This window comes from Malus domestica, chromosome 04, assembly GCF_042453785.1.
Source record: "Malus domestica chromosome 04, GDT2T_hap1".
Lineage (NCBI taxonomy): Eukaryota > Viridiplantae > Streptophyta > Magnoliopsida > Rosales > Rosaceae > Malus > Malus domestica.
Genome location: NC_091664.1, coordinates 5,284,124 through 5,402,459, shown reverse-complemented (window position 1 = coordinate 5,402,459; position 118,336 = coordinate 5,284,124). Strand labels below are relative to the sequence as shown.

Here is a 118,336-nt window from a genome sequence, read left to right as displayed (position 1 = left end):
GAGGTGTTGGGGTTGGATGAAGCAATTCGATGGTCGTGCTTCTGCATTTTCATCCAAGACGGCCATTTTTGCTTCTTCCTTACGTTTGCAGGATTATTCCCTCGGTTTTTATTCTTTTCTTAGTTTTAACTTTTATTAATTTCTTAATTATAAATTTATACCTCATTTAATGTTTAAAATCCTCTACATAACTCTTAATCAAGACCGTTGAATGTTACAAGATCTAAAGGTTGTAAAGGAGTGTAAAAATGTTTGTCAAAATCTTTGTCCCTTGAGCCTATCCCATAAATAAATCTTCATATTTAAAAACATATTTATTGTTTGTTTTGGGGAACAACATATTTATTGTTTGGACAATATATTTATACAAAACTCAACAATTAATATTCGAACTTAAATATAATCAGTATCTCACTTTTACGAATTGAATATTGTCAATTTGTCATGAATCATGATTTAGGGTTCATCCATGAAAAGATAGATACGAAAATATGCTTGTATTTGTGAAATAAAGTAATACACAAGTTAATTTTTTATTACTAAAATAGAGTGAAGAAAGTCTAGAATGTTATCAGTATACTAAAGTCTCTATGAAGTCCTAAGGCGGATGTGGAAGTTGTGACGATAAGTGGAGAGACAAATACACGCTTGGCTTTCTTGTTGTTGTCAAAATGTACGCGTGACTTTATGGCAAGTAATACACAAGTTTTTTATATTGCTATATAAAAGTGGAAAGTTAATATATTAAGTAGACCTGTAAACGGGTCAGGTTTATTGGGTTTGGATCGGGTTCAACTTGACCCGTTAAGCTAACGGGTCATCCGAACCCAACCCGTTAAGCCTAATAAATCACACATTTCACCTATTAACAATTTTTTTTGTTTTTTTATTTACATTTTGCATTCCAATACAAATTACACATCTTTTACCCAAAATTACAAACATTAACAGTCTACATATATATATATATAACTACAATCTTCCAAATCACCATCGAACCCATGGTAGAACTAGAAACGGATAAATAGAAGAATAACGTATGTATGTGTGTGTGTATGAATTGAGTGTGTGCGGGATAGAGAAGTGGGAAGATCTCTCTCTATCTAACTTGCGAAGGAAGAGAACAAAAACACAATCACACACATAAAGCACCATTTGCACAACAAAAGCACAATTGCAATTGAAATCATCAAACACAATCAACTAATTCCAAATTAATTCGAAGCTCAAGCAAAAACTGAGAAAAATAGATGAAAAATATAATCTGCAGAAACAAAAAGTAATCACCATTGAAGAAGAGCCGAAGAGGTGAAAGGGAATCGGAACTTACCAGAGAGAGGGTGGCAGAACTCAGTGAAACCTTGATTTTTTAGGAAGAAGATAAGGGAGAGAGCGGCAACCCGGGAGAGGAACGTGCAGTCCGAGTTCGAATGTGAGAGAACATTCAGAGAGCTAGGTTTTCTATTCCAACTATGAAATTACACAAAAGTCCTCTATAATGAGTGCTAACGGGTTTTGCGGGTTGACCCAAAATGACCTGTTATTTAACGGGTGACTAACGGGTTGATCCGTTAACAACCCAACCCGTTAAGCACCCACCTAAATACTAGTTTTAACGGGTCAGGTTCAAAATGCCAACCCTAATATTAAGTATAAGCTCCACTAGATCAATTGTGATAAGATTTTTTTATCATAAATGGTCCTTAAATTTGACCATCACCATCAAGATGGTACCTAAAATTAAAAATCAATCAATATAGTTGGTGAAAATAGGTGTTACAAATCAATGTGGTCATTTCGTCACAATTCTGTTTTAGTGCTGATGTGGCACATAAATGTGTCTCATAATATTTATGAGTTTTTATCACAAATGGTCCCTGAAATTAACTAACACCATCAAAATGATCCCTGAAATTGACCCATATCATCAACATGGTCCTTGAAATTGAAAATTAATCAATGTAGTACTTGAAAATATGTGTCACAAATCAATATAATCATTCCGCCACAATTCTGTAAAAAAATTTGTTATATGCTGATGTGGGTTTAATAATTTTAAAAGTTGTCTAAATACATTTTTGCACAATGGAAATTTTTTTTCTTATAGTAGGACCTACTCCAAAGAAAGATCTCTTCCATAAATTCTCAAAGGCATAAGGCTTAACCAAGACCTAAGAGGGGGTGTGGAAATAGTTTTCAACCAACAATAGACTCACCTCAGTCTCGTCGTTTATTGCATCACCAGACCACCAGGGAAGCGTCGAACAAGCTATCCAAGATTAAGGTTGTGCGGATGTTGATTGCCCAAATATTAACGGTTATACCCTAGAAGTTGTTGTCAATGAGCCAAGTCGTCATCAAAGGTGATCTCGATCCAGGTTCAATTTGGTGAGGGATGTCGAAGTGTGTAAAGATTGGTGTATTGAGATTTTTTTTAGAGAATAGAGAGCGAATGAGGTAGATAAATGTGGTTGCGATCGGAGGTGATTGCAGGACTGGATTGTTGGGTTGACAACTTTTTTATTAACTATTAAATTATTAAGCCTATTTGTAATTTTTTATAATTTAATTAGACTTTTGTGACTCATTAATGTGTCACATCAGCACATAACAAAATTTTTAACAGAATTGTAAAGAAATGACTACATTGATTTGAGACACTTACTTGCAGGATTACATTGATCAATTTTCAACTGTATGGACCATTTTGATATAGCGGGTCAATTTAAAAGACCATCTTGATGTCTCGGGTCAGTCTCAATGACCATTTTGATGTCGTTGGTCAATTTCAATGACCATTTGTGAGAAAAAAATGACTTATGAGTAAACCAAAAAGAATCTAGAATATTTTGTTTAAAAAAAATATCAATAATCTGATGTGGTAGGGAATACAAATGATACACCACGTGTTTTAATAGGAGTGGTGACAAATTTTATTTTTTAAGTTATTAACTTTTTAGCACACATATCTCACCATTTCTATAGTGACACGTGGTGTACTATCCTCTGTACCGGTCACACTGAAAAATCTCTTCGCAAAAAAATGAGTCGTTGAGAGTTCAGATCTGGTGTCGCAATATATCCTCTGCCTACATTTTGACATTGACAACTGTCCCTTCATTTAACACAAAGTTAACAGGGTTAACTTATTCAACTAAATTTTTCGAAAACAAATTAAGGTTTGGGTTCCTCAAAATGATGAGATCTAGGGTTTGGGTTGCAACAAACATCGGTGACCAAGGTTTTTGATGATTTTGAGTGTGATCTCAATGATTTGTCAAGTATTTTGTAGCGCTGCTGTGATCTAACATAGGCTTCAGCTTAGTTGTGCGAGTGAGTGTTTGTTACGCAGTGTTAAGGAGTTGTGTTTGTACTAGGGGAAGATTAAGGTTTTGGTGGAGTGTGGTTAGCTTAGGAAGGGTAAGACTTTGAGAAGGGCGCATCATGAAGGAGTGTTCAGAGGGGGAAGATTTCGCTGACTTGGGAATGAGGTTTGGTGCTAAATTCTCCCTGTCAGAGAATGAGAGGGAAAGGGTTACTGTTGGCCGAAGGGAAGTCGATGAGGCTTTGTTGGGGTTCCACCACTGCTTGTTGGTGGAAGTCTTAACAGACAAGGAGGTGAATAGAGATGCTTTCATTGATTGTTTTACTTTGTTATAGAGAGGAATGAAGGGTGTCTCTATTAGAGAACTTAGTGATCAAAGGTTTTTGGCGAGATTTGTGGGGAAGCAGGATTTGCATCTAGTGTTAGAGATTGATATTCCATGGACGTTTAAGGGTGATCTGGTCATGATTGTGGACTTCACGGCAAAGGGAAATCATCGTTGGGATTCCATATCGTTAGGGATGTTTTGGGTGCAATTCCACAACGTTCCCCCGTTGTGCATGACGGAAGGGGTGACGTTAGTGATTGGTAGATGTATGGGAACTGTAATGAGAGTGGATAAATCTTCTAGTAGGGACTTGGGAGGTTCCTGATAGTTAAGATGCATTTCAATGTGAGGGAGCCATTGATGTGTGGGACGTTCGTGAATTTCTCGAATGATGGGAGAGTATGGGTGGAGTTTAAGTATGAACGTCTTCCGAGGTATTGCCTAATATGTGGATTATTAGGCCATGCAATGTGGGTGTGTGGAGACAAACATATAGGTGTGAATGAAGGAGGGAACCATGGTCGTAGGGACGAGTTTTATGCTTTTAAAAATTTGGATGCTGTAATTGATCTTAAAGGCAAGCCTCGTAGATACGGTTCATCAGGATCTAATGGGGTGCGTGGAAATACAGAAAGAGGCATATTTGGCGGAGAGATGGAAAAGAGTGTTATGGAGGGAAGGATGAGATGGACTCTAGAAATGCACGAGAATTTACTGATACTCGGGAAGAATGGCAATGTAAGGATATGGATGGGCAAGTTTTAGTGGGGGTATGAGAGCTCGAGGATATGGTGGTTTCACCGAGCAAACCATGAGGCAAGTGGGTGAGGGAGCTGATTGTTGTGGTTCTCTCATTGAGAGACTCCGACTGTAGAAGGAGAAGGAAGAGAATGAACGTCGAGCTCGAGATGTGGCTTTTGATGCGGGTTTGATCGGCCCAGGGGGTGTAGTTGCAAAAGGTGGGGAAAATAGAGTCTTAAAGGTGCATGTTGATGATGAAGATGAAGGTAAACAGTCTGTGTATCACAGGAAAGTGGTGAGGCAATTGACTTAAACATTGCAGTGCCAGGAATGGATGAGACAATGTTACGGAATTGGGGGTTTGGGCAAGATAATGAACAAGATTCAGATCCATTTGATTTGGCTCCGATTATTAAAGCCATTTTGAAGGAAATGAAAAGGAAAAAACAGATGAACACGGAGATAGAATGCGAGATAGGGGTGGTGGGAATAGCAGAAGTGGAGGAAAGACAAGTGCGCTCACGAAATCTGACTTTGCCTAATGAGGCAGAGGAGACCAGCCTAGAGGGGTCTCCCAGAGCATCATGAGAATTATATGCTGGAACTGTTAGGGGATTGGGGGTGACCTAACAGTTGACAATCTTCTGGAGCAAAATAGGATTCATACCCCTGACATAGTGGTACTCTTGGAGACGAAAAATAGGAGTCATCGCTATGCCTACTTGAAACAGAGGATTTGTATGGATTATATGCATGCGGTAGAGCCAAAGGGTATTGGAGGAGGATTGTACATATTTTGGAAACACTATAATCAGGTGTTATTAGTGAAATATTCAGATTTCTTTATTGAGGTGGGCATCCATGATGATAATTGAAGAAAAATTGGAGATTCTTTGCTATTTATGCTAGTACAGACGATAAAAAACGAAAGGACCAGTGGCGTATATTACATCAACGTATTGAGGCGGCGGGGGATGATTGCTTGGTGATGGGGGCTTTCAACAATATTTTGGATGACTCAGAGAAAAGTGGAGGGAACTATAGATCAGTTAATAATATGCAGGATTTTCAAGAGTTTGTGGCGATAAGTGGATTAATGGATTTGGGTTTTATGGGATACCCATTTACTTGGAGGAATAAACATGACGAATGACCTATCCAACAATAGTTACATAAAGGCTTGGCTTTCAATGGGTGGCTTGGGGTGTACCCTGAAGCTAAAATTCAACATGAGATTTTGGAAGGATTGGACCATGCGATGCTTGTTTTGTACACCGAAGACCGGATGCCATTTCAGAGAAATAGATTTATGTATGATCTTCAGTGGAGTAAGCAGGTGGTAAGCAAGTGGGCTGTAGGGATATTATTAAAAAATCATGGGAAAGAAATTTCATTGGGTCCCGAGCGTTCCAAGTTGTGGAGAAACTGAAGCAAGTGAGACATGGCCTTCGCAAGTGGTACAGACAGTGTGGAAGGAATTCAAAGGGAAGGATTGAAACTTTGAAAAAGGAACTCCGCGGTGCGTATAAGTCCGAGTGTTTTGCCTGTGCTGAGGTTACAGAAAAAAAAACGGAGTTGAAAAAATTAGTTAGAAGGAGGAACTCTATTGGAAGGCGAAATCACGAGTTCAATGGTTGAAGGAAGGGGATAAAAATACCAAATTCTTTCATGCTCAAATGGTAAAGCAAATAAGAAGTAATCGTATTAGAGGTTTGGAGGATGATAATGAGGTATGGTGGGATGACTTGGCTTAAGGTTGAGGATATGACAAGGGAATGTTTTGTTAACTTATTCACTACAAGTAACCCGCGACGGGTTCAGGAGGTGATGGAGTGGGTTGATCCAAGAGTTAGTGATGCGTAAAATAACTAAGCACACAAATTAAACCCTCTTTTTGACAATTGTAGTATAGATGTAAGTAGGGTATCGTTCTAGGCCGGGGATTAGGAGGGATTGCTAATCTATTCTAAATTAATTTAAAAATATTAAATAAGACTCAAGGACACAAAATTAGGCTAAAAACTCTAATAACTCGAAACACACTTAAAATGACTCAAAATAATGAAAACAATTAAATTAAACACTAGGAACTGAAATGGACGGAAATTAAATTAAAAGACTAACAATAAAGAAAACTAACTAAATAAAATAATTTAATAATGGATGGGTGTTTGGTTTTGATGAAAATTAAATTAAACTTAATTAAATTACAGAATTGATAAAAACGTAAAATTAAGGTAAAATGATAAATGACGGACTAGCTAGAGGGTTCTTCTCCACACATGTTATACTTGCATACAAAATGATTTCCAGTTGTTCTTTTAATAAATTGTAAATTTCAATACTCCAGATTAACCGTGAACAGCACTTTTTTAATCTTCAAGTTTTCCTTAAGTTATTGAATTGGACGGGAAAACGCATACAACAATTCAAAACATTCTTCAAAAGTCCCCTACGTGAAAAGCACAATAGAGATACAATCAAAGATCATTAAACTTTGTGAAAACTATAAGCATTGACGAGGCATTCGTAACTATGAAAAGCATGATACTCTTGCCAAGAATTTACTTAACGTGATTGTGACTAGCAACCTTTACTACTTGTGAAAATAAGTTCATAACGATTAGGTGAAATTCACTTATATTCTAGCATCAAATTCATGCATGTAAATTAAGCGTGCACTCTCAACCAACATACACAAATCAGTTTTTATACGAACGGATAAGTAAATTGAATTCACAACTTATAAATCACAACTGAAGGTAATCAATTCATATTACAAATATATCCATGACTTTGAATTAACCTCTAGCCAAAATAAATTTAATTACACATTATTAAAACCGAAATAAAATAGAAGTTTGGAAAGATTAAACCGAAAGAAGGTGATCAGCTGCGTCTGCCTGTCTTCCTCTTGCTGACAATTCCCTGGACTCCTCCCCGCGTCACTTCTCTCCTGGCATGCGTCGTCTCTCTCTCTCCTCGCCACTGACTTCCCTTCCTCAAGCTGCCCAATGGCAGCACTCTCGGTCCTCTCCCTGCGTCCCCTTTTTATCTCTGACCTCTGCTGCACGCTGCCAAGCAGCTTTCACTTGCCCTCCAGCTCCAGCTGCCAAATGGCAACTCTTCTTTCACATCTCCCCCGTATCCAACAGCCTCTCCCTATTGCCCACGCTGCCCAAGGGCAGCCCTCCTGCTTTCCCACGCTGGTTCTAACTTCTTTTAATTTTTTTATTCTTTTTCTTTCTGGCAGCCTTGCTGCCTTCTAGTTTTCTGTTTTTCTCACTGCCTAAGGCAGCTTTCTCCGCCCAGTTATTTTTCTGTTCCGCTGCGTCTGTCTGCGAGCTGCCCAAAGGCAGCTCCCCCCCCTCTCCTCACGGATTTCCACTCTTCTCTGTCTCCTTTCCCAGCTGCCAAGGGCAGCTGTTTTTATTCTTCTTCTTTCCAGCTGCCAAGGCAACCTTTTTCTTTCTTCTTTCTAAAATTATTCCCCCAGCTGCAAAGCAGCTCTCTTTCCTTCGCTGGCCCTTTGCTGCACGTCCTCACTCCTTATTTTATGCGCCCCCGCTGCTGCCAAAGCAGCATCTGCCTTTTTGTTTTCTGTTTTTCTATTCCATCTTTTCCCGCATACTCCTGCCTTCCACTCCTCACGTTTCCACCTTGGATTCCTTTCTTTCCAGCTGCAAAGCAACTTCCTGTTGTTTTCAGAAGTGAAGAATATGGGAGTCAACGAGGTAAAAAAAAAATATAAATCATGATGCTCTCTTGCTCCCTCTTTGACCGACTCTCCCCATTTCTTTTGTTTATGCCGTGACATAATTCTACCAATAATCCATGACAGAATGAGAACGACTAAAGCAATTTTTGACGAATTTATTATTTAAAACTCATTTGTGCTATTTTTATTTTCTTTGCATAACAAATCCTATAAACACAAAAATAACGTAAATAGCTCAAAAATGTAAGGAACTAACTAAGAAAAGACGAGTGAATTTAAAGTAAAAATATATATAAATATGATCCGATCAAATACCCCCACACTTAACTTTTGCTAGTCCTCGAGCAAAACAAAGAAAACAAGAACAAGAAGTAACAAGAAAAACATTAGCTTCCCCCTATGTGACCCTCATGAATTTCATTTAAGAAAACAAATCATCAAGAACCATAGCTAGCACCAAACACGTTAATCCAAGTTCATCTTCCTAATTCAAATATTAGCAGTAATCTTTGAATCATCCTTGAAGTATAGTGTGTGAGATAGCCATGCTAATGCAATTTCAAGTTTTTATTTTTAAAATCATCATATGCAAACTAGCGACCTTCTCACTGAATATTCACTCAATCACACATGTGTTTAGTTTTAATGTGTTTCGCTCAAAGAATCAAATGTGAAATTTCTACCATAAGCTTGCATAAAGATCTCATCTCCACAATCATAATTGCAAAACTTAAATCAAGAGGACTTTTATTGGACGTAATGAGGTTTAGGGAGAGGGTTATTGAAATGAAAGAATAGGTAAACACAAGTTCCAAGCTACAAGCAGTTCTTTTGTTTAGATTTATAAGAACTCAATATTTCCAGCGATTCTTCTAGCACCTCCAACCACACTCTTAAACTGAAACTTTAAAAACTTTTTATTTTCTTTGTTTTTTTTCTTCTTTTTTTTTTCTTCGTATACAATCTTTCTTTTTCTTTTTCTTTTCTCTCTTTTTTTTTTTTTTTTTTTTTTAATACAAACATGAAATACCCCCACACTTAATCTTTTGCTAAACATCTTCACAGTACTTCACAAATGTTTCTCATAAAACAATCTCACATTGCTCACTAGCTTGCTTGGAAAGGGTAAGGAAAAATGTTTCAGGTATAAGGGTAGACATATCTGGTGATAAGAAATAAAAGGCTCAACATACATGGCTCAAATTGGCAATCTAATGATATCATTTTTCTTTGGGAAACATGGTTATTTGGGCCATAGTGGTAAACCTAATGCCTCTATCATTTCCAAGTTCATGCAATCAATGACAAACATTTCGAAAGATCGTTACGCAAGTTCTAGAGATGTATCTCACATAAGTTCATCACACATGAAAGAATATGAGTGTATGAAAAATGCACACACTTTCAATCGGCTCAAAAACTCACATAGGATGTATATGGTCACTAAATTCACATATGAAGCTTTAAGTCATACTTTAGTTTCACATTAACAAGGCTATGTGCATTTGGTTTTTCAAAGATGATCAAACATGTACAAAACTAACAAGAGAATTAGGAATTTCACAAAACACATGTTAACTAAGTTCTTGATGATCATGGTTCAAATTTGATCCAATTATATCATTGGGTCGGGAAACTAACAAAAATCTAATTCAAAACAATAAGGGAAACAAGACAATTTTTTATTTTTTAAAATTTTCCGAAATTTTTTTTTTTTTTAATTTAAATTTTTTTTTAAAAGAAAACAAAACTAATTAAGAACACAAAAAACAGCAACACAGAAACAAATGAAATTCTGGAGATTTCTACCCCCACACTTAAACTGGACATTGTCCCCAATGTCAGAAAACACTATAATGCAAATAAAAATAAAATAAATAAATAATAAGAAACAAAATAAAACAATTGGACTGAAAACTTCCCTAATTTGCAGTAAAATCAAGCGATGACCCCCAAGCTAAAATTCTGCAATCAGCTTCAAGGGTGGAAAGAACCAAAAGTTCCTGCAAAGAAAAGAAATAATTCAGTTAAGTAACGCAAGAAAATTAATTAAAAAAAAAAATTGCAAACGAAAAATTGAAAATTACGATAAAAGATAATGAATAAAACTAATAAGTAATCATTGGTCGTGCTTGTTGACTTTCCACAGCGTTCCTCTTGAACAGGGTGACACTTAGCTTTTTACTTGCAAGTGATGATTTGATGATATTGTACGGCGAAGCTTTGCTCTTTGGTTATGTTGCAGTTCCTTATTTGTTCTCCAAGCAGATGTGGCAGCTTCTCTAGTTCCTCAGTTCGGACTCCTTCCGCTGGGATGATTGTGCAAGCTGCATTCTTCTCTGCTTGTTTCTTCTGCACAACGGGCAGGCACGAGGGAAAGGTGTTGATCCTTATTTCTTTCTTCAATCTTTCCAAGTGCCCACCTCTTGCTTTCTTTCTCCTTGTCCCTAGCTGAATTGTCTCCACATGCTTCGAGGTATCATTTTCACTTCCCTTACTGTCCCCCAGGCAGATGTGGTAGACGAAGAGAAAGCATAAAATGATGAAGATGAGTACTCGAGAGCAAGGCTAGGTAAGCAATCAGGAAAGGGTTCCAGGCAGTTGGCTCCAGATTGGAAGATTGATACCAAATGCTGGCCGATTACTCTCTTTCTCCTTGTCGGAAAACAAAGACAAGGAGAAGGACATGGAGAAAGCATGATATGAGATACTCTTGCTTTCAACCTTTATGATATGAAATACTTTTGCTTTGAATGGGTTGTTCGCAGGAGTATCCCAAGGAATGAGGAACACAGAGTGACTCGAGAGGATTCTTTGGGAATGCATTTTCGGAGATGAAGAGGTGTTGAGAGGGTGTGCTGAGAGAGTGTGCTTTTGCTGTGGAAGGCGAAGGTAGAAACTTATAGGACTTGTCTTCACAACCGGAACTGTTCTCTCACTTAGTGTCGGCAGCCGGTGGATGGGTGAAGAATACAAATTACGCGCTTTCTGACAAAGCTGCCCGTAATTTCCGCAAAGCTGCCAGTTGCATGTGACAAGTGCTGACTAGGCTGAGAGAGACAGATGGTTGGAATCGGCACTTCGACAGACTGCCCGTGATTTTCGCAGAGCTGAGTTTGCGTGTGACGGGTGACAACACGTCTGGACGAATTGATCTTGCGAAATCCGGGGTTCGGCTCGTGGTTTCTGAGCAAGCCCAACTTTTAAGAAATGAACGCCTCTTTTGAGAAAAGAATCCGGCTTTTGAGAACGGAAACTCCTCTTTTGAGAAAAGAATCCGGCTTTTGAGAAAGAAGCCCCGACTCTTCGATTTGCGAGAGGACGCTTCTCTGAGGAGCGCCTCTTTGATTTCTTCTTTTTATAGAGGCGTTAATTTTGTTCCACAACACACTTGAGTACCCTCCTGTAAACACTCCCATCTTGCACTTGTTTAATCTTGATCAGTCCAACTCTCTTCTTTCTTTACCACCTCTGAAAAATGTCTGGCCCTTCTGATCGTCGTTTTGACTTGAACATTGGTGAAGAGGCAGCTCCGCCTTCACCAGACAACATATGGCGGCCATCCTTCATATCCCCTACCGGTCCCCTTACCGTGGGGGATTCGATGATGAAAAATGACATGACCGCTGCGGTGGTGGCCCGAAACCTTGTCACTCCCAGAGATAACAGACTGCTCGCAAGGCGGTCTGATGAATTGGCGGTCAAGGAGTCTCTGGCTCTCAGTGTGCAGTGTGCGGGTTCCGTATCCAACATGGCCCAACGCCTATATGCCCGAACCCGTCACGTTGAATCCTTGGTGGCTGAAATACAGAGTCTCAAGCAAGAGATTAAAGGGCTCAAGCATGAGAATAAGGAATTGCACAAGCTCGCACACAGCTATGCCACCAGCATGAAGAGGAAGATTGACCAGATGCAGGACACCGATGGTCAAATTTTACTTGATCATCGGAGGTTTGTGGGTTTGTTCCAACCGCATCTGCCTTCGTCTTCTGGGGCGGCACCGCGTAGTGAAGCTCCAACTGATCAACCTCTGCTGCCTCTTCCTTCTGTGGCCCCGCCGACTGCTGAAGCCCCGCCTACTACTGAAGCACCACCCGACCAATGAATACTATTAGTTTACATCATTGTAAAATTTTAATTTTAATTTTTTTTTTTTTTTTTTATGTATTTTTTTTTTTTTGATTTTTTAATTGTTTTTTTTTTTTTTTTTTTATCATTAATTTTAAATTTTATCTTTTTTTTTTTTTAATTTAATTTTTTTTTATGTAAATTAATGTAAAGAGACTTTGGTTAACCTTCCCCCACACTTAAACTAAGTAATACAAACTCACAGAAATCAACCAAATAACACAACTAACTAAACAAAACAAAATGAAAGCAGTAAAGATAAGGGTGTAAAAATGCAAATCTGATTGGGTTAGCGATTCCAAAGTCTCCCTTCGTTGAATGCTTGGGTTGCCTCCCAAGAAGCGCTTGATTTAACGTCTTTAGCCGGACGCATCTTTCCTTTAAATTTCCCTCAGCTCCATTTGTGCCTAAAATCAAAGAAAGAAAAATAAATCAAATATCAAAAGTAAAATACACAAACACCAATATAAACATAAACAAAAATAAAAGGATTAGCAAAGTTACTAATCCCCGGCAACGGCGCCAAAATTTGATGCGTAAAATAACTAAGCACACAAATTAAACCCTCTTTTTGACAATTGTAGTATAGATGTAAGTAGGGTATCGTTCTAGGCCGGGGATTAGGAGGGATTGCTAATCTATTCTAAATTAATTTAAAAATATTAAATAAGACTCAAGGACACAAAATTAGGCTAAAAACTCTAATAACTCGAAACACACTTAAAATGACTCAAAATAATGAAAACAATTAAATTAAACACTAGGAACTGAAATGGACGGAAATTAAATTAAAAGACTAACAATAAAGAAAACTAACTAAATAAAATAATTTAATAATGGATGGGTGTTTGGTTTTGATGAAAATTAAATTAAACTTAATTAAATTACAGAATTGATAAAAACGTAAAATTAAGGTAAAATGATAAATGACGGACTAGCTAGAGGGTTCTTCTCCACACATGTTATACTTGCATACAAAATGATTTCCAGTTGTTCTTTTAATAAATTGTAAATTTCAATACTCCAGATTAACCGTGAACAGCACTTTTTTAATCTTCAAGTTTTCCTTAAGTTATTGAATTGGACGGGAAAACGCATACAACAATTCAAAACATTCTTCAAAAGTCCCCTACGTGAAAAGCACAATAGAGATACAATCAAAGATCATTAAACTTTGTGAAAACTATAAGCATTGACGAGGCATTCGTAACTATGAAAAGCATGATACTCTTACCAAGAATTTACTTAACGTGATTGTGACTAGCAACCTTTACTACTTGTGAAAATAAGTTCATAACGATTAGGTGAAATTCACTTATATTCTAGCATCAAATTCATGCATGTAAATTAAGCGTGCACTCTCAACCAACATACACAAATCAGTTTTTATACGAACGGATAAGTAAATTGAATTCACAACTTATAAATCACAACTGAAGGTAATCAATTCATATTACAAATATATCCATGACTTTGAATTAACCTCTAGCCAAAATAAATTTAATTACACATTATTAAAACCGAAATAAAATAGAAGTTTGGAAAGATTAAACCGAAAGAAGGTGATCAGCTGCGTCTGCCTGTCTTCCTCTTGCTGACAATTCCCTGGACTCCTCCCCGCGTCACTTCTCTCCTGGCATGCGTCGTCTCTCTCTCTCCTCGCCACTGATTTCCCTTCCTCAAGCTGCCCAATGGCAGCACTCTCGGTCCTCTCCCTGCGTCCCCTTTTTATCTCTGACCTCTGCTGCACGCTGCCAAGCAGCTTTCACTTGCCCTCCAGCTCCAGCTGCCAAATGGCAACTCTTCTTTCACATCTCCCCCGTATCCAACAGCCTCTCCCTATTGCCCACGCTGCCCAAGGGCAGCCCTCCTGCTTTCCCACGCTGGTTCTAACTTCTTTTAATTTTTTTATTCTTTTTCTTTCTGGCAGCCTTGCTGCCTTCTAATTTTCTGTTTTTCTCACTGCCTAAGGCAGCTTTCTCCGCCCAGTTATTTTTCTGTTCCGCTGCGTCTGTCTGCGAGCTGCCCAAAGGCAGCTCCCCCCCCTCTCCTCACGGATTTCCACTCTTCTCTGTCTCCTTTCCCAGCTGCCAAGGGCAGCTGTTTTTATTCTTCTTCTTTCCAGCTGCCAAGGCAACCTTTTTCTTTCTTCTTTCTAAAATTATTCCCCCAGCTGCAAAGCAGCTCTCTTTCCTTCGCTGGCCCTTTGCTGCACGTCCTCACTCCTTATTTTATGCGCCCCCGCTGCTGCCAAAGCAGCATCTGCCTTTTTGTTTTCTGTTTTTCTATTCCATCTTTTCCCGCATACTCCTGCCTTCCACTCCTCACGTTTCCACCTTGGATTCCTTTCTTTCCAGCTGCAAAGCAACTTCCTGTTGTTTTCAGAAGTGAAGAATATGGGAGTCAACGAGGTAAAAAAAAAATATAAATCATGATGCTCTCTTGCTCCCTCTTTGACCGACTCTCCCCATTTCTTTTGTTTATGCCGTGACATAATTCTACCAATAATCCATGACAGAATGAGAACGACTAAAGCAATTTTTGACGAATTTATTATTTAAAACTCATTTGTGCTATTTTTATTTTCTTTGCATAACAAATCCTATAAACACAAAAATAACGTAAATAGCTCAAAAATGTAAGGAACTAACTAAGAAAAGACGAGTGAATTTAAAGTAAAAATATATATAAATATGATCCGATCAGTTAGTATGGGGGATAATGAGGAGCTGATAATGCCTATATCAGATGAAGAGTGCAGCTTTTCAAATTCCGGCTTTTAAGTCGCCAGGTTCGGATAAGTTCTCGAGTGGTTTTTTTCAGGATCATTGGGAGGTGGTGGGGGTGAGATTATTTTGATGGTGCAGGCTTTCTGGCATTCAGGTATATTGTTGGAAAAAATCAATCATACGCATATAGTGCTAATCCCAAAGGTTGCGTGCCCAAGGAAGATGACACAATTACGACCGATCTCTTTATGTAATGTGTTATATAAAATCATTGCGAAGATTATCATGAACCGAATGAAGGTGGTTTTGCCAAGAATTATTAGTATGAATTAATCCGCATTTGTGGCGGGGAGGCAAATCCAAGACAATATCCTGGTTGTTCATGAGATTTTGCATTCTTTAAAGATGCAGCCAGCTGGTGAAGATTAACATTTGGTTATGAAATTAGACATGGTGAAGGCGTATGATAAGGTGGAGTGGAATTTTTTGTTGGCAATGATGCGTAAACTGGGTTTCTGTGAAGAATTTTCCAAGAGAATTGAGGCATGCATTTCCACTGTTACTTATAGCATTTTGATTAATGGTTCGCCAAGCGGATACATTCAACCACAGAGGGGTCTTAGGCAATGAGTTCCAATGTCTCCGTTATTGTTTTTTATTTGTGCAGAAGGTTTATAGGCACTTTTACGTCGAAATGAAGAAATTGGGGTGCTTCACGGTATGCAGGTTGCCCCGGGGGTTGTGTCTATCTCACATCTATTTTTTGCGAATGATTCGGTGATTTTTTATCAAGCTTCGGTACAAGAGGTCCAGGGAGTAATAGAGGTGCTTGATTGTTATGCGGACAGTTCCAGGCAATTTATTAATCGGGAGAAAAGCTCCTTATTTTTTGGAGCTAATTTTTCTAAACGGCAAAGGAAGACAATTGGGCAATGGACTAATATTCAAGATAGAGATTGTTTTGGGAAGTACTTGGGTTTGCTAGTAGATTTTGGGCATTCCAAGCGTGTGGTGTTCGAAGAAGTCCGAAAGGGTATGGATGCACGATTTAATGGATAGGCGGAGCAATATTTGTCTCAAGCAGTAAAGAGGTGTTAATTAAGGCGGTTGCAATGGCTATGCCAAACTACGTGATGTCTTGTTTTAAGCTTCCGGTGAGTACGTGCAAAGAGATGGAGCGGGAAATAGCGAGATTCTAGTGGATGGGAAACAAAAAAAATTCTGGAATGCCTTGGATTGCATGGGAAAAATTGAAAAAGAGAAAGGCAGGGGGCGGATTGGGGTTTAAGGACTTACAATGCTTCAACCTTGTGTTCTTGGCTGGCGTTTAATGATGGCTCCGGACTCGCTATTGGCTCAGGTACTTAAAGATAAATACTTTCCGAACACAACTTTTTTGGATGCAAAGTTGAGGTATAAATCATCATGGGGTTAGAAAGGTATTTTTCAGGGAAAAAAATTTCTTGAAAGGAGGTTGCGCTAGAGGGTGGGGGATGGAACGAATATCAAAGTCACTGGAGATCCTTGAATTCCTATACCTAACACTTTCAAACTTCAAACTCGAAATGCCTTAAGGCCGGAATGGGTGAGCGATTTGATTGATTTTGAGTTGGGTGGGTGGAATATGGAGATGGTACATGAGTTTTTTGATGAGGAAGAGTCAAAGTTAATTTTAGGAATACCATTGAGTTTGTTGGGCTGTAAGGACAGGTTTATTTGGCATCATACGAAACATGAAAGGTATACGATTCGAACGGGGTATAAGGTGGCGATGGAGTTGCAAGCGAATGGGGAGTTTGGGAGAAGAGATACGAGCATGGCAAGTGGGAAAGATGAATGGGACTGGTTGTGGAAAGGAATTTGGGGGCTTCATGTTCCTAATAAACTTTATGTGGAGATGCTGCAACGGTTCGCTGGCGATAAGAAAGAACTTGCTTCAGAGACGTATGAATGTGGATGGTAGGTGTGCGATGTGTGGCGCTGTGGAGGAAACGGAGGAACATCTTTTTTTTTTTTGTGTATTTAGTAAACTGTTCTGGTTTTGCTGCCCATTACAATTGATTCGTTGTCTCTGGTGGGAAAAGACTTTAAGGAATGTTGAGAGGCTTTGCTGTCACGTATTAAAGGAATGGTAAGGCAGGAAGATGTGGTGTTTCAAGGGAAAACATGGAATCCAATGGAGGCAATTGAGGTATGGAGGAGACATGTGGGTGAGCATTGGGTATTTGAGAAGGAGGTGAGGGATTCTTTGGTTAACTAAAAGGAAAGTGGGGCACGAGAGAACGGTGGAGCAACTGAAGGGTGGAGGAAACCAAAGTTTGGTACTTTGAAAGTAAATTGTGATGGATCATGGAATTCGAAGATGCAGCTGGGGAGTTATGGGTGGGTGATTCAAGATTTTGCAGGGTGTTTGCGGAGAGCAGAAGGGGGGAAATAGGCCTTTTAATTCGGCAATCTTGGCGGAAGCGGATGCCATTCGTGCAACACTTGTGTTTTGTAAAAACGAAGGATTTACGAAGGTGGAGATTGAATCGGATGCCCAGGTGCTATTGCGAATGATTAATAAGGAGATTGAAGTGGATGCTGATTTGGAATATCTTCTGTTTGATATTGATTCTTTTTGGTGAATCATATTGGAGATGTCAAAATAAGGTTTGTGCTGCGGGGAAGCAACCTGGCTGCTCACACGGCTGCCTCGTTTATTGCCAAACATGGTGGTCCATTTGTTTGGGACGAGATAGGCCCTAAAATTTTATTTAATATTCTTACTATGGATGTAAACATTTCAATTAGATTAAAATTAAAGTCCCATGTTTTGACAAAAAAAAAAAAAAAACTAAATTTTTCTTTTTTAAAAGCAAAAAATTAGAAGAAAATGAAAAGCCCAAAACAGAGAACGGGCCTCCCATTTTTCGATCAAGTTCCCTGAAGATTCTGAAAGAGGGAGAGAGTGCACAAGATGAGGTTTAACTGGCGGCATAGATGAGCGGTTGTCGGCGGCGGAGGTAGGCTGGGGGGGCTTTGGTGTTGTCCGGTTGTAGTGTCTTTTTCTAAGTTTTTTATTTTTTTATAGAGTTAACGGAGTTAAGTTGGTGTGAAATGCAGGCAGAGGGTGGGCAGAGGAAACCTTGGCACACCAGATCTGCGCCCAGGCTGGACCGACCATATTTATACAAACAACAAGATTTCGTTATCCGTTTGTGGACGTTACAAACTCCTCACTTCCAGCATGGCTTCGTCTTCCTCCACTCTGCTCTTTCCATTTGGTAATCACTTTTGTTCTTCATTTTTCTTATTAATTTATTTATTTACAATCCATGCATTACTTTACCATCTTCGTAGTTCTTATCAATCTCAGTGTGATTCATTACAAACCCTAAATTCGTAACTGTAACATTTTCCCCTCTGTTTGGAGGGAGAGACGAAAATGTTGAGACCAATCGAGAATGTAGTGAATTATCCATTCCAATTCAATCCTCGAGAGCAAACGAGGCCTAAAAATTGATACATCAAAAGGTGTTTAAACGGCTTGTGATCCAATCCAAGAAGCTTTGTGCTTGCTCGTGTGTATGTATGCCGCGGCTTTAGATATGCTGTTTCTCTTTTTAAGTTCTACCGAAATGCAATATCACAGTTTTAGTTCTGTTGCTTTTCCTACAAGTTAGGTTCATCTTCTGGAAAAAGGATGTCCGCAGATTACCAAGGCGTTTCCTGCGACAGGGTTCAAGGGATGCTTATCCGATGTTCTAATTCACAAGTTACTGTAAATGCTACAAGGTCAAGAGTATGTAAGGATGCGTTTAATGTGATCAAAAGAAGAGATATGATAGGGTTGCTTTTCGGAGTTTCAAGCGCTGTGACAGGCGCATTTGAAGCTGAGGGAGCTGGTCTGCCCCCAGAAGAGAAGCCTCGACTGTGTGATAATTCTTGCGAGAAGGAGCTTGAAAATGTATGGTGAGGTTGAATTGATCCCTTGGCTGCATTCTATATGTTATGGGAGTTCAGCTGTTAATTATTCACCTCAAAACTCTAGCAGGCTGTAAAACTTGGATTTTACTGATGTCTCGATTTATTCTCTTAAGTCCTTGAAATTAATATAAAGTTTAGGAAATAATATCTTGATTAAACTCTTAAGTCTTTAAAAATTAGCTCAAACTGGAATGAACGAAGTTACGTTTTAGGGGAAAGTTTTTTTCTGTAGCTCGCCCAAAGAAAAAGTTCTACTTAGGTCTTTTAGAATCAGCTATAAATGATATTTTCCAGGCATTAACGTTTAGGTTCAAAATAGATAGGGATTATCTCAAAGTTATTAACCAATCCAAGGTTATAAATCTAAGTTCTAAATTATGATTCTGCACCCTAAAACAATCAACCATGTCAATAAAATAGATACCAAGTTAAAGAAAATTGAGTAGAAGTGAGGTCTTCACAACGCTTCCCGCAGGAGCCATCTTAAGCTTGAGAAATACTTGCACAACTTTATAACAGCTCATATGAATGCACACTGTGGCCTTCATTTGGTAAGGACTGGATTGTTTTTTATTAAAGTGGTCATACCGATTCTTTTCTTTTGCGAGTTCAGTGGGTGTCTGTCAGTGGCAAATGCCTTTTGTTGATATGATCTATCAATTGTACTGGTAAATGATGTTTGAAATTGTCACTTTGTTGAAGGTGCCTATGGTAACTACAGAGTCTGGTTTGCAGTACAAGGATATTAAAGTTGGTCAAGGCCCCAGTCCACCAGTCGGTTTTCAGGTGAGTAAGATTTAAATCATCCTGGCTTGTGAGAACTAGATTTCACTAAAAAAAAAGGTCGTACCCAGTGCACAAGGCTCCCGCTTTACGCAGGGTCTGGGAGAGGTGAATGTCGGCTAGCCTTACCCTACAATCTAGAAAAAAAATGGGATTTTCTGAAAGCGTTTGATGTTTGTGGGTTTCTTGATTATGTTGATTGATTGATTGATTGATTCTCATACTTGGTTTGTGTTATGAGCATGCGCTTGATTATTAAAAAAATTGAATGAAATTTTCTTATCTGATATTGTCTCTGGCCCCCTCATCTCGGCTCTTTTGTGATTCCCTCTTTCTTACCAATAGACTTCTTACAGTCCTTTATAGAGTCACTGGTGGTTATTTCTTCTGAAGCCATAGCAGAGAGGATTGTGCATACTTAAATCTACCCTGTCGATTTATGGACATTTGTTTTTTGTGTTTCTGACTCTTATTACATTGGCGCTGTTTGCATAATTTCTGTATTAACAGGTAGCAGCGAATTATGTAGCCATGGTTCCATCTGGACAAATATTTGACAGGTAAGCATATTGTTATATCTTGATAGAAGTGGAAAATAGAAATGAAATGGCTTAATGTAGATCAGATGATCTTTTGGTAAGAAACATAAGTTTATGAAAAATAAAATATAGCTGCGGACAAGTTGTCCCTCTAAAGATCTGAAATTCTGAATCAACAAAGAGAACGTTGGAACCCTCGTTTCTATTTGTCATTATTGTCCTCTCTTTCAGGTTTGAGAGTGGCAGTTTGTGCCTTTGACCGGTAATGAGGAGCTACTCTCACCTAATCCTCTATTTATTTTTTTGTTTGAAAATTTTGGACACCAAATTCTGAGTTTGTCCCATGAAACCTCCAGCCCATTTCCCCCACATCCGAGTTTATACAGACTACTACTCCATAATACCTTTTGCCTTCTTACCATCACTAAACTTATTGTGCTTCTCACGAAAAAGGGTTATGCATGTAGTTGGGTTTACCCAACTCAATCAACTTCCCTGAACAGACTCAACCACCAGTATAATGCTATTGGACAGTGAAGAAACAAATGATCCGCATTTTCAATCTCTACATATGCACCATTGGGGAGAAAGACAAAACTGTGGGTCTTCTCCTTCTGATCAAATCACAGAGGACTTACGGTTCAGGGTTTCAGGGTGCTGATTACTGGTTGTATCGTGCGTAGACTAACTAGTGTAAAACCACAGTGCATAACTTTTGCTTGCTGCTTAATGATATTTATAAAAGGCTACTATTATCCAACAATAAGGTATCTGAGAGAGATAAAATTCATATTGGTAATGTATAACTGTATAGTCTTGTTATTTCCTAAAGGTTTGCTGTGCCGGGCTTAATTTGTGGAGCCGTCCTACATTTTTATCTTTTTTTCTGTGTAACGTGTCTTGTACTTGACAAGTTTTGATGGTGGGTAGGACTAGACTCAGTTTCTTACTCTTTTACTCTTTCTTCATTTGTACAGTTCATTGGAGAAGGGTCAAGTTTATATATTTCGTGTTGGCTCTGGTCAGGTAAGCTCTACAAATGTCTTCAAGCATTTATTTTTTATTCATTCTATTTTGTTTCCATCACCCCACCTCGTCACTTGAGAAGAGTAATTCGGGTTATGATATTGTGGTCTGTTTGTAGGTAGATTTCAAATTCAGTCTACTTAACATTGAGTCTTCTTGAAACAATTAACACACCCCCAAACACGACACATTTGGTTTCCCAGTAATCAATGGAATAAGGGGTATTGATGTTGTTCTGGGATAGCATGTTATCATACAATAACGCAAGCAAAAAAATTAATAAAAAGAAGAAACCCTAAAGAATCAAATCATAGATGACTAAAGTGATGTCTCAAGGGTTCTTACTGCATCATTTGAAGTGCTTTATCACATTTTCAGTTTGTTATAGGAAATTCCAAAGCGGAACAACTTTCGTAGGGGAAATGAATGTTTGCTAATATTTGTAATTCAAATGAGTGGAACAGGTGATCAAGGGACTTGATGAAGGGATCTTGTCCATGAAAGTAGGTGGGAAGCGACGACTCTACATCCCAGGATCGGTAAGGCTTTTACTTGGCTTTCTTTGAAAACTAAAAAGGAAAAAGAAAGGTCTCGAAAAAAACCTAGGACCTTATTCCAAGCATTGTGCATTTGGAGTGCTTTACAGTTGAACTGTTGAAGTGCTTATTCTAAGAAATCACAGCAGGAGGGTTCTAACCTTTGTGCCTTTTTCCTCTGTTTTTTATTAGCTGGCGTTTCCCAAGGGTCTCAATTCAGCTCCAGGGAGACCAAGGGTGGCTCCAAGCAGTCCGGTTGTTTTCGACGTGAGCTTGGAATACGTACCAGGCCTTGACATTGAGGAAGAGTAAGAGAACAGATGCCTCTCTTCTTTTATATATTTTTTTCTTTGTAGTTTTTTATCTTTTCTGAACACAGGAGCAACAAAAAAGATCCATTAATTCAATTTTTTCTTCATATTTTTTTGCAAAAAAATATTAAATTGTCTTTCCTTAGATTGTTTCGTGAGATTTTAGAACATTATGCTGATCAAATCCATGTGAATTTGATTGTTTAAGATGAGGTAAGTCCAAATTCTCCACACTTTGGTGTTGCTGGTTTTCTTTTCAACCCTTAATAGAAGGACAAATCCGCACATGGATGTCTCATTACACAAACTAACAGAAATCAAAGAAGCACCATTAGACTAAGCGATAGTTGGTACTCAGAAGCCACTGAAAGAGAAAGATTCGTATCGCTCTCAAGCAACTAGCTGTGGTTGCTGGTGGGAAGAGGGTTCATTGTTGAGGCACAAACTGTTTGATTTTCCTAAATTAAGAGTTGAGTTTGCTGAATGATATATAGGAGGTTGCAGGAGCAGCATCTCTGTTGGGAGTAACATTTTAAGTACAAGCCCTTGTGTTTTGGAGATATGTAAATGTGGTTTGACCCACCTCTTCCATTTTATTGCTTTCCTTTTCTCTTCTGAGATGAAAAAGAAGATGCAAATTCATATAAATATTTACATTTTTCACCCAAAATTATTATTTTACATCATTTTACCCGACTTGAGATGGATTTAAATCATAAATAGCCTTATTTTTTTAGCAAGGCGAATCAAACCTAAGATGTAAATTCACAAAAAAAAAAAAAAAACCATTTGCATTAAGACACTTAGTACCATATACAGCGAGTTCGAACCAAATAGTTATGGTTGACCCATTTTAGATTAGGAGTGGGCTTTCGGGTGGATTGGTCGAGTTAGGCTTCAAGTCGTTGGCTAACCCAATAGCTTTGGGTTGGCAATGTTAGAACCCATTGCCATCCCAAGAAAATGGGCAAACCAAACCATTCTTACGCAAGTTTGGGTGGGTGGGTGGGTTCTACGAGTTGGGATTAATTATTTTACTTTTTATTCCTAATGTGAGTATGGACATCACTACATGTTAGTTAATATTTAAACTTTATTATTAAAATAAAGTATAAATAGAAAAGTGCGTTTATTAACAATTGAATTTTATGTATTTGTCCATTTGATATGTATATACAAACCCTTTAAGGAAAGAGATTCCTATTTATTTATTTTTAAAATGGGGATTTCCACATCAAAATTTAACGATCTGAACCGTCTACTTTGTAAGTCTCGATTCATAGATCATTCTTGCAAAAATTAAATTCAATCCAAAATCGTTTGCCTACTTAATTATCACGATGAAATTTTAATGTTTTTTAAATAACAAAGTGTTCTTCAATTTGTTTAAACTCAATTAGATTTACTATGCCACATAGAAACAATGCAACTCAAACGAAAGTAGCAACCCAATTAGCAAATTGATCACGGACATAGCCACCCACAAGGCTAAGGTGGGCTGTAGCCCAGGAAGGTTTATTGTAAGTGCAGTCCTCTCTACTCACCCATTTCTATTTCTCACACATCCCTCTCTAGTTTTCGACCTTCACATGGAATGAATTGATGAAGATCAATGACAAAAAATTAATAAGGATATGTGAATAGCACTACCCTTTCTTTTCAACTCATGCTTTAATGATTTATGTTAAGGATGTAGCCTATATAGCTCACTCCATTCCAATACATATTATTATTTTATGTATATTTAGTAGAGGAGGTAATAAATAATATTTTTTATGCTAAAAATAATAAATTAGTTCTATCGCCCCTCCCCCTTCTATCCTATTCATTGAAGAAAAATACCATTTACTCTATGCGATTTAGCCTCTGTACTTCTTACTCAAGAATTTAGTTTACAATTAAATCCCTATCTCCGCAATTCCTTACGTTTCGTTACGATTTTCCAATGAATGTAACCTTCGGTACATTCTTTTGTTAGTACATCAATATTTTTACATTAAGTGGAGGGGAAGTTTGGCAAAGCCACACAATGGGCCTAATTTGATATCGAATTCACAATCCACGAGATTCGAACATAAGACGTCTCACTTCCAAATAAAGAGGAATACTACAAGATCGTAGTACTAAGTGGCCATTCGGTACATTCTTAATTGCTTTATTTACTTATTCTTGATTTATTTAGTAGGTTAATTCTTTATAGAGAGTTTTAACGTAAAGCTTGCGATACTGTTCACTTAAACGAAAAACCACATTTTTACATTAAAAAGTCAATCATGGTACTATTCACTTTACCCTTTATTTTGTCCTTATCGTTAAAACTCAAAGTTTTCATGCCATTTTCATTAGTTTTCCTTTCTTTATATGGTCCTTGAAGTTGGATTTGGATCCCATTCAGATCTAAATTGTGAGGATCATAGGGATCCTCACATTATAATCATTTATCGTGCATCGTGCGGTCATAAATCATTTGACTTTTTTTATTTAAAATTAAACACAAATAGTACCTGATGAAAACTAGTCGCACAATGTACGATGAACGGCTAGGATGTGAGGATTCCTAGGATTCCCACAAAGTGGATCCGGAAAGGATCCTCTTCCCTTGAGTTATTGGTTAGGATTATGATTTCAAGAATTGTTTATGTTGTATTGTTATTCTTTTATATTGATTACAAGTACATGCACGCATAAAATGGTTATGAGTGAGAGAGAGAGAGAGAGAGAGAGAGAGTATTTTTAATCAGAAATATGTTAAAACTATATGTAGGTGAGGCTTTCAAACAAACAACAAAATTTCAGTTGTATGCAATCACATTACTGCCCATATTTCTTATTTATGTTTAGTTTTAATTAGAACGATAATTTAATAGAATTTTGGTTGACAATGAAAGTTCTATTAATATTTAGTTTAGATTATATAATTTTATATAAGAAAAAAAAACATATGATTTTAGGACACTAATTTCAACTAGCCCGCTCAAGAAAAAAATATTGGCTCCGCCCTTGAAATTGAAAAGTAGTTGTATACAAGATTAATTGCTACTTCAAGTTAGTAAATTAGGTCTTGCAATATTTTAAAAAAAAAATTATTTAGTAAAGAGTTTAAAAATAAAATTTAGGCTTCACAAGCTAAGATAAACTTATAATATTAATATTTTAAGGTGAAGAGTGAAACTTGAAGAGTTGGTCGAATAGTGAGTTGGAATAACAAATTTTAAAGTTGCATAAAAATGCTAAATGAGTTAGCAAATGACATTATTAATGAAAATTTTTGCAATCGAGATGCTCTAAAACAAATGAGGATCCTATTTGGATCCTCAAATCGTGTTCGTTCATCGTATATTGTGCGGTCAGTTTTTGTTAGGTACTATTCATATTTAATTTTAAATAAAAATATTTAAAATGATTCATGGGCGCACAATGTACAATGAACATACACGATTTGAGGATACTAGAGATAGTCACAAAGAGGATCTGGAGAGGATTCTCATTCCTCTAAAACCTTTAGCTGAGTTTGATATGACTAAGTTTTATAATATATATATATATATATATATATATATATATATATAGATTTAGAAAACGATAGGTTAAGTCTCACAATAGGCTAGCAATAATATGGTTCAAATTTACTTTTTACGAGAATTAAACCTAAGACCTCTCACTTCAGGCCCGAAATGGTGGATAGTCGTAACTTGCCACTAATTGTCCTTTTTATAAAGAAAAAAAAATATCACTAAATTATAATACTAAGTGACGATTAAGTTTTATATTAAATACAAGACTTATCTACTTTTTTTTTTCTTTCTGTTTTATGAATTTCAGTGGTGATCTCTTTTATCTCTCCTTATTATTTACTGAACTCAAAAATAAAAAGCTAAAGTCAGATTTTCCGGCCGATTGACTCAGATTTTCAACCGTTACCATTCCCGTCATTTTATTTACAAAATTTAGTTAACCTTCGACGCCAAACGTTACTAACAATATTTGATGAAGAAGCCCCACAATTTTCCCACTTCCCATCCGCCTCTAATTTTTTTTTTTCCCCCAAAAATCCAGATTTTTTTTATGTGTAATTGCATTCGCTCCCTATCACGGCGCCGGCAGTGCTCTCTTCCTTCCCTTTCTCAGTCTTTCATACCATCCCTTTTCACCCATTAAACACATGTTTTGAGGCTCAATCATCCTTTCCCAGGTTCACCCGCTTCCCTCTCTCGTCCGACAGATCGGTCTTTCACTTTTCAATCGCCGTTGGATTCCTTCCTTGCCGGTTTGCAGGTAAGCCTCGGATTTCTTGAAAATTTAATGATTGCTGAAACTTTTGGGATCGATCAAGCTCGGAATTATTGAATCACGCATCTAAATCTCCTAAAATTGGTGCAATGCAATGCTTAATTTCAATTTGTAATGGGATTTGTTTAGATCTGATGATCATTGGTATGAATTGTGGTGGCACTCATACCGTTAACATAGCAATGCGCCACATTGGATTCATACCCATGAGATCGAGTGATTTCATATGAAATATAAGTGTAATTATACAAATAGTTACATCAACTTGAATTTGGATTTCTGTTGGGAATTAGGGTTGGAACTAATAACCATTTTGAAGTGACGCGTCTGCTAGTTTTGAGTTCATGGTTTTCATTGAAAAGTAAATTTGAATAGGCAAGGTTGGATTATTGTTTTTGTTATAATCTTATTAGTTAGAAATTACAATGGGTTTGGATATGGTTGCATTTTCTATTCTTATGCGTGTTGGGGGTAGGCAATGTCTGATTACGGTTTAAATGATCAATGACACCGGTATAAAAACACGCCTCGGAAAAATTACACTAGAATAAGTCACAAGGTGTTAGATTCGAGGGTTGAAGATGCTTACTCGTCATTTGTTTAGATTGCCTCAATATACGGTGTGCTCATGGATTGAATTGAGGAAGATGCAGCAAGTTCGGCAATTGTCATGCTTGGATGAGTGGACTCAGAATAAAAGAGATGATGCCTAGAAGATCATAAGTATGTTTCGGTTATAGCCTTATAGGACTATGTGTGCTATCAGGAGTTTGCTTCTCCAGGCCAAGTATTTTAGATCAAAGACAGGCCCAGATTGTTACTTGGTCAGGTCGTGTTTGGCACATGCCTGAGCTACAACCTAAGCATGCAATTCTCGTCACACATCTAAATGTCCCATGCATGCTGATATAGGCACAAGCTAAAAAGCTGCTACATTGGAGTGCTGTGCATTGAGCGTTCTGCACACAAGCCTACTTCATAGCCCAAGCTCCTATTCAAGTGCATATTCTAGTTTCACATGACCGAGCTATAATTGGGAATACCATGCATGGGCTACATGTAGAAGATACATGTAGGACATGTTTAAGAACAAGGCCATTGTAAAATGGATGATGTATTAGCAAACTTTTTGGCATATAGTCCAACACTTGTCATGGTGACAACCATCCATAGACAATACGTATTCAATTTCTTTACTTTTAGGTTTTTCAAAGAACTATATGCGGTCATCTTGTCTAGTTTTGATAAAAGATTGGAGGCATCTGGTCAATGTCACGTTGGCATGCAGTCGTCATTTTCTTTTGATTCAGGTCATGTGAGTTTCAAAAGATGGTTGATCAAAAGTCTGGCATAATACCGTATTGTTTTCCAGATACAATCAGCTGAAATGAGAAGAGGATTGTTCTGGGTTGGGCCCTTGAACTTGATCAATTTTAGGAGCTAATTCAGTTATCCAATAAAAACATTGTAACTTGGAAAAATAGGGCATTATTGATATGACATCAATTCGCTATATTATGTTGTAATTCTCTTTATTTGCTTTCGTTTCATAACATCTCGGAAATTTTAACCAAACCGAGGAAGTCTAATGCCCTTTTCTTTCAGACCTTGTCTAAGACAAAGCCAATGGCTTTTCTTCACAGCAGCATTTCCCTTAGCCGTCTATTAACAACATTCGTGCTCCTGACAATTCTTACGGCCGAGAGACGCGTGTCCATCAGGATCCCAGATCGGATCACCGAACCCACAAGAGACCTACCTGACAACCAGTCCCTGAAAACAGCAGTTTTCGCTCTGGGAAGCTTTTGGAGATCTGAAGCTGTCTTTGGGTGCTTGAATGGAGTTGTACAGACGACTGTTGGTTATGCTGGCGGATCCAAAACCAACCCTGAGTACAGAAGCTTGGGTGATCATGCCGAGTCTATCCAGGTCGGTCTTCCATTTGTCTATTGGTTTTAGATTTACATGAATGATTTTTTTTTTCCTTTTTTTTTTTTTTGCTCGATTCAAAGGTGGGTTTAATTAAGCTCAAATTGGAAAAAATTATCTATATGTGGTGTCTTGTTTCTTGTCAAGATTTGGACCAAATAGGATAATTATCGTTATTTGGCTTACTGGCGAAAAATTAGAGAAGGTGAATCCCTACAATTTGCTTTTCTTTTTTAGTATAGGAGTAGGCGAAAGTTTAGTTTGATTACAAATATGCAATTTTTACTAAGTCGGTTTCATATACTTCGTCATCTTTAACTCAAGCTGATTTGTTCTGTTTGAATGATTGTGACTTGTGTAATCCTTTAAATGCTATGTAGGTTGTATATGATCACAGGCGGATTAGCTTCAAGCAACTTTTGGAGGTTTTCTGGTCCAGTCATGATTATAGGCAAGTATTTGGGCAAGGTCCTGATGTGGGTAACCAATACAGGTAAAACTTGGGACAGCAAACAACTCTTTCTTGCATAACATCTACTCATCACTTGCAGTCACTACTCATAGTGAGATTTCATCATATATAAACAGATCTATCATTTTTACGAATGGAACTGAAGAGTCCAGATTGGCCGCTACGAGCAAAGAGAGAGAGCAAACTAAGTCAAAAAGTAGCAGTGTAACTACTCAAATCCTACCTCTGGGATCGTTTTATCCTGCCGAGCCTGAACATCAGGTACAACTCAATATCCTTTTCTTCTTCTCCTCAATCTTTAACAGGACATTTTGGGGTTAGATCTTTGTATTGTAAAACTTTCTTGGTCCTCACTCCCATATTTCTGGAGTTTTAGAGCGTCTTTTGAACTGGAGCTCTTTCGAGCTGTGAAAAAAGAGATAATAGCATAGTAAGCCATAAATTAGAATTTGATATGGTATAAATGAACTCTGTGCTTGACTTGGATAAAACAGGGGTTGCTTAATCGCTTTTATACAAACAACTCAGATTCACCGTGGCTGACTTGATTTTAAAATGCAGAAGTTTGAGCTGAAACGTAGGCCATTTCTTCTCCAGTTAATTGGAAACTTGCGGGAAGAGGAACTCGAGAGGTCAAATTTGGCTGCAAAACTGAATGGATATGCTGCAGAGCTTTGCCCTCCGAAAATCCAGAGACAGATTGATGCAAAAATCAATGAAATTATTAAAAAGGGATGGCCCATTTTGAGAGACCTGTAGCTGGCCGTTGGATTAGAACTTTAGACAAACATGCCCTCCATCGATCTCTGCCCGTTCATGTTCAACCTTAGTTGCTGAGAATCCCAAGCTTTAGAATAGACAATCCAATTGAGTTCATTGATGTAATATGCTTCTGTCAATGTCATTATGTTAGGGTTGGTTATATCTAGTTTTTCAGGCTTGTTGGTCGCCAAGGGCAATGCATTTGAATTTTGAAGGGTAATATGCCAATATTCTTTGATGGCCTTGGGTTGTGAGACAACCAAATAAAAAAGACTTGTGAGATACATACTTATGTTATTCATTGTTCTAAAAATTCCCGCCTAGCACCGCCTAGGCCCCGCCTAGGCGCTAGGCCCCAACCCACCGCCCCGATTAATGCCTAAGCCCTAGCCCACAGCCTAGCCCGCCTAGGCACCCACCTAGCCTGCCTAGGCACCCGCCTAGACCTGCCTAGGTCGCAACTCACTTGGACAGAAAATACGTAACTTTCATTTTGCATTTCGTTTTTTTTCCAATAAATTGTAAGAGATTTGTTGCATACTTGAATGAACAAACATTATATCCTTATTTCATATGTTTTCATTATGTTCCAATACTTCATGATATATATGCATTATATTTTGTAGTTTATGATAAAATTATATATATTTCAAGTAGAAGCAGACACTTATTTACCTGAAATATGATAGATTTACTTAAATCCGCCTAGTCCGCCTAGGCGCCTGCCTAGGCCCCACCTAGCCGCCTAGTCCGCCTAGGCGCTCGCCTAGGCCCCAGGCCCCAGCCCGCCGCCTGACTAGCACCTAGCGACTTTTAAAACCTTGATGTTATTAGGTTTTTCACATTGTCCACACATTTTGGCAGAATTAAGAGCATCTCCAATGCAAATATTCAAATCCCAGACCTTTATATTTGGGTCCAAAAAATAATGGTGGGAGAATTTGGAGTTTTAAATTTCGAGTCTTTGCGTGAGAGACCACCTCTTTGAGTGAGGAGCTTTCTCATTGGTGTGTGAGTGCTCCCAATTTCGTCAACTCCTTCAGTTCCCGGCCCTAGTAGTTGGCCAGGGTTGGTGGCATCCATTTTTCTTCTCTTTTGCCTTTTTTCTCTCCTCTGTACACTTGGTTTTCTCCATGTTTTCCGACCCCGTAAGCCTTTCATCGGCCTCAATTGGAAAGCCTCAATGCCAACTTCATTTTTCTTCTCCTCCCTCCACTTTTTCCACCTCCATGACTCTAATCCATCCATTTTCCAACTATTCCGTTCACTTCCGTCCTCCATCGTTCTCACAAATCTTTGGATTTGCAACCATGTCTTCCACCCGCGTTTCACTGCTTTCTAGGAAGGTGTGTAGAGCTACGGTTTGGGTGTACACACCACCACCTTCCAAATGTACCGTTTTCGGCTTTGTTGCTAGGGGAAAGTATTTTCCCACTGGCTTCTTTTCTTTGGTGGTTATTCAATTTTTATGGTGTTTGGAGGAAGATGGAGTCTTCTTCTTTTTTGATTATGGGCCTGTGTTTGGTGAGATCTCCAGCGTGGGGTGCTGGTTTGTGGGCGGCATTAGGTGCTTCGGCAGCGGCAGAGGAAGCTAGTTTTTAAGGTGGTTTAATTTTTTTTTTTTGGGCTCTTTGCTTGGGTTGGACTCTCGTGTTGTGCTGCCTTGAGGGTTTATTTTTTGTTTTGTGCTTTGAAATGTATTTGGGCCTCCATTTATGTACTTTTACTAATGAAATTTACCTTCCAACAAAAAAAAAACCCAAATTTAAGTTTTGAGAATTTAGGTAAGTGTGTATAGGTGTTAGTTGGACTCAAAGCTCTAATCTTATTTCTTTGGTTGAATAACATTTTTCCTTGTTGGCATAGGCTTCACCTTGAACTAAATCTCATATTGAAACTTAAACTTAGTCTCACTTCGGCTCAAAACCTAAATACGAGTCTCATATGCTTAATGATGTTGTGTATTATATTTAAACTTAAATATAAGATCCGAGTATTTGCATTGAAGATGCTCTCTAACTTGATGATTGTTTATACTGATCTGAGTCTTTCCAAAATGTGCCACTTTTATTTTTAAATTATGTATACTACTCCCACGGGAACAAATTTATGAATTTGCCAAAACCTAAAACAAAAGTAATAGAGCGGGGTCGGATTTGGATCTTATTCAATCATCACTTCCTATCTGTTCATCGTATATCATACTTTCATAAATTATTTTAAATTTTTTATTTAAAATTCAATACAAATAATACTTAAAAAAAATTAACAACGTACAATGAACACATAAAATATGAGGATCGAAGAAAAAATCCGAAGAGAATCCGGAAAAAAATCTAATCCGAGCGGAGTCGGCTAAAAAGTCTCCACGAGCCCCGTAGATGGAGAAGTAAAAGAATTATACATACATACATACATACATACATATATATTATATTATATTTATTTATTTATATATTGAGTTGCCCTCGCGCAGTTGCTCTCCCACACACCCACCCACCGATTCCATCTCTCCTTCTTCCGTCGCCGCCCTCTCTGTCTCTCAGTTTCTCACCTCGCATCTTTATCTCTTCTTCATCTGCCATCCCCTTCCCCACAGCCCGATCCCCCGCTCTCAGGCTTTTCACTACATCCGCCGTTGGATTGCTTCGTTGCAGGTCTGTCGGTAAGCTTTGGATTTCATGATGATTTTTTTCTTCTACTTTCTGTGACTGCTGAAATCTTTTAACAACTATGAACGTTTCCGGTGTTTCTGGGTTTATAGATTAATAGCTTTAATTTTTGCGGATAATTGTTGTTACTTTTGTGATTGTTTATTGTTAACTTTGGATTATGCATGTAAATATCGAAAATTTACTGAATTTCTTGTTTCAACATGTATTTTTTTTATTGCTAGTATGATAGCAAGCAACAATGAAACTCGTATTTGAATTTTGAATGGTGGGCAAGGACTGATTGCAACAATGTTTTTTGTTCTGTGTATCCTTTAATTTTAGGGTTCATGTCCATGAGGTAATGTAGGTTTAAAGGGGAAGGATAGGGATGAATTCAAACATTGGTTTTTCGGTTTGCTGATATCTTTCGATTTAGAATTTTATGGGTGAAGTGCCTTTGCGCACTAGAAAGAATCAAAACTTTATTTGAGCTCTGGTATCGATAACTATTAACAACTGATTTGAATAGCTGCGGGGAAAATTGACATTGTTAAACGCGGGACCTGTCAAACCCGTCAAACGTTGTTCGAGCTCTGCTTTCAATGTTGTTTCATACCAGTGAGAAAATATAATTTTACTTGAAATGGAAGAAGCTAATAATTCTCGGTGAAATGTCCTTGTGCAGACTACAGGCAAGCAAACATTATCAAAACTCTGTGTTTGAGCTGCAAAGATAGATTCGTCCGGGCATAAGCGTAAGAAAGCAGCTCCTTTGATCTGTGCATCAGATCACACGGACAAGGACAAAGAAAAAAGGCAGGCTGCTCGAAAGACCAAAAGGACAAAAATGTCCTCGTCAGTGGGGAATCAGGTGAGGGCGTCCCATATACTCATCAAGCATCAGGGGTCGAGAAGAAAGGCATCGTGGAAGGATCCTGAAGGGCAGATCATCAGGAACACCACCCGAGACTCTGCCGTCTCTCAACTCAAGGCTCTCCGCGATGACATCCTTTCTGGAAAGGCCAAGTTTGATGATCTTGCCGCTCGCTACTCTGATTGCAGCTCTGCCAAACGTGGTGGCGATCTCGGTTAGCACTTAACTTCACAAAGTTCATATTTAGGGTTTTATGTCCGCATTTGTGTTTTGACCTTAGAAACTACCCCAGATAAGGGAATCAACATATGGAAATTCCAAAACAGAAAAATTGTAGCGTTTGGTATCTGAAATATGAGCTGCTTTTGTTTATTCGATTTTCTTATTTGGAAAGAAGCGTAATTTGATTTGCCAAAGTAGTTACAATTGTTATTTAACAAGCATAATTTGATTGGCCACAAATAATTGCAATAAAAAGCTTTAGCTATCCAACAACTTATCTAGGTCCGAACAGCTTTCTAGCTTAAAATTGATCCGATACCCCGAAGAAACAAAGCCCTAAGTAACCGTCCAAAAACTTGTGTTACCCCATGAAACTTCCATGTCTCCACTTTAAAGTCATCACAAGTCCAAGTACTCTTTCCAACTGGAACACCCAAAAAAATTCCCATCCCTCCGTGTTCCATTGAATTTTTTCCTCCCCCAAAAGCCTTCTGCCTTCGCACCGATTTGTGCAAGCTTGTTAGAATTACCCAACATTTTAGTATATGTTTTTGTTAAATTATTTATTGTTTTAACTTCAACTTCAGCAAATAAATGTCATTCACTTAATTAGAAATCGATTAAAAGTGAAATATTTTTTTTCAAGTAACATATAAATGTGGGTTTGTACTAGTGATATTTCCTCTCTCTCCTAGGTGACTTGCTTAGAATGGAAGGAGATTAATTTCCAAAAATGTCTATATTTGCATGAGAAGTTTGACTTTGATTCCTCAAATAAGCCTTGTTTTGATGAGTTTTTGTTAGTGAATATAACTTGACAATAACGCCTCATCATGAATAAGATTCCGTTAATAATTACATGGTACGGGCATTGTTGAAATGTATGTCAAATTGTGGTTGCAGGGCCCTTTGGTCGGAACCAGATGCAGAAGCCTTTTGAAGAAGCAACATTTGCTCTCAAGGTTGGTGAGATGAGTGACATTGTGGATACGGATAGTGGTGTCCATATCATCAAGAGAACTGGATGAGCACCGAAAGTGAAACTTGTTGATCTTTGGGTGAATCCAAGTATCTTTTGAAACACAATTTGTTCCTTGATATTATTAATGCCTATGGCTGGCACTCTTATTGTATGAAGTGATGTTGTCTCGTTGGCGTGTGAGTACCTAAAGACGGATTTAAGCACCGTTTCTGATACGGTTTATTCTGAGAATGTTATGGTTGTGCTTTGGATTTTCTGTTTAAGGTTTTATTTGCCTCTTCCTCTCACTTTCTGTGTTTTCGGAATTTCGATGTTATGCTTATGGACGAGTTGATAAGTTTGCCGTGATGTTATTGTTAGGTGTTATATGCACTCCTGAGTCCTGTCCTGCACCTGCACATGAATGCGGAAGTGCAAGATAGGAAAACAAATGATGCCCCTTTTATTAATACAAGTACTTCAACCTTTAGGTGGCTAAGGGAAGTGATTAGCAAGTTGGATTGTTTTGGTGATTAGGGTCAATCTGCTCAACCCAATGCGTTTTGGGTTAAAACCCTCCCCTTTCCATAAGTTTAAAATAGAAATATCGCTTGTATTGAAATAAAAAATTAAGGCTTATTATATTAGCACCCCACAAATTGTTGAATAAACCCCACATACTTAATATACCCCACATTTACTTTTTCAATTAAAAATTATCTTAATACACCTCACTTCCTTCCCCATAACACCCTCACACCCCACATTCTTAATATACACCTTATATTTTCTACACACCCCCACATTTCTCAAATCGTATAACACTCATTTTTTATTTTGCCGAATGATTTCAAACTATCTGAACGTTAGTTTGCCGAATGATTTCAAATTGAATGATTTCAAAAAATGTTTAGGTTCATTTGAACATTTTTCAATAACAATAATAATGATTTCAAAGCTTTCGAAACACCGATTTCGTGTTCCATTCGTCAAAAATTATTTTTCTCAATCAACATGTTTGTAGTTTCATTGCTTAGGGTTTTATTCAACAATGGAGAATGGGAGGGGTTTTGATAGTTGAAATAGATAAATAATATGTTAAAAGTGATTTGGGATGTATTTATAAATTTTTTATTATTTTTTAAACCTAATAAGGTCAAAATTGTCATTACATAGTAGAGTAAATTAGTCATTAATATTAAATTTTAATGTGGGGTACATTCAACATTTTATGGGGTGCTAATATAAAAAACCAAAATTAATCGAATAATTTCGTAAGTGAATAATGCTCTTTTTAATTTTTAAGCTTAAAAACGTCTAGGTTGGACTAAATGCTAGTTTGTGTGAGGTTTGGTGGTTAGGGCAGAGTGATTGTCACTTTACACTTATAACACGTTTCCTAATTCGTAACTGAGAGGAATTGAATTGAGGAAGAGTTGGATTGATAAGGAATTAGAATCGAATTTTTATGGAGGTTGTTTACTAAACTATTTAGAATCGGAGTAGGAATGATGATGATTCCATTAAAGTTGTTTACCAAATATGTCTGAATTGGAATTAAAACTAGTATAATTACTAAACTGTCTATGCTCTAAATAAAGGAAAAACTAAAATTGTTCAGATGAGACAACTCGGGATGCATATTATGACACGTGATATACGATGCATTCGGGATGCACATAAAAATTTCTCTATTGGAATTTGGGGGCAAATGGAAACCAAGGTAGATATAGTATATGGAATATGGATGATGCATAAATAAGAAGGGTGCAAAGCGATAAAGTCTCCCTCCCTCCCCCTAAATTGGATATTTTTCATGGAATGATCTTTTATAACTTCAACTGGGAATGGGAAATCCAAGAGCTCAAACTAATTACAAATTTGCATAAAGTGGTAGCTAGACAGGAGTACTGCATCTGCAAACACACAAGTAATCACTGCCAGTGCGCGAAACAAGAATATATACCGGAAGAACTCTTAAGTGCGTAGTTAATGGATCGTGAGGAGGAGGCTAATGTGAAGAAGGAAGGAGTTACCGGTACAAGCTTCATCGGTTTGGTCTTCTCTTGGTCTCTTCGGGATGTTCTCAACAGTGAAGGGTTACATGAAATCGTTCATTCCTGCACTTATCGAAGAAACACATGCTGATTTACTTTCAATCATGTCTCTGTCCCGGGCGCCTGCTTGTGAGATTTCGACTGTTGAAACGACTTAGGACCACAAGCCACCCAAAGACTTTTTTTATGAAATTACATTTAGGAAAATGAGAGAAGCTGAAACTAGTTACGTAGGATAATATGAGCCGGAGGCAGGAGATATCATTGCCTTGACCGATGCTAGACCAAATTGCGTTGATGATTTGAACAGGCCTAGAAATTTTTATCTGATTGCTTATGTTGTCGGGTCAAAAGATGACATTCGAAGGGGAGCCTTATCCTGTCATCAAAACCAATCGGCGGAGAAGGATACAAGCAAATGAAGGGCAAGACGGAAACAATGTTTGCTGTCTATTTGATGAACATGGCAACAGATGTTCGTGTATGGAAAGCCCTTGAATTCAGATGACGCAAACAGAAATCTAATTAAGAATGTGTTGCAACTGCAACCCAATCTTCTATCATTCCTTCGACACACGTGCATTAAACCTTCTTATGCATCTTACAGGGTGGGGAGTTCTTGTACAATTTGCTTCTCTAAAGGAAAATGCTTCCATTCCCTTTCGACTAAATGGCCAGAAATGTGCTCTGATCTAAATGATTCCCAAAAAGCTGCGGTTCTAAACTCCATCAGTTTGTAGCCGTATTAATATTCTGACCAAGTGTTTTCCTCCTTGAGTGGATGGACACATTGGTTCGATCAGTCTATACGTAACGTAATGGATCGTCAGGAGGAGACTAGCAAGTTGAACAATTATGAAGTTACAGCAGGTCGAGGATTAATGAATGTCGTCTTCTCTTGGTCACTTGAGGATGTTCTCAATCCACATCTTCACCAAAATCAGGTTAATTTGTACTGTGTGTCCACCTGTTGAGGAACTCGGATGCTCTTTCAACTGTGACGAGTTACAAGTCTTTCATTCCTCCACCCGTTGAGGAACTCGGATGCACTTTCACCTTATCCGGAAACTATGGTAGGAACATATGTGCCACAGGTCGGAGATCGCATTGCCTTGACTGATACTAAACCAAAATGCGTTGATCGTTTCAACAGCCCCAGAAATTCGTATCTTGTTGCTAATGTTCATCGGAGTAGAGGCAATAATCTCTCAATACTCTCGTCAAAGCTTATCGATAGAGTTGGATACATGCAAATTACGGTCTATCTTGTGAACATGACAGCAACTGTTCGCGTGTGGAAGTCGTCTTCATGCTATAACTTACTAATCCAGTTTGTCTTTGTTTCTTACAGGGTAGGAATTCTTGTTCCATTTACTTTGACAACGAAAAATGCTACCTGTCTGGTACATTTCCGGCCGAGTGTTTTGCGCTTTGTGTGGGTGAAATCATCGGTTAGAATAACGATACATGAGCACTTTCGAGCTACACAGAAGGAACGAAACCGCTCGAGATATTGATGGTTGAAGAAGGTGCTCGGATTATACACAAATCATGCTAATAATTGCTCAAGAAACGAGAATTAGAAAGAATAATACTCATCATCGACAATTCCATTGCATTCCATTATTTCAGTTTTACAAAGTACCCTATCCAGACAAACTCAGGAAGATCGAAGTCGCAACCCCGAGTGAGTAGACGCCAATCACGGCCCCAACTAAGTCTTTACCGGACCGAGTCGCAGCCCCGATCCCAGCAATCCCGGCGACGCCGATCGGAACTCGAAACATCACGGCCTTCCCAGCATTCTCGACGACAGCGCCGGCGAAGAGCTCCACTGCCCACTGCTTGAACTGGGCCGGCCCAAGAGTTTGGGCGTGGGCGGGACGAGTGACGGCCTTGAGGGCGGAGTCGACAAGGGAGCGAGTCGGGGGAGATGGGACCCAGTTGAGGATGAGAGGGTGCGGGTGGAGGGTGTGGAGGGTTTTGTGGAGGTGATCGGAGGCTGTGGGGAGCTGGTAGGGGAAGACGCCGTCGAAAGCGTGCTCGGTTAGGGAGAGGCAGTGAGTGAAGGCCGAGTCGCAGGCCGAGTCGAAGGCGGGCGAGTTGGATAGCGAGGATTTGACTCGCTTTGAGGCCGAGATTCCCATCCTCTTTCACTCTCTTGTGTTTTGCGCGACTGTCTGTGCCTTTGAGTTTCACACCTTTGATCCAACAAAACTTTGGATCGAATTTTTCGGAAAAGAAAGAGTTTTTTTTTTTCAAGTATATGATAAAAATTATTCTTTAACTTTAACCCAATCAAAATAATGCTTTTTAATGTTAACCTAATTGAAGTAATGATTTATCATTGAAAATATGTGATCATTGATTCATCAAAACGTGTTCTTTTCATCAACTCTATTAAAATTTCTGTCTAAATAGAAAAATTGTAGCAATGATCCTAAACTTTAAACTAATTGAAGAAATGATCCCTTAACTCGCTTAATTTTAAACTAATTAGTGTAATAGTCCCTCAACTTTAACTTAATTAGAACAATAGTCTCTCAAATTTAATCTAATTAAAGTAATGACCTCTCAACTTTAATTTAATTGTGGTAATAATTCTTCCAACATGACCATTTTTTTTTTTACGAAATTCTGATAGAATTGACAAAAAATATCGTAGTTATACGTTTTGATTAGTTAAACACCAATAATCATGAAATCTCAGTTGAAGTAACATTGTTCTAATTAGCTTAAAATTGATAAATCATTTCTACATTTTTTTCTCTTTTATTTAATCTTCCAAAACCTGGGTGGCAAAAGAAAAACAAAGCTTCCAAAACCCTCACTCCACAATCCACATCCAACAGCATTCATGAAATCTGCTGTGATGGGTTCATTGGGTTGTTTGAAATTCCACGTTCCTCAACTGGGTTTGAAACAAGATACTTCTTCTTCCCGAAAATTCACCACCGTCTGTGGCGGCCTGAGAGGGGGACCGAGAAAGCCTCTATGGAAGTCAAGGGTGCTCTCCACCGAGGCCATTCAGGCAGTTCAGTCTCTGAAGCTTGCCAAATCAACCCCATCGAAACTCGAGGAGGTTTTTGATGCAAGACTCTCCAGGCTCTTGAAAGCTGACTTATTGGACGCCTTGGCCGAGTTGCACAGACAAAATGAAGTCCAATTGGCACTCAAGGTTTCTCATCTCTCTCTCTCTCTCTCTCTCTCTCTCTCTCTCTCTCTCTCTCTTCTTTTCTTTTCTTCTCTTGCATTACATTTACAAAATTTCGAGATGAACATGGTAGGCCTAATTTTTCTTCAATATGGGGTTCGTAATAGTGGTGGACGTGAACAAATTTAGACTCTTTTGGGACTGTTTATTTAGAAAGCACTTATGCTCATAAGCACTTACTCTGGAAGTTATACAATTTGAAACACCTTGATCATTTTATTAAGAATCCAAAGTGTTTATTGAAGAAGCATCTAAAGCATCTGGCAGGTGTTTCTTCAGAAGCTGCGTTTATCCAGTAGCACTTTCAGCTTTTTCTTCCATAAGCTCTTTTTGGTTGTTGGAACACTTCCAGAAGCAATTCCAAACTGCCCCTGTATATAATAGCGTGATGCGTGAGAGTAGGTTCGATATTCTTTCTGCATTTGGATCTGGGAACTAAGTAATAAAGTTCTCTCTGCGGAAATGAAATGAAATTTGAGGAAATTAGGACCACAAATGGATTTGTTCACACTGATAAGTGTATTTTCAGTCTATGATTTCAATGAATTTTGTTCTTCTAATCAGATAGTAAGTAATGAAACACTTATTTTTGTGAGTATATTTTGTTAATACAAGTCTAATTATAAGGATATGAATTATGTATAGTTTTGTTATCTAAGGATGCATCTTTACAAGGAATTATGTCTACGATATTCTAAATGTAAGAGAGCTTCTCAATTGAGAAATACTTCACAAGTCCTTATTCGACAAATTTATTTGGGGTGAAATAAAGGAGAAAATTGGTAGACCTCAAGTGTTTCCGAGAGACAGTTTCCGATTTTCTTAGAAATAGCAGCCAAGTAGTCTTTTTCAAATATGAAATAGAAACAAGTCCTTAGCTGTCAACTCTACCTTCTCATTCAACCAAGTAGGGAACTTTATTTATTTTGAAAGGGCATGTTGTTATCGGTTCATAGTTTGTACCTTTGCAATTAACCATCTGAATTTCTGGTGGTTCCTTGTTCTTTTGGTAATGGCTAGTTTGTCAGTTTCTGAACTTCGGACTCCAATTTGGAAGCTGTTTAACTAAGTTGTGACCTAGTTTGTTCATAATGTTCTTGTTCATAATGTTTAACTAAGTTGATAATATTTGAGCATTTTGTATTTTTCAATTATCTATGTTATCTCAACTGGATTCAGGTTTTAGGTCTTCAAATTTGTGCGGGAGGAAGTATGGTATAAGCCAGATCTTTCCTTATACTGTAGCATGATCCTACTGCTGGGGAAGAACAAACTGATTGAAATGGCGGAAGAGCTTTTTTCTGGATTGAAGGAAGAAGGCTTAGAACCTGACACAAGGGCATTCACTGAGATGATTGGAGCTTATATACAAGTGGGCATGACGGAAAAGGCAATGAAGACCTATGAATTGATGAAGGCATCAGGCTGTGCCCCAGATAAATTAACGTTTACAATATTGATTAGAAACCTTGAGAAGGCTGGAGAGGAAGATTGGGCGGCTTCTGTCAAGCAAGATTGTGCTGAATATGTAGACTCTCCTGAGAAATTTTTTGAAGAAGTTGAACGGAAACATGTAAGTGTTCAAACTTTAGGTTCTCACCTTCACTATCATTTCATCAGCACCTTATTGAGTAATCTCTTAGGGTATCGCCTAAGGTCTGCATGCCTTGTTGAACATAAAATGGCAAATAAGGATTTATACAGTATTATATGCGATGATATCTTTGCTTTCCTCCTCTTTCATGGAATGCTCATCAACCCTCTCTATCGAGTAAACCTAGGCTCTCCGTGTAATATTCAATGCATGAATACCCTGGATCTGTATGAATTCCTAGAAATTCATTTCTGTTCTTAGGATCATGAGAGACTAACTCTGCAGTCTTCCCTCCATGGTCATACAGCCCTGCACCCAATAACCTGTACAACTCGGAAATTCGGGATGACATTTGTATCAATGGAGAATTTCTTTGTACATGATCCACCACCCCATACTCTCTCATAATCCAAATACTACGTCTGTTTTGATCATAGCGTTTCACAGCAATAGACTTTCCAGCAGCTGGAATGGCCATGTACTTGGTCGGCAACTCACAAGCTAAATCTTCGGGCAGCTCATTCTCCTTAATTTTCTCACCACTCACATCAAATGACAAAATCACATCAATTTGGATCATAATTTTATCGGGAAGGTATTTTTAGTTTTGACCTATTAAGAATCTGACTGCTCCTTTGATCATGGCAGGGGAGGAGATCACTCAATCTTGTTTAACAATTTTCACTCAGGGGACTGCAAATGTAGGGTTGGTTAACAGCGGTATAACCAGTTACCGAAAGCTGCCGGATACATCTGAGGAACAAAAGCAAATGGCTCAACATCGCTGTTTCTGTCTCTGTTCTACATGCGGGTGTTCGGTAATCCTTCTCTGGATTTGGGGCACTGTCCATACTTCTGATTAGGGATCTTGTTTAAAGAAAAGTGGAACTAGTACGGCTTGTGGCACATATCCTAGTAGTAAAGTTTGTGTTTACATATCTTGTTCACCATATATGGTTGTACAGCAATGTCAGATTTCCAATCTTTCCCTTCTCCCTCTCTGTTCGGTCTCCTTTGTATCGAGAAGAAAAATTACACCAAAACTTTGAAGCCATTTACGCTGGCTGGTTGGTTGAGAATTGGTCAGTTTTCGGATACAAGTTAGTCGAATTCCAGTTCATAACCTGGAGTTTCGGAGCCTGGATTCAGTTATTTCTACCCAAACTCTTTGAAGCCTGAGTTTTTAACAATTGTAGTTGAATTAGGCCACGAATTTCCTCACCTTCGTCTAAGAAATAAATAAGAAGTAAATAGAAATACATCAATTTTCTTTTTCCTCAATTGATCAAAAGGTGTATCGACAAAGATATGCTTGAAAATACAAATATTACAGACACCGGATACGTATACGAGCATGGTCCTCCACCATAAGAGAACAATTGTACAAAACGAACTAAAGCAGAAAAGGAATTTAGAAAGAAAAGGAGACAAAACTCGAAAGCTGCCGATACAAAGTGAATATTACAAGTTGGTTTTAGCTGGCTAAATGGCTAGGGGAGCTGTTGAACATACTATGCCACACGAACGCTCTTGAAAGCACGATCTCTAGGTCTTGATGAGTCCAGTTATCTGTCGGAAGGTGTTGAAGAAACATAACCAACTCTTGGAACTCCAGCTTCACAAGCTTATCTGACCACTGCATATCAAACAACAGTGGTCTGTAACTCATTGACCTCTACTTCATTTATGATATAATAAAAACTGAAAGCAATTTCGGTTGACATGCAATAAACGAAAGGCATTAAGTTTTCATATGGAATCTACATAGCCAAAGAATACAGATATGGCCCTTTGGATTCTCTGCAGTCAAATTGACTCGACCACATGGTGTGTGCAGAAACACCCTCGAGAAATGGCAAATATGGACAAGGAAAAATTTAGCAGAAACGCCAATACTACCTTCGCCTCCGCCTTCCAGTCATGACCAAAAAGATCATGCATGGCCTTACGCTTCTGCCCCATATGCAACCATTCCCAAATTCTAAACTACGACAGAAACTAAAAAGGAAAAAAAGAGCACAAAATGGCACTTAAATGAATAGAAAGAATGAAACCATTACTTCTGTCAATGGGAAGCGGTAGACGGTATAATTTTTCAGTTTTGAACATGTTGTATATCTCATAAATGCTAATCAGATCAGAATTTTCTTTAAAACCTCATTAAAGGAATAAAAAGTATCATAAGCAACGGGATTTCTTCCATAACCAAAGCTGGTAATATACTAGCCTCCCTTACCACGCTAGCACTTAGCCAAAAGGCCGAAAATCAAAATGCTAGCCTTAGACCTCTCCATTATTAACCTAATGCAAAGAAACCACACTGCTAATTGACAACAAATCGATAGATGCATTTCTTTTTCACAGTGAATACATCCGGACAAGTAACCAAGGAAACTATCCTTGCAAAGGCAAGAAGTCTTACCGTTAAAAGAAAACTGGCAAATATATACACAAGAAAATCTGGCAATGAATCTCCTTCAGCAAGATAGGTATCCCACAGGCGGGTGACGAGATCAAAAGGAATCTAAGCAAAAAAAAAAATAATAATAATAATTAAATCACCATTAGCTTTGCAATAAATGATAAAAGCACGAAATTTCTGTTACTCTCGTAACCTCAAGATTAGTTAGAGTGACTTTGCCCGTCATATGTGAATATCTTTAAAATAGGGAAAACTACAGAAAGGCATGGAGAAGAGATCTTTAGAATCATACCTCCCGTATTAAAAGACAGTTGAACCAGCGGAAAGCAAATTGAAGAAATTCTAGCCCTTGCTCCTCCATGTGTGTAGATACCGGTTCTAGCACAATAGAATGAATACTTAGTCTAGTAGTATACACATGAAAGATGATAGCAGAACTTTTATATGTTTGTTGCATCACACAGCATGAGGTACTATTTTTGGAATGCATTATACTAAAGCCCGTCATACAAGCAAAAGTTGTTCTTGCCTTCAAGAAAACAAACCCTAGAAATACACTATCAAGAATTCACATTCACCAATAAAAGAATTTTCCTTGGTACAATACAATATAAAGTCGTGCACCATCATTTTATTGCATCACATGAAAAATTGGACAAACAGAAAGTGCAAAGAAAATCACCTCCATAGCTCTATAGCATATATTAAGTTATTAACACACCCCAACTTTAGCCTAATGTTTGCCTAAACTCTCAATGGTGCATAATGTGTAAGAAGGATTTGAAAGTGTGCCCTGTGACTTCACATCTTTGGTTAAAACTGTCTAGAGAAATGAAAGTAAGCTGGGTTATTCCAAGGGACTTTTTTCCCTTCTTTTTGAGAAGGATAAGTAGCAGGTAGGGGAAAGAAGCCCAGAGTTATATGGGGTTCCATGCTCTTGACTGTGTTTTGGGTTGTTTGGAGGAGAGGAACAGAAAGAGTTTGAAGCGTATGGTGGCATTTGGGCTCTGAGACGTTATGGGACCAATTCAGTTTAAGTCCTTTCTTTGGGCAACTGTTTCTATTAAATTAAGGGATTATCTTCAAGATAATTGCTCATATTGGCAAGCAGCAGTGTATAATATGTTTGTGTTTTGGTAGGGTCTATTTTAGAAATAAATTGTTCTATTTCTTTTTGTTGGTTCCTGTCCTGTATTGTTTAATGGGCAATAAAATATAAGCTTATATTTTAGTATAATTTGGGTAAGTTTTAAACAAGTACTAAATGTCCCTTCATTAATTCCTGCATGATTAGAACGCCCCATCTTCAGGCAGCCAAAGTCTCCATAAGTGAAGCAACGCCTGTCATACTAATCTCAGATCATTCTGCCTTCCACACACATCCTATTTATTCTCTTTGACAACATACGCAACATACACCCCAGAAACACCCAAAAACCTCTTATAAAGTACCCTACAGGAAATGGAGCATGTTGCTTTGGCTCCCTCATTCACCGCTTGTAGTTACCCATAAGTCCTAATATGCATAACAAAAAGAAAAGAAAATTTCATTTTGAAAACCATGATAGAGGAAATGTTTCAATTCTTCAAAAAATTGACAGAAATAATAAAACTAACCAAATGTAGCTTGTAAATTCATTATAAAAAAAAGTATTGGGTCATGCAGGAAAAGAGGTGCAAGAAGGAGAAACTAGATACTGAAAGATGGGAGTTACCATCAATCCGCCTGACCAATTCCTTTAGCTTAAACACGAGCCTCTGGATTCCCGGCTGAGCAAATGTGTAATGATCTTGCATACCATCGAGTAACTTTGATAGGCACCAATAGCAATCAGCCTCAACGTAAGATATTTTATCGGGAGATAGATCGGAGATTGACCAATTATCCACACTCCCTTCTAAGTATTCTGACAAGAAAACCACTAGAAAGGGAGTAGCCAGATCATTTATTCCCTGTACATATCCACTTGCAGGATGTCTAATGGCCCTGAAAGAAATTAGGAAAAGTAAGTTGAAAACATGTCACTAGTAGTGATCATAATAGCAAAAAAAATTCAAGAAACAAATAACTCAAAATGATCATAATAACCATGCTCCATACCCGACTTAATTTTTAAAATCTAAATTACAGAAACCCAAAAACTGCTCACCCAATTCGTAATGCTAGCAGAATAAGTAAACACATAATCTTTTTCACTTCGATAAGTAAACGTTGTATCACATACTATCTGCGCACGCTCCACATTTACAAAAAGATGCTCCATGGAAAGCCAATGGAATAGACCTAGACCTTAAAACATCCTGATTATAAGACTCACTAATAGTTGAGTGACAGTTTGGATATGAGAATTAGCCCCTGTATTCCCATCCCTCTAAATAGACAGTCAATCCTACCCAAAAATATAGCGCAGTTGAACAAGAACATAAGAACCTAAACAAGTAGCTATCAAACTTGAAAGCACCATCCGCGAACCACACAATTTGAAACTAATACTTTAGGAAATCCTTTAAGGCAAGTCAGAAATATCCAACTACGTCTCTTTATTAATAAGAAACCTCTAAAGTATAGACATGGACATGGGCTGGTTTTTAAACCCTACTCAAGATGGAAGACAACAATGCAGAGCCAAAATGATAAATGTTTCATACTGTAACTGCAGCGTAATTATCCGCATGTTTAATGAACCAAAGTCCTTTGCATGAACCCTAAACTAAGACAATTGGTCTGAACTTTCTAGATAAACCATATATCTGGGATCAGTATTTTACGCTTGTTGTTAGGCATAAGCGGTCCAATAGATACAAGTTATTGCAAAGGTTGAAGATAAAAATATAAAAAAGAAAGGTCAAACATATTTGGGTTCATGAGCTGCTGAACGTAGGTTGAAGAAGATATTCCATAAGCCATCATTTCTCCTTTTCTCACATGAACACATAAGATGTTAATAAAACCCAAAAAGGATTAGGAATAGTATTTAACCATGTGTAAAGGATCCGCTCCAAGGATTTCTGGACTTGTTCTTGCTGAAAAAAGGATACATCTGGCACTGTTCTTGGGCAATCAACAGCAATCTAAGATAACAATAAGTTATTGTTAAATTCACCAAAAAATGTATTAGAAATTTAGAACTAAGCAGATGGGCATTTTGGTATATATCAAAGCACCTGGCGAAGCATGTTTATCTCATCATCTGAGCGCTCAGAATCCGGAATGTCATAGTACTGGGAGACACAATCAAGATACTCGAGGCGCTTCCTTTTCAGAACTCCCCCCCTTCTATCTGAATTAGGTGGTGCATATCCCTGTTGTCAGTTCATGTTTAATTTCATTCAAGTAACAACATAAAGGTATCCCTGGTTATTACAAGGGGATATAAAAAATGAACTCCCTTTCTAAGACATAATGTTATCTTAAACAAATTCTTTAAAACTTCCATTCCAATTATAAAAAACAAAGCAACAAAAAATTCACAAACAAGAAAAAGTCGATGATATGAAGTGAAAAATAACCACAAAAGGATCAAAAATGCATAAAACATCAATTTCAAAGCATGGGTAGAACAATGGCCACCCACAGGGTGCAATTGACAACCATGACCCAGCTGCAGATATGGTTGTAATGAAAAAAACTGTACAATTACAAAAGCCAATACAGTGGACCTTAAGGAGAACCTTGCATCCTCAATGTCCATAATGCTTCCTATCACAATGTTAGCACAGAGTATACTATATGCAAGCCACACAAAGTATCCGGTCGTGACATTTACACATTACATGCTACTACCAAGAGGATTGCTGCCAAAAGGAATCTATCCAGCAGTAGATCCTTTAAATTCAACATCAACTATGCCCGCACAAAGTGAATACTTTTCATGCATAATGCTCTATGGGCAATATTTCAATATTTTCAGCATCCGTACAAGCTAATGCCCAATCAACGAATTATTAGCATCCAAAAAATTTCAAATTCTTAAAAGGATCCAAACCTCGAGCTTACCAAAAGAAGCCTCCATATGTCTGGTCGCATATATGGTGGTATGCCACTCCAAGACAACTCACGCAACTTCTCTACACAAACAATTAAAAACTAATTTTTAAAAGAAAAAGGAAAGAGGAATTAAAATAATACAGAGCTCAGTCAGCTCAGCACGAACCAAAATTTGTGGAGTGATAGATATATCATAGAGAAAATAATGGAAAATTCAGATTTCAAGTGATAAGGTTGTCCTTTAATCATGATGATACGCTTATACAAAAAACGTAAAGAACCAGAATCGAGAGCATATTCTAACAGGTCCAAGGGCCACCCTGCTGCTATAATATTAATATTATCACCATATATGCAGGAGAAAATAACAGGGGAAAGAGTGATGAGAAAGTCATTATACCTAGTATGACTGTTGTCCCTGAGAGAACCTTTGTGAACTTTGCAACTCTAGCAGAATCAGTACATCTAGCACCCGTGGTGGATTTCTGAGCTTCTTTGGAAGTATTCTCAGTATCGGAAGTGGATGAATTTAGGCTATTTGAATTTTCATTATTGTTTGGCTTGATCGATCTCTGCACTTCTTCCTATTTTAGAAGTAAAATCCTAGCTTTTACCTTCTGAGTTAATCATTTAGTGCAAACACTATGATATCGAAATTTATTACACAAAAGATATATCAAAATATACCTCCAGTTCGTTGGCCATACGATCGCTTGTTTCAGATTCATTGTATGAGAAGCTCCCTTCATAATTTGGAGAGGGGTCTTGGATGTTTGACTGATCTAGCGGGTCTGATCTCCGACTCAGTAACACTTTACCAGGAATGCTACGCCCTTTGAGCAACCTAGATATCGAAAATAGAATCAGAACATAAATAAAATAAGATATTTAGGTAACTTTAAGACAAAACACAATCGGACATTTACCAAATGTAACTAATATCTAACTATGATGCTGATGGAAAGTAAAAGTCAGTACTAGTGCAGAACTGAATCGTTCTTCCGAACTTCAATATAACAAACCAAATTATCCTACACATGACCATTCTACCATAAATCAGTAAATCTGAGACACAGATGCTTCTTAGTCATTGAAACAAATCCAGCAAAAAACTGAATCTCCTATAACCAATTTTCAGCCACATGACATCAATTTACGGTTTTATCTATACAATAGGCGGACGGAAAACAAAGCACAATAAGCGGGATTAAAACTGCGAATCGCCCATTAACTCTAAATTCGAATAGTCTGATTGCATCTGTTGTCCCCATTTTCTCACCAACCAAACAGAAATGTGCATTAATGGATTCTTCAATCAAAGCACAAAGATCTCACAAATCACTAAACTCTTTCCGCTGATTTACATAACAAAAGGAAACCACCAAAACCCACATTCGTTCCTCGGCCAAATTGTAGAAATTGGGAGAAAAAAATCTATAATTTACGTACTGGACCAATTCCATCATGGGTTTCCCAAATGCAAGGAATCGAAATCATTTGTGGATGTGAAATGGACAGTCGAATTAAGAATTCCCAATGGTTAATTGTAGTAAAAGAACAAGCCTTTTCCAAATGGGTTTTCAAATCTGAGGAAAATCATTACCAAAATTCACAAATAATGAGAAAACAAACTGTAAATTTAAAACGAAAAAAAAGAAGAAGAAAGAGTTATTGTTGGGAAGAGGGAGAGGTACCCTCGAACATTTCGGAGCGTTTGGTTGAATGTTGAATCGAGGGATGAGATAGAACCTTCATCCTTGGAGTGATTTTCTTCTTCTCTGTTGTTGTTTTGGTTGCAGTTGTTCTTCATGGTTGACTAGATCTTCTGTGCTCACTGATCCTTTGCTCTGGACCTTATTTCCAGTTACAACATTAGTTTGTTCGGCTTTATTTCATATTTGCCCCTAAATTTTAGAGTTTTTCTACTTTGGTCTTCCACATTTTTTTTTTCTCCCAGGTTAGTTCTTAAGACCAACTCCAACCTTTGGAGTAAGTTTTAACCCCTTCTATTCCCCCCTTCCATTCCAACCCTTGTGTTAAAATGGGGTTAAGTGTTAGAACCAAAAAAAAAATCTCAAATTCCGGCCAAGATTTAGCCCAAAATTAGTGGTGGAGCCCATTTTTGAGAGTGGAACAAGGGAAGTGAACTAGACTCGCCCAGACCAAACGTGCACACGGCCCGCACGCGCTTGCCCGCCTCAGCTTCCCTGGCCCACCCACGTGGGGCTGTCGCCCTGTGACACGAGCCCTACGACTCTTTTTGCTTATCTAACAGCCAGAATTCAAATGGACCTTGGATATCGAACGGTCCCATTTAATTTATTTAATTTTTAGTTTTATATTTATATATTCATTGAATCCAATGGCTGAGATTGAATATAATCAAATCTAATGGTAAAAAAAAGATCTAATGGTCCAAATTTAAATCTAACGGCTAAAATAAAAAATATATACATATTTAACTCAAAATTCACCCAAAAACTCTATAAATACATGTTCAAATATCCACACAAAAGTCACTTTTCTCCTACAATTCTTCCAATTTTTCTTTCTACCATCTTCCAAAACTATTTCTTCCAATTTCCAAATTTTTCAAGATGGCAAAAGATCATATTAGAGGTTGTAATTGGTCCTTTGAGGAAGATGTTGCTTTATGCTTTACATGAGTTGCTATTATGCCATTGGCACGAATCAAAATAGAAAGGTTTTGTGGGCTAAAATCGTTGAAAAGTTCAATGAAAATTCCAACTCCGGCTGAAGGGAAGTTGGTGGTGTTTACAATCAGTGGAAGGTTATCAACAAAGCGTGCACTGTATGGAAATGAAGCTTGAAGAAAGTCGTGGTTGACATGACTAGTGGAAGGAGCGCCGTATAAGTGGTGAGTTTCTTTGTTGATATTTTATTTGTCATGTACATAATCTTATTTTGCAACTAATTGTATTTGTGTATTTCTTGCATAGGGTGACAAAGCAATGGCAATTTACAAGACAAGAACTACGCAAAAAAATCAAGTTTTTAAGTTGCATCATGCTTGGGACGTCCTCAAGGATTGTCGGAGGTGGGGAACCGATGTGGACCAACAATGGGGAAAATCATTTGCTAGTGAAGCCACAAAGACAAATGATGTCAATGAATGTGTCGATTCGTTGACCCCAACTTCTTCTTTTGTAAGGCTCCTGGGAAGAGATAAGCAAAAGGAAGCAAAGAGAAAGGGGAAGTTCCAAGATCCAGTTAGTGCAACGATTTCTACGGGATTTGCAAAATTGGCCAAAAGCTATAGCTCTCGGGAGAAAAAAGCGGCCCGAATGCACTTGACCTCAACAAATACACTTCATATAGGAAGAAGTTCTTACGTGATAAGTAAAAGGAAATTTTGCGAAAGCATGCCACAAAGAGTATCTTTCAAGATGATGATTCATCTCAAGGCTATATCCCAAGTCCACCACCAAGTCAAGGTGGTGGATATCATTATTAAGTTTATGTAGTTTACTAATTATCGTTTATATTAAGTTTATAAATTGCCGTTTGCATTAAGTTTATGTAGTTTGTTAATTATCATTTGTATTAGGTTTATGTAGTTTACTAATGGTCATTTGTATTAAGTCTATGTTTATTAATTGTCGTCTTATGACTTATTAATTATCGTTTGTATTAAATTTATAGCTTATTAATTATTTAGTCTATGTTTATTAATTGTCGTTTTCCTACAAAATTTCCCTGTCACACACCACTCATGCAACCCACCCCGGTTGCGGTGGGCTTGGGGGATTTTGTCTTAAGGCCCGCAAGGTTACGTGCGATGCGGGACTCAAGACTTTCTCCTCCCGCACCCTTCCCCCCTCAGAACCCCTCGCCTTCTAAAACCCTACAGAGAGTACAGACAGATACATTTTCTCCGTCTCTCAAACAAATATCAAAACGAAATCGCAGCTGATGGAGGAAGACTTTGAGATTTACAACACGGATAACGGTTCTATTTGGTCACAAATTAAACACCAAGAGAAGCAGATTCAACTCAAAAGGAGGTCATTCAAATTTTCTTTTCTTTTCACTTTTCCGATTTACCAATTTCCTTTCTTTCGATTCGGTCCCTGGTTGTGTGCGAATTGATAAATTTAAGCTCTTTCTTCTGTGCCCAGAATTTTTTTTTTCTTAAAAGTTTTTTAATTGACCAATAGTTATGCTTATTGATTGATTGATTTTTTGAATTTTTGAATTTTCTGTGCAGGTGGTTGTTGGGGCTTCCTGCTTCCAATGCTGAGCAGAAGAAGTTTGAGAATCCTGAGCTTTTAGAAAACAAGGCGTTGCCCGAATCGTTTCTTAGGGAAGACGATGTGAGTTTATTTCTCTTGTCGATATATACGTGCTTTTACTGCGTTTGAAAGAAGAGTGCATACAATGTGTGCATTCATAGGCATAGATGTAGTGTCCAGTAGCAAATTATAACTCCGGAATATGAATAGTTTGTGTTTTCACCAATTCGGGAATCTAGAGGTGTGGCCTCGTCACGACATTTTAAGATTAAATGGCAGTGCCATTCTTATTGGTTCTTCTTATTTAATGTTGATTACAACATAGATAATCGGATTGCTGTGTGGGAGTGCATGTTAAGTAGACAAACGCTGGATATCAATGCATTGTAAATGGCAGTGCCATTCTTATAGGTTCTTCTTATGTAATGTAGATTACAACATAGATAATCGTATTGCCATGTGGGAGTGCGTGTTAAGTAGACAAACACTGGATACCAATGCATTGTTTTTCAATTTTATGGAGAGTGGATAAGCAAACTCTAGCAGTCACCTATGACACTATGCATACAGAGGTTTTATGCCTTATCTTCTTTATTTTTAACTGCTCTTATAAAAGCTGGAGCTTCTTATTCAGAAGCAAAAAGATTGACAGTGACTTTTAGATCCTCCTGCTGTAAACATGCACCATCAGCATGATAAAAGTGCTTATTGCTGTTATACAGAATTGAATATGCATCAGTATTAACCTTTTAGTCTTCCAAAATGCATGCTTAATATGATCGTCATTCTTCTTGTACCAGTATCGGTTCTACATAGTCAGCTGATTGCATTAAGGTGCTAGTGAGATTGTTCAAGCACTTCTGCATGAGTCCCTTTCCATTTAGGGATCCCTCAAATGAGCTTATTTGAGTGACCCCTTGTGGGGCACAATCCCCAGCGTATTTGAATAATCCAATAACCTGTTTTGGAGTCTTCAATCATAGATCTTCCTTGGAAAAAAGTTAAGACAAATTGTAAACCATTAAGACATCTAGTTGTGATCAAATGGTTATTTGTCTTCTGATTTGGGTAAATTTTTTGCAGAGTTTGGTCTTTGAGGGAAGACTTTAAAAATTGATGGTCACATCATTAATCTACAATACATAGGGGGCCCTAAAAGATATCCTTCAAATAAACTTATTTGAGGGATCCCTCATCGAAGCTTCATCTCTCTCTCAGTCTCTCTATCAATATATATACAAATGTGTGTATATATTCTAAATTGTGATTCCAACTGAAGATCTGCTGGTTGGAAGTGCTTCATAAAGATGCACTACCAGGCAGAACCTTAGTTTTGTTCTGTGTTTCTTCTACCTGGCTTGTGTTCCTCTAGCATTATTCCAAAGTTGTTTGATAACCTTTTTTCAATTATGCTTACGATCTACTCAATCTGTCTGTCAGATGTTCTATGAAGTTGCAAAGTCTTGTGTTGATGCAGCCTTGGGAGGATGTGAAGTTGGAGGGAATCGAGTATTTCAAGATGATATACAACTGTTTGACACACCAAATATATCCAGGGTCTTGTCATCGTGCCTTGATGACTTGACTAACAAGGGGCTTTACCTTTTTGCTTTGAAACTAACAGGAGGCTCAGCCAAGTTTGAGAAAACTCGTTGGAAGATGAAAAAGGTTATCAGAGAATCTTTGCCAAAAGTTTTCGGAAGCCAAGATAAAGATGATGATAAAGTGGAAATTTCTCAATATCTTTCTCAACTTCTCAATGACCCACAATATTTCCGAGATAATTTTATCACAGTTCTATCCTCCAGATCACAATCTAATCGTGCTGCCGCTAGAAAGCTGTTGGATAGACTCCCGGACATGCCTCTTGAGACCCTAATTGCAATGAACAAAAAGCTTAGAGGGCGACAAAGTCTGCCTCAACTACTGTCTAAAAAAAGTGGATGGAATCGAGATAGACTAATTAATCAAGTGAGGGAAACAAGTGAGGAGATGCTCACAGAACTTGGCATAGGTGATGAACTGCAGCAGCCATTAGCCAGAGCCTTGGCAGTAGTAGGCTTATCATTGAAGTTAATCCCAGGTTTTCATAATTCCACCGCAACAGAGTTTCACCAATTCTCACCAGAAATAAAGATATTGCAGGATGAGATAGCTAGAGCTATTTGGTTAGTGAAGACAAAGATTACAATACCAGAGCTGAAAAACTTGAAGATTCTGCTAGACCCGAATGCTAAAGTATCCAACAGGAGTTTGCGGAGAGCAATTAGGAAAATGCTAACTGAATTTCTTTTCGAGTGTGGTGATATGGATACCATTCCCAAGTCTTTATTAGAAGCACTTGTTTTTATCAATAGGAATTCCCAAAGTAAATCGGATAGACGCATCCTAAAGGATGAAATTGAAGAAGAGGTAGAATGCATATTGAATGTGAGTGCTCAGATAAAGCAGGTTATTTGGGATACGTTTCCTGATCATGACTTGGATGTAGATTTCTCTGATGCGTATATGGAAGAAATGGAAGAAAGTGATGATAATGATGATGATGACGACGGTGACGATAATATCGACAACAAGGGTTGGCTCGAGGAAGATAGAATATCTGGAAGTGAGAGATCTCATTCTAATGATTCGTATGGTGAAGTTGAAAGTACTGGGGAGTCAATGCCATCTTTTTGCAAGCCACCTACTGCTAATACTACCCCTAATTGCAGTTATCCCCTCCTTACATCTCACAACAATGAGCGACTTGAACATATGCTCTCCACTCAAGCTGATTCTGTAGACTGCGGTGGTATCAGAACAGGGTTTGATGGAAATTTCAATGAGAGACATGAACCTGAATTTAATACTGGAATGGATACAGAAAACTCGCTGCATCTTGACCCAGAAGGGGCGCTTAATAAGCAAACTACTTGTAAGAATGAATACCTTGCCGTCCAAGAGGTATGTGACGAGACAAGCATGATTGCATATAATCTCATTGGTCATATGTTGGATGATTTTGCACAGAGAGAAGGATTGGGTTTAGACTGGGATGATTGTTTATATCTCAGAGGTAATTGTGCAGCTCAAGAAGATTATCAAGGTATCCAACTATTATTATTCTTTTTTCCTTCTCTCATGTCATATGGAGAGTGAACTAAAGAAAATTAAATCCTAATGAGAAAAATGAAACCCATCATTAGGATTTAATTTTTTTCATAACTACTTAAGACTTGATTGTATCCAAAAAAAAAAAAAAAGGATTCCTAATAAAATGGTACATGATTTACGTTTTTGTTACCCTTATTCCCCCACTTTGTGGTAGAAAGTGAAAACATAAGGACTTCATTTTTGTGCTCATGACAGAGGTAGAAGAAAAACGGACATTTGCTCAGGAAAACGATGATGGTACAATAATTGTTCGAGTAATTGAGGATCTAATACCCTCTTTTCCAAAAAGGTATCAGTGCTTCGCTTTTCTGGATGATTGTAACTTTGCTTTACATTGAGATTTCTGCTTAGATCCGTGTAGCATTTGAAATTATTTTCTTAAAGAGATCCTGAATCTGTCAGACAGAAGACGATGTGTAGTGCCTTAAACAAAAACTCGTTTAAAACGCTTGATGTCTGTATTGATATTGCACAACTTCTGTATATGCAGTGGAATAGAAGCATTAAAGAAGTTGATGGGCCTACTATAGCATCTTGTGAGGCTTTGGTTGTCCATTTTCAGAGATTCCAGAAGAATATGCTGAATTCTTTCACATTCATCCTCAAGCTTGTACTGCGGCTTTGTTTTTTTCCCGCCAGGAGCCACTGTGCGAGTTGAAGGAGCTTGGTTATACAATGAGGTCAGGAATTTAATATGGACTTGCACATACTTATTCGTCATTGCCGCTTGTTAATCATTGAAGAAGACCAGCCACCAATCAAATCTTGGAAATTTGAGCTTTTAACTAAATGACTGGAGCTACATAGGTGCTTGCATGGCAGAGATCTGCAATTATTTATGAAACGGTTTGTCCCGTGACCCCTGTCCACAATATCATAAGTTCTGTAGCTGCATGAGGAAACCATAGAAATGTATAGCTGTATGTATAGAAATTACACAAGAATTATTGATACCTGAGAACAAGAAATCATGTTAGTTGGAGACAATTTTAATCTGGTTCTAGCCGATTAGTAATCTTACTCGTCGAGTTTAAGTCTTGTACCTCGGAACTCATACAAGGAAGTTTTTTAGTTGGACCTTGCAAGTGCGACTATGTGCTCTGTAGTTGTTTATGCAACTGTTCATGTTTTCCCCTGCAAATAATATGCAATACCAGTTTTAGTACTGCAAACAGTTTACCGTGCTGTAGTTATTTGTTTATGCAAAGATTCACAAACGTAAACGGGAAATTAAGAAATTGGAGAGCTTAGAAATATGGGAAGGAAAGAAAATCGGATCAACTAGCCCTACTAGTTGATTTAATTTCCAATTCCTAGTTATTTGATTATGGATTTCGAGGAAAACTTGGTACTTTTTTTTATGGGAATTTTAACGAAAAGCTCCTGGAACTGTTCACTTTAACGAAAAACCATATTTTTACATTAAAAAATCAATCATGGTACTATTCACTTTACCCTTTATTTTATCTTTATCGTTAAAATTCAAAGTTTTCAAGTCTTTTTCATTAATTTTTTTATTTTTTATTCTATGTGTGAGAATAAAAACACGAGAAAATTAAAAAATAAAATGATTCTCATGCAGGTCCGGTCAAGAATCAAATAATTCTAATTTCTATTCCTTTAAACGACGGAAACTCGAGAATCAAATAATTCTAATTTCTATTCCTTACAAGTAAACATGCCCTTAGTTGAATAATAATTTTCCAGATGAAACTAATGTTAAGAATGTAATCACAACTTATAATTAAACATAAACATTTCAAATTCAAGACGTCCACAATGCTTATATCTTATTTTGTCACACTTTTTTTTCACTGCCTCATCTAATGACCCACAAACAATTTGGTACCAGTAGCAAAGATACAGGACTCCACATCTACTTTCGATTCTATTGGCACTCTTGTTCACTAAAGTGGGGGTTGAAGATATTCCTTTCTTCCTCCTTGTTTTCCTGGTTGCAAGCACGATTCACCGGGCGGGCAAATATCACTTCTCTTCATTTACCAGCATCATTTTCCCAAACATTGTCCCAACCACCACTAGGAGCAGGTCTCGGACCCTCAATGAAGTTCTGGTTTCCTCCGTAGGGTCCATGGGGTCCGTTGGGTCCATGCGGTCCATTAAACCCGTTCGGACCTGGAGGATGAACCTTGGATTTTGTTTTAACTCCCAGTATCCTCAATACAAATCTAGCTAGCTCTCCGTACAATAATCCAGAACGATCAAAAAGCTGCATCAAAGTAATGTCAAACAGTTACATAATGCACAAACAAGCTCTAAGTCTTAAAATGGTCCCAAATCTGTCATTAGTCTGCCATTCAACCCAAACGATATGAGGAATATGGCAACTTATAAACCGGAAATCCTACAGTTGACTTTTAATATCATGTACTAAAGGAATATGGCAAGGTATTGTAAACAACACATTAGAGTTCAGGTCATAAAATATGTGGATGTGCCGTGTGCAATTGAACAAGATGCAATTCTCTAAAATATATGTGTACAACAGTTGATTCCACACTGAGGGCAGATAAAGAGATGTAATGACAGATGAAAAACCTGAAGAAGTGCAGACATGAACAAATGGAATGCCTGGGTGTTCTGGTCTATGAGAATTGCAATTCGACCAAAAAAGTTAACCACACCTTGCGTCTGCAATAATAATAAAATTTTGAATAAGTAATCACGCAGAAGTCATCAGAATTCTGAAATAACTACATCCCCTTCTTGTTCTATCAATTCGCATCCCAAAAGAGAATTGTAGATGACATGTGAGCTGGCTCCACAAAACAAGATAAATGAGAAATACATAGACTTCTCATTTTGCTGCATCTTTAGCCATTTAGAAAGCTTCATAGTTAATTAAGCCTACCTAATTTATAAATGCACTCATGTTTATGCATTTTTCATCTGACCAATAGGAAACTATAAACAAGTAAAAACAGCAAATGCTTACCACCCGAAGTACTGAAATCCAAAACCCAGGATGAGATGGAGGAGGACCATATGGATCATTTGGATCTTGACCTCCATAAGGACCACCCATGCCCATTCCATAACCACCCATTGGGGCTCCTAAACTACTATTGTACATCCCACCTCCATACATTCCAGAAGAACCATAAAGCCCACCACCACCACCATACCCTCCCCTATACATGCTGTTGTTGCCATACATCCCCCCACCGTATAATCCTCCATTTCCACCATATGAACCATACATTCCAGACGTTCCAGATATTCCAGAACCGTAACCTGAGTTATAGTTCATAGTGGAACCATATCCTGGAATGGGTAAAACAGAAATTAATGTTAGAAAGCCAACAGAGTAATTTGGAAAGCCAAAATAAGGGGATGGAGATCATGTTTCACTAACCTCCATAGTTGGTGCTGCTTCCATAGTTCTGCTCCCAAGGCCTTGAGGGAACCGGCCTAGCCAGAGCATTTCTATTAGCAGCGGTATTTCTATCAGAACTTGGAACAATTTCTCCAGGTTTAGCAGTTCCCGACGCCTCAACTACATCACTTGTGCTTCCAGCTGATGGGGGTTTAAAAGGTGCAGGACCAGATGAGGAACCTGCTCTCTCCCACGGTTTTGGGGGAGGACCATTAGCTGCAAAAATGAACACAATGTAACTCAATTTCCAAAGCAAAAAACAATACCATGACCACCACATGAACTTAACCACAATCTGCCAAGTTAGTAAAAGTTGAAGTTACACAAACAAATGTCTGATAAAAGCCAAACAATTTCATAGCAAAAATAAAAGAAATCATCCTAGTTTTCATCAGAATCTTGCTATCCCATAAATTTAAATCACAACTCATTGCCGATGAATATGGTATGAGCCATGAACGAATATATTGAAATTTTAGAACAAAATTGGCACAAAGAAGTGAGCGCCACAACGGAATAAGCGTTACATTTAACTGTGTGGTTATACGCAGCAAGGGGACAATGAGTCAAGGGGTTACCACCTAACATGAAAGACAGTCCACGAGTTTTGGATACTTGGTGAACAGAACTTTTAACGATAGCTTTAGCGAGAAAGATAGTTATGCACAAGCAAAGCTACATAATTTTATGCTTGGATACAATCTAGTACTCTGCTTAACAAATCAACCATGATATCAATCATTTCAATAGCTAAACCATCATTGATAACACCAAAATTCCAGTAATCAATCATCAATTTGTCAATACAATCGCTACGTCGGAAAATTAATTCACTACCACAATTAAAACCCTTAATACTAACCCAACGAGCAAAGCAGGGGAGTAATTTTCAGTCAATTACACAGAGCGATAAAATATGAACAACAGATTATCCCAAACTAGAACCCCTTCCATTTTCCTCACAATTTTTCTCGGGAAACAAACATACCCTAACCTCAAAAACAATTTCCAAACCCAGAAATTACAAATCCCTAATCAACAATCAAAAACCCCAAAACACCAATATTCCAAACAACCAATCAAAACTCCCAAAACCCTCCATACCAAACTATCAATCATACAAAAAAGCAAAAAAAAATCCAATTTTTGCTCAACCCAGAAATTAAACCGTGGAATTCAATAAGAAAAACAAGAAATTAAACCGATTAGCTGCAAAATTCATGAAAAATTAGGGATTGGAACCTGAGGGCTGGGGATTCGAGTCCATCCGGGAATGCAGAAACACGTCAACCGATAGAGGAGGTCGTTCCACTTTTCAAGACACTCTATCCTTCTCTCATGTTTTTATTATTTTTTTCTTTTATTTTGTATATTTATCTTTTTTATATTTATTTATTTATTTTGGCCAGCGCGATTTGTCGGCTTCTGAATTCCGTTGGTTACTGTGAAGAAGGATCATATTGCAGTGTGGACCGTCCATGCTGTTGGGCCCCACGTCTATGGCGGGCTTGACTCGGTCATTGTTATTGTTTGGTGGACTCTCTGATTTTTACTAGGGAATTTCCTAATTTAAGTTACGAATTTAAATTATTTCAAATTAAAATGAATTAAGTCAGTTGATTAAAATTACGTAGTCTTTATATTTCCATCTTACATATGAATTTGATTTTTTTTTAATGATTTTTTTAAAGTTCTTATCTGAATGTGTTGCCATGACTCGAATCTTACTCCGATGCTAAATTGATGCAGGAAACCTCAATTAAGAGAAGATCCTTGTCAAATTTGAGTCTTGTTGAATTTATGAGTTGACGAAAGAAGACAAACCAAAAATTAGATTATTTTAAGAAGTAATTTATAAAGACTTAAACGTAATAAAATAGGCATAGGCTTTTTTTAAGAAGAAGGGAATTAAACCTAATTCTTTTAAAACAAAAAAACTAAAAGACTACTGGGCATGTCACTTAGTAGTATAATATAGTGTTTTTCATCTTCACTTTTAAGTGAGATGTCTTATATTTGATTTTCGCCAAATGCGAATTTGAATCACATTATTATGATTTGTCTATTGTGAGATTTAGCACACTCCCATGTAGATAATATTGTTTGTTCAAAAAACAAAAAAAGACTAACGTGCATATCCTGTTTTAAAAACTAAAAACGCAAGTGAATCCGAAAAAAAAACATTTTAAATTATGGGTGGATTTTTCTGCCAAATTGTCGTGCCAATCGAGTTACCAACCCTGCCATACCGATTTTATGCCAATCGATAATGGTACAGTATTATACCATACCGATAATATAATATAATATATAATTTATAAATTGTATAATATATAATTATGTAACACATATTTATAATATATGTATATATAATATTCCAAAATTTTGAAAATAAAACTACTTATATTAGCATTGTTATTGGTGACTTTGATCTCTTGAGTTGGTGGAAATCAAACACAAAAAGTTCCCAATTCTTTCACAAATAGCCAAGGATATCTTTAGAATTACCACTTCTACCGTTGCTAGTGAAAATGCATTTAGCCTAGGGAGGAGGGTTGTGGACCCTTTTTTTAGAGCATTCTTAACTCCTAAAATGGTAGAGACATTATTGTGTACTAGTGATTGGCTTAGGGCGGATGAAATAAACTTCTACAATAAACCAACAGAATATATGCTTCAATTTTACAAGGAAATGAAAAAAAGTAGAAACAAGTAAGATATGATTTAATTTTTTATAGTAAATTTGTTATTAAATGGTTTTTAACTTTAATTTATCCTACTACTAATATGTTTTCTTTGTTTGTAATATAGGCTTGACAAAAGCTCAATCTTCTATAAGTTCAATGTCTCCTCTAACAACTTCAACATCTCAAGTTCGAAGAATTGATCAATGAATTTTACTTTTTGAAGTTTAGTTCCAATTTTCATTTGGTTTGAAACTTTAACTTCTATTTGGATTGTTAACTTCTATTTGTTTTGGTTCGTAACTTCTATTTGGATTGTAAGCTTAATTTTCATCATGAATCTTGATGTATCATTTAAATTATTGTGTGTGTGAATTGTGAATGATGAATAATAAATGAATTTAAGCTACAATGTATGAGATAAAGGTACCCAAAAAAAAGGGGATAATTTGAAAGAGGTCCAATTTTATAGCTCATCTTTTGAAATAAGTCCAATTTTTAGTGACTTTTGACTTTTGAAATAAGTCTAATTTTTAGTCCAATTGGATCCATATCAAAAGACCCAAAAAAAAAAAAAGTTTCACCCTTGAATTGAATTAAAAAAACAAAAATAGATTTTGTCCTAAAACAAAGTGGCAACTACCATTATCATACTATGCCAACCAAACTTCGGTATACTACGGTAATGGTAATAGATTTTGTTAAACCGAAAGTTTGGTACGGTAACCGTACCGAACCCACCCTACTTTAAATACTTTTAGAACCCAAATTTTTTTTGTTCAAAAAACATTTTTAGTTATTTTAAAAGCTCCTCTAAACAAACCATACATTTCCAATATAAACTACATATTAATGAAACCCTCTTTGTCATCCAAAAGATGGTGAAAATACATTTTTGTCTTCTATCACAACAAAAAAAGTTAGGAATAGTAACATAATTTCACATAACAAAATTTTGCTGTTTTTTTTCAAACCTAACCTACATGTGATTTTATCTCTCTATTAAAAAAAAAAAACACCTTTCTCACTCTCTCCTCACTCCCACATTCTCTCTCTCTCTCTTCCTCTCCTTCAATTTTAAATACAAATAAAAAAAAGTTCACACTTTGTGTGTGAAAATATACTAGTACTCTATTAAAAAACCTTTGTTATTTGTTTTATGGCGTTATTGACTTGGAATTTGAATAAAATAAGCGTGTCCCACGTGGAAAATGTATATCATTCCCTATTAACAAGATATCATTACTTGGAGGAATACTGTTTATCTCAGAGGGAGAGAGAGAGAGAGTGGGTAGCAAATGCACCGGCAAAAAAGCGTGTTGAAATCATCTCCCAACTAAAACATCAACGATCAATAACAATTTGAAGTTACCTCACTTTCAAATTTTCGTTTTCACATATTTCCTTTCTCCCTCCTTCCTCCTACCACCCCACTTCATTCTTCTCCATTCTCCAATTCTCCCATGTACTTTCACTGTATCCCTATCACAAAAGAGGACAAAAACTAAAAACGAAATAGTAATCGAATAAGCCCCATCACAACCGGCATCACACCGTTTCTGTCCAGACATCAACAGAAAAGCTCACAAAGTATGATGTTTTGGTGAGACTCCGAAACCATTTGCCATATCCTATATCGAAATAACAATCACATGCCATATATAGGCTTTAGTGAGAATCTAAAGTCAATACAACGATCCACATACTATCCACCGTGCAAGGTTGAAATGAAGACAACGACATCCTTCTCCTCTAGCGTCGTATCAAGTTGCCCACTCAGCTCCCAGTCACAATCGTTCACAAGGGCTAGAACACCGGGTCTCCTGCAAGACAACCGAAGCTTCATGTAATCACAAGAGTATTATAGCCCTGTGTCAAGTTATTTGTTTTTCCTATCAAAACCACTAACCGCATATTCATTACAAAATTATCAAAGCGACTGAGGAACACGTTCACTTTAAATTCAAGTCTGAAACAGATTTTAGCTTACACAGTATCCCCTTTCATAAACATTTCAGGCCTCTCCTTGATCAAATTAGTACGGATCCAAGAGAGCAAATCCTTCATGGTTAGCTGAGAAAAAAAAAAAAACGAAAATCGTGTTGACTAATAGAAACAAATAAAACCGCCAAAATGACAAATCCGCTTAAGATTTTTACTTGTTCTTCTTAGCCTTAACAAAAGCTGAAGTTCACCTTTTCTGCTCCGTTTTGCAATTCGACATTGACATTATGAATCTTTACAGAGTTGCATAGAAGCTCTAATCCTCCACTGCAGAAAGAAAATACGATTCCACGCCACATAAGGAAAGCAAACATAATTTCAATCAGGTTCAAAAGGCACAAGGTAGAAAAAAGATAAGTGTGCACACAGTTGAAACCGATTGCCATAAAAACACAAAAGACAATGTCCAAAAATCAAACTCTGAAAACCTTATAAAAGCATAAAAGTTAATAAATTTTTTATGTAAAAGTTCTCCCATGATAAGACTTTTCCCACGATAAAAAAGGGAGACTACCAAGCGCAATACAGAAACAAGTCCGGTCAACTTTAAGAATGTTTAATAGATAGCCATAAAACAAGTTCGGTCCTCTTTGTATTTTTGTGATGTGTCATGATATTAGAGTCTTTCATTTATGTAATCACATATTCCAATTCCCACAACAATTAAGGTCTACCAAAACTGGAAAAAGATTTCAAATCCCTTGGAACACAAAAGAGTTGCAAACTTCTACAACATAGTGTAAAAAGACCCAAAATGATATTGTGAATCTTGCTTTGGGTGTCATGTTTTATTAATGGAAGTTTTGAATTCCATCATAGTTATGTTTACTATATGTCCAAATCATCAAAAGTGGTCAATAGCTAACCCTAAAAAGGAAAAGTACAATATAATTTTCATAGAAGATTGATCACCAAAGTGACATGCAAAGGAATCATAGAGAGAAAGTGTTAGAGTTCAAAAACGTACAAATCCATCCTAAGATAAATTCATCCCCAGACAAGATCCAATTCATTAGGAATACCAAATAAATTCTTTTCAGCGTTGTTCTTTAGAGCAGAACAAGAAAAATGGTGGAGCTAGGTTTCCCCATTCAACCGTAAATGCCAAAGCACCATGAGTTTTACAATATCAAAGTAGCCAACCTAGCTATGAATCAAAACCATTGACATCATAAACTCCTGCATATTCTAGTATTCTACACGAAAACTATACAGGAACCACCGCTGAAAATCTGAAGAACAAAACATATATATAACAACGTACAATAAAAATCAAATTTTAATAAATTTTTCAAAGCTAATTAGGATAACACTAGTATTAGCTAAAACAATCTTTGAAGCAAGAACCAAGACCAATCAACAGCTCAAGAACAATAAACCATTAATAAATTTTGGAAAATAGTACATAGGGAAGAGAAATTTATTACCCGAATTCAAGGGTCAGCTGCATATTGTAAAAGATGCAGAGTTTACAAACCTGGAGAACGAGAGAGTGAGAAGGAGGAATGAGAGCTCAATTTAACTGAAATATCATTCCCATGTAGGGTTAGCTTCATAAAAATCTTGTTATTCTCACAAATTTAAATCAAAATCAAGTGTTCATACACAATGTAAAAGTGCAGCTCATGATCAAAATTCCAAAGGAACTGAAGCATGTTCACAATATAACTTTAATACAATTGATTGCCAATGAATAGGGTAAGTTCAATTAAAAAATATACTGAAACCACATTTGGAACATAGGAGTGAGCGCCACAATGGAATAAGCATTACATTTATAACACCCCTCAACTGTGTGGTTATATGCAGCAAGGGGATTGGTTACTACCTAGCATGAAAGACAGTCCATGAGTTCTGAATACTCCTGAACAAAACTTCTAATGATATCAGCGAGAAAGATAGCTATGCGCATACAAAACTAAATAATTTTATGCTGAGATTAAATCTAGTACTCCGTTATTAAAGGCCATCCACGCTGTCAATCATTCCAATAGCTAAATCATCACTTAACGCCAAAATTCCAGTAATCCATCATCATTTTGTTCATACAATAGCTGAGTTGGAAAATGACCTCACTACCGCAATTAAAACCCTTAGCACTAAGTCACTAACCCAACGAGCACAGCAGAAGAGTAATTGTTTCAAAAATTATAGATTTGTAATTTCATTTCTTCAAAAACATAATTCAATTTTCATTCTTTTTTTATAATTTCTAATTTCTATGAACTTTAAAAGGGAAAGAAAAAAAAAAAGAAAAAAGGGCTCAGTGCCGCAGTTTACAGACACCATCCTTCGTGCTTTCTTCTATGTTTATATTACAGCTCGTGCTCCCTCCCAATTTCCAAATTAGTGATCAGTTGTTAACCCACCCAATTTCAAATAAATTAAATAGCCACACCAAACAAACAATTTAACCCTAAACCATAAACCCTAAACCCCAAATTGGGAAAATAGGGATCGTTACATGCAACCAAACATAAAAGTGAGAAAATTGAATTGTTTACCTTTTTCGGAAGGAAGGGCTGAGGCTGAGAGAGAGTTGGCGAGAAGAGAGTCAGAAGAACGAGTTCGCGACGGAATTGAAGAACGCGGGGAGCGAGAGGCGACAGCGTTTTTATTTCATATACAAATCTCCAGAAACAGTAATAGCAGGAAGAGGAAATTGCCAGAAAAGACCGCTTTTGAAATTGCCGAATTTCTACAACGAAATGGTATTTCTCTGGATATTTCAAATAAATAGACTAGGGCTTGATAAACAGATACAGACCTTAATTTGAAACCTGGTCTTCTTCCGAGCGCTCGATTTCTTGAATTCCAGATGCTGCAGTAAGCCCTAAATCCTCCACACTCTTTTCCTCAAAACCGGAGAGCAGCTTCGAAAATTCTCATTTCGGACACCATAAAAAGCAACGGGAGATGGAGTTTGGATGTGGAGGCGGCGAATCAGAAGAACCGGGCAGAGGAAGCCTTTCGAGTTTCGATAGAGGGGACACAATTTTTCCTGTATTTTGCATTGCATTTGTTTTTATAAGAAAAAAGTATTTCAATTGTACAAAACAATACCCCATTAATTAAACTCCACGTCACGTACAAGGCTAATTAAGTCATTCCACCTTTATTAACTCACTCGACGAAAATCATTTTACGTAAACGTGGCATAACCTTGAATCGTAGTTAACTTAGTATATAACTTAGTATATCAGTATCGGTTTCGACTATAGAATATATCGTAGCAGGGTTGTCTATGATATTTTGGGGGTCTTTTGCAAATTTAAAAAAAAAAAAGAAAATTCTTCATATTTTAAAACATATTTATTGTTTGGATAATATATTCATACAAAGCTCAAAGATTTATATTTGAACATAACAAAATTAGTATCTCACTTTTACAAATTGAATAATGTCTAATTGCCATGAATTATGATTTAGGGTTCATTCATAAAAAGATAGAGCACGATATGCATGTATTTGTGAAAAAAAAGTAATACATAAGTTAATTGTTTATTACTAAAAAAAAGTGAAGAAAGTCTAGAATGTTATCAGTCTACTCAAGTCTCTATGGAGTCCTAAAGTGGATGTGGAAGTTGTGGCGATAAGTGGAGAGACAAATACACGCTTGACTTTCTTGTTGTTGCCATAATGTACGCATGACTTTATGGCAAGTAATACACAAGTTTATTCTATTGCTAGATAAAAGTGGAAAGTTAATATGGTAAGTATAAGCTCAACTTAATCAATTGTGATAAGATTTTTTTTTTATCACAAATGGTCATTGAAATTGACCATAATCATCAAGATGGTCCCTGAAATTAAAAATCAATCAGTGTAGCCTCTGAAAATATGTGTCGCAAATCAATGTGGTCCTTTCGTCATAATTTTGTTAAAAATTTCGTTAAGTACTAATGTGGCACATAAATGGGCCCCACAAGATTTACAGGTTTTTATCATAAATGGTTCATGAAATTGACTCAAACCATCAAGATGATCTCCGAAATTAACTCACATCATCAATATGATCCCTAAAATTAAAAATCAATCAATATAGTACTTGAAAATAGGTGTTGCAAATCAATATAATCATTATGTCACAATTATGTAAAAAAAATTATTATGTGTTGATGTGGGTTTAATAATTAAAAAATTTGTCTAAATACCTTTTTGCACAATGGAATTTTTTTTTCTTATAGTAGGGCCTACTTCGAAGAGAGATCCCTTCCATAAATTCTCAAAGGTACGAGGCTTAACCAAGGCCTAAGAGGGGGTGTGGAAATAGTTTTCAACCAACAATAGACGCACATCGGTTATAACCTCATTTTCTCAGGACAAGCCTCGTCATTATTTGCATCACTAGACCACCACGGAAGTGTCGAACAAGCTCTCCAAGATTAAGGTTGTGCAAATGTTGATCGCCCAAATGTTAACTGTTATGTCCCAGAAGTCGTTGCCAATGGGCCAAGCTGTCACCAAAGGTGATATCGATCCAGGTTCAATTCGGTGAAGGATGTCGAAGTGTGTAAAGATGAGTGTATTGAGATTTTTTTTTTGAGAGAATAGAGAACGAAGGAGGTAGAGAAATGTGGTTTGGGATCGGAGGTGATTGCAGGACTGGATTTTTGGGTTGACATTATTAATATTATTGGTAATTTTTTTATTTAATTAGACTTGTGTGGCCCATTTATGTGTCACATCAGCACATAACATAATTTTTGACAGAATTGTGATGGAATGACTACATTCATTTGAGACACTTACTTGCAGGACTACATTTATCAATTTTGAATTTCAAGGACCATTTTGATGTCGTATGTCAATTTCAATGACCATTTGTGAGAAAAAAAAATGACTTATGGGGCCCATTTATGTGTCACATAAGCACTTAACAGAATTTTTAATAGAATTGTGACAGAATGACCACATTGATTTGCGACACCTATTTTCAAGGACTATATTGATTGATTTTCAATTTCAGGAACCATCTTGATGGTAAGGGTCAATTTCAAAAACTATTTGTGATAAAAACCCAAATTAAATTGATGGTGATTTTTTTTTTTCAGTTTTAAATTTTTTATTAGAAAATTTATATGCATATGTAATATATAGAAAGATAAAAGGGCCCCTCAGAAATTTGAGAGTCCTATGCTAGATAGGTAGAAATGTCAATATGAATATTTGTGGAAATATCGATATCAATATCAGTTGCTTTTGATAAAAATTTAAAATAAAATTTTAGGTTGTTTCACTCAGGTTCAAAAGGCACAAGGTGGAAAAAGGATAAGAGTGCACACACACACAGTTGAAACGGATTGACATAAAAACACAAAAGATATTGTCAAAAACTCAAACTCAAACTCTGAATACCTTATAAAAGGCATAAAAGTTAATAAAAAAAATTGTTGTAAAAGTTCTCCCATGATAAGAGTTTGCCCACGATAGAAAAGGGAAACTATCAAGTGCAATACAGAAACAAGTCTGGTCAACTTTAAGAATCTACCAAGCGTAATACTGAAACAAGTCCGGTCAACTTTAAGAATGGCTCGTAGATAGCCATAAAGCTAATGGTGCTATACTATCATGCTATCCTCTTTTTATTTTTGTGATGTGTCATGATATTAGAATATTTCATTTATGTAATGACATATGTCAATTCCCACTACAATTAAGATCTGAGAAAACCGGAAAAAAGAATTCAAATCTCCTGGAACACAAAAGAGTTGCAAACTTCTACAATAGAGTTTAAAGAGACCCAAAATGATATCGTGAATCTTGCTCTGGATGTCATGTTTTATTAATGGAAGTTTTGAATTTCATCATAATCATGTTTACTATATGTCCAAAGCATCAAAAGACAATACCTAACCCTAAAAAGGAAACGCACGAAATAATTTTCAAAGAAGATTGACCACCAAAGTGACATGCAAAGATATTGTTAGAAAGAAAGTGTTAAAAGTAAAAAAAAGTACAATATTCATCATGAGATAAATGCATCACCAGAAAATATCCAATTCAATGGAATTCCAACATAAATCTTTTCACCATTGTTCTTTAGAACAGAAAAAGAAAAATGGTGGAGCTAGGTTTTTATTTTCCCCATTCAAGTGTAAATGCAAAAGCACCTTTACAATATCAAAGTAGCCAACCTAGCTATGAATTCAAAATCATTGACATCATAAGCTCCTGCACATTCTAGTATTCGACATGAAAACAATACAGGAACCATCGCTGAAAATCTGAAGAACACAACATATATATATAACAATGTACAATAAAAATCAAATTTTAATAAATTTTTCAAAGCTAATTAGGATAATGCTCATATTAGGTAAAACAATCTTTGAAGCAAGAACCACGACCGATCAACAGCTCAAAAACAATGAACCATTAATAAATTTTGCAAAATAGTACACAAGGAAAATAAATTTATTACCTGAATTCAAGGGTCATTTGCATATTGTAAAAGCTGCAGAGTTTACAGACCTATAGAACAAGAAAGTGAGAAGAAGGAATGAGAGCTCAATTTAACTGAAATATCATTCCCATGTAGGGTCAGCTTCATAAAAATCTTGTTATTCTCAGAAATTTAAATCAAAATCAATTGTTCATATACAATGTAAGAGTGCAGCTCATGAGCAAAATTCCAAAGGAACTGTAGCATGTTCACGCTATAACTTAATACAATGAAATGCCGATGAATATGACATGCTCAATAAACAAATATAATGAGACCACATTTGGAACAAATGAGTGAGTGCCACAATGGAATAAGCATTACATTTATAACACCCCCTCAATTGTATATGCAATAAGGGGATTGGACCTGAGTCAATGGGTTACTACCTAGCATGAAAGACAGTCCACAAGTTCTGAATACTCGGTGAACAAAACTTTTAATGATATTAGCAAGTAAGATAGTTATGCATTCAAACATAGCTAATAACTTTATGCTTGGATAAAATCTAGTACTCCGTTACTAAAGGTCATTCATGCTGTCAATCATTCAAATAGCTAAATCATCATTCATAACACCAAAATTCCAGTAATTCATCATCATTTTGTTCATACACTAGCTGGGAAAATGACCTCACTATCACAATTAAAACCCACAACACTAACCCAACGAGCAAGGAAGTTGTGCCTCTTTATGTAAGGCCATAAAAAAATAAACAAAAAATTATCCCAAACTAGAACCCCTTCAATTTTCCTCACAATTTTTCTCAGGAAACAAAAAAAATGGGCTTAATGCCGCAGTTTACAGACACCATCCTTTGTGATTTCTTATATGTTTATATAACAGCTTGTGCTCCCTCCCAATTTCCAAATTAATGATTAGTTGTTAACCCACCCTATGTCAAATAAATTAAATAGCCACGCCAAGCAAACAATTTAAACCCAAACTTTAAACCCTAAACTGGGGAAATGGGGATCCTTACACGCAACCAAACATAAAGTGAGAAAATTGAGTTGTTACCTTTTCAAGAAGGACTGAGGCGCAGAGAGTTAGCGAGGTGAGAGTTAGAAGAACGAGTTCGCGACGGAATTGAAGAATGCAGAGAGAGGTGACACCGTTTTCTTTCCTCTTACTTTCTTTGGCGCCTTTCCTTTGCAACATTGGGAAGCAGAAGGCTTAACCTATTTGGGCTAATCAATCAAAACGGCCCAAATAGTTCAGGCTTAGAATATGGAAAGAAAGAACGGAGGCTGAGAAACGGTTCCTTGCTCACCTGTTTTATCTTTTAATTAAGTGATTGTGTTTACACTTTGAATTTGATTTCTAATAAAATGATTAAATGGTCGAGCAAGGAACCTTTTCTCGTCCTAGGTTCTTTTTTCCACCTTGAAGGCAAGGCTTTGAATGAACAATTAAATGGTGAAGGTGAAGGTAAAGATCATGTGAGAAAGTGAAAGGAGTTGAAAATAAACAAAGATTAAAATTAATCTAGTTACAAGAAAATAAATTAAATTAAAGGCGACCATGTAAGAATAAGGTGCTTCATTGTAAAAGAAATTAAAAAGATGATGGCAAGAATGAAGGTGTATCAGAGCTTGAATTCAATCCCCAAAATTTCATTTCTCTCTAACAGCAAATCCCAGCAATCACTATATGTATATCCAGAGTAAAGCTCTGATACCAATTGAAATTGCTACCAGGTGGAATAACTTGTTTATAAAAATTATAATTTGTTGGATTGACTAGTCAAGCCAGCTGGTCAAAAAAGATAGATTTGTTAGTCAATAAATCTTAGATTCAAATACCAATTTCAGTTTCCAAAAACTATCATAGTCCACAAGGCTGCACGTTATCAATGTGTTAAGTGAGCATAACAGTAAACATATACCATTTAGCAAGGCCGGTCCTAAGTTTTTGGGTGCCCAATGCGAAAGCTCAAAATGTGCCTTTTTTTAATACGAAAACATATGTTAAAAAAATATTTAACAAGGGCTGGCTGGAACCCAGTCGAAGTTGGGGGGCTAGACCCTCACGCCAAAATTATATTACTTGAGAAAATATACAACCGTGGGCAGGGGGTCATAGTTCTTAAACCCTGACAATCAAAAGTACAATCATATACAACAATTCCTAACAAATCTCCTTCAAATTTCAACCTTTAAGAAGTTGTCTTCTGGCATTTTTTTAAGCAAAATCATCAATTATATCATCATACTCCAAGTCTTCAATCTCATCATTTTCAATGCATAAGATTGCTAATCCATTTAGCCTATCTTGAGTCATAGTGGTCTACAAGTAAGATTTTAATAATTTCAATTTTGAAAAACTTCTTTCTGCAGATGTCACGGTCACAGGTACAGTCAACAGTATACGATAAGCAATCAAGACAATATGACACATGTCATTTTCTTTTACAAAGTTTGCTATTTCCATGGATGTCCAAGGGTTATTAGAGAGAAATGCTTCTGCAAGTAACATCATTTGCAAAACCTATAATTCGAAACATAAGTTGGCTCCATCTACATCCATGGTATTTCCATGTTCAAATGTGCTTCAAGATTCATACAATTTTCTTTTAGCTCTTGATCATCCAATGAAATTAACTTCGGTGCATCAAACAAGAAGCCAAAGATAGATTCAAAAGCCTTTAACTGTTCAAACATGTGTTTCAGTTGAGAAATAGCAATATCCACTATAACAAGAAAATAATCTGTTCTAAATGATTCTTCAGCAAATTGTTGTTCCCTCTCATTACCATCAACTTCATCATGATGTCTTTTTCTCGGTCTATGACTTTTAGTTTAAAAAACAGGGTCAATTTCCGAATTAAGTGTAATTTCTTTAGCATCACTCATGGCAGAAGCAAAACCAGTTTCTCTGTAGTTTTTGAAAAACGTAACAAGTGTTTCCAATGCCTTTACAGCAACATCAAGACGCATGTCTTCAGATTGTAATTTTGTGCTCACCATGTTAATCTTCAACAAAATATCATACCAAATAACCAAACTTAATACAAAATCAAAACTTGAAAGTTCTCCTGATGCTAAACATCCTTCATCCCTACTCAATTGGGGATTTTCAGTAATTACTACCAACTTTAACAAAACATTTCTAACCTGGGCTACTTGGGACTTAATTGCTTTAACACTTTCAATGTGGCTTTCCCATCGAGTAGTTGACAATGACGTCAAAGTTAAACCATCAATATGTTCAAGCAAAATATTTCAATGCTTTGTAGAGTTGGAAAACACCGTATATATGCATTGACACACTCCAAAAAAAGATTTTTCTTTAAGACATGAACTTGTCATATCACAAACTATTAAATTAAGATAATAAGAACCACATGACATGTAAAAGGCTATGAGATTTATGTCTAACAATCTTTTTTGGACACCTTGGTGTTTCCCTCTCATGTTAGATCCATTATCATAACATTGTCCCCTCACATTATCAATATCAAGATCAAGAGACTTTAGGACATCTTGCAACTCATTAAAAAGTCATTGTCCTGATGTATCTTCCACACTTAAAAACTTCATGAAATACTTCCTTATATTTATTGACCTACTTAACAAGTCAACACATCTCAACATTAAAGTCATATGTTCCACATGACTTGCATCAAGAGTACAATCAAGAATGACAACAACAAAAAAATTGACTTCTTTTACTTTTTTAATGATTGCGGTTTTGACTTTTGAAGCTAAAGTAGCTATCAACTCATTTTAGATTTTAGGCTCAAATAGTGATGATGAATCTCTTTATTCTCAATGAGTTGAAAATGCTCTTGCATTATTGGATCAAACTCCGCAATCATTTCAAGTAAACCTAAGAAGTTGCCATTAGAGTCTTCATAAGGTCTTTCATTTGTTCCACGAAATGCTAAATTATGTATGGCAAGACATTTCACAACAATAATAATTATAAGCATTACTTGTTTCCAATGATTTGTCTCTTTCTTGATTCGCATTTGAAATTCTTTGTCAATTGTCTGATTTTTTGTCAATCTACTTTTCAACTCAACCCAAGTTCTCGAATTAATGAGATGCTCTTTACTATTTTCATGTTGGTCAAGCTTTTCACTAAGATGTCTCTAATCACTAATTTCATCTTTTGCTAACTCATTTTTTGAGGCAATTGTTTTAAACAATTACAACAAAAGCAAAAGACTTTATCTAACTCTTTTGAGTACACGAGTCATTTCCTATCATAAATTTCAACCGTTCATAATTTTCGATCATAGTAAAATTTTCTAGAGAGTTTGTCCTTATAATAAGTGAGATTAGTTTCTTGAATTTGTCCATTTTCTACAAGTGTCTCATTTCTGCATAAAGATCATCCCAAACTCTTGGGTCATAAATGTTTAAATGGAAAATAGGTTCAAGAGATTCAATATTTTCCTCTACACTAATATGATCATCATCAACATTTAAATCCATATCACCACCAATTCATGATCTTGAGACTCATCACCAACATTTTCCTCTAAATCACCACCATTTTCTTGGTCATGAGACTCGTTATTAACATATTTCTCCACATAACCACCAATTTCATGATCACGAGACTCCCCAACAACATTTTGTGACTCTTCACCAACATCATTTTCTCTCAAATTTTCAACCGACTTATTCTTTGTAGAATTTTTTTTTATTAAGAGATCCTCTTAAATTTTCGGCAATTTCATTATCCTTTGCATTTTTTTCTTCATTTTCATATTACCATATAATTGTTTCCTAAAAGATATGGCTTTGATAATTTGTTTGCAAAAATTACCTACACATGATATAACAAAAATTTCCTATTAAAATTATCATTCCAACACATATTATATATTATAAAAACACTAACATTTATTATATATTATAAAAGCACTAACACATATAGTCTAACATATTATAAAAATTGATAAATTGAACCAAAAAATTGGGTTTGCAATGAAATCAAATAATTCAATTCATCAACAACAACAATTCTATACATCAATTATCATATAATTCTATGTCACTTGCAAAATTTATATTAAATTATGAATTAATAATTCAAATTTTAAAAATTAATTTACTTCAAAACTCAAAAGGGTTGGTGAATGCACATAATGAGAAGGACTTGTGGGCTTGTGGCTGTCAGGTTTGGAAGCTACAGCGCAACAAATTATCAGACGGCAAGGGCCAGGGCAGTAGGGAAACAATGGGGTAGGGAAAAAAACAGACGACAGGAAGTGAGGAAACAATAGGATGAGGAATCGGGAAAAAGGAAACTTAGGGTTAATTGTGGGGGGGGGGGGGACGAGTGGTCCCCTTATGTTGTTGTTATTATTTTTTTAATGCCCAAAACCTAGGCCGTTCCTCCATTGTCAAACTTGGGCCTCTTGCCTTTCAGTCCCTATTTTGGGCTCTGAACAATTTTTTTTAAATTTTTTTATACCTAATTATTTAGACTTATTTTTTTGGTGCCCTATTCAATTTTGGGCCCTGGACAATCGCCCTGGTGGCACTAGGCATGGCCAGGGCCTGCCATTTAGATGTTCAACAGATATATGTACCATGTATGTGTGTGTGAGATGTGTGACACAATAAGCATAACTTGAACTCAATAAACGTAACTTGAACACAAGATATTTTTTGTCGGAAAAACCCACCTTTAGATTAAAAAATTGGGAACTCTCCACTGAGTCCAATCCACTAGTGTAAACAAAGGTTCATACAAAGATTACACAAGCTCAATTCCTAGATCTCTATCTATGGAGCGGTTTTACCTTTGTATAACCTTTGCCTTACACAAGATGGATTCCTTCGGTCTTCATGAAGTGGCAGCTCCTTCTGAACTCATCACCTTGTGGCACCGAGATCAACACGATTAATGATGTGATATGATTTTATTATATGCATATGAAATCTAGATTCAAATGACCAGTTAGATTTTCCAGTCAAATTGTTGAAGGAAGAATCTAACTTGAATCCAAAAGCTTGGTCTAAAAACGAATTTAAAGCTTAAAATTAGACCAAGACATAAATGTGAAACCTTAAAACAATGCAACCCTAATAGACAATGATTGAGTATTTAATGCATGATGAAGGTTTGCCAGTTAGGTTCATATATGGAGAAGATGCAAGCTTCAAGCTTTTAAAGCAACTCTCACTCTAAAACTAAGTTCTAAACCCCCAAGAACAAATCTGAAACCCTAGGGAACAAACATATCCTAAGAAATCAGAATTTCCATCAGCCAACTTGTCCCAATGACACAAATAAAGATATGAAATGCACATGCATGAACAAACTTTTGAGTTAAAATGCGCCACTTCTTGAACATTTACTCTAGTAGTAACATCCTATAATCTGAGTATATTTTAAAGCTAGATTGAGCATGTGTGATGGTTTAATTACAATATCTGACAAAGAAAGCCAGACACTTAAAGCTAGACTTTACAGATTCAGTCAGTAAACACATTAGTAATGGAAGGACTATCACGATTTACCTGTTTCTTTATCATACATTGTGAAACTGAAGTGTGACATACCTTAGACCTTAGAGTGTTGCTCAAAGCATGTGAGATGTTTTTTTTTTTTTTGAATGGAAATTGACATAAATGGGCAAATTTCTTAATCTTGGGACCAAAATAGGATTTTAGGATATGCATAGAACATGCACAACAATATGACAGAAATAACATTTTCTTAAAACTTAAAATGACCAAATTGCCCTCCCATATGAATGAGTTTTTTTTTTGTTCAACATGTCTTTTTTTTTCTCTATCTCTCTCTTGTTTCTCTCTTTGAAAAGTAAAAAATATCCCCCCTTTCATCCTTGAGTTTTAGGTCTCCCTCGTTTTGTCTTCCATAGAAATACATCGATTCTGCAACAAACTTCAAGAAATCATACCCATAATCGCCTTTGCAACAAACCTTCCCATTCAGCCTTGAGTTTTAAGTCTATCGTTTCATCCTCTATATAAATCGCCTCGTCTACCCTCTTTGGTAAATTTCTCTTTTCTTAAGCCTAGCGACATGTCATCATCTGGCGGCCACTCTGGCAGTATTGGCACCCTGCAACTTTACTTTTGCCACTAGTGCGATCGTATAGTTTTCCTCACCCCCTCACCTACCTCTGATCTAGTTTTCCCTCTTTGCAGCGGCGACTTCCTCGAAGAGATGGAAATCCCTAACCCTAACCTTTTTCCCCCAATCATTTCTTCTATTTCCCCTTCTCTGACGTTCCTCCCTTCAGCTCTAGCGGTTTTCCCTTCCTCTTCTGTGCCTTTGCCCAAGAATCCCCTAAAAGAATTCACTCTTATTTCATTTGTTTTCTTTCTTTCTTTTTCTACTATTTTTTCTTTGAGTAACCCTTGATTGTAATGGGTAAATTTGAAAGCAGCTGGGAATAAATTAAGTTGATAAAGTGTCATGACTGGTGGATAAGTCTTTGTTCAATTTGTTTATTCTTCAACTTAAGTAGATTAATTAAGCAATAAGTAATTTTCTTTGTTGGATGTACACTACATACACTAGATGTACACTATATATACACGACATGCACATGATATGCTCACAAATTTGAGCTCAACCCAAAAACTCAAAGCTTTTTATTTGAAACCAGAAAAATGATGTAATGAGCTATAAGTTCTTACAATTTATATGTGAGTATTTTCGTCATTTCGCTTTTGTACATGGTGTGCATGGCTAGTTTGTCCTATTTTGGTCCCAAGATTAAGAAAATGGCCCATTTATGTCAATTTCCCTTCTTTGAATTAGGCAAAATGACAAGACACATATACTAGTTGTAAATGTGCATGAAATGATTTACCTAACAGACGTCGAACAACCATCTCCAAAGGGCATCCTTACCTTGAAGGATGGCGTGTTGTACTTAATGAACGACATAATCCGATGGTGACTAGCCAATTATCTATCTCACAGAAGTAAGGCCGACTGGTCAATTCGAAGGATTCACAACCTTCAAAGAAGAGAATTGTGTCACAAATGAATCCATCTTCATGATGTTATTCTAGATTACAGAGGTGTTTCAAACAAACACAATTTTATGAAAAAGACACAATCTTGATCCATTATGCCATTTAAGAATGAAAATGTTATTTAGGTGGATCGTGACTGAGTGTAGACTGTGCAATTCAAACGTGTTTCAATCTTACCAAACAATAGTGAAGAATGGTAAAATATCAAGATAAGTAGAACAAATCACACACAATAATTTTACAAGGTAAACCTTTTAACACACAAAGCAAAAAATGCTTGGGCACACAGCCACATAATAATTAATCCAATAAGGTAAAAGGACTTTTACAAGACTCAATTTGATAGACACTTATTAGACTTGAAGCTTCACTAAATATTTTGTCTTGCAGTACTCCATTTTCCTTTGCTCTTTTTTGGATAATCACGTCACACACATAAAATCTTCCTCATAAGCAAAGATATGAACACAACTTGTTCATGAACAATGATAATGTATGAATGTGAATGCAGGGTATCTAAAGCTTGCACTAAGTTGCTTAAAACCTAGCAAATGCTCTTAGATAAAGTAATAAGTATTATGGTTGTGCAAAATGTCAAGAAGGAACGACGAAGACCTTGGTTTTTGTAGGGAATACGCCTAATTACTAGGCAATAATGTTAACGCTCGAAAGGAGGTCAACAAAGACCAATATGGTCAGCCCTGGATAGGGTTTGGGGGTAAATAGTTAAGTAATGAACAACAATGTTTAAGTGGCCAATCCTAAAAAATAGGATATGTCCACTATAATGATTTGCCTATATTTGATGTGGGTAACAAAGGAGTTATACAACAAACTAATGTTTTTCCTGATTGTGTGGCTGACCCCTTACAAGAGGGATAAAAGATAATCATCCCTCTTATATAGGTTCGTGAGCCCAAAAAGTATTAGGACTCAAGTACTCCACCACCTTGGAATTAAATAAACATAATACGTAGACATGACCTGCTTGCTACTTCTCCAAAATTCAAACAAACGTGGAGATGAAGTGATATTCGCTCATGGTCAATTACAAGGTTTTTTTAGCCAACACGTATCGAGCGCTTTGCTTGGCCTTGAGCGGCCGAGAAAGCACTATCCAGAAGGATAAGTCTGACAACCTTTATGCCCCTTCATAGACGTCTGCTTTTATTAATGGCCAATGCGTGCTTGGAGTTTGATGTCTGGGTAAGCCTATCTTTGATGATTTGTGTCACAATTACCAGTTTTGGCAATTTGCTTGAGTGGTTAGAAAATACTTTCTGATTAAGCGCTCATCTTCTTTGTTGATCGAATAACCAGACCGGTAAGCAATCCTCTGTAGCAGTCGTTGTGTAATCATTGTGATGGTGCTATATCATATGGTTCTATTTGGTTGGCTCATAGCCAAAGGGTTTGATATTCTTCTCCTCTCTTGGGCCCTTTCTAAGCCTACGTTCCTAAGTCTAACTTACAACTATATATTATTTTAAGGTTTGAAATGGCTCTGCTTTAACAAATATCAATCCTGATATTCTTGTATGAACTAAACAATTTGATCTCACAATCCTAAAATAACTCAATCATTCAAGAGTAATTTCCTAAGTGAACGCACATGAACATTACCATATGAAGCCCACAAGATCTTCTCATCAAGTTTTTGTGTTAGCCAAGTAATCAGAGACTAGACTTATAACTAAAGACTAAAAGAAATTTAAGATGAATGATTACAGACACGTACTGAATACAATCTAGGAAATTAGCTAACTAAAAAAGCTTGCGCTTTCAAAGAAATACATTCCTACTTATTTTTAACGTAAAAAATATTGATATTCCAATGACAACCTACAGAATGATCCAATAATACTATTGAAAATATTGTATACCTATATCATATCAGAGTGCTTAATTGCTAACAAGCTAATAAGTTATTGCGACTTTATTTTCTTGTTTGACCCCACTTTCTAATTAATACTATGAACCTGAGTCGATCGTCTAAATTGAAGATTGTTTTAGCGATTTGATTATTGTCGTGAACTGTTTTTATTTTGTTTTTATAAATGATGGAATTTCAATTTGACGAAGTCTAACCTACAAACACGTATTATGTGAATAACTACATTGCATTTGTCCATTTATCTAGATATAATATTTGTCTCACGGCTTATAAATTGATCGGTTCAAATAAAAAAAAAGTTAGTAGAATAAAAAAAAGAAAAAAAAAGAAAAGAAAAGTAAAACACAGGGGAAATCCAACAAAAACGGTTTGTGAGTTAAATGGTGATGGAGGAGCTCCTCCTCAACGCTCTCTCTCTCTCCTCCAAAGATCTCATGCTATTCCGTAGCCTCTCTTCCTTAGGTAAGCTCCTCTCTCTCTCTCTCTCTCTGGATATTTACAGACACAAATTCACACACAAACATTTGTATCAATGATCCGATCGCCGTCTGATCACCAATCAGTTCCTGGATCCAGTTCCAAATTTCAATTTTCATTTCCATTCCTTGCTCCATTTGCACCGTAAATTCTTAATCTTTTTGGTTGTGGATTGTTCTTTGGCAGTTGATTGGATTTCTGGATTGGGTATTTGAGGTTTTTCCTATTTATTTTCCCCCATTGTGTAATGGTAGTTGTGGAGGTTGAGGAGAAGAAGGAAGGAGAAGGAGAAGAAGAGGACGGGTAGTGGTTGTATTGGCGGGTTTCGGTGCCTGTTAACTTTGGTATTGGCATGTCTTGTGGAGGTGAAGAGGACAAGCAATGTGGTTGTGGGAAATCAGGTGCCGCCATTAATTTGCAAAGAGTTGGTTCGATTGTGCGAGAGATTAGCGACCCATGCCTCTCTCAGTCACCTATAAAGGTGGTTATAGCTGTAAGATTCTCACATTACCAATATTTGTCTTTGTGCATTTTACTTACCTCCGTCTATGGCCTGTGAATTGTCAATCCAACTACCTTTCTTGTGCGTATTTGGGTTCATTTTAATGCTTGATTAAGTTTGAGAATATTGAATTTTGCACGCATATATATGTAGACATGTTCCGTTGTCAGATAGTTTGACGTGTTATATTGTTAGACAACCTGTCTGAACTTGATCAGGTGGATTTTTTATCCAGCATATCTGTTATAATTTAGATTCTCGTTAGAGAACATTTTTAGATGTATGTATAATTGTATATACATTGTCTGCGTGTGTGTGTGTGCGCGAATGAGCGTGGATGGGGTATTATTTAATTAGGTAAGGAGTCAAGGAGTTTCCAAAAAAGTTGTCAAATACAACTGTATATTGCCATGCCTTTTTCTGGTGAAATCAAGCTCATATAACATATGTTAGGATTTGGTTTATGACTGATGTGAGATTGTACATTCCACCACATTTTTTTTGGAGCATATCATGCACCCAGTGTCTAAAATATTGGCATCGGTGGAAATATTGATATGCAAATTTGTGCAAATATCGATATCGGTTGCCTTTGACGGAAATGATGGAAATTTGCTCAAAAATACCAAAATTTAAAATGAAACTTGAGAGAATGTCATGTGAAACCACAATATGTATGAATCAAGAATTAATGATTAAATACTTTGTAAAAAAATAAGTATGTGATGTGCGAGAATGAAAACTTCCTTCTAATGACAAGTAATAAAGTAAAGCATCTCACCATAATGGATAAAATTATACATAACTTAATTGAAACTTTCATCGTGAAAGCAGCACAAGTCTTATTAAATTAAACTAATACCATAAAGAAAAAAATTAATCCATAAAGAATGCATAGGCTCATGTAGTTAAAACTGATATCTTAATCTTTCATTTTGACTAGGCCTTCCAGCGTAGTACTTTCCCATTGCACCAATGCCTACACAAACTTTTCAACACCCAATTCTAAATCCTTAATAGCTTTAAGCCTTAACAGATCATTCTCCTCCAATGAGGCTCTCAGCAAACCAAACAATGAATCGAGACATGAACAAACCCAAAACAAGAGAGCAAGCATCATGTTTAAAAGCTCAACATTTGAGAACATTCAATAACATGCTTTGTACCCAAAACCTCAGTTTTAAGTTTTAACAATTGGCTTCGTGCCTTGATATCAAAATTACCAGTTGCAACATACTAGAGTCACAAAGATAGAATCTTGAAATAATACCAAATGTAAAATTGAAGAAAGCAGAACCTCAATTCACTAAGACATTTCATCGAACAGATTACGTGCAAAAGTGCACTAGACAACTGTGTCCAATTCGGAGCTTGATCTTGAAACCCCAGATGGTATAGATGAAAACCCAAAAATAATTCAACTCTATAATCACAGATTACGTGCGCCTAGTGAATGACATCGTGCCTACAACTGCAAACGAATCTCCAAATATATCACCGAGAAGGGCTGAAACCATAACCTTGCTGAAAGCCTGAAACCCATCAAATAGTTGATCTGCCAAACTTTCCCAAACCTCTGCTACACTAGAAATCAGCAAGTTGAATTCACGGAACAGATTGAAAACTCAATCTTCACGTAAGCAAATGATACTGAAAGAAAACGTGAAAAAGAAACAAAAAAGAAAATGAATCGACCACCAATCTGCATATTCTCTGCTGAAATTTCTGCACTGATACAAACAATTTCAAAGAAATTTATTGATTTCCCGAAATCTCTGCCGATATGGGGTGAAGTGTAGATTTCATTCCCAGTTTCCATATCTTTCCCTGATTTTTCGATATTTCCACAAAAGTATCAACCATATCGAAGAAATTTCCAACGCTGCATGCACCAATGTCATTATTAAATCAAGGGAACTCTACTTGTGCCTTGTTGGTAGGTTAATCCTCCAGTAGTCACAGACTACGTCTTAATCTTCTGGTAGTTTGGGTTTTGTTGGACAAGGATGAGGGCCTTAGAAGTGATATTAGAGTCACAAATAAATTACTTCAGATCTTTCTATTAGTTTGGGCCTTTGGAACAAGGGTGAGGGAGTTACGTATGATATAGTAGAGTCATGGCTAGGCTGGAACATTTTGTGACTGACCATTAGTTGACCACCATAACGTAGGGTGGAACAATTTGTGAAGATTGGACCATTAATCGACCTCCATGTAGTTAAATTACCATAATGAGTTTTCTTTTGTTCATTGTTGTAATTGTTATGGAGCATTGATGTTTTATGTCCCAATGATTCAGGTGAACAAAATGCTTAAGCCGGAGAAGTGGCAGGCAACATTTGATAGTGATGGGAAGAATTTTGGTTTTCAGAAGGCACTCAAATTAATAGCATTGGGGGTATGTTGTTTTACCATGGAATATAATATGTGTCTCATAGGTAGCGAGTTTCTTCTAACATTTCAATTGAATTTTCTATAAATTAAAGGTCTGTTTATGTTATATTTTATGACTAATTTGTTTTACAAATAGTAGGATCATGATTGGGGTTATAAATACATCATTATTAGGGTTGCAGATGACCTCTATTTGCAACATCCCTAATCCTTTCACTTGATTTCATCGCCTTTAGAAATGTGGTAAACGTGTTTGAAGAGAAGTTGGACATATTTGTTTATTTGGTACAACTTGTACTATCAACTGTGAATAGGCATGGAATTTCTGGTGTATATTCTCTCATTTAAAACCGAAAAAAAAAACTCACATTTCACTATGGCATAAGCGTTAACTATTCAGGTGGTATTCGGTTGGCATTTTCAGTAATCATTGTCTGGTTTACTGTGTTGATTTGTTTGTGAAAGTGAACTTTGTTTTATACGTGTTGTTTCAAGAATGCTGAGTCATTTTGTGATTTTGAAGTATTGAAATTCCTGTGTTAAAGATGGCTAATGTAACTTTTTAACTTATGATTACAATTTTGTGCTGCATTATAGGGTGTCGATCCATCTATAAGACCAGAAGTCTGGGAATTTTTACTTGGTTGTTATGCTCTGGGTAGCACTGAAGAGTCTCGGCGGCAGTTGCGGACAGCCCGGAGGTCTAGTTCTTTCTTCTCAGTTCTTAGTGTTCTTGTTTTGTTTAATTTTATACTTTTTAAAATCTCTTGTACCACTGGGAAAGTGATCACTTATTCAAGTCCTCATCTTCATTCACTGGCCTTCATGTGGTCAACGATGGGTCAATTTGACGTCACGTATGCAGGGCATGTAGTACCTTTCCATTCACTTTAGTCAAAAGATAAGGCCAATGCAAAATCGTTTTTTCTTTGGTCTGAAGGGAAATGCCCCAACCTTTCTAGACTCATTTTACTCCATAACGTGACTGGTTATATGGCTTGTCATGCATATCACCCGAGCTCGACCTTTGATATGTTGCTTGTGCTATTAAACTAGATGGCAAACCAGGTCTCATCTCATCTAGCCATGGTGTAAGTTAGTCTGTAAAATAAATTCTGGAGTAGATTTATCCTTAGTGTAGACAGGGATTAAGAATGAAAATAAATCAAAAGCTGTAATTCAGCTTTTATTCCCCTTTTACACATTAAAATGCACCATGGACTTTTCTTTTCAGTTAAGAATTTTATTTTATTTATTTATTTTTTGAATTAGTAAGTGCAATTGAAGTACAATCTGTTGGATTTGTTTGTACTCAACATCTTCATTATGCATGCAGGGAACGTTACAGTGACCTGATTAAGCAGTGCCAAATGATCCATTCAAGCATTGGAACTGGTTCACTTGCTTATGTTGTTGGGTCCAAGGTTATGGATGTGAGGGCACCGTCTAAAGAGGAGGATGGGAGGGAAGTTAAAGTTGAACATAGACAAACTTCTTTTGATAATACTAACAAAGTAGAGAATTATTGTGATAGGAATAATAATTGTACAGATACATCATATGCATGCCAACAAGAGAGTTCTAGCGATTCGGTTGACCTTGTCAGTCTGAGGGAGAGCACAGATAGTGTAGCATATGATTCTTCATCTTTCATACGTACTTCAGGGCCACATGACTGCTGCTCCCCAAAGCTAGGCAGCGAAGCAGATGAAACAAAACATGTACCACAAAGTTTTTTTGACTTTCCTCCTTTACCTGTTGCTGATTTGTTTGGAAAGTGTGAAGAAGATAAAAAAGAAGGTGGAGTGCACGATGATAATGTTTCTCTGCAACATAAGTCCAGGTCGAAAAAGGACAGCATGCACAGTTTTCAAGTCAATAACAATGTAGACTTAGTTATTGAATCAAACTGCTCACCATCCAAAAAAGTTTCATGTGCCATTAACTCTGAAATTGAATTGGTTTCTACTGATGCCCATCAATCGGTGATGCAGCCGAATAATATGGGTAACAAGACAGAAATGGTAAACGGGTTGAAAATATCAGATGTACCAGAAACAGAATTTAGAAATACAATCATGTCTCAAGGAGGGGCTGTGAATGAAGACAGGGTATCTGAATGGCTTTGGACTCTCCACCGAATAGGTAAGTTTTCCTTTCTTTCTTATTCTTACTTGTATTTACGTACTTTTATATGGAGGTGGGAAATTTGCTCGTTCTCATCCATGGATATTTTTAAAGAATTATTTTAAATTGACAAAATCTGCCTTTTTTCAGTTGTTGATGTGGTAAGAACAGATAGTCATCTTGAATTCTACGAGGATGCTAAAAATTTAGCTAGGATGTCAGATATTCTTGCTGTTTATGCATGGGTGGATCCAGCTACGGGATATTGTCAAGGTTGTTTTTGTTATTAGTTTTGTTTTCTTAAGGCTCTTTTCTGTCACCACATAATTTCTCTCTAACAGTAAAATCTTAAGCTACCAACTTATCTCAAAAGCTGCAGACGTAAGTTTGACTTGAAAGGAAATTTGTTATTTTAGGTATGAGTGACTTGCTGTCTCCATTTGTGGTTCTCTTTGAGGATGATGCTGATGCATTTTGGTGCTTTGAGATGCTTCTAAGAAGAATGGTATTCCAAACCTTACATATAAATTGAGCTTGATAGTTCTATACTCCATCACTTACATTTTCTTTTCAAACCCTTCTTTCAGCGTGAAAATTTCCAAATGGAAGGACCGACTGGGGTAATGAAGCAGTTGCAAGGATTGTGGAATATCTTGGAACTCACAGACAGGGAAATGTTTTCACACCTGTCACACATAGGTGCTGAAAGCCTGCATTTTGCATTCCGGATGCTGCTCGTTCTCTTTCGTCGGGAGTTGTCTTTTAATGATGCTCTTTGTATGTGGGAGGTTTGTGCTCTTCAGTTGCTCTCTCATGCTTGATATGGTAGACTACCCAAAGAATTTATGAAAATTTGGACCGCATAGCCTGCATTGACAGTTACAAAATGGATGAGCTATGATATTGATTAGATGCAAATATTAATTTGTGTGACCTTGCCATACTTCATAGAGTAAATGATGGCTTGCTGCTTCTTTTTGCTGTGTGACTTTTCCTGAATTATTTGACGTCAAAGGGGCATATTTCATAATATTGGTTTTAGGGTTATAAGCGCATTTCCTTGTATTGTAGTACGTATGATGAGCTTGGCGTTATAAAAATTACAAATGGGAAAGAAACTTAGCCTATGGAGTTAGGAGTTTGGAGAGTAAGCTCTAAGCATGTCTATAATATTGTTTTTATTTTTTATTATCCTTTGTTTCTTTTGGCTGGAATGTATATGATAAGTTAGAATGAGATATTTTCTACTACATATTTACTTCATAAACTGCAGTGTGTATTTGTATATTTAACTTGTCAGTATGTTAAATGCAGATGATGTGGGCCGCTGATTTTCAAGAATCCTTGGCTTACAATTTAGAGGACAACTGTCTGGAAGCCTTGGTAGTACAACTTCCGAGGGATTCTGAAGCAGAGTTGAGGGATGAAACTGCTGAGAGTGGTGGTCATACAAAGAGCGGATCACATTCAAATAGTGGCAATCTAGAATGCTCCGTGTCTGACACTGGAATGAAGTCTGGATCAGCCTATAATTTTTGCGGGTTGACAAGGAATTTTTGGTCAAGGAATGACCGGATGCACATCTGCTCTGTGGTCTCATCAACGAGGAATGGAGATGATGAATTACCGGTCTTCTGTGTTGCAGCAATCCTCATCATGAACCGTCAGAAAATTATTCGTGAGACGCGTTCAATTGATGATATGATAAAGGTAGGTGCTGCTATCCCTTAATTATTCAATTTCTCTGTTTGTTTTCAGCCTGTCAATGGTTACTTTTCTGGTGACCTGGTATATAACATTTTGGGTCAGATTTTCTGCACTTTTGTTTTTCGGATAAAACACTACCTTTTTTTATTTTTTAATATTTTTTATACAACAATATTGGGCGGTGGGGAATTGGCCTAAGCCAATCAATGGGCTGCCATAATTTGGTAAGGAAGTCGCCTTTCATGGGAGTTGAACCATAGACCTCCCACTTAGAGGAATACCACTATACCAAAGTGCTAGTGGCAACCCAACCTTTGTTTAAGACTGGAAAAAAAGTATTAAGTAGAATGGATGAGAAGCTCGTAAAGTCTAAGATGCACCTTCAAACTAAGGACTCAAATCAAATTTAAGTTTAAATTACCCTAATTCAAGATAAATAATATTAAAGGCATATCTTTTTACTTCCTTGGAATGAATGTCTAAAGAAAATTCATTCCCACTTGTCATCACTGAAACCAATTGCTCATTTCAACCGAGCTATCCACATAAGAGCTAATATTGCACAAAAGTGACTGCCTTGTTAGCAGCCGTTAAATGATTTTGGTTGAGGTTATGTTACTTGTAAATAGATCTACTTGAGAGGTCGTAGCTAGTTTTGCTAGATGGTGGATTTCTTATCCACTATTTTGTGATTCATGTTATTTTTTAATAAAGTGTTATCATTCTTCTCAAAAAAAAAAAAGAAGAAAAGAAAGTGACTGCCTTCTTGTCATTCCCAAAAGGAATACCTCTCCACCAACAGGAAATAGAAATGTAAAGGACACCCCTCACCACTCCAAACACATCCAACAGCCGCGACCAAGTTTGCATTGTGAACACGAGTGCAGAATGATACAGATTTAAAAAGTCAAAGTTGTATAAGCGTCAAATGATATGGATTGAAAATGTTAGCACCCGGGGAGTATATGTATTAATTTTTTGGGAGTATGTGTGTTTTCATAGAGGCCTATAATGATATGGGGTGTCCTAAAGTCAAAGCTGCGCAAGTGTTGCTAAGAGATTTTATTATGTCCGATTTATTTTGGTTGGATTTGTACCTGTTAACAGTTTTTTTTTTATTTTTTACAAGAAACTCTTCACAAAATTTTGGATTTAAATTAATTATGTGTGTGTATATATATATGTATGTAGCATCAAGGGACAATTACTGTATATGTGTATATTTTGGGGGTTGGGGGGGGGGGTGGTTGGACCCAGCTAATAGTATTACAATCATTATTTGACACTATTCATTGCTCCGCAGACTTTCAATGATAAGTTGCTGAAAATCAATGTGAAAAGATGCATCCGCTCAGCGGTCAAGCTTCGGAAGAAATATTTCTACAAGGTTAGATCTTTTGATTTACTATTTCTCTCTAACAATTTGAGTGAGTTAGAGGACTGGTAGTTCTCTGTAAATTTTGAAGGGAATTTTCTCACCATTCTCTAAATTAAGAAATAAATCATGGGATAGCACTACACATTGCTAGCATGTCCCCCTTCTGTTATTCGTGAAGTTTCTCTATTTGCAATCTCAAATCCAACGTGTGTGTCTAGATATGTGGGGGGAACTCATAAACAGGGATCTCTTTCGATTAGAAGCAAAAGGGCTTGCATGAGGCGGCCAACCCTCATTGTGCTATTTCTCTATTCACAAATCATTATGAAATAATATCCAAATGGAAAACCATTTAGTTATTTAAATTGTTAAGCGATTTTCGGTTTACCTAATTTTTTGCAGAGAGTTTTCTTAAATTGTGGACATAAAACATAGGCAGTTAGGATCCTTGGACAACATTGTGGGGTGACCCCAACAATCGGATCCCTTTTGCTTTTTAGGAAAAAGGGATTTTTTCGAGGGGACCATATATATACATTTTACATATGTGCATATAGAGGTAGTCTCTTTTGTGGACGTCCGCTTTAGATAATGTCCACAGGTGCAACTTTCAAGCATCCAACAAGGTGTTGTGATTAGGTCATGATTGTATGTGCATAATTATGATGCACTGCAAGTCTGCTCGTATAATTTGGAAAAGTTAGAAAATTAATATAATATAACAGAAGGCATCATTTTTAATGCACTGGACTGATTGTGGATTAAAAAGTAAAGAAAATAAGTAATAAACAAAGAATGAGACAAAAACACAGGTGGCCGATAATAAAAATGTACAGAGACTTTCCATTTCTGCATATGGAACTACCATTTTGTTGCCTGAAACTGTGGATATTGCTTTGTGGATGCTTTTCCTGAAACTTCTGTTTGAACCAGCTTATCAGGAGAAACAGCCCTGCAGCTCGGAATGGTGACTAGGCTTTCTTCATTCCCAGATAGTATCATGCTTGAAGCACAGCGTTGGCACTCTGATCTAATTATAGTCATAAGTTCAAGCTGACGTGCCATTGCGGTTTGCATATCGGTCCAGTTATTTGCACTTATGTTGTCTCCATCACATTTTTTTGCAAGGTAAATATCATGTACTTCTCTTTGCTTTCATTTGTATGGAAACCCCGCAATCGTTTCAGTTTGATCTGATTTGGAAATGTTCCTAGATGAGTGCTTTCTCTTTTCCCGTTCCTAGTTTTGGTACATTACATAACATTCAATCAAATGATAATTATTTTTTGTTTTGTCTGAAAATCATGATGTGTTATTTTATATTATTTGTCGATGGGGTTAATGACAAAGTGAATCCGTATTTATGTTTTAGCAGAGTGGAATCTAGATTTATTTTTAGGACCTTTCAATTTAATAGTAATTATTTGCTTATATACCATAGGAAGGTAATATTGGACTGCCTATTGAAAGGACCTGTTGTAATTGGATTTTTGTTGGGCATCTTGTTTGAGCTTACGTAGTTTGGTCTACGTCCCTTCTCTCCTGCCAATTCTACCACTCTTCTTATTCTTGAACTGGTTGGTCACATTCAGATATAAGTATCTTATCTTTTGATCTTTCTTTCCGATCAGATGGGATCTTCTTGTATGTTTGATGCTTTGCTTTTGCATTGTGGTCATTTTTCTGGCCACATGAGGAAAAAATTTAATTAGGTGAAGATATAATTAGGATAAACCATAAGGGACAGTGAACGGCACAATCATACCAGTTGTGAATTTTTATAAATGGGTTGAAGTTTTAGTTTAGAAATATAGGACAGGTTTGGTGCAATAAAGGACAGGTTTAGTTTAGAAATAAAGGAAACTTAGTTTGAAGTTTTTAGTTTCACAACATACGTTGGAGAACCTGAACATGACACCATGCTATTATAAACGGGTTGATCATATGGGTCTGGTTAAGGTTGACTATTTTTCGAATTGAACTGTAAATTGCACACCACGAAAACAATCTGTTGACACGAATTGTCACCCTTAATTACGCCAGTTTCGTGTCTGAGCATATATTTTGATATCTCTATGGAAAGGCAATGAGAAAAGGGAGATATTTGGTTCCCCAGCAGATATTGTATTCAAAATATTTGCTAGATTTCTAGTAACAAACTTGTTCCTAAAATCTGTCGGCTCTGGACTCCATAACTGTTTCCCTTTCTCCTTAATTGTCTATTTTTTTCTTTTAAACTTTCGAGTGGGTCGATATTAACAAATTTATGGTGTTACTCCTGAAATGATTTTCAGGAGCATATTCCTTAATTTCCTCTCTATGCTTCCAGTTAGTATTTGCCAGAGCTTATATTGTTCTCTTCCTTATCTTGAAGCCAGCAGCGACATTGCAAAGTCGGTAGAAGTTTCTCTGTTTTCGTGCTTGGAGTTCTGATTGCTTAAGCTTAGATGGATAACTGTAACAGGTTTGGAAAACATGATTTTTTTTTTATTATTTATTAATCTTGTAATCTTCGTTACTTCATGACGCTTGCACTTCCAAGAGTCTGTTTAGTTTTCGTTATATGTTGTGGAGTAGAGGATGTGAAAACTTGGAAGGAGAGTTTTATTTGACGGTTATACAAAATATTGTATGCTGAGAGTTTACTTGAGTCTCACAATCTAAGAAACTTTGTTGGATAATTTTATAGGAAAACTAACAAAAAGTCCAAAAAAACTTCTCTTTTAACGAAAAGCTCTTTTTAAAGGTATAGTGAATAGTGTCAATTAAAAGTAAAAATGTGGTTTTTCGTTAAAAGTAAACAGTATCGGGAGTGTTTTATTAAAACTCCCTAATTTTATTTATGAATTGGAAATGTACTTTTTCTTTAGGTCATTACTCAAATTATTCCTCCTTAACCAACACAAAACACCACCACCGAGATGACCGTATTTCCCTTCCTGAATCCCTCAACGGTTCACACAGCTACTCGCCATCTACTTCTTGTTCGGAACTCGGCAATTTTTGCGTATCTCGCCCTGGTTTCCTGTCAAAACCTGGTACTCTCCCATCCGGTACATAGACATAGCGAACGCCTTTCGAAAGTCTTCAAAACCGGCAGCAAACTCTTGAGTGATTTCCTTAGTGTCATTGCTGTACAGTAACTGTTGATCGATTCCAAGCACGGCTTTGTGCGATAGAACTCTGGAGTAGTAGGTTTGTGTGAATCTGTAGTCGGCACCGAATTGCGGGTTTAGGTACACCAGAGGGTCGGTCTGTCCCTTTTTCGTTCTCGGCGGGCAGCTCCTTCTCAGATCGTTTAAGAGTGAAGGGTCCATGCTTGGGTCTGGCCTTTTTGTGCCATTGAAATTGTACAGCCGATCAAGAATGTAGCGACAGTGTGTTCTCCCCATTGAATGTGCACCTGAAACCAATCGAAATGCATTTTAGTTTGAGAAACCAATGATCCCACATCAAAGTTACACTTGCGATGATCTAATTTTCCGTTTTAGGGGCCGTTCGTTTTTTGTTATTAGTGAAATTGAAAACTGAAAACGAAATGGTTTTCGATGAAACGGCGGTTTAATTTCGATTTTGGATGGTGGTGTTACCTAGGAGGGTTGCCATATCCAGTACATTCAAGCCTCTAGAGTCGAAGTATTTAAGGGCATCCTCCCATGTGATGGAGGGTGAGGGAAGATCCACTGATGACCTGGTTGATGTCAGACCGTCTCTTCTTCCTGTCAGAACAGGATAAGATGGTGCGCCATCCTGTTGATATATTTAAATAAATACATGGATAATTAGTACTATTTTTAAATAATAACAATATAAATTTTGGGTGCAAATAGTAGTTTTTCATGAGAATCATCAATTTTTTTTTAATGGTACGTAGCATTAAGGGGTACGAAAAACGATTAACAGTTAAAAATCAAATCTAACGGCTAAAATACTCGTAACATTGAGTACTACATATATTGAAGGCGGACCCAAAGATTATATATAGTGGAATTCAGATCCTCTTCGAATCTTAGTAGTATGGAACTGACATATCGAGAAATCCGAATTGTTCATGAGAGGGAAAGAGAGATATGGACCCTTATCTTGTGTGATGTTAACAAGTTGAATAGGTTAATTGGAGCCATAAGATTAAAATAAGTGACTCGAATTTTGGAATCTATCAGCTCCGGACCTGATATTCTAAGAGGATCTCGATTCATATAGTTTGAGAATATGGTTTCATTTATAGTTTGAGAATATGGTACCAAATGAACGGCATCCCTAGTGGCGAGGTTGAGAATGTCGGCGCAAGAGACGACACCGGGGCACCGCTGCTCGAGGACGGTTTTGATCTTGTCAATGACAACAAAAGCTCCAAGCCCGTAATTTTGTGGTGCAGTTTTTTCTGAGTCTTCACCATCAAGGAGGATTGATGCATCACAACCCTGCATTTCCATATGTATAAAAATATTATAAAAAAAAAATAAACAGAGAAATTTAAATGATTTGTTATTTCATCATATAGCTGAAATAGAAATACTTTTGACTGAAAAAAAAAGTTCTACACCACGTGCTAAAATTTCTTTTTACCGAGCTCTCTTTGGGTCATAAAATGTAGGTTCGCTTAATTTAATGTCCAAAATTTATGTTTTTTTACCTCAATTGAAATTTTCGAAAGAAATATTCATGGTTATATTCACAAAAAAAGGAGGGTAAATTTAATGTTTAATAAAAAAAAAGGAAATGGAGAATTTATCCTTGCTTGTGTGATATATTTTAGGATATGCTAGAGAGATCAAAATTTTAAACTGACAAACTAAATTGTGTGTAACCAATAGAAAATAAATAAGTTAATCAACACTTAAACATCTACGTCATTAAATTTACAAAATATGATTTAAAAATTTGGTTTCGATAGCATTATCCTATGTTTTATTTGCTACCACAATGAGGTGGATATTCTAACAAAAAAAAAGTCAATCAGATACTCAGTAACAAATTCTCTCTTAGTGCATTTCAAGTTTAAACTCTCTTTATTTCTCCTCATTAACTTACATCATAAAAATAAAAGTAAGATATTTACTAGAAAAAAAACACATAATAAAAAAGACCAACACACACTCAAATCACAATTTACGAGTTAAACAAGGGAACTGTTATTAGCACTTCAAAAATCTCATTTCACACTCCAAACTTTCTATAATTAGAAAAAAAATACACTTGTGAGGAATGTACAAATCACAATTTACTAAGGGAGTTAAACAAGGGAACTATTATTAGCACTTCAAAAATCTCATTCTACATTCCTCATAAGTGTATTTTTTTTTCTAATTATAGAAAGTTTGGAGTGTAAAATGAGATTTTTAGAGTGCTAATAACAATACCCTTAAACAATGTTAGAAATTTATCGTGTTATTTTTTAGTAATTACCTTGCCTTCGAGTCAGGAGGACCTAGAATATTTTATATAAGTAGTTCGTGGGAAAGGTGAGTGATTGCTGACTAGGGAATGATATATTAATATTGTATTATTTTCTTTGCTCTACTTCAACGAAAATGCTAGGAAGATCATCTACTTAAATAATATTTTGTAGATGGTATCTCTAGATTACGTCAAACTAAATTGATCCAATCTGTGATAGAACGAATAGGAGGTGGTAGACAGTAGAAACGAAATACGTACCGTTACAAAGCAATCTGAGTAGACCAACCGGAGGAGCTTGGGAGTGATGCTTTTATCCTTTTTCCAAAACAACTCCACTTGGTGCCGGATATAAACCTCTGCATCATCACAAGTATTGTGAATTTTGTAGTAATGCCAAGTCAACTTCGGCCTTGGCACTGTCGAACCATCTGCACTCACAAACCCTAGACAGAAGCTCACTGCAACCACACCCAAAAATGGGAGCACGAGAAGCACAAATCTCATCTGGCTTCTCATCGTCTTTAATCTGCTGTTTCTCTCCCACCAAAAAACCCTCGTTTCAAAAAATAGTTCCGATCGAGTACTAGCTCTTCTGCATGCACTGAGATTTGTACTGTTTCAGAAACCCTAAGGGGGTTTATATACATGAACTTTTCAGGGTTCTGTGGTTTGTACACATGGAGTGACCGACAATGCCAAGTTGGATATGTAATTTTCTGTATATTATTATAATTATTTATTATTTAAGGGCCTTGGGGGTGGTATAGCTATAAAATGCTGGTGACTTAGATCCCACTGTTACGGCACCGTGTGACGGAAGTGCGGGGGAAAATAGGCTGTTCACATGCACCAAGGGCAAGGGCTGGCTTCAATAACCTTCTTACACGCTATCTTGTACGTGATAACCGAGCTAAATAATATCGTAGTTACAAAGGAACATGGACCAATTTAGCGAGAAATTTTTCAGTGTCGGAAAAACGGACCTGTACAATATAAATGTTATAATACAAGTAGTTGTAAGTTTTTTTTTTTTTTTTTTTATAACATTAGGTGTACTAAGTCGTTTTCCCAACACGCTGAAAAATTCCTCCAATTTAGCAATGCATGCGAGCTCAGCCTAGGTTTTAGGGCTTGAAATCTAATCTTATTACCAAGACAAATTCTGTGATCCCATAAATTTCTAGAATCCCAGGTTCATAAATTATACGATTAGATCGATGTCCCTGGTACTCGATGCATATACCAGCTGTTAACATTTGATATGTGCAAGTATTGGTTGATGAAGTTACCAAGTTAGTAGTAATTGACTGATTGAATTTTGAGTCGATCACTAGCTTGTGACAGATTAGTTTAATACCTTCAGATTAGGTTAATAACTTTGTAAACAGAAAAATGTTTCGTGCTACTTTTGCCAAGCACTGTAAAAAAATGAATTTGATTATTGGAAAATGCTTTTAGCCATTTCTGTTTAACGAATGCACTTTTGACTGTATTTAGTAGAAAATATTTAAAAGGTCTTATAATGGCCCATAAAGGTGTTTTTAAGAGAATGTCTTGCTAGATGCTTCTTCAAAAAAAACATTTACAAGTCAATTTTCATGAAGCATGTGAATTTTCAATTAAAATCTTAACGTGTACACTTACAATAAAAGCACATTTAACAGAAACACTTATGAGAATTATAGGTACTTAAGGAGTTTTATGATTTATGTAAAGAAAATAAAGTTCATAAGTGCTATATAGGCTTAGTTATTCGACATGCTGGATATGGCTGAAGGTATGGCAACTCGTTAGCTCATTGCCCATTATTTTTTTAATATTTATTTATTTTTAAATCATGCTTATTTGAAGCATATTGAAGGTTTTTGAAGACATTTTCCTAAGACTTGAAAAAGCTTTGCTAAGACTATATATTCAAGCATCATGATATATAACACTCTCCTTTCGTTAAGCGATCCCTCGATCTACATCGTATTCCAATGACCTAAGCGTCTATCTTTTAGATCTTTATTTAAAAATTACTTCTACCAACAATCACACAAATCCAATATCATTTGAACGTTGAATTAAATGGTAGTCATATTAGTGTTTATTTGAAAGACAATACTAGTTCGTTTTCTTCACTACAATGATAGGTCTTGGTGATTTTGGATGCGGGTAATTTTTTGCAAGGATGATCTTTGATTGACACACTAAAATATAAATGATTTGAATTATTAAAAAAAGTTAAAGAATGAGCATCACAAGATGTCTCTCAACTAAAATTACTTAAAGATGCTTTCATAGAACGAGACGAATATATAAACGTATACTCTCTCTAACATTATTCTATATAATATATAATCAGGCCCTTTATGCAAATCGATTCTTATTTTTTTCAAAAAATGGAGATTAGGTGTGGAGCTCACTCTACATCGAACTTCAACGATCTGAATCGTCTATTTTGTAAGTCTCAATTCATAGATCATTCCTGCAAAAATTCAATTCACTCTGAAACCATTTGCCTATTTAATTATCAAGATAAAATTTTATTGTTTCTTATATAACAAAGTATTCGTTAATTTCTTTGAACTCAATTAGATGTCTTGAATATTTCCGATTTGGCTAATATTTTGTCAGGATGATTTATGAGGTACAACTTAAAAAATAAACGATTTGGATTGTTAAAATTCGATGTAGTATGAACTTCACAGCTAATCCCCATTTTTATTGAATAAAATGAGAATACATGCATGTATGCCAGAGGTCAATGATATAACTTAGCTATGGAATTGTTGACTGGCAAAAAGTGAAGTCTGGTGTGCATATGTATCCGACGACTAATATCTTTTTGTCCTTCTTGGCAATCGCGTGCTAAAAGTAGACCACAGTTTGAGTTCCTCGTGTTAGTACACTGAAACTTGAAGCTAACTTATCGGCATCAAAAGCATATCAACACTTTTGACCGTCCATTTACCATGAGCTAAGCTCCATAGAAACCTTCTAATTTTATTGCTAATTCTGGGGTCGGTCTTGAGATATTTGGGGTCAGGTGCCCTAGCTGTATAGTATGTATGCCTAATTCTATTCGAGTAGAAAAGACTGAGTTCGGTAGGATGACTCAGATCTAGAGGCCTGCAAGGTCGCCAACTTCCTCATCCGGATGAGAGATTTTTTAGTGTAACCGTCACACGAAATGATACACCACATGTTTTTATATAAATTGTGAAATATATGTGTTAAAATGTTAATAACTTAAAAATTAAAAGTTTTCACTACTTACATAGAAACACATGATGTATCATCCATGTTTCCGTCACAACTAAAAATTTCTCCATCTGGAGAGAGACCGATACCTCCCTTATTTGAATCCTAAAACCCTATATGTTAGACGAAAGGCCTGACAGTGTTACCAAAAAGAGGATCAGTGCCCTGCATTGTGACAAATTTTAGGAATTAATATTTACATATGTTTTGTTCAATGACTTGCGTTGATTGTTGTAAACTTCACAATTTTGTTACCGCATTTTTTGTCGACAAAGAAAACAATTCCATTCCTTTTTGCCCAAAAAAAAAAAAACACATTCATAGTAAACTTGAAGTTTAGAAACATAAGTTCTTCACATATAATGATCAAAGTGATTGACGATGGATAATCTCAAGAATCACTTCTATTAATTTTAAATTTCAGAAACTAAAGTAAGAAGTTATGATAATCTGAAGAATCATTTTAACTAAAAAATCATTTTTCCTTACGCTTGTTAACTGCAAATGGATATGGGTTGCATTTCACACGAGCACAGAGATGTCAAACGGGTGGGGGCCATGAGCAGTGACATATTTAAATAAGGTAAAGCACGACAATATTTGTAAAAAATGGCCAGACGAACCTAAAAATAGGTTGGGCTTAATGTTTTATTAAGTGGGTTAGCTCAAACACAGCCAACGTCGCGGGATTTGACACCTCTACACAGGCATAGAAAACTCATATATTAGAATCTATACGTTACATTTATGCATCTGAAATACAAAATTTTCAATTCCCAGCTACACTAAAATGGAAATTGATGAGCCTGTTATATTAGTTTCAGTATTAAAATATTTAAAGAGCCAACTGACCAATAACTGTGATATTAATATGGCGGCGAATGCTGGATTCCACAAAGGCTGTCAACCCCAGCTAGCTCAATTATTAATATTCATGCAAGTTGCCATGCATGCTCCACAGTTCAAATTCTATTGGCTTAATTAGATTTCTATATGGAAAATAGAAGCAACATGCATGTCTTTTCTGGTCAAAGCAATATCTATTAAGTTAAGTTGTTAATTAATGCAGTCTAATCAGGTGTGAAAGCTGATCCATTTGCTTATCTCTAACTGATTACTTGACGGGTAAAGCATAAAGCATTCAACAATATATTACTTACTGAAGCAACAAGTTCGGCTACTGGCCGACTTGCAGCCTTTTCACTCCAACTCAGTTCTGGGTTCTCGCATGCTCATTTATTTGGATCAGGGAAGATGTAACTAGTCCCACCCAAATAAAATAAGAAGAATAAGGGGTTGGCTTTGGTTAAATAAATGGGAGGCAGATTCTCTGCTTCTCATTTTCCATGCTCTCCTGTGTCTTTTTATTTGTATGATTATGGTTAAGCTACGTCAAAATAAATGAGCATGCGAATATGCCTCCCATTTATTTAACCAAAGCCAACCCCTTATTCTTCTTATTTTATTTGGGTGGGACTAGTTACATCTTCCCTTATGATTCAATATTTTCCTTGACATGATGTCCCTTCAATTGTAGCAAAAATTCAGTCAGTTTCTCTAAAGAGAGAAAGAGTTTAAGACTTAACTGCGTAACAAAACCTTATTAAAATTAGTGTAGAATGAAGTATTTATAAGAGTTTGGCTAATGGTTTTCTACATCACGTGTCGTCATTAATTGACCAAGGTGCGACATACGTAGGATGGAGAAAATAATTGTTTCAAATATATTATTAATTAAATAATATCTTGAGATCATCTATCCTTAGTTGTGATTCTTTGTTTGATTTAATTGATCTTTAATAAGAAAAGCTTAAAGATAAGGATTAGTTATTAGTCCTATCTTTATTTCCCTTCTTATTTCCTTGCATTGGGCATCAAGGCTTGGAGAGATTGTAGTCATCAGCTCATGTCTTCATCGTGAAACAAACGTGGGTCTCACCAATTTAATAAGGGCATTCTCGTCAATTGAATATAAAAGTCCACGTCTCAGCTCTAAGATTTTTCAGATTATTTTTTACTCCACAAATACCTCAACACCTACTGTGCTGTGTGTAGAAATGTGCATGAGGGTGTAGAAATTCCAAGTTGAGTAGGCTAGCCCAAAGTAGTTTCTTAATTTGCATTAGATTTTGAGCTTTGATTTGAAACGAAGGTCTTATGGGAAAAGGAATCCAACTTATTTTAGAATTTATATTAACGAAAGGTGTTGAGCTCTTGCATGATGACGTGGGTTCGAACCCCGTCGATGACTAATCTAACATCTAATATAACAAAATATATTGGTTGACAAAAAAAAAGATAATACTAGGGAGATCAAATTATGTGTCACCAATAAGAAACAAACACGTTAACCGATACTTAATTAATAATCCAACCATCTACAATTACATCATTTGGTTTGCAAAATGGGTTTAAAAAATTTAGTTTCCCTAGCATTACCCTTAAATAAACCTAGAGAACAATTTTTTTTCAAACAAAAAAGAAATATAACTAGAGGAAATTGTTCCCCTCCTCCAGTTTTCTTCTTTGTTTGCCCTTTGAAGAGTTGACTGTCATATTTTGTGTCATTGTCGCCGCACCCAAGGTAAGAAAAAGAAAAAGTTTTTTTTTTGTGTGCCACGACACGCCTGGATGCTGTGGGGCTAGGTTGGTGCAGCTCGGTATGGAGTCAAGAAGAAGAATTGTGCGAAAAGGGGCGCGATGCAAAATTGGAGTAGCTCAGCTGTAGACGAGTGGCTGGGAGCTGCGATGCAAATGAACTGGCGCAGGCTGAGTCGTAGGAAGAGAGGCGGGCTTTAGGCCCACCTTGCAGAGTTTGACTAGGCCTGGCGCTGGTCTCGATCTGCTTAGATAAGGATAGAGGAAGGCGGCCCGCTGGCCTTTGATGCTAAGTTGCACAAGGGAGAAGAGAGTGGGTCGTAGAGCTTAAAGATGGGGTGAGGGGCTCATGCGGTTTTAGGCCTAGTGTGCTCGCAAAAAGGGAGAGAAAAAGCACGGTTGAGCCTCATGCCAAGTGCGCTGGTGCGTTAGGCTTAAACATGGTAATTTCTTCCACGACCTGTTTATCGAACACGAAACAATATGAAAACAATGGGTTTCGGATCAACATGTTAACTAATCGAGTCGTTATCAAGCTACCTGTTAAGAACCCATTAATACAGGTCTACCGAGAGTAACCCGTTTCAACCTATTAAGAAAAAGTTAGTCTGATAATTTTTAACTACTAAAAAAAACCTTACTATCCACAAGTAACCCAATACCATCTCTGTTTCTATTCTTTCTGTCTCAACTCTCAATGGTCATTCTCTCTCTACCATCTCTCAGTCTCCATCCAAGCCGCTACCACGACCACAAGCGTATTTAATGTGCTTTGATATGTTAAGAATCCGTTCATTTTTCAATTTGTATTTCCTTGTACATTTAGTATTTTGTAGTAATGTACTAATATTTTTTTATTAGGCTCTTATTTTTGGGCATGTAATACTTTGTGTTTTTATGGTTTGAAGTAATATTTATGTGACAATGTGGTATGTAGATACTAATTGAGTATAATGTTTTTCATTTAATTATTTATCGAAGTAAAATATATTTCTTTTTAACGGGTGACAAATCGGTTCATATTACCTGTTAATTTTAATGGATCAAGTTCGAGTTGAGCCATATTACCCGTCATTTTAATGTATTTAACACAACATGATCCGTTAAGATACGAGTATGTCACAAAAACGATACGAATATGGTAACGCACAACATAATCGCCATGTCTAGTTGGGCTGATGCCTGGTGCGATGCCCTTCTATTATTATTAAATTTTTTTTATTTCTTCAGAAAGTCTTCTGAATATTTTTGGCTATTTTTGTGCATGAAATTTTTAGAATATCTTCCTTTGAATGCAAGAGCGATGAGTATCCTCCCATTAATTGGTCGTTGGTCGAACTTCTTTTCCGTTGTTGAATAAAGAGATTTTTGTCTTCTTCCTATTACTTGATTGCTCAAATATTTTGGAAACTATGTCTTTTATTATGTCGTTTGTCTTCCGCTTAGTATGACTCATTGATTGACTTGTCATCTTGTAATGAGCTCAAAACTGTTGGGAGGGCACAATGTAGGCGAAGGCTATGCGTGACAACGTTGACTCATCTTGGCCTGTCTCGGACTCATCATGCCGATGACCCATGTCGGGGTCTATCTGTGGGACACTTGTCTTGGCATAATTGGTCAACATTTTTTGGCACAACTCATTACGAACATGTCATGCCAATGGATTTTGTCAACGTCTGTTAGCAGTGGGCAGGGTAGGTGTGAAATCATGTTCTTGGATTTCATTATTATAATCTACGTATTGGTATTATAGAGATTTTATATTATTTTTCGGGAAATTAATTATTTAAAATCTGTAGACCATTCGAGGTCACAATTTATATTGTTGAATAGATTTCGAGATCACGAATGCATAAGCGAAAGCCGTTTGTGAGTTCGGGTTTTAACGGTATAGTTATGGATATTTGAAGTTGTGTTGCTAAACAATAGTTTTTAAATTTAATTTAAACTCCCATTTTGTGGGAAAGAGGCCTATCATATTAATATGAGTTAAAGGGAATTGACCAAAGAGGAAGGAGAGAAAAAGAAAAAATTAAATTAAATTAAAAAAAAAATTAAAAAAAAAAGAGGGGAGGAAGGGAGGCTGCCTGAGGGCAACGAGGGAAATGAAGAAAAAGGAAGGCTCGACCAAGGGGAAAAGGAGAGAAGAAGGTGACTGACGAATGGGGGAGGAGAGGAAGGTGACTGGCCAATGGGGAAGGAAAGAAGGGACAACAGGAGGGAAATGAGTGAGGGAGGGGATCCGGACCCCCTCGACCTAAATGGCTCCTTAGACCCGCGCACACAACCCGGTTTTGGGCAGAAAATCAAACGAAATTCAGGCCAAATTCCGACGATTTGAGCCGAGCCACCACCTGGAAACAACTCACCATTGTCCCACCTTCCTTTCTCATCCAAAAACAGAATTGATTGGGCTCGAAATTGGAAGAACCGAAGCCATTAGCTTCGAGGACACCTGGCAACAATTCGTTGTTTTTTACGACCCTTCTCGTCAATCTCTAACATCAAACAACTTCCATTGAGCTTAGGAACAATGCCCAATCATTGGTTGGAGCGTCGGAGTTGATTTGAGGACGAATCAAGGAACACCCAATTCTAGGGTTGTTGCGGATTAAGGCTGATTTCAGGTGGTTCCCGGCCGAATTGGACATCGACCTAGGTATGAAAATTGCTCCCCTTACTGAGATCTACTTGTCTGTAAAATTTGAGAATTTTTAAAAATAGTTGAATTTTCCGGCGAGTTGGGACGGCTGACCGCCACCCGCGGCGACGCGTAGCCTGTGGACCGATGATGTCTTTTTAAGCACTATTAGATGCCTGGGTTCATGTTTGATATCCGTATGACGTAATTTTATTGTTTGGACTTAGTTTCATTTTGATACGTGAATAGGTCAAAATGTAAATCGACGATTCGACCGTTGAATCATCACCAAACTTTAATATGTTATAGTACGTAATATTTGGGGATCATGGGAACTTACAGATCTGGAATCCGATATATGGATCTTCCTGAATTAGATTTATAAGTAAGTAAAATTAATTGTTAACCGCCACCTAATTCTAGTAATGAGCGGTGATCCGATCGTCGGATCGTGATGAGATTTTAGTATATTGTTCTTTGAGAATAATGTGGACCCTAGGAAGTTATGGATCTAGATTATGATGTGCGGATCTTCTGGATCAAATTTTGTAGCGTTGTGGATCCTGATGTCGACCGAGAATTGACTTTTGGTCAACATGTCTCGAAACGTTCTAAATACTAAAATTAGTACTACGGGGAACTAATTGAAGTCTAGTGGGCTTACATTGGTTAGAGAGTGACTTGAGTATATGTGATATGGTTTTTAACTTATTTTCTTTTATTAATCTCGTATGTGTATATGTCTTGGTCTTATAATTGGGATCTGTATTGAAATGTGATTTTATATATTAGCCATAGACTTATGTTATTAAACATGATTTGGTTTGTGTACTGATGACGGTTGGGATATATTTGAGTTTAATTATCTTTTAGTACTGTGAATGATGTGTATGATTATTTATATGATAAGGTTATCCTAGAATCCTATTAGAAGTATGTGGTAGCACTCACATGCTTGTGTGACGTATTAGTGATGGCCTTGAGAAGTTGATGGTATAGATGACTATGTTGAAACTCATAAGTGTTGAGATGTGGATGAGTTGTGTGTTGAAGTTATTGCACCATGTAGCAGAGGTATATGGATGATCCTGCTTGGTATATTCGCGATGGGGGGACCCTACGTATTCAGGGGTGATCATGCCTAGTATATATGCGTTGGGTGATCAACGCCTGCACGATTATGTTGAAACATAATGATGTATTTGATGAATGAAATAAAAACCTTGATTATCATGTGGGTTGTTATGTAGCTTGAATTGAATAATTCATGCTTGTCAAGTCCAAATGTTTGATTGAGGAATGTTATGCCTTTTGGCTTAAGTGAATCGTGTTATATGTCGAGTTATAAAGACGTTGAACTACGAATGGCTTGATCCCTATTGAGGGTACGTAGGCAGTCTAACGAAGAGATTAGATGCAGCCATAAAGTATACGCAAAATTATTATGCATCTAGATCTTGAATTATATTTGGTACATATCCAAAAGGCGGGGTACGTTGAGTTACGGGCATTTAGTGACGTCGCGTGTCGATCTTGGACGTACGTTGGGATCGGGGCGTGACAGTAGGGCACGCTTTTTTGCATTAGTCTGCATTCAGCCTACTATACGTTGGCAATGATGACATGTTGTGTGGGCTATTGTCGGGAATCAGTCTACGCATGTTTTCGCCTTTTTATTAGCTGTTAAAGGTGTAAACTCTTGAGTCCCGTCGAATGAGATGGTTAAGCATACGAGAATCATTTCCTTTTGCCATCGAACTTCCTGAGATTGCTATGGGATGTTATGATCAATGTCGTCATGCAAAGTTAAGTTTAGTTCCAGCACTTCTAGAGATGGTCATTGGAAGTGCAGATTAATTTCGACTTGAGCTCTTAGAGTGGATCATGCCAAGATAAGTCATATCTCGAGCTTCTAGAGCGGGTCATTAGAAGAAAGGTTAAAATTAGCAGAGCACTTTTAGAATGAGTCATTGAAAGAGCAAACCAGTTATAACTTAAACCTTTAAATCAAGTCATGCAAGGCCAAGTCTTAGATAGGGTTTATAGAGCGGATCGTTGGAAGTGAGGGTTTCAATATTAGATTCCTAGAGCATAACATGCAGAGACGAATTTTGAGAGGCCGATTGTTGTTTACTCATGCTCATAGGCCGGACCATACTGAAGGGAGTTTCTACCTGGGTCGAATAACGTCAACTCGTGCTCCTATGACAGACCATGCAAATGGAGTTTTAGCTTATAACTTGCTCTTTAGGCGGTCTGTGCGGAGCCAAGCCAATGTTTAGCACTTCTAAAGCTAATATTTGGAAGTGCATACTAGTTTCGATTTAGGCTCTTAAAGCAGATCATGTAAAACCAAATCATACCTTGAGATTCTAGAGATAATAATTGAAAATGAGGGATTAGATCTTGTATCCTAGGACAAACCATGCGGACTTAAGATGAAGTTGGTTGATCGGCGTTAACTCATACTCATAAGGCAGACCATGAATATAAGAGTAATAGCTTACACTTCTTGAGCACATCATTGGAAGTATTGACCATTGATTTGTGGTGTTCTGCCTCAGTTAGGCATCCCCATAGGGTATCATGCACCAATGACATGTTCTCAAATGTCATCGAGCAGTAGTAAAAATAAGTTGTCATATGTGTAGTCTGGCTTGTTGAGTTTTCTTACCACCTCGAGTGTTATTGTGTGGCTATCGATAGCTTGAAGCAGACTTTACACAAATGTTGGCAGATAATAATATCAAAATAAAGATAGATTTTGCCTTAGTCTTAGGCATGATTGACGACAATAGACTGCCTACGCATATTACTTTCTCAAGTTGGAGGTGTTCCACAGTGTTGGGATGATGCAATTCATGGTAGTTAGGGTGTAATTCTTATTTTCACCGACTCAATCTATGATGTAGTATCCTTCTATGGTGCCTTTAGCTTTCAGGATTCTTCTCCCCTTACGGTTTTGTAAACTTTCCTCAAATTAAGAAATATATAGGTTAAACCTTTTTCTGATAGTAGGATTCGTAAGACAATCTTGTCACAATTTTCTTCTAAGGGATCATTGTTGGTTGCCATTTCTCGCACATTTTGCTCCAAGTTTGATATATCGGTAAACGGGAAAGAGACTAGGATGTGAGAAGGCATGATAGCCACAATTTCGTAAGCAAGGAAGAAACAATGACCCAAGTGGTCTTCCTCTGGTGGTGTGCTATGCCCATAACACTCAGGGAAGTTCTTTGACCCATTTGCCTTTCTCTGTAGCCTCTTCTTTAAGTTATCTAGAATGGTCTTGTTGGAAGATTTGACTTGCCTACTTCCTTGAGGATATTGAGGGGTTGACATTCGCTTTCGTATGCCATATCTTTCGCATAACTCATTAAATTTTGCGCCGAAAAAATGGGGCCTATTACTGCTAATGATAGTATGCTGGATTACAAAACGAAAAATTATGTTTTTCTATAAGAATTTCTTGATAGCCATCTATGTGGTAGAGGCGATTGGCTTAGCCTCTACCCATTTAGTGAAGTAGTATATGGTTACAATAAGCATGGTGGCTTTCCTAATTCCTATCTCTAGTGGCCAACTAGAGCAATGGCTCGTTGTAGAAAAGGCTAAGGGCTGAACTGCAAATGAAGCTTGTTAACTGGTGCGTTTGTGAATGGCTTGAAATGTTGGCACTTGTCACATTGCTTGGCTAAGTCTTCATCATCTTGGCAAGGGGTATGTTAGCAATAGCTTGTGCGTTGGGCCTTGTAGGTAAGTGATATGCCATTAGTGTGGTTTCCACAATTGGCCTCGTGTATGACACTCATGATAGCTAGGATCTCAGGGCAGGGGATGAAATTCAAGTCAAGACCAGTGAATCATTGACGGTGTAGGGCACCGCCATTCATGTAAAAGCAGACTGCTTTGTGTTGTAGTTTGTGAGCTTTCAACTTTTCTTAAGGAAGAGTCTCGTTCACAAGATAGTCGATGATAAGGTCTTAATAGCTACACGAAGTGTCAATCTGCGTTACTTTGGGTTGGACCTCGTCAATGCTAGGTCATTCGAGGTGTTCAACATGGATTGAGTTTCGGAATTGGTGGTTCATGGTATATCTGAGGTTGGCAAGGGCATCAACATGAGATTTTTTTGCTCAGGAAACTTGTGTTATAGTGTAGACTGGAAAGGCTTTGAAGAGCTTTGAACTGTTTTCAAGTATCGGATCACCCTCAAGTGCTTTATCGTGTATTGTCTGGATGCCTAATTGGTGGTCAGCAGAGAATCAAAATGGATGGTCAGCTTTTTGGCTAATAATTCCTTTGCTAGCTGTATGCCAGCAAGTAGTGCTTTTATATTTTGCCTCGTTGTTTGAGGCCTTGAATCCAAACGAGGGTTACTGTTCAAGCATAAATCCATCAGGGGTTACCAGTACAAGTCCTACACTTGTGCCTTTATGGTTAAAAGATCCATATGCATGCAAGCGCCACATGTCGTGCAGACAATCTGCTTGGTTGAGATTGCCAACTTAGGATCCTTGAGTTGCGCGTGCATTGGTCGCAGGTTGACTAACCAGAGTTGGTTGGTCATTTATTCCAGAAAAGGTGAACTCCACTATAAAGTCCACCACGACTCGAGTCTTAATAAGGTTCGGTGCCAGTTGATCATTGCACATTGACTAAGAACAAAATTAAATAAGGTGGTGTAGCACATAAAAAGTGTTTGTAATCATTTCCCTTTCAGATGACAATAGTGAGAGTAATACATGCTCATACGAGCAAACTACATATACTAACCAAGACAAGTTAATCTTTCTTGTAATCGTCTCACTTTGAAATTCCTTAATAGCTTATTCAAACATTACGTAGTTGAAAATTGATAATTTCTATCATGTGAAATGTAAATTCATAAAAACTTGAAAAAAAGAATACAAAGTGGGAAAAAGAACGATGTTGTCAAATCGTTTTCTTTCCCTTCTGTCTGTGCAAAAAGATATTCCTTATTCGGTGTGGGCTACGGCGGCGCAAGTTGCAGGACCAACGAAATAGAAACTTGTCCAAACAAAATATCAACATTAAATACAAATCCACTTTATTAATTTCTAATCATTTTCTTAGATGCTTAATGAATATTTAATCATTAGTAAAACAGTACACCTTCAAACGTCACTGAAAACCCTCCCCCTTTGATTTTCCGTACACCTCTCTCTCCTCTCTCCCCATTTTTTTCAGTACATCACTTTGCCTAGAGCTCCCTTCAGTCTTCAATTCTTGTATATTCACATGTAAAATAATTTGAATTTGTAAATTCTCTCTCTCTCTCTCTCTCTCTCTCTCATTTATCCGTTCTCTGTTTTTCTGGTTTTCAATATACGCATATATTCTATCTGGGTTTTCGATATTTCGTGGAGGGGGACATCGAAATTGGCGGGAACCAACGGCCGAATTACGTGATTCTGAGAACTGGGTTTTGCTCAGATTCGCCATAAAAATTGAAAATTTGTTCACTTTTCCTTGAATTTTGAGGAAAAGTTCAAGAATTATTCATGGCGAACCCATCTGGGAACCACCAAGAACCTAGCCACGCTTCGTCGTCCTTCAACGGCACCAACCCGAGTAACGGAAACTCCGTGCCGGTGTCGGCTCCGGAGAGTTCCGGCGCCGCCATGGCCATGAAACATAACCCGGGTATTTCTATGGATTGGAGCGCAGAGGAGCAGGCAATTCTTGAAGATGGACTCGCCAAGTAAGTTGTAAATTTGGGGATTTTTGTTTTTTTGGACTCTTTGAAGTTCTTGTAGTGTGTACTCAGCTTGGTTTTTAAAGTTTCTTTTGAATTTTAGGTGAATTGTAATCATTTTTTGGGCGCTTGATTGAATTGGGAAATTGCCTGAAGTTTGAGCTTTTCTATTCTTATAAATTAAATTTTCAGTCTTAAGAGTATAATATTTTTCATTTTTTGTGTGCGACTGTTTGCTTGTAGGAGTTTATAAAAAGTTTTATTTATTTACAATTCTTTGATATTTAGATTATAGGAATTACAGGTATTATGGTATTTAATGAAAATTATGGAATGTGAAGCCTTCAAATAGCCTGCAATATATAGTTTGGAGGAAGATTCATGAAATATAATGCATGTATGACTTAAGAATGCTGTAGAGTGCCATAACCAGATTCTAAGTAGCATATAAAGAACTTAACCTGGTCAATAATTATGTGATGCTAAGTGAATTTATGCCAGGATGTGTGGCAGCATACTTGCGAAGCTGTTTGGTAATCTTCAGTTCAAGTACTTGAAAGAAATCAAAACGAAGCTTTTATGCAGAGTCTAGCTATCTAGGGTTTCTTTTATACTTTTCCATTCTGACATACATGTCAAATAAGAAACTTCGCTGGAAAATTTCAGTTAAGTGGCAGAGTAGAAGTTAGGATATCTTATGCACATGCCAGATACATACATACGTTCATCTATCTAACACCTATAGTTGGTCATTTGGTCTCTTTCCTTATTTATTGACGATCATGTAATTTGAGTGCACTATTCTGTTGGAGTTTTATACGTTCAAATTGGTTTTGGATGTGTTGGAATGATGAATATGAAATTGACCAATTGCTTGTTTGGTAGCTTGAGAAATATGTTTCATTTGCTCGTTATTTGGGTCCCATGTCCTAAAAGATCAGTTGTTGAAATAATTCCTGTTATCAAGGAGTTTTTGTTTGTGATATGTAGTAGGGTATTACTGAAGCAAGATATTTGGTTATTGGTATGTTGTGCTTGTTAGGAATTGGGATTTGAGTCTGAAAAATGTAGCTTGCTGGAGACCAAAGCCAAAGTTCTACCGCTATACATACAACTTTGCTGCTATTCTTGTTTCTCTTTTTATTACATTTTGTTGATTCCTTGTTTTGGTGCATATTCCTTGTTTTGGTACAAAAAGTAAAAACCCAAAACAGTGATATGATGCACCTCACCATATGCATTAAAAATGAGTAAAATATATGCTGAAAACTTATGCAAGTCATGTCAGTTTCTCCAGACAGAGAGAAAAGTGAAAAAACAACATCTAAGTTGCTGTCCATATGATGATGGTTGTTTACTCTTTACAAAACTTTCGAATTGTGCTGTGGAATTTAGTTTTCATGTACTTTTTTTCCTCCTGATTCCTGTTCATTCAAGAGGGTATCTAGTTATATGGCCTTTGTATTTTCTCTTGCAGATATCCTACCGAATCAAACATAATCCGGTATGCAAAGATAGCCATGCAGCTGCAGAATAAGACTGTCCGAGATGTCGCTTTACGTTGCAGATGGATGACTGTAAGCTTCATTACCCTTATTTCCTGCCCTTTGCTCTTGAAGACTTCAAATGTTTGTGGGTTTGGGCTTGTAGGTTTTACTCATGTTGATATAACTATTAACTACTATATTTTGTTTGGAAGTTTGAAAACATGTGAATAGCCTAGTGAAATTACTTGTTAACATTATATTTGAAATTTGCTTAAATAAGACATACAATACTTACTCTTGGTCATTATCTTTGTGACATAAGGCCTCTCTTGGGCCTTTGTACATGGAGTGGCTGCTCTCAAGTTGTATGGTAGACTGCTAGTTGTTGAAGCTTATCCCCTTACCATTTCATAAAGTACTATCCCTATTATATCTACTGTGACTTGTGAGACGCATTGATACCTGTAGCTTTTAGGTATAAACTAGCAAAATAATGCAAATACATCATGTTACTGAAGCTAGCATCTGTTTGAAATATTCTTTACCATCTTTAATCTGTACTTTTTTTTGGGTAGAACTTTGAAACTATATTTTGATTGTTTTCATGGTTCACTTACTTCCCAGAAAAAGGAAATCAGCAAGAGAAGGAAGGAAGAACATAACTTAACAAGGAAAAGCAAGGATAAAAAGGTACAATCTGTACTCTCACCCTTTCCATCCTATAACACTTGACCTGAGGCTCATGCGCATTAAAATAGGGGTTGATTATGCTCTTCTTTTTAGCTTTTTGGTTTGTCTATAATACATATCTGTTTCTGTATGTTGTGTGAAATATTCTAATTTGTCATGTCCCTCTGACAGAATGTTTGTCATTTATTCACATTAGTTCCCTATCAGTTAGTTTCTTTACTTGTAAATTTGTGCAAATCACTTAATAAGCCTTGTGGTGCGTTTGGATGAGGGACTTCAAGGGCCTATGGAACTTAGGCTAAATTTGTTAGGGGGGAACTACAGAAATTAGATAGACGGACTTGAACTGACTAGATGCACTACATTTGGGAGAACTCTCAAATGGCATAACACCTTGAAAGGTCTCATTTGAAATTCCTTTGTGTAATGTCATTGTAGTGCATTTTAGTGTTTTAGTAGTAGCTTTGTAGTGCTTGAGTAGTTCATTGGTAGTATTTTTATAGTGCATTCTTAACGATCGAGTCTAAAGCTCGTTCATCCCTCATCTAAACATAGGATCAAGGCGTTTTGGATTTAATCTCTCTCTCTCTCTCTCTCTCTCTCTCTCTCTCTCTCTCTGGTGATTCCAGTCCTATTTACCACGTTTCATTAATGGTATGCTGAAGTGGTGATATACATCATTCTTGCATCTAGAAAGCCATGTATAGTAGCTCTTCTGAGGTTATGGTGGTCTTGGAAACTTTTTATCTGATTTCAAGCCTGTAACAATTTTAGCTTGGTAGTGGAGGACTGGTGTAAAGTGGGAGCCTTGTGCACTGGGTACGACCTAGTGGAGGACTGGTGTATTGCCTATTCGCCTTTGCCTTCAATGTTTTATAGTCGTACCAGTCCTTATCTATTTCTCCAGTAAAGTATAAAATGTTGCCCGATTACAGTTTTGCATCTAAGCTTCTTTTATGCTTTTTGTCCCTTCTTAGGAGCATAAAGGTTATTAATTGCTGTGTAAGTTTGAGAAATCTTGTTGGTTTGCTACTGTTCCTCAAATTAAACTATAAGTATGCTGGCTAACAATTGTTTTATGTTCTAAAGCTGCCTTCATTTGTTCCTCTTTCCGCCGCTAGAGAGCCTAGTGTAGTGAATTAAAATGAATGCGGAAATTGTAGTTGCAGAGTTTTGAGCTCAGGATCTAGTGATACCATGTTAAGTTGTGGATTGCGAGAATCGGGTTACCTGTGAATAGAAGGAGAAGAGATAGGGAGAGAATAGGATTGGGGTTAATCAGCAGCTTTGCTCGGGAACTGTATTTGTACATCATATGTGGTGCTGAAGCATTTTATTCAGTACCTCACTTTTGTTACTAATACATAGAACTGGTAGTCTTTATGAAATCGCACCTGTTCGTTAGGTATTGTTTGTGAGCACTCAGTTCTTGTCACGATTTTCTGCCTGTTTCAAGCAAACACTATAATATTGTTTTGGTTTGCTAAAAGCATCTCCAAACATTCATATTCAATCAGCAATCAGCATAAAAGGGGAAAGACATCCAAATACCATGAAATGAGATATTACAATAATATCCCTAATGTAGCATAAATATAAGAACAATATTGTAACAACACTAACAAAGCCCAAAGAACAAGATTGCAACAACGCTAACAAAGCCCAAATTTTGCTAATTGATAGACTAGTCTGATAGACCAAGAGAATTTTTTTTTGTTTTCTTTACTTGCATATATAAGCAAATGGAAGACTGGTAAAATGACACTCTTTTATTAGCAATCTACTTATGAAATCAAGTTAAAATTGAGATTGTACAGATACACAGATAATTTACTATATTTCTATAGAGGAAGAAAGCAGATACAACACATTTTGCAATGTCCTAGCAACATCTTGAAAAACTACAAACTTACACGGCCAGATAAAATGAATTTCAAAACATTTTTGGATCAAAAACTGATAAACAGGATTTTGGAACTTTTTTTGCAGCAGTTGTGCTATTAGATTTTTAATTGCCTCACAACTCATTTCAAACAATTACTCAGTGCTCTTAACAGAACGTAGTGTTTTCTCCAGCCCAAGTACTGTATTTCTTTGTGCTCTCACTTTATAAGAAAAAGTGAGGAGCTGTGAGAAGTCTTTTTTCTTCATCTTGTTTTGGTCGTGGATTATCCCCAATTCGTTCTTTGTTAAACATGACATTGCGTATATAATGTTGCATCATTTTCCCTGAAATTAAAGTTTGCATACCTGTTTTTTCTGTGCCAAAGTCCTCATTGAATATCTTTGCATTTGATTTTCAGGAGAGAGTAAATGATACTTCAGCAAAGCCATCTCACTTTGCTGCCCGGCCTAATGTTGCTCCCTATGCTCCCCCAATGATTACTATGGACAACGATGATGGTATCCCATACAAAGGTCGAGATATATGCTCTCTATTTATTCTGCAGAGGTTCACATACTTTTGGCGTTGTTTTCTAAATCCATATCCCACACAAGAAAGAATTATTGCTGAATGTATTGTGATTATCATAAAAAGGAATTCAACCAAACCCAAATATTAATGCCTAAAAAATGGTGCTTTCTCTGATTTCCTTATGAACCTCTACTTATTAGTTTGAGTTGCTCACTATATGTCAATTAAGTTTCTTTGGGCTTGGCGGAGTGGGGGCGGTGTTTGCACCTATGGACTTTGATAGCCATTTAGACTAAATATAAAATTGGAGCCGTGGTTCTTACATTTTTATTTGTGGGAAGGCAAAGCAAAATATATGAAACAGCTAGTTGGGATGTATTCTGCATACCCCTTTCATGTCTTTGAGGAGGAGATGGGTGTCTTTCTAAGATATAGACCTTGGTATGTGCAAGTATAACCTGAACGCTTCTGTCATAATTTTAATAATAATAATAATAATAATAATAATAGTCAAGTCAAATTTTTCGTTCAAGTTAAATTAAGTACGTACATTAATTCTACGTATTTGCAGTTGAGTGGTGTTGATGTTACAGATATGGACTGCTGGTTGTTCGCTTTCCAATTAAGAAGTTTTTGGTTTCTAATTTCTAGAGCTTCTTCTTTGAAATGTATTTTTGCGATGACTTGTTAATATTTGCTTGTTCTGTTTTCAGCCATTGGCGGTATTGCAGGAGAGCTTCTGGAGCAAAATGCCCAAGCCTTGAATCAAATTTCAGCAAACCTTGCAGCTTTCCAGGTGGAGATCTGTCATGGAATTATTTATTTCCTGTCATGTTAGCTATTATTTTATCCGAACTCCTGATGGTATCAGAAATCTCAAAGCCAAAAGGTTTCTAAAGCACATGCCGTTTATGCATGGTGATGATAATCAACAGAACGCCAAGTAATTGTATGTGTTAATTGCATTTATTTTTCCTTGGCCTCAAATTTATTTATTTATTTTTAGGGAAACAAGACAATTGTCAAGATGTCCTGTAAAGCAAAAAAAAAGATTAAAAACCAAAACCATTAGTCAACCAAAACGGAGCAAGACATCCCTGACATCAACAGAAAATTAAGAAATTGCTGGACTTCAATCTGAAGATACAGCAGAACTGTGCTTTCCCTAAATTCTGATGACACCAATGGCCAAAGAGATGCCAAAACTCTAGAAATCTACATCAGTTTTCTCCTTAATGTTATATTTGAGTCCTTTAACCTACAACTTTTTGATCCGTGTATTCCTATTGTTTCTAATGGATGGCTCAGTGATGTGGTTGATGAATCGCAGGATCATTTCATGTTTTTGTCTTTAAAAATCATAATTTGTTTGACCTCACTGTTCATTACTCGCTTTAAAAATCTTTTGACCTTTCATTTTATTATTGGCATATAAACAATTTATGCATACTTTTAAGATAGGACTTGTCCAAAAAGATGATGTAATATCTTGGTGATAATGCCCCCCCGTAGATACGTTGTTGGCGCTTTGGTAACTGGAGTGGGCTTTTTTTTTTCCTGTTCTTTTTCAGATACAGGAGAACGTCAACCTCTTCTGCCAAACTCGAGATAACATCCTCAAGATCATGAATGAGTATGCTGTAATCTTTACCTTTGTTTTTTTCTTTCTCTTGTTCATTATAAACTTAAACGGCATCATTTAAGGCATTTTCTTCATTTTTGCAATACCCATGTGTTCTCTTTCTTTTGTTAGACGCGAACAGTTGTACTTAAATGCCATATTTTATATTTTGTTTATATTAATGTTGTAAGAACAGCCTCTTCATAAATGGGGGTAAGGCTATGAGCGGTAGGTCTCGGGTTCGAGACTTGGGAGCAGCCTCTTCATAAATGGGGGTAAGGCTAGCCGACATTCACCTCTCCCAGACCTTGCGTAAAGCGGGAGCCTTGTGCACTGGGTACGACCTTTTTTTAATGTTGTAAGAACAGATATTGACAAATTGACGTGCTTATGTTTCCTACAACTCTGAACCCTTCTCCTAGCTATTGAACCCACCTTTTCAGAACTTCTACTCTGTAGACCTTTGGTTTTAAATGACAGCTCGTTAACAATAGAGAACAAGAAGTACTTGGAGATCGTCCTGTGAGGAACACGGCTTCATTTATCTTGGCAGGATAGGTACTTGTCTCCATGGATCTACATCATATTGGCCTTGGGCAGTCTGCATGTACCAAACTCACCTTGATTGTAGGGTTCTTCAAGTGCATGAGTTCTGTAGTGCATAATCTGACATCATTGCTTTTACCTTCACAGCTTTCTATTCTAAAAAAATTATTGTTCTGTCTGATTATCGGCCATGAGTGCTGACTTTATATGTGCTGTGATAGTGAAGAAAATGCCTCAAGTGATCTGATTTTCTGTTAAAACGATGAACTTTGATACGTGTTGAATTGTTACATTTGTGTGTATATATTCATAAACCTATTTTTCAAATCTCTCTACAGCTTGAATGACATGCCAGACGTAATGAAGCAGATGCCTCCACTTCCGGTGAAAATGAATGAAGAGCTAGCAAGCCATGTGGGCATCCCACCCCATCAGATGCAATCATGATCAGTTATTCGGCTTCCATCAGCGTTCTTTGTTTCCAAATGGGCTTCTGATTAGTACCGAAAACACATCCAGACGCCCAATTTGGCCGGAGTTTCTTCAAATCAAATCCTGGCCTCCAGGCAACAAAACGGAGTTGACCCGCCTTTGCCATCTCAAAATCTGCAGGGGATCTAATTGTTTGTGGAGATGTTTGTTCTTTTATCTTTTCCTATTTCCCTTTTATGTTTTAGTATTTCAGATTTTATTTCATGATGTTGTTTCTATAGCCAGGCATGACTTAGCTTTCGTGTAGAAAGTAGGAAATAAAATTCTTTCTGCTGTATTTCGTATGTATTGGGGGAATGAAATAGTAAGAATAAGTACTTGATTCATGTTTTTTTTTCCTTCTGTTGTATATTTCGGTGAAATTTAATGGGATAAGGCTTTGTTGTTGATATTTGTTGTATATTTCGGTGAAACTTAATGAATAAGCGAAACGTATGGGCAATTATTACCATTTTCGAAGGTGAAACACGTCAAAGATCTCCATTACTTGATATGTTCATGCATTTTCATTCAAACACCATAGTATTCTCCCTATGAAGAAGGTGAAAGATAATTGAATAAAGTTATGGGATGGGTTGGAATGTTTGTTCTTCATAGTCTCTTCACAGGGAGAATGCTATAGGGTGAACTATTAATGCTTAGTGCCTCGTTCAACTCAACAATGACCGAGGCACTGAGCATTAATATTTGTAGGAATAGCATAAAAGCAATCCGTGTGGAAGAAGAATACAGAAAACATAATATACAATCAGAACAGGACTTAGGCTTGGATTAATTTTCAGTATTAGGCGAGTCCATATTGGAGTGATTGTTCTTCAGCGATTGGAGTCGGACTTGGTTTATCAGAAGGAACCCATATATTTTTGGACTCGTGAAACTGAGTTTTGTGGAAATTGAAATTAGTGGTGGATTTTTTTGCCAAATTGCCGTGCCAACCGAATTACCAACCGTGCCATACCGATTTTGTGCCAAATTTTTTGTGCCAATCGGTAATGGTACGGTATTGTACCGTACCAAAATTTCATGGTACGGTATTGGTAATGGATATCATTACCACGGTATTACCTTACCGTACCGAACATATAATATAATATATAAATTATAAATTATATAATATATAATTATATAACACATATTTATAATATTCTAATAATTTGATATGATGAAAGAGGCTCAACCTCGGTTCAAGATTCCAAATAGGAAGAAGATTGCCGCCAGTGTGTGGAATTTATATGTGTTGGAGAAGTCTAAGTTATTTGAAGCAATGCATAATCAAAGGGTAAGTATCACAACCGATACTTGGACATCGGTACAAAACATTAACTACATGGTAGTTACCGCTCACTTCATGGATAGTGAATGAAAGTTGCACAAACGGATCATAAACTTCATAAAGATCACGGGTCATAAGGGAGAAAACATTGGGAAAGTTCTAGAAGTGTGTTTGAACCAATGGGGGATAGAGAAGATCTTTAGCATGGGGGAAACTTCTATTTGTTTTGGTTCGTAGCTTCTATTTGGATTGTAAGCTTAATTTTCATCATGAATCTTGATGCATCATTTGAATTATTGTGTGTGTGAATTGTGAATGATGAATAATAGATGAATTTAGGCTACAAAGTATGAGATAAAGGTACAATAAAAAGTTTTTCCCTTGAATTGGATTAAAAAAGCCAAAACAAATTTTATCCCAAAACAAAGTGGCAATTACCATTGCCATACCATGCCAACCGAACATTTGGCAATACCGAACTTCGGTATACCGAAAGTTTGGTATGGTAATGGTAATAGATTTTACCAAACCGAAAATTTGGTACGGTAATTGGTACAAGGGTTTTGGTACGGTAACCGTACCGAACCCACCCCTAATTGAAATGGTTCGTTTTTGACGGGTGAGGTGGGTTCCTTTTGGATACTCTTCTTGAGATTGGACGGTCTGGTAGTGGGTTCTGGTGGGGAAGAAAGTTATTGTTTGGTTATACGATTTGTCGAAAATTGAGAATGTTTGATTATCAAGATAAAGAGAAATGTTAAGAAAACTCTTAAAAATGAGACTTTTCTGCCATCTCATATCTTTGGCACGATGATTTATAACACTAGTACAAAATTACGTTAAACTATGATATGACAGAAAGCTCAGAGTCTCACTTTGAGAAACTTTCAAAAGTGGGACTCTTCATGAATTCTCTATCATCTTATATTTTTTACACAATATTTTGTAATAGGTGTTTGGCCAAATTTTCAGAAAGTTTTAAATGACGTGTCTTTTTCATGCAATTACGTGCATAGGTCAGTAATTTGGGTACTCACTAAGTATTGTCCTTATTTATAGAGTAGTAGTTTTTTTTTTTTGTAACAAACTATATTACTTACGCTAACGGAAAGGGGTGGACTTAGTCTCATAATGGGCTAGCAATAATATGGTTCATATTCGTCTTTGACAAAAATTGAACCTAAAATCTCTCACTGATAAGTGAATATAATATTTTGAAGTGAGTAAGAGAATATTTTGGCCTCCTATTTAATATTTATGAAGGTAAGTTACTTTTAACCTACTTTCATAAATGTTAAATAGGAGGCATTTATTTGCCATAATTATGGTGGATAATTAAAATCATTATCATAATTAAGATGTTATGGCATATTTATAAATATTTGGTTACAGTAGGTTACTTATTTATGTACTTGGCAATCTGAAATTTGAATTTTATTTAGAGGCTTAAAAGGTGATGGGATTTTGTCTTAAAAAATAGGGAAATACTCAAAAATAAGATAGTTTCTTAATCTTGTGACAGAAATAGAACATTTCGAATATACACATTCTATGCATAACAACCGGACAAAAATATGATTTTTCTTACACCTTGAAATAACCAAATTGTCCTCCCATATAAATGAATTATCCAGAAATTTCAGCTCTCATTTCTCATTTTGTAGAGAGAGAAACAGAGAGGAGAGAGAGAAAATCTCTCTCCCCCAATTATAGTTTGAAGAACCCAAATTCATCTATCTTCTTCATCCAAGAGCTCCTTCTAATGATGTTGTACAAACTAACACACAAATTAAACCCTATATATTATGCAATCGTAGTACGAGTAAGTAAGGATCGTTCTATTTAGGGGATTAGAAGGGATGCTAATCAATACAAATTAAACTTATAAAACTGAAAACTAAGGTAAATTAACATCAAAACAATGATTGGGAGGATTTTGGACGAATTTAATTAACAGAAAAGTAAAGGGCAGCAAGTAAATTAAGTAGTGAATAAAATATGGATGAAAGGATAGCTAAAGGATTATTCTCCACACATGAAACATATGCATACAAATTAATTTCCAGTTATTCTTTCTATAAACCATGAATGACAATACTCCAAATTAATTGTGAACAACACTAATTAATTATCAGATTTTCCTAAGTTCATTGAATTGGACTTAGCGACGGAACCAAATTATTTTTCTCAAGTTCCCTAACTATGAAAAGCATGATAGAGATACATCTCAAAGAT

At 36.7% G+C, this 118,336-nt stretch overlaps 12 protein-coding genes across 21 annotated transcripts; 7 read left to right on the top strand and 5 right to left on the bottom strand.

The window, feature by feature from the left end:
- The first annotated feature begins 17,756 nt into the window (after positions 1 to 17,756).
- On the top strand, positions 17,757 to 22,819 carry LOC139194903 (peptidyl-prolyl cis-trans isomerase FKBP16-3, chloroplastic). 2 transcript variants are annotated; one of them, XM_070819937.1, is made up of 9 exons: positions 17,757 to 17,974; positions 18,075 to 18,235; positions 18,635 to 18,918; positions 19,641 to 19,724; positions 20,232 to 20,281; positions 21,238 to 21,286; positions 21,751 to 21,825; positions 22,015 to 22,130; positions 22,342 to 22,819. In XM_070819937.1, the coding sequence occupies exons 1-9, from the start codon at positions 17,952 to 17,954 to the stop codon at positions 22,343 to 22,345; spliced, it is 846 nt and encodes a 281-aa protein (XP_070676038.1). In that variant the 5' UTR covers positions 17,757 to 17,951; the 3' UTR covers positions 22,346 to 22,819. The 2 variants fall into 2 exon arrangements, with proteins under 2 accessions (XP_070676038.1, XP_070676037.1); XM_070819936.1 differs by lacking the exon at positions 22,342 to 22,819 and having other exon boundaries at positions 22,015 to 22,240.
- A 3,125-nt stretch (positions 22,820 to 25,944) lies between these two features.
- Positions 25,945 to 29,870, top strand: LOC139194902 (peptide methionine sulfoxide reductase A5). Its single transcript, XM_070819935.1, has 5 exons — positions 25,945 to 26,408; positions 28,029 to 28,352; positions 28,733 to 28,845; positions 28,941 to 29,085; positions 29,386 to 29,870. Exons 2-5 carry the CDS (start codon positions 28,050 to 28,052, stop codon positions 29,581 to 29,583), a joined length of 759 nt encoding a protein of 252 aa, XP_070676036.1. The 5' UTR covers positions 25,945 to 26,408; positions 28,029 to 28,049; the 3' UTR covers positions 29,584 to 29,870.
- A 2,206-nt stretch (positions 29,871 to 32,076) lies between these two features.
- LOC103419188 (peptidyl-prolyl cis-trans isomerase Pin1-like) lies at positions 32,077 to 34,605 on the top strand. 2 transcript variants are annotated; one of them, NM_001404976.1, is made up of 3 exons: positions 32,077 to 32,243; positions 32,926 to 33,328; positions 34,240 to 34,605. In NM_001404976.1, exons 2-3 carry the CDS (start codon positions 33,088 to 33,090, stop codon positions 34,362 to 34,364), a joined length of 366 nt encoding a protein of 121 aa, NP_001391905.1. In that variant the 5' UTR covers positions 32,077 to 32,243; positions 32,926 to 33,087; the 3' UTR covers positions 34,365 to 34,605. The 2 variants fall into 2 exon arrangements, with proteins under 2 accessions (NP_001391905.1, NP_001391904.1); NM_001404975.1 differs by having other exon boundaries at positions 32,077 to 32,251.
- A 3,328-nt stretch (positions 34,606 to 37,933) lies between these two features.
- Positions 37,934 to 38,624, bottom strand: LOC103432764 (uncharacterized). The gene has a single exon (XM_008370969.4). It carries the CDS (start codon positions 38,499 to 38,501, stop codon positions 38,001 to 38,003), a length of 501 nt encoding a protein of 166 aa, XP_008369191.1. The 5' UTR covers positions 38,502 to 38,624; the 3' UTR covers positions 37,934 to 38,000.
- Positions 38,625 to 39,111: 487 nt separating this feature from the next.
- On the top strand, positions 39,112 to 42,155 carry LOC103432800 (pentatricopeptide repeat-containing protein At1g62350-like). Its single transcript, XM_029100927.2, has 3 exons — positions 39,112 to 39,532; positions 40,755 to 41,141; positions 41,811 to 42,155. The coding sequence occupies exons 1-3, from the start codon at positions 39,212 to 39,214 to the stop codon at positions 41,835 to 41,837; spliced, it is 735 nt and encodes a 244-aa protein (XP_028956760.2). The 5' UTR covers positions 39,112 to 39,211; the 3' UTR covers positions 41,838 to 42,155.
- Positions 42,156 to 42,419: 264 nt separating this feature from the next.
- On the bottom strand, positions 42,420 to 49,511 carry LOC103408187 (uncharacterized). Its single transcript, XM_008347055.3, has 10 exons — positions 49,267 to 49,511; positions 48,260 to 48,416; positions 47,973 to 48,156; positions 47,582 to 47,652; positions 46,750 to 46,887; positions 46,565 to 46,656; positions 45,300 to 45,571; positions 43,877 to 43,962; positions 43,585 to 43,686; positions 42,420 to 42,798 (listed from the first exon to the last, which is right to left on the bottom strand). Exons 1-10 carry the CDS (start codon positions 49,380 to 49,382, stop codon positions 42,637 to 42,639), a joined length of 1,380 nt encoding a protein of 459 aa, XP_008345277.3. The 5' UTR covers positions 49,383 to 49,511; the 3' UTR covers positions 42,420 to 42,636.
- A 1,803-nt stretch (positions 49,512 to 51,314) lies between these two features.
- Positions 51,315 to 56,153, top strand: LOC103432763 (uncharacterized). Its single transcript, XM_008370968.4, has 5 exons — positions 51,315 to 51,597; positions 51,801 to 51,906; positions 53,266 to 54,913; positions 55,177 to 55,270; positions 55,472 to 56,153. The coding sequence occupies exons 1-5, from the start codon at positions 51,506 to 51,508 to the stop codon at positions 55,509 to 55,511; spliced, it is 1,980 nt and encodes a 659-aa protein (XP_008369190.3). The 5' UTR covers positions 51,315 to 51,505; the 3' UTR covers positions 55,512 to 56,153.
- A 512-nt stretch (positions 56,154 to 56,665) lies between these two features.
- Positions 56,666 to 60,553, bottom strand: LOC103432762 (peroxisomal membrane protein 13). The gene is made up of 5 exons (XM_008370967.4): positions 59,621 to 60,553; positions 58,358 to 58,594; positions 57,938 to 58,266; positions 57,541 to 57,633; positions 56,666 to 57,211 (listed from the first exon to the last, which is right to left on the bottom strand). Exons 1-5 carry the CDS (start codon positions 59,643 to 59,645, stop codon positions 56,978 to 56,980), a joined length of 918 nt encoding a protein of 305 aa, XP_008369189.3. The 5' UTR covers positions 59,646 to 60,553; the 3' UTR covers positions 56,666 to 56,977.
- Positions 60,554 to 62,567: 2,014 nt separating this feature from the next.
- Positions 62,568 to 66,119, bottom strand: LOC103432761 (ubiquitin-related modifier 1 homolog 2). 2 transcript variants are annotated; one of them, XM_008370965.4, is made up of 5 exons: positions 65,571 to 66,119; positions 64,494 to 64,543; positions 63,258 to 63,333; positions 63,053 to 63,135; positions 62,568 to 62,885 (listed from the first exon to the last, which is right to left on the bottom strand). In XM_008370965.4, exons 2-5 carry the CDS (start codon positions 64,514 to 64,516, stop codon positions 62,768 to 62,770), a joined length of 300 nt encoding a protein of 99 aa, XP_008369187.1. In that variant the 5' UTR covers positions 64,517 to 64,543; positions 65,571 to 66,119; the 3' UTR covers positions 62,568 to 62,767. The 2 variants fall into 2 exon arrangements, with proteins under 2 accessions (XP_008369187.1, XP_008369188.1); XM_008370966.4 differs by having other exon boundaries at positions 64,494 to 64,588; positions 65,571 to 66,026.
- A 13,581-nt stretch (positions 66,120 to 79,700) lies between these two features.
- LOC103432158 (rab GTPase-activating protein 22) lies at positions 79,701 to 90,606 on the top strand. Of its 6 annotated transcripts, none has more exons than XM_070820443.1 (12): positions 79,701 to 79,843; positions 80,045 to 80,339; positions 82,660 to 82,758; positions 83,352 to 83,455; positions 84,091 to 84,899; positions 85,032 to 85,154; positions 85,298 to 85,386; positions 85,469 to 85,669; positions 86,196 to 86,591; positions 87,892 to 87,975; positions 88,900 to 89,094; positions 90,348 to 90,606. In XM_070820443.1, the coding sequence occupies exons 2-11, from the start codon at positions 80,211 to 80,213 to the stop codon at positions 88,939 to 88,941; spliced, it is 2,076 nt and encodes a 691-aa protein (XP_070676544.1). In that variant the 5' UTR covers positions 79,701 to 79,843; positions 80,045 to 80,210; the 3' UTR covers positions 88,942 to 89,094; positions 90,348 to 90,606. The 6 variants fall into 6 exon arrangements, with proteins under 6 accessions (XP_070676544.1, XP_008368551.1, XP_008368550.1 ...); XM_008370329.4 differs by having other exon boundaries at positions 90,341 to 90,606; XM_008370328.4 differs by having other exon boundaries at positions 80,045 to 80,351.
- Positions 90,607 to 90,763: 157 nt separating this feature from the next.
- Positions 90,764 to 93,977, bottom strand: LOC103432159 (probable peroxidase 26). Its single transcript, XM_008370330.4, has 4 exons — positions 93,628 to 93,977; positions 92,211 to 92,390; positions 91,557 to 91,716; positions 90,764 to 91,369 (listed from the first exon to the last, which is right to left on the bottom strand). Exons 1-4 carry the CDS (start codon positions 93,883 to 93,885, stop codon positions 90,942 to 90,944), a joined length of 1,026 nt encoding a protein of 341 aa, XP_008368552.3. The 5' UTR covers positions 93,886 to 93,977; the 3' UTR covers positions 90,764 to 90,941.
- Positions 93,978 to 106,831: 12,854 nt separating this feature from the next.
- Positions 106,832 to 115,217, top strand: LOC103432760 (uncharacterized). 2 transcript variants are annotated; one of them, XM_008370964.4, is made up of 7 exons: positions 106,832 to 107,582; positions 109,054 to 109,153; positions 109,688 to 109,753; positions 112,057 to 112,171; positions 112,883 to 112,965; positions 113,741 to 113,802; positions 114,675 to 115,217. In XM_008370964.4, the coding sequence occupies exons 1-7, from the start codon at positions 107,383 to 107,385 to the stop codon at positions 114,781 to 114,783; spliced, it is 735 nt and encodes a 244-aa protein (XP_008369186.3). In that variant the 5' UTR covers positions 106,832 to 107,382; the 3' UTR covers positions 114,784 to 115,217. The 2 variants fall into 2 exon arrangements, 1 of the variants encoding a protein (XP_008369186.3); XR_011579657.1 differs by having other exon boundaries at positions 106,946 to 107,582; positions 113,741 to 114,348.
- The last annotated feature ends 3,119 nt before the right edge of the window (positions 115,218 to 118,336 follow it).

Excerpts from the sequence above, each read along its gene's own strand:
- LOC103432764 (XM_008370969.4), bottom strand. The coding sequence starts at position 38,501 with ATGGGAATCTCGGCCTCAAAGCGAGTCAAATCCTCGCTATCCAACTCG.
- LOC103432763 (XM_008370968.4), top strand. The coding sequence starts at position 51,506 with ATGGAGGAAGACTTTGAGATTTACAACACGGATAACGGTTCTATTTGG. Across the intron at positions 51,598-51,800 it reads CAGATTCAACTCAAAAGGAG|GTGGTTGTTGGGGCTTCCTG; the intron begins GTCATTCAAATT and ends TTTTCTGTGCAG. Across the intron at positions 51,907-53,265 it reads CGTTTCTTAGGGAAGACGAT|ATGTTCTATGAAGTTGCAAA; the intron begins GTGAGTTTATTT and ends TCTGTCTGTCAG.
- LOC139194902 (XM_070819935.1), top strand. The coding sequence starts at position 28,050 with ATGGCTTTTCTTCACAGCAGCATTTCCCTTAGCCGTCTATTAACAACA. Across the intron at positions 28,846-28,940 it reads GATGTGGGTAACCAATACAG|ATCTATCATTTTTACGAATG; the intron begins GTAAAACTTGGG and ends ATATATAAACAG. Across the intron at positions 29,086-29,385 it reads CTGCCGAGCCTGAACATCAG|AAGTTTGAGCTGAAACGTAG; the intron begins GTACAACTCAAT and ends TTTAAAATGCAG.
- LOC139194903 (XM_070819937.1), top strand. The coding sequence starts at position 17,952 with ATGAGCGGTTGTCGGCGGCGGAG. Across the intron at positions 18,919-19,640 it reads GCGAGAAGGAGCTTGAAAAT|GTGCCTATGGTAACTACAGA; the intron begins GTATGGTGAGGT and ends ACTTTGTTGAAG. Across the intron at positions 21,826-22,014 it reads GACTCTACATCCCAGGATCG|CTGGCGTTTCCCAAGGGTCT; the intron begins GTAAGGCTTTTA and ends GTTTTTTATTAG.
- LOC103432159 (XM_008370330.4), bottom strand. The coding sequence starts at position 93,885 with ATGAGAAGCCAGATGAGATTTGTGCTTCTCGTGCTCCCATTTTTGGGT. Across the intron at positions 92,391-93,627 it reads ACTCAGATTGCTTTGTAACG|GGTTGTGATGCATCAATCCT; the intron begins GTACGTATTTCG and ends ATGGAAATGCAG. Across the intron at positions 91,717-92,210 it reads CTAGGGATGCCGTTCATTTG|GATGGCGCACCATCTTATCC; the intron begins GTACCATATTCT and ends ATATATCAACAG.
- LOC103432158 (XM_008370328.4), top strand. The coding sequence starts at position 80,211 with ATGTCTTGTGGAGGTGAAGAGGACAAGCAATGTGGTTGTGGGAAATCA. Across the intron at positions 85,155-85,297 it reads AGCTACGGGATATTGTCAAG|GTATGAGTGACTTGCTGTCT; the intron begins GTTGTTTTTGTT and ends TTGTTATTTTAG. Across the intron at positions 85,387-85,468 it reads AGATGCTTCTAAGAAGAATG|CGTGAAAATTTCCAAATGGA; the intron begins GTATTCCAAACC and ends CCCTTCTTTCAG.
- LOC103432761 (XM_008370965.4), bottom strand. The coding sequence starts at position 64,516 with ATGCAGCTGACCCTTGAATTCGG. Across the intron at positions 63,136-63,257 it reads TGCAAAACGGAGCAGAAAAG|CTAACCATGAAGGATTTGCT; the intron begins GTGAACTTCAGC and ends TTTTTTTCTCAG. Across the intron at positions 62,886-63,052 it reads TTTATGAAAGGGGATACTGT|GAGACCCGGTGTTCTAGCCC; the intron begins GTAAGCTAAAAT and ends GTTGTCTTGCAG.
- LOC103432800 (XM_029100927.2), top strand. The coding sequence starts at position 39,212 with ATGAAATCTGCTGTGATGGGTTCATTGGGTTGTTTGAAATTCCACGTT. Across the intron at positions 39,533-40,754 it reads AAGTCCAATTGGCACTCAAG|GTCTTCAAATTTGTGCGGGA; the intron begins GTTTCTCATCTC and ends TTCAGGTTTTAG. Across the intron at positions 41,142-41,810 it reads AAGAAGTTGAACGGAAACAT|GGGAGGAGATCACTCAATCT; the intron begins GTAAGTGTTCAA and ends TGATCATGGCAG.
- LOC103419188 (NM_001404976.1), top strand. The coding sequence starts at position 33,088 with ATGTCCTCGTCAGTGGGGAATCAGGTGAGGGCGTCCCATATACTCATC. Across the intron at positions 33,329-34,239 it reads CAAACGTGGTGGCGATCTCG|GGCCCTTTGGTCGGAACCAG; the intron begins GTTAGCACTTAA and ends TTGTGGTTGCAG.
- LOC103432760 (XM_008370964.4), top strand. The coding sequence starts at position 107,383 with ATGGCGAACCCATCTGGGAACCACCAAGAACCTAGCCACGCTTCGTCG. Across the intron at positions 107,583-109,053 it reads CTTGAAGATGGACTCGCCAA|ATATCCTACCGAATCAAACA; the intron begins GTAAGTTGTAAA and ends TTTCTCTTGCAG. Across the intron at positions 112,966-113,740 it reads CAAACCTTGCAGCTTTCCAG|ATACAGGAGAACGTCAACCT; the intron begins GTGGAGATCTGT and ends GTTCTTTTTCAG.
- LOC103432762 (XM_008370967.4), bottom strand. The coding sequence starts at position 59,645 with ATGGACTCGAATCCCCAGCCCTCAG. Across the intron at positions 58,267-58,357 it reads AAGCAGCACCAACTATGGAG|GATATGGTTCCACTATGAAC; the intron begins GTTAGTGAAACA and ends TACCCATTCCAG. Across the intron at positions 57,212-57,540 it reads TCATGTCTGCACTTCTTCAG|CTTTTTGATCGTTCTGGATT; the intron begins GTTTTTCATCTG and ends ACTTTGATGCAG.
- LOC103408187 (XM_008347055.3), bottom strand. The coding sequence starts at position 49,382 with ATGAAGAACAACTGCAACCAAAACAACAACAGAGAAGAAGAAAATCAC. Across the intron at positions 46,888-47,581 it reads ACATATGGAGGCTTCTTTTG|GGATATGCACCACCTAATTC; the intron begins GTAAGCTCGAGG and ends AACTGACAACAG. Across the intron at positions 45,572-46,564 it reads GAGCGGATCCTTTACACATG|GGCCATTAGACATCCTGCAA; the intron begins GTTAAATACTAT and ends AATTTCTTTCAG.